Raw genomic sequence first — 140,127 nt, 5'->3', positions numbered from 1 at the left:
TTGAAGTGATAATTGAGGAGGGTATGTGTATTTTTCCCTAATATGAACTCCAAGCTGATAAATGCAATTTTTCAATGCAATTAATATCATATATAGCTAACAAAATTCTTGTATATTGTGACCGCACGTCACTCACCATGAGGAAGATCTGCAAGAGAATAAAAAGGTCAGAGGGTTCATCGGGGGTGGATCTAGCTATACTATTCCAACACTCAAGCCAGTTTAGTGATGTATGAGAGAAATTTGACAGAGTAATAATAGGGTTGATTAAGCATACCTGAACAAATACCATATTGCCCTCTTTATAAGCTTTCACCCCCTCACTCTTTTTCTTCAGATTTTAGGAATTCTCATAAGTAGTATGTTATTAATGTGGAGATTCATTTCCCAAGTTTGTTAGGAAAACACATGGCATGAGCAAGTTGTTGGCTGAGCTGGTTGAGTAGAAAATCAGTTGTTGAGAGTTATACTTTGGTGAGAATACACTCGAATCCTTGCTAGTTGCTTGCAGCCGCTGGCTTCCAGGAGCCCGTCTGTAGTTAAACCATCCAGTTGTATTTCAATTTCCTTGAATGATTTGGACCGATAGTCATTTATGAGAATTTGTTTTATAAGCCCATCGTTATATAGGCTCCTGACTAGTTATAGTTTTTCCAGATATTAGAAAATTTAGACTACAATACATGCTTCACGAAGCAATAATTTACCCTAAATCAACAGTGAAAGATAACAAACATTTTTTTTAAAAAAAAAAAAAAAACTTAGAAACAATCTTTTTTATTTTTTGTAAGTAGAAACAAAATATTTTTAGGTTAAGTTTTTCAGTGCCTTTTGCGCCTCAAACCACAATGCCAAAAAGGAAAAAGATGAGAAAAGCAAAACAAAATGAGAAAACAAACCCTGTTAAGTGTTAGGTTAAAAAGAAACGAAGTAAAGACCGGAGAGCTGGCGATGTGACGGCCCATGGTTGATTGGGCCCAGTGGACAAAGGGTTGATGCAACGTTATATGCATGCCTGGGATGCCCCTATAACCGACCTCTCATTTGTCGATGCTCCAATCATTCACTACACTGCATGCTTTTCACGTTGCGTCCTCCGCCCTCCGTCCTCCACCCTCCACCTCTCTCGAACCAGGGGTGGGTCCGCCTTCCAACTTGGACGATAAAATTGAAAAAAGAAAAATTTGAGGGGACAAATTTTAAAAATAAAAAATTTTGAAGGATAAAATTTTAGAGTAGTGATTTACTACCACTCAAATATACAACTTTTCACTACCTTGTCTATGTGGCAAGGTGGTCCCCCACTTTAATTTATTTTTTAAAAATAAAAAAACTCAAAAAGTAGTGGGGGACCACCTTGCCACATAGGCAAGGTGGTGAAAAGTTGTATATTTAAGTGGCATTGAATCATTATTCAAAATTTTAATTTCCTTTTTCTTGAGAAAGTCTTGAGCCTTGGGAGGGAAGCCCCAAGACTCTACGCGGGTCTACCACTGCTCAAACCAATAAGAAACTTGTTATTTAAAAAATAAAAATGTACGAAGATGTACGATAAATATACAAAGAGTAATACTACACATCATCTCTTTGTCCTCCAAAAATTGATGTAGCTCTTAAAATCACCATTGAATTTTTGATATATCACTTTTAGATTTTGATCCAATAGTAATTTTAAGAGCTACATCAATTTTAAGAAGACAAAAAAAAGACAAGGGGATGATATGCAGCATTACTCATATACAAATATCCATTGTCAACCAACAACCCGATGTCCACATATTTTTGGATCTACTATTTCAAAATAAGCTATTTAAAAATAAAATTTATCACGCTTCTTATAAATTGCGGTGCTAAATGCATTTGAAATGTCTGTCACATTTCCATCACCATCATCGTTTGGCCCATGACAATTGTCAATTGACAACTCGAACCAGCAACGTGTCGTGGACGCGTAGTTTCCATTCTTTTTGAAGTCGTACGCTGGGCCCAGGCACTTGCGCAGTTGCGTGTCTCTACCATTTCCGTTTCCCAAAGGGTAATGCTAAAATTACAAAACTTATTCCTGCACGTGCTCCTTTCAATTATGGTACGATCCCAATCACTCCCTCTCAATTCTCATCCCCGTTGCTTTTGTGTGGAATCTTAAGGGCGAGAATGATTGGGCAAATATTCTCTCCACAGTAGAGTTAATTTAATATTAAAATTTAATGCGATTAAATAATGATTTAAAACTTAAAAAAATTGAGATGTTTGGCCCTTTCGCCACGAGGGCGGTGCCACCGCAAGGACTAAATTTATTTATTTATTTTTTTCTCCACCCCAAATAGGCTAAACATCCAAATTTAGCCTTAAAATAAATAGTGTTTTACCGTGTTTTCGGCGATATTTTAAGGGACTACTAGTATATAAGTAACTACCGTCTGTTTTATCCTGTATCGAAGGACCACAACTAAGCCAACATGGACTTTCTGCCACTCATATTCCTAATCTCCATGGCCATACCCCATAGCTTTTCTTTGAACTCTCAAACTGCCGGCCATGAGAATTGCGTCAGCTCTCACACAACCCATCAGAATTCTTCAGCGAGAGACCGGATTATTGGGTTGGCTAATGATCCCAACACAGTAGATTGGATGAAGAAGGTTAGGAGAGAAATTCACGAGCACCCAGAGCTTGCATACGAAGAATTCAAGACCAGTGCGCTCATTAGGCGTGAGCTTGATCAACTGAGTGTCACGTATCGGTGGCCCGTGGCACGGACCGGGGTCGTAGCCACCATTGGGTCTGGTTCCCCACCCTTTGTTGCTATTAGAGCGGACATGGACGCTTTGCCAATTCAGGTCACTTCATTTAGATTACCGTTTTGTTTTCTATATAAGATTTTGCAAAAATTAAAGAGTCTAAATAATTAACCAAATAGACCTATAATAACATGAGATATAATAGATTGTCACTCAAAATATAATTTTTTTATTTATTTTTGGATGAATAACCTAATATACAATTTCTGACCATTTTATTCACATAAAAACTTTAACTATTTTTTTTTTTTTTCTAAAAAAAAAAATAATCTTAAAACTAGATAGATGACTACCTTGCCACATAAATAAAATGATAAAAAATTATGTCTCGAAGCGACAAAAGATTGTATCTCTAATAACATATACTTTGGATCCCCTTATTATTATTATTATTATTATTATTATTATTATTATTATTATTTTGTTTGCTGATAAAGCTAGATTTTAACGTGCAAAATATATAAGACATAACGTTCAAAAAAACTATTGTTATTATTATTTCATTCATTTTATTTGACACAGAATAAGACATAACTGTACTAGTTTCTATGCATGTCTCAATGATCAGACCGAGAGCATGTGAATGTTCAAATCATGAACAGTTCTGAAGAGTTTTTGAGGTGGAAGAGACAACTACTTAGTTTTAGAGAGGTGATTCTCGTACATCACATGTACAATAAGTGTACAACACCCCTCTCACATGGGGTAGGCCCTATAGTGTGTGGGGTCCACCCCATGTGAGAGGGGTGTTGTACACTTGTTGTACATGTGATGTACATTTATCATTTTCCTTAGTTTTATCCGTTAGTTGAAAGTGACAATTATCCGCCTCACAATCGTTTTGCTCTACTGTAGCATGTCTCTTCGGTACTCATTCAGATAAGATGTTAGGCCATTTTCAGCATGGTTGTTACTTTAGTTGAAATGGTTAAATTTAACCTTTTTTAGCTATTTTTTTCTCTCCAGCAAAATAGTCAAGGTAAACTTTTTCATCTAACATTAAACAGTGAATAAGCAGATCGAGTTGCCTATTAATTGTTCACACAAGTCAAAATTTTTTATTAATATTTTCTCTCTCCCCCAGTCCCTCTTCGTCCCTCTGTCCCTCTCCATCAATCTCTCTCTGTCATCCCCATCTCTCGACAATTGGAGATCCAGATGTTAAACTTCTTGCTGAAGTAGGAGCTTCTTGCGGAAGCGGCACAAAACGGCGGCGTCGAGGACATCGATGTTGTCAGGGGGAGGCGAGAGGCGCATCTGGGCGTTGGCCAGGTGGAGCACCAGGTGCTCCCGCTGGTTCCGCACGTTGTCGTTTTGGAAGCCGAAGAAGAGGGCCAGCCAGTCCAGGAGGTCTATGTGGGGCGCCCATTGCCCGTATGGCGACTTTCTCAAGTCCCCCACTACTCGAAGGGCGCTCGTCACTGCGCAGACCTCAGGAAACCGCAAGGACGGGTGGTCCGCCAGCAGGTTGTGGATGGGTATGATGTTGTACGACTCCGATTCAACTGGTGCGGGCAGCGGCTGGGCGGGAGAAGGGCGCTGCCGGTGGCTCATGGCATAGGGGAGATGACCGGTTATGAGTCTTGGGTGTGGGTGGGCAATGATGGTTTTACTGGTTTGGTTGTGGGTTTGATGGAGTTGGCCAGTTGTTAGGGATGAGGACGGAAGAGAGAGAAAGAAAATAAAACAATAAAAAAAGATTAGAAAATAATATTTTAAGGAAATGAAGAGTAGAATAAAGAGTATTGTTAGAGTGTTTTTAACTGTTGGAGTAGCTAAAATAAATATTTGTAGTTTTTGAGTAGCTACTTTAACTTTACCCGTTGAAAATGGCCTTGTAGGGCTATCTCTTATTGTAAATTTATTTTTAACTTTGTGATCATGCCATCTTACATATTTAATGATAAAAATAAAACCAAACATTTCTTTCCTTACTATAGCTAGCATAGTTTCGCTAAGTAATCCTCATTCGGTTGAAGAGAAAATTTCAGCAGGAAAGACATAACTGAACACGTAAGTGCTAGAATTTTAGATAATATCAAAATCTGGTTATGTCATAATAGCAGAATCTTATCATTATATAAGTACACCTATAAATAGGCATTATCACTACCAAAAAAAAAAAAAAAAATTACATTTAGTGTCTTGTTTTAGTGCCCTTTTAGGTTATATAAACGGCACCAAACACTTAGTGCCATTTTATTAATGCCGCTTCTCAAACGGCATTAAAGTGGCGGTCTTAAATTAATTTAATGTCGCTTATGATACAAACGGTGTTAATTTATGTCATTTTTTGAGAATCATAACGCCGGTTTCAACAGTAAGCGGCATTAAATACATATAAAAAAAAAATTAAGATAAAATCCCAAAAGAGTTCACCAAAGATTAAATGCACCCTTTAGTCACATGTTACAAACAACATGTAAAATGATCAAAACTGCTACCGTTATGCATTTTTAGGAAGTATAATGAAGTAGTATAATTTAATGTAGCTGAGAGAGGAATTGAAGTATAATGTAGCTGAGAGCTGTGGAAAACATGATGTTGTGGCCCTCTATGTGTAATCCCCAGCCACCATCTTCATTCTACAATATGCAAAATTTAAAGCATACTTGTTAAACACGACAGTTTAATCACACACACAAAAAAAACGAAAAAAAAAAAGAAAAAGAAAAAGAAAAAGGAAAGGAAACAAGTAATTCAGGAAAAAAATCTAATCTTATTTGCATAATTAATATGTAAATTAAAGCTTCCAAGAAAATGCACATGATGATAGTATAAGTATCGAATGATTTCCTTTTGATACTCAGCAAGGAACACAATATTAAAATGTCATGTAATGTACAAACATATTACCTGCATTTTTGGGTTAAAAAGAATACAATTAGCTAGCAGTTGCATCAAGATGAAAACCAAAACAATTTAAAGGCAGGCATGTGATTTCCTCCCCATCTTAATTAAACCTTCACTGGGGGAATTGTTTGTTTGAAGTTTTTTTTTGTTAGAAACTGCAATAATTTTGACAAAGAAATGAGCAGATTAGAGTCTAAGAATTAATGAATCATTAGATAACTAATGATATTTATGAATTTTAAAGCCGCTAGATTACTGTATCCAGAAGTGAGAGAGCAATATTATCACCTAGTAATACCATAGAATTTCATTTCCTAAACCAACAGCCAAAATAACATTTATAGATCTAGGCTATGTGGGTTATACTGAGGATTTAGTGACAGATTTCAGCTCCTATGTCAGGTTTTAATACGATGTCCATGCACATGACTAGGACAAAACTGCTATCAAATTGCATGTATTTCCATAGGTACTAACAGAGAACACATTCATCAAGGGAACACATTAGCAGGTCTTTTGCCCCAAGTAGTAATATCAAACAAGTTGGAACTAATCTGTGAATCGGCGAGAGAGGTCTCACATGATGGGACATTGTCATCAACCGTAGGTTCACTGACTTCTGCTCCCATATCGAAGAGTTCAACTCTCTTATTACCAAGGGTATTTATATACCTGCAGTTCAGCCAAATAGACTATGATATACATATTTGAATGCCATGAAAACAATTCTAAGCAAGCAGTTCTGACTAAAAGTCTAAGACACTTGATTCAGAGATGCAGAAGCAAAAGAAACATATGAGGACAAAGAAAATTAAGAGAGATTTACCAGAAGGTGACGACGGAGCTTTCATGGAGCTCCAATGTTAAATAGTAGCCTGTCACCGATAAAAATAATTCATTAAATAAAAGAAATATGATCGTTTGATAAAACTTTTTAGAATGTGTTTTTTATTTTGTTAAAAAATATTCAGATGCAACAGAAGTTATATAAACACACAATTAATCGGTAGTAGTCGCATACTCGCATGTTCAAGCTAGTAAAGATCACATTATTAACTTACAAAAAAAAAAAAAAAAGATCACATTTATTCTGCAAGCCCTTTGTAAGATTGAATATCAAAGAATAGCAATGGCTAGCTAGAAATTAAAAGATAGAAACAGAAATTGTGATAATTCTTGAGCCTAAGATCGACTTTCTGTAATAGTACTTAGTAAGATAAACGACAAAAGATTGAGATTATGTAAGTTTGAGACATCAAATCAACTCTCAAAAATCTTTTTAGATTTTTCTTTTCGTACGTACTTCCACAAAGGTGACAGTCAATTGAATTTATAAGATTTGAATTGTTCTGGTTTCAAGACGTTTAGTGCTATCTGTTTATTCACTGCCTACTGCTTGTAGGAAGCGGTAGAGTGGGAACACAAGAGCAAAGTAGAGGGCAAAATGCACGCCTGTGGCCATGATGCACATGTTGCCATGCTTCTTGGCGCTGCAAAGATACTGCAAGAACTGCGAGACAAATTACAGGTTATTGCGTGGAAAATATGGTGTAATTCATTGATTTTAATTTAGTATATTAAGTATTTCATCGATCTGTTCCCCTCATACTCTCTACATGATCACCTTTAAATTTAGGGTACTGTTATTCTTATATTTCAACCTGCCGAGGAGCGCGGGGAAGGTGCAAGAGACATGATCAAAGAAGGAGTGCTTGAAAATGTAGAGGCCATTTTTGGGTTGCACATAGTGCCTCGGTATCCAATCGGTGTTGTTGCATCTCGTCCTGGAGAATTTCTGGCTGGGTGTGGCAGCTTCAAAGCGAAGATCAACGGGAAAGGTGGTCACGCAGCAATTCCACAACACTCTATTGATCCAATTTTGGCTGTATCAACATCAGTAATTAGCTTGCAAAATATTGTTTCGAGGGAGGTTGACCCTTTAGATTCTCAGGTATTAATTTATTTCCAGTATCTTCAGCCATTTGGTTTACAACTTTCACCAAGAATTTGGAGTTCAATTGTCATATAGATTTTACCTCAAACAAATGTTCAATGGTGCCGCGCGCAGGTGGTTTCTGTTGCCATGATCCAAGGAGGGACGGCATTTAACGTCATCCCGGACTCGGCTACAATAGCTGGGACTTTCAGGGCTTTCAGCAAGAAAAGCTTTTTTGATCTCAGGGAAAGAATAGAAGAGGTAATCTTTTCACCTGGTTATATGGCAATTACATAGGCCATAGACACGTTAACATGATTTATTGTTTTCCCCAATATCAAATAATAGGATCCCGATTGTGTACGATTATATGCACTTTGAGAGGGCACTCAAGCCCCATTTACTCGGGCAGGAAGCTTAGGCTGTTCAAACAATTGGATGCGAAGTTCAAGCTGTTCGAACATTTGTTCAAACATGTGGGGTTCGGGCGTCCTCTCAGTCTCTCACTTGCTACAAGGAAAACACACAGCTAGATTCATGGGCACCAAGTATGAAATAGCATATTTTTGGGAATGATTTAAATATAGTTTAATTTCTTTGTGACAGGTTATAAAAGGACAGGCGGCAGTACATCGTTGCTCTGCTGAGATTGATTTTTTAGGAAAGGAACATCCCACAATTCCCCCGACCGTAAATGACGATAAAATTTATGAACATGTACGCCGTGTCTCAAGTGAGATAGTGGGAGAAGAGAACATAAAATTAGCTCCTTGCTTCACGGGGAGTGAAGATTTCGCTTTCTACTTGGACAAGGTACCTGGATCCTTCCTATTTTTAGGCACAAGAAACGAAAAGATTGGAGCTGTATATCCTCCACATAGCCCTTACTATATCGTCGACGAGGATGTGCTTCCCATCGGGGCAGCCATACATGCAACATTTGCACATTCATACCTTTCGGATTTAACACGAAAGTTGCATTCTCGTTGCTGACAGCCACAGGGGACGTCTTGTATTTTTCAGAATCTTCCGCAAATTGATCATCAAATTAAGGTGGTATATATATTACAGATGATCATGCAATCTTTCAGTTTCTTCTTGCCTTGGTGACGGGAATATATTCTTTGGGAAAGTGGATTCAATGAAATGATTTTATTGGGTTTTAACATAAACAACTGCAAAAGATCGAACAAAAAAACTAGTATATATTATATTTTAGACATTGGGTTTGTCGGTTCCAGTTAATTTATATACTGTATCATCCCAATTATGTTCAAATAAATTAAGTACTACTGCTAGCTAGTTGCGGGAGGTTGTCAATTCAATTCCCAGACGATCCACCTTGCTTGATGAGTGAAAAGTAGTCATTAACCGGCAGTACTGTACGTTCCATTGTGGCTTTTGGGTCTATATCCCCATAAATCAAAGTCCCATTTTTTGATAATCGTGAGAGTCCTTATTAAAAAGAGCCAACAAGATATATATATATAAAGGAAATAGAAAAAGAGGCCTTATTCAAAAGTTAGCATAGATAAAATAGTACATTATTTATCAACAGCAGAAAAGCATACACTCTCCTATCTGTTGATCGATCCCACCAAATTTTATTATAAAGATGAGGGAGGAGAACTGAGAAGATAAGCAGAAAACAAATTCAAAGCAGAAACAACATAAAGGCAGCCAACACAAACTGCAAGACTATCGCTCAGACCCCCTTCCTGACAACAAGAAATGTAACAGTGAAAGCAAGGAGCCCAGTCACAATGGATGAATGTGTGAGGCTGCTTGGAGAGCCACTTGGGGCAGGAGCAGGAGTGCCCATATACATGCCAGGAGTCATGTCCATGGCAAACGTCTGGGACACGGCATCATGTTGAGGTAGGAATCTAAGCTTGAATGGTCCTGATGAGCTTGCAACGACCATAACGAAAACAGCAAAACAAGCAGCAAAAAAAGCTACTTTGGTTTGAGAAGCCATATCTATATTACCTCTTTGATGATGCACGTAAACCGATGCTGGTTTGCTGTGGTTTCTAGCTTCAGTAGTCCTATACCCTTATATATGGATTGATGAGGCCGGTACGTACCTAGGCCAGTTGGCCATTTAGTGTGTTGTGAGCCAGAACTGTACAAGCGGCCGGCCGGCTCCTTTAATTATGAGCCATTGGACGTTGAAATCGATTATACCTAGTAATTGCTAATCCATTTGATGCGAAGGTGCCAAGAGAATACTAGAATTTGCACAAACCTATCTATGTTTCTAACCTGTCAATGACACCTAAGCTAGGATTATAGAAATGATCAATTGTTGTACCACCATAGATATAATATATTCTTGTCCAATTTTACCTATGTGACAGTTTATTTTTATTTTTTTTTCTTTCAAGAAAATGACCTACCATTTTCCCCCAAAAATTTTCTTCGAAAAAAATAATAATAAATAAACTGCTACGTAGGCAAAGTTAGCAAAGAGTTGCATCTATGGTTATACAACAATCATTTCTCGATTATTTATCATTTATGGGTATAACGCCGCCCAAACCTTTTTACCTTCATTTTTTCTTTTTCTTTTCTTCTTCTTCTTTTTTTTTTACATGTAAATTCCATGAGAGGATACTACTAATAAGTTGGCATTAAAATGATCATAGCAAAAAATTAATTAAATTATAACTGTAAGAATGATACTAGATTTTTAACTGAAACTATAATTACATTTATTCGCATATCTCATACAACTCTGTTTCGAATGTACAATCTACTATTGTATTTACATTGTTCACATTTTTTATACAACCAAGAGATGTGATCATCGCTAACTAAATTCAGATCGATCAATCCTTAGTCAAAACTTTGTCTGGGTCACCAAAGTACTAAGTCCGCCACAAATTAAACTCTATAGGTAGAAGTCTTTAGTTGCTGTCGGGCACTCTGTAATTGTAAAATTCAAAAATTTTATAGGTGGAAATGTGAACCTACCCGTATATAAGTAAATACAATCAACATGTTATGTGTGTACTGTGTCCTTTTTAAATTTTCGTTATCTTTGGTAACTGTAAAAATCATATTTTTGGAAAGCATGATTTAGCCAACACATGTACACATGCATTAATCCTTTCAAATCATTTGTGTGGGGTAGATAATGCATAAAAACCAATCACAATTCATATCTAATTAGAATACTGAAAACTATCATGCTACTGAACTGCGTACTCCGATCCTTTCCCTTGCATGCAGGTTTGTGTCGAGCTAGCTAGCGCACTATCTCTGCTCAACCTTGGGCTTCGAACGTGTGATTCTCATTCAAAATGGGCTTGCCTCGGGTTAACTTTCGTTATTGAAAAACTTCATACCTTTTTCTTATTCATAACTGTTCTTTGAAAACTAGCTTTTGAAACTTACTTCATACGAAGTATATATACTTTGTAATATATTATTCCTTTTTGGTTGTGGCCTTTATATCACATTTACGGTATTTACTATGTTTATTATTTTTTCAATAAACATATACGGCATTATGGATATTTCCATTAATTTAGATTACCGTAAATATGGAATCGGTATTATGGTTATTTCTATTAATTTAGATTACCGTAAATATGGAATCGGTTAATTGATTTTAAAATCAATTAACGATATTGTTTCCTTGATGGAAGGAAACAAATACGGTGTTTACCATTTTGAGGGTCCCTAACCTAGCCTATAAATAGAGTGCCTGTGTACACCATCAGTACAGCCATCAAGCAATAGGCATAGGTTAGAAGATCCCTCAAATAATCTTTCTTGTTCTTCAGATGGATCGTGGAGACGCTTGAGCAAACATGGCTAGAGGTAAGCCTGAATCCTGTTTATTCGTTTTCCGCTGCGCATGTTAGATTAAATAATATGTTGATTATTTCTAACATGTGGTATCAGAGCCAGCTTCTGTGCTATTTTGCTCAGCATAGTATTTTTTATTGGTTATCAATATTGAATCAAGTATATTCTATTTGGTATTGTTCACTTCTGTTTGTCAATATTGTTTGAGCAATATTTCGTCTTTTGTGACATGATAGAAACGCATTAGCGATTATTTTGTGAATATTTGTTGTTCACGTACTGTTTGTGAAAACCCATAAATTTGATATAACTATTTTTTGTTTTATCACTATTCTGTGTATTGTGATATACTGCCTAATTTTGAGTTGTTGTAATCTTGATATGGGTATTTTCATAAAGGGGTGGCGGCTAGGGTTCCATTTTTAGGGTTTTCAACCCATCTGGAACATTACGAGTCGGGTTGGTTGGTGACTGGGTATGGTTTCGACCCATTAAAGTTTTTTTTGGGTTTGATATATTTTCGAGTAGGGTTTTTTAAAACCCATGCAGTTTTGGGCTATTTAAGTGGGCTGACCTAGTTTGGGCCAGCACTATACATAGACCCAGAGGCCTGACCCGATTAAGTGGGTTGACCTAATTGCCAAATACAGTAGCCCATTTGGAGTCTTGTGACCCAAAAGCCCAACCCAATATAGTAGCCCAATACAGATACCCAACCCAAATTAAGTGGGTTAACCCAATTGGGTCAGCCCAATACAGCAACCCTTTTCAGTAACCCATCAAGTTCTTTTTAAAAGGAGAATTTAGGCCTTATGGTGTTTAGAACCTGGGTTCACCAGGTGTAAAGAGCCTTGGCCACTTACTAAACCATTAGGCCATGTGTTTTATTATGTCCTCATATTAAAGTTTTATTCCCTTTATTATTTACAGTACTGTGTATTAAAATTATTGTTTATTTAATACATGAATTGAGGAATATATATTTTAAATTTATATTGTTTAAATATAAATTGTTTGATGCCTATACCTAAGAATAATTAACAATACCATATATACTGGTGTGTTTACAGTAATATCTAAGAATGCAATGTCGGGGAAAGTTCTGGCAAGGAAAGTCTTGGGATTTAAGTGTGTCCGGTGTGACCCCCCTCACTTTCCTGGGAGCTCATCTGCTTGCACCTTGGAAAATGCTGTTTACCCCATTTAAGTATTGGTTTGTTATATTCATAAGGCCATTAAGGGGGCATCTATAAAGTTGTTAGATGTTAATGAAGTAGCAATTATCATGATAATTTTGGGAGAGCCACAGCATCCCAATTTTGAATGACAATTGCATCAAGATTACACACACGTAATTATCATAATAATTATGGGAGAGCCAAAGCATCCCATTTTTGTATGATAATTACATCAGGATCACACGCATGAACCTCATAAAGATTTATTAGATGTTCATGAATTACAGCGTGATTATTATGATTTTGGGAGAGCCAAAGCATCCTAATTTTGTAATAATTGCATAAGGATCGTACACATGAACTTCATATAGAAAAATTAACATCGTATTGTAATTAACTCATAAATTTAATTACCTATCCCCAAAGGGAAGTTTTTATTTTTATGACTTAATTAGAATGAGATAACAAATTTAGTATTAAAAGTAAAATTTATTTCGGTTGCCCAAAGGTACGAAGAATTTTATTTATTAATATTTAAATTTATTAGTCTTATCAATAAAGAGTAAATTTCATGCGTGATGCAACCTTTGCCCAAAGGTAGGTTGAAATTTACTATTTAAATTGGCATTGGCTAATTTAAAATAAAGTTACTTCATAGCATTAAAGTATTTATTTTAATTTTGGGTTATTGCAGCTATTCCTGTTACTCTACCTTTTGGTGGTTTTATATTCCAATACATTATGATAATATTTTTCTGACTGGAAAAATGATTGATATGCTTTTTCATTTGGGGTGTTAAAAATTTTGGTACTCCGTGTGGACAAACCACCTACTCCCGCGGAATTAAGTACGCCACGTGAGATTATTAAGCATGAACGGTGGGAGTGATTTAATCACTTAAGTTAGATGTTCATGAAATCTCATGTCACTAAAGTCATCAGGGATTTATTCCTGAATGTTTTAGAGCCAAAGTTTTATAAAGGTTGTTTATGAACATTTAGTAAGTTCAAACAAAACTTGGCCAGCACCCTAATAGAAAAAGCTTTAAAGACAAACCTTTTACAGTTTCTGAAGTGTTTATAATCCCATTATGGGAATGAAGGATATTATAGATTAGCTTAAGTCCCTAAAGATTGAGATTTTTGAGTCATTGTTGGTCTATTTCATTTTTGAATTCTTTCTTCTAAGTGTAGAATTTTATCTTGTAACACACATAAGGATAAATGGTTAGTAAATAAACTTCTAACCATGTGTGTTCAAGGGTATGAGAGAATTTATAAAGTGTTCACATGATTACTCATGTCAAGGGAAGGACCAATAAATGCAATCATGTCCAACACTTAAAGCATGAGAATAAGGTGCCAATAAAGTATTATGGCAATCAAGATACCTATTTCTCATGAAATAATGAAAATTGAGGGCATATAAAGAAAGATTGCATGAAGTATAAGAAATGACTTAAAATAAAGATAATCTCCATATCTAGTATGTCGTGAATCTCTTTTAGCGACTCAATCAAATATATTGTGGATTGATTATGGTTTAACAATCCACATTGTCAACACAAATGCAGAGTCCTTTTTAAAATGGATAACACGTGTTTATAATTTGAGCTTGTTGGGATCTATAGGTTAATTTTAAAATTCAGTCATAATTTTGACCTAAAAAATGATTTATATTCCATAATTTTTTTTTTAGAAATTTATTTTCTAGTTTGGCTTGTTAAAAATTTCAATTTTATTTTAAACTTGAAGTTTTTCTTATCTTTGGTGGAATATTGGTTGAGGTTTATTTAAAGTCTATTTAAAATTGATCTACGTCCCAAATTTTGAAACAAAATTATTTGTTTATTTCTGCATAGTGATGTTGACGTAAAGTAGAGTCTTTGAGAATTTAAAATGCTCTGGTTATGGCTTTGGAGATTGAAATATATCTCCATACATAAAATAAAAGTCGGTAATTTATTGACTTTGGTTCTTGTGTGGGCTGCATAAGGGAAAGCATACCAACAAGACCACTAGAGGTGCCAAAGAGAGCATTTTGAGATTCTTGAGATCATGTACATTGAAAGGTGTTGACCTTTTTATACTCATTGCCTAAATGGTCAGAGATATTTTTTATCTCTTTTAGTGATGACCATATAAAGTTTATGTATCTCTATCTTCTAAATATTAAAGCTGGGGTATTGAATGCTTTCAATACCTATAAGGAAGAAGAAGAGAAACAATATGAAGATCATAAGATCTAATATAGGCATATAGTATTAAGGTAGGTACACACAAAGGAGAAATGATCAGTAATACTAATCTGCTATTACCCTTATAGAGTAAAGCTTTGAAGACCGTTGTGTATATGTTAAACAGGATTTCATCTAAGGTTGTCCTTATGACACCTTTTAAAGTATGAAATAGATGGAAGCTTGTTTACATTATTTACACATATGGGGTTGCCTTACTAAAGAGAGGATTTATAATCCTCGCCTTAGGAAATTAGATTTAAGGACAACCAGTAGATCTTTTATGAGCTATCTAGTAAACTTTAAGGGGTTATAATGTTTTATTATCCTTCATATAATCCTAGAGTTGTTGATTGTAAAATTTCTAGAGGATGCAGAACCTAGTGGGAGTGCTCATTCACACAAATTGAAATTTGAGGAAGCATTAGAGTTGGCTAAATCTCCTCCTCATAGAGGATGATTGATTGTATTCAGGGAAAATCAGATTGATTATCCTGAGCCACAATCATTTCTAGAACAACCAACTCATACAGAACAGGTTCAAAAGTCTATTCTCCCATTGCAAAAATGAAGAGGAAGTAGAATTAAGAAAATCCTATAGAATAAGGAGATCAACAATTCTTAGTGATCATGTTGTATATCTCCCAGAGTCTGATATTAACATTGGACATAAAGATGATCCAAATTTGTTTTCACATGCTATGAGTGGAGAAAACTCCACATTGAGATTCAGTGCCATGAAGTGAGAGTTAAGTCCATGGCTGAAGGGTCGAGCTAGACTCGTAGCCAATGGTTTTACTCATAAGGAAGGCATTGATTATCGTGAAACATTCTCTCCAGTGTCTAAGGATGGTTCATCAAGATGATCATAGCATTAGTAACTTATTTTTGATCCAGAGCTACATCAAGTGGATGCGAAAACAACTTTTCTGAATAGGGATCTTAAGGACGAAGTTTACATGAAACAATCAAAAGGTTTTATAAATAACAGTCAGAAAGCTTGCAAATTAAAGAATTCTATTTATGGGCTGTGATAGATCTCTCAATGGTAAGATACTTTTTACAAGGTTATTGTTTATAGAAAACCTTGTTGATTAGTATATATACCTTAAGGTCAGTGGGAGTACAGTAATCTTTCTAGTCCTATATTTGCAAGTGGTGATTTAGGTTTGCTACATAAAGTTCACAAAACTTTGAAATGAAGGATTTGGGTGAAACCTCTTATGTCTTTTGACATAGAGATTCACAGAGACATAAAGAATATTAACATTGTCTCGGAAGGCCTACATTGAAAAAAGTTTTGGAAAAATTTAGAATGAAGGATTTGCACCTTCAGTAGCAATTAAGAAAGACCAATTAAATACAGATTAATGTCCCAAAAGGTATTGGAATAAGGGCAGATGAAAAGTTTTTTCTTTAAGCATCTGCATTATGCATAACCATATGACTGACAATAAGAATATTGGGTCAATAAAGTGCTGCAAATAAAGTCTTGCGGTATATGCAAGGAACCAAGAAGAACAACTTAACCTAAGGATACACTTTCCATTTGAAGGTGGTTAGTTGTTTAGATTTGAGTTTGCTGATTGTGTAGATAGTAGAAAGTCTACTCTAAGGTATATATCTTTTTATTGAAGGATAGATCCTAGAGATACAGTTTGCAGACTATAGTTGCTACGTCTACCAAGAAAGCTAAAAGTCTAGCGTGCTATGAATTTGGTACACAGGCATGATGGTTGAGACATTTGTTGAAAGTCTCAATCTTGTCGATTTTACAGTTAGACCATAAAGATACTCTGCGGTAATTCTACTATAATATTCTTTTATAAGAATAAAGAGTAGAAGCAGAAGTAAATCGACATTAAGTATCTCAGTACGAGAGATAACATTAAGAGACATAAAGGGTCTATTGAGCATATAAGTACTGAATTAATGATTGCGGATCCCATGACTTAAAGTTTACCGGTAAAGAAAGAATAAAGTCATGCGGAATATATGAGACTCATTAATTCATTTTCGCTTGGTTTGTCTCTTTTTGGTCTATAGACATAAAGTTATTGTAATAAAGATTTTTTGTGCACATTTGTTATTTTATCCATGAGGATAAATAAAGTTGGACCCGAATGACTTATAGGAAGTTCATTCATAAAGCTTGATTATCCATAAGGTACTCATGTAAGGAGTGTTTTACATCGTGATACATGGAAGGGACGACCTAATTTTATAATGGTTTTACCGCCATGATTCGTGTGAAACATTTCTTAACTGAGTTGGAGGATTCCATAAAAGATTGGCCAAAACTAAAGAACCTAATACCATATGGTCATGTGTTATAAAGTCCAAGTGGGAGAATGTAATATATTATTCATTTTTGGTTGTGGCCTTTATATCACATTTACGGTATTTACTATGTTTATTATTTTTTCAATAAACATATACGGCATTATGGATATTTCCATTAATTTAGATTACCGTAAATATGGAATCGGTATTATGGTTATTTCTATTAATTTAGATTACCGTAAATATGGAATCGGTTAATTGATTTTAAAATCAATTAACGATATTGTTTCCTTGATGGAAGGAAACAAATACGGTGTTTACCATTTTGAGGGTCCCTAACCTAGCCTATAAATAGAGTGCCTGTGTACACCATCAGTACAGCCATCAAGCAATAGGCATAGGTTAGAAGATCCCTCAAATAATCTTTCTTGTTCTTCAGATGGATCGTGGAGACGCTTGAGCAAACATGGCTAGAGGTAAGCCTGAATCCTGTTTATTCGTTTTCCGCTGCGCATGTTAGATTAAATAATATGTTGATTATTTCTAACATACTTTTCTAAAAGCTTCTTTTTCAAAACAGTTTTGCAATAGTCATGTAAATCACATGTAAAGTGCAAGCTTATATTTACAAATTTGAATATTCTATATGGTGAGATCGATGATTTACTTACTTGTTTCGCTTAAACCTTTAATTGCTAATGTCTACTATGTATCACGTATCCCTCTGCAATACATTATGTTCACTAGTTATAATTCTTTTTTTTTTAAATCCCTAACATTTCATCTAGTCCTTGAACAACATTTTTCCTTGAGAAAACCCTAATTTTTCACTTTTGGGTTGTCTAGTTTGAACCCCATGCAATCGAGCATCGAATAAGACATTTTGTTATTATCTCGTTTGAATGAGAATTTTTTGTCTCAAAATTTTTAACGTCAAAATCATTCCGAACCCAAATTTTTTCATCACCAATCTCTTTTTCCATATCAGATAACCAAAATCATCTGAACATACATTCCAAAATACACAATGAACCATCGAAATTTATTCATTTGAATAAAAACTCTAATTTACTGCTTTATTTACTCTTTAATAGTTAGAATGCAATTTAAGCATCATAACCTCTTATGTGCTAAAGTAATCAACATTTAATTTACAAAACTTAATCATAACTTAAATAAATGAAGACACAATTGGACAGAATCTTGATCTCTCTTGAGCTTTCTACAAGATTTCCTTCGCCTTATATTTCTCCAAGCTTCTCTTTATTTCTCACTTCAAATACTTTCTAAAATCACTTTATAGCTAGGGGTTAGAAGACAAATGAAAGAGATAAGTTAAATTTCACATTTAAATTCCGTATTTAAAGAATTTTTTTTTTTTTAAAAAAAGAGTCTCGATCATTTGAATCAGACGTGACAACCATCTAAGCATCAAGTTCCACCACAGTTGATTTTGTGCATGACATGTGTCTCGTTTGAACGAGATTTTTCTAAATAATATGAGGCAAAATTTGGACGCTTTGAAATTTGTCTCGTTTGAACAACGATACCTTAATCGCTAAGGAAAACTGACAAGTGGCATAACGTGCCATTCTAATGAGTGGCATTCGAACGAAAATGCTATAATTTACACATGTGACAATAAACTTGACATAACTTTTGTTACAATTATGAGAATCGCGCAGATGATCTAAATTCGTAATTTTTTTAGCGCACATGTCGTGGCCACCCAGCTATGTTTGATGCAAGTTATTTTTGGCCCAAAATCCATCGTTTCACATTTGAATCTCCATTTAAGAATTTTTTTACCTTCTATTTTTCCTAGGAATTACATTGAGTCACTATGCTATAGTGCAAGAACATACTTTAGCCATGCATGTACGTAGGGGCAGAAGTAGGATCTTAAACTTAATTAGAGAGCTAAGTGAAAGTATCAATGAACAGTAATTAGAGAGTAAGTTCGAATTCTTTTGCTCAAATTAAGTTGGGAAAAATGGAACATTAATTTGACAATAAGTTTGAAATTTTATGCTCAAACACAAAAAAAAACACTGTCAAGGAAGAGTAATATTACTATTCACATTTATTTATCACATACATTTTAATCTGCAACGTATTTTAAGTGATTTAAAAAATTAAAAGTATTTAATTACTTAAAATAGGCAATAATAAGTAAAAAAAAAAGTCAACTGCAACTTCTATACTTGATCCATAACCTCTGTAATTGGGCCAACATATGGATCATCTATAGTTGACTAGTTTGGGCTTGCTTTCCATTCAGTTCATTTTGGGTAGGTCTACCGGAGTGACCCAATACCCGAGCTTGCCGGTCCGACTTTGACTGATAGTCTGGTAGTCCAACACTCCAACTTTGCTTTCAGTTTCAGAACAATTTAGAAGACCCGCCGCTCTATCCGCCTCCTAACCCTTCTCTCCAAACTCCCCTCTCAAGTCTCAACGTTAAGAAAGCGTAGGATAAGAACCTGTCACCCCATATGCGCATCTAATCCCCGTCCCTCTGCAGCCACCTATGGGCTCCACTTCCACCGTCTCTCTCTACTCTCACCCGCAGGTAATTCCCTCGCTCGCTCTCTAGTCTCTCCCACTATTTTTTCGCTCAAATACCCAGCTTTCTTCACTATCCATTTGATTCTCAGGTCTCCCTCAACAAGCAGAGGCTACAAGCCCGTTTTATAAACGGTTCTGGCTCATGCTGTCGTGCGCGCAGCGTGCGATGCACACCCGCAACGGTTTCCGTTTCCGTTTCGCTTGGAAGCACAAGGAAATGCGTTAGGTTCAGAGGTTTGGTCGTTAGGGCCGATTCTAGGGCTGGCGGAGGTTCGAGGCGCACGACGACTGGTCGTAGAGTTTATAGGGAAGCTCAGGGCGAGTTGGCACCTACTCCGGTGAAGCAGGTTGCGTCGTTTGTCGCTCCGGCGGGTGTGTTTTTCGCGGCTACTTTCGGTATGGATTGGAATTTAACTGCTTATTGAATTTGGCGTTTAATTTCTCTCTCTTTTTTGTGTGTGTGTGTGTGTGAATTAGGGCGTTATAAGTTGATAGTAAAGTGAAATGGAACTCAAGTCCGATGCTTCTGCTAGCTAGGATTGCTTTTTTAGTTTCATAATTGTATAAGTTTGTATTTGCTGGCATTGTCGAAAGAATGGTGAAAAAATGAACAAGCATAGCGGAATTTGGAGAAAATTATGTTAATATTTAGAAAATTTTAGTTAAATTGATGTGATTTTACTAGAATTGATCATGCACTTAACAGGAAATTAGCATTTTAGTGAAATGTGCATGCGTTGCTGCTCAGTGTTTATTGAGGGCAATTGTATGTGTGAATTAACATTTTTTTTTTAGCTAAATTTCACAATGACGTGGATTCAATCACAAATTCTTGTTTTGTTCCTCAATTGCTGGACTAATTTATGTCTTCAGCTGACAGTTTTGTGGAAATTGGTGGAGAAAATCCTTATTCCAAAGCCAAGGAAGTCTTCATCTGTTGAAAATAAGTCTCCATCACAAGGATTGCAATGGTCCTTTGCCCCAGGAACAAATATTTTACCCGGACTCAGAGCTAAGATTGATAGAGAATCCAAGCAGAAGATCAATGAATTTGCTAAAGAACTTAGGACATTCAGAAGTGTTGACTTGTCAGGTATGCTGAATAGATGTAGGTTACAAAGAAGTAAAGCGTTGTAGTGATTTTTTTGTACATATACAAGAAGCCAAACTGTCAGCTAACTTTTCTACAATTCTATAATTGATAGCGTGAGATCTATTTAATCTGCACCCCCCCCCCCCTCCCCCCCTCTTAAATCTGTTTTTGATGAATCCTCTCCTTTTTTTTTTTTAATCTGTTGCTGCTGAAATCTTTATACTAGCATTTTTTTTTTTGTAAGTAATCGATTTATCATTAAATGCGTAAAATGTCCCCATGTACACATGAAGTATACAAGAAAAGCCACCTAACTAATAGGGGCAAAAAGAACAAGAAAATCATGGTAACTAATCGCCACAAGAGAAACATAAGCAACTGTTCAAATATACAAATGCATTTGATGCCCCCTTCCCTTGTATTTTTTTTTTTAAAAAAAAAGTATTCTTGGTGGCAAAACGGACTCAACCATAATTATTTCATTGCTTCAATATAATTTCTAAGTATTGAAATCCATACAATTGTGACAAATATGTCATTTGACCTTACAAGAGTATTTTGGCAGTGCGCAACTTTGGAGATGAAGGGCTTTTTTTTCTTTCTGAGAGTTTAGGATACAATCAGGTTCAAGCTTTATTCATTTATTTCCAGTCTCTGGTTTTATTGTATCTATCTATAAGTTAATGTGGTGACCATTTAGTTGTCATGTCATTACTTTTACTGTGCTATGATGCTATATTGACAAATATGGATGCAACCACAGTTCTATTATGAACTTACAGAAATATATTAGTTGTGTTTCAGACTGTTGAGGAAGTAAGTTTTGCTGCAAATGGAATAACTGCAGCTGGAATTAAAGCCTTTGATGGTGTTCTTCAATCAAACATCGTGTTAAAGACTCTTGATCTTTCTGGAAACCCTATTGGAGATGAAGGAGTTAAGGTCAGCTCAAAGTCCACTGTTAATGACCATCTATTTTGACATTTAAAGATTTGATATTATTTTAATGCTGTATTGAATGCTGAAAAAGAACACGGTATAAGAGTACGAGATAAGAAGGTTTTTAGATCAGTGAATGTGCTTCTATGCGTACTATGTTGCTTTACTTGAGATCTGTACAAGCGTTCTTCTATGGTCTTGAGCATCTTTCACTTCATATCTGGCTACAAACATTTTCAAAATGCACGTGGTGAAGTTTCTTATTGTGTTCATTTTGTTGTTTTTTGTTACCGATCTTTGTCCATTATTGTATTACTCTAAAGGTTAGATTTTGTATGATGTATCCTTGTTCACAGTGCCTATGTGATATTTTGGTGGACAATACTAGTATTCAAAAGCTTGTGCTGAATAGTACTGACTTGGGTGATGAGGTTAGCTTACTTCTAACATTAAAAACTGTACCTTGATGGCACATGAAGGGAAGCCTCTTCTGCAATAATATGCCTTAGGAATCACTGACTTTTTTGTGCAGGGTGCAAAGGCTGTTGCGGAGTTGTTGAAGAAAAATTCAAGCTTGCGCGTTCTTGAACTTAACAACAATATGATGGAGTATTCTGTATGCAGTTAACTTGGCATATTCTAGGATTGTACTTTTATATAAAATTAACTAAGGTTGAAATTGATTCTGGTTGTGATATGTTTTTGAAAATGGAGGTAGGGATTCACTGGTCTTGCTGGAGCACTTCTCGAGAATAACACTATACGAAATCTACACCTCAAGTGAGTGTAACTTGCATTTGTTGTCTTTTTTCTTTTCTTTTTTTCTTCCTTTTGTTTTGTCTTTTCATTTTTTTTCTTTTGTTTCTTCTTTTCTCTGTAATGTAATTTCTCATCTCTACATGCTAAAAAAACTTATGTTAGTTGGCTGGTTATCCTTCCTCTCTTGCATGGTTTTAAAATTGAATTTCTCCAATACAGCACTTACCTTTTGCTTCCTTGGAAATTCTTCTGACACTTTATTGTTCTTTAGTGGCAACTATGGTGGTGCTCTAGGGGCTAATGCTTTGGGAAAAGGACTAGAGGGCAACAAGTCTATAAGGGTACTAATCTCATTTACATCCATAATCTCATTTACTTCCACTTCTTATCTTTCTGTTCCACACTGGGTATAAAATACCAGTATTGTGTTGATGATCATTAACATTGTTTATGACCTTTGAAGGGATTTTTCAAGTTATGTTATCTGGATTACAAGATGTGGGATAAATAAGTTATCTATGTGAAACTAAACGAGCAGACTGACATGCCAGTGATAGTTGATTAAGTTGATCCATAATAAATTCTCAACTGTGTATCTGAATGGAGGATGCAGATGTCCTATCCAGGGTATTTTGCAATGGGTTCTGCATCTATTCATTGTTAAAATTATAATAAATCCTTACACAACTTATGAACGTTGAAAGTTTTATGGATAATTGAAATGAAACTCTTGGTACTAATTAATGTAAGACCTGTAATTATTTTTTATCCTAAAAGGGGAAAGATGCCTTGCTATACAGTCCCCCCCCTCTCTTCTTCCAACGAAAAAAAAGAAAAGAAAATTTCGGAACCTTCTTTTAACTTCAGCTCATTAATGATTTTGGTGCGACTGTGCTCGGTGTGAATCTATCAATAAACTGCAAAAGATAGAACCAACATTCAAGATGATCCAACATTATAGGAATTATTGAGCTGACCAATGGAAGATGAACTTGATGCTTGGGCTTTCATTTACTTTTCATTTTGATTTCACTGGCCAACAGCCTCAGGATTTGATTGGTGGGGTTTGGGGAAAAGGTGCCTGGCAGATATCACTATGGTTATCGTTCAGATTCAGTGATCACTAATCCTGTTGAAGTCATTTGAATACCTTCTAGATACTAATGCTTGTTTGAATTTGCTTCATTCCTTCTTATTTTATCTGCTGCATGTCTGATTGTGTGGGTTGCATAACCTGGTTTGCTACTAAAGAAGAGAACTTACCTTTTAGGCCTGAAGTTTTTTGGATTCCTCTTCCGTGTAGCTTAGCTCTTTCTTGAAAGCAAAGGATGATGCCACTTTAGCCGCATATTGTGCTCACTTGGCAGTTTTAAAAAAGTGTGGCAATACATTATTCTTAAGTCAAAAATAAGACTAGCATGGATGCTCACTTGAATTAATAGCTTATTATATATGTCAGGAACTTCATTTGCATGGAAATTCTATTGGAGACGAAGGAGTACGAGCCTTGATGTCTGGTTTATCTTCGCATAAAGGTTTGTGCAGTCCACTTACATATTTTTGGTTACCAGATGTTTATGCTTCTTCTTTTTTTCTGCACTTCTATCTGCTGTTGTTACCCTGACATCCATATTTGCTCTTTAGGAAAGCTTACACTTCTAGACATTAGCAACAACTCAATTAGCGCAAGAGGTGCCTTTCATGTTGCTGAATACGTAAAGAAGAGCAAGAGCCTGTTATGGTTGAATCTTTACATGAATGACATAGGTGATGAGGTACTAATACTTCTCGGGAGTTGACCGTTACTATTCCACAGTTCCATGAACTTGTATGCTTTTCAATGAAATGAATTATTTTTCAAAAAAAAAAATATTTGTTTTGAAATTACTTTAGTAAATTTTTTATAAGCTAGCAACAAATTGGTTTCACCATTAAACCATAATTTTATTTATTTATTTTTATTGTGCTAGAGTTATATTTGTTAGATTATCAATTAAATGATGAAATTTCACTCATTCCTATTAGCTTAAAATTTTGGGATAAGTGGTGATTTAACATTTTATCATAGCAAAAGTCTTGACTTCAAACCTTAACTTCACTGTTTACCCCCCTCATTTTAGTTAAAATATCTCACGTGTTGTGCTTGTTTACTTATGGAGAGTTTGAGCCCACACGTAAGGGTATTAGAATATTAATTAAGTGATTACATTCACTATTCCTGTTAGTTTAAGTTTTTTTGATAAGTAGTAATTTGATAATACTATTACTTTTCCATTTGCGTATATTCTAACAATCTAAAGAGTAAGGATTATGGGAAGGAATGATGAGTTTAGGAGTTCTTGATATGTATAAAACTAAGTATTGGCTCTCAGTCATAATACAAAGTGGTATCACATTGGTTTGCTCCTTAGCACAGTGCCATCATACCCGCGGCCCTGTCTCGCTGCCTGACCTTTTTAGCTAGCTAGCACTCCGGTGCCCGGCGTGCTTGTGCCTTCTTGCCTCAGCACCTTGACCGGCACCCTCACATGACCCAACTTAGTACTGTTGCTTACCTCATCAGCCCAGCCTGACGATCAAAAGCCTTTCTAGCACTTCGATTGCTTTGTTTACCAACAAGAGAAGAGACAGAAGAATATAAATTGTTTAACTTTCTTTGTTAGTGATTAAACAGAGCTCGAAATTTTGAAGGAATTTCTTACTCGAAAATGAAAAAGGAAAAAAAAAAAAAAAAAAAATCTCCATTCTGAGTTTCTTGTTTAGAGTTCAAGTCAACATTTAAAGTATTCGAATTTAATAATATGTAATAATCTGGCCCAACTACTGACATTTGAACTTCCAAAATTTATCAGGGAGCTGAAAAAATTGCAGATGCTTTGAAGCAAAACCGAACGATAACAACCATAGACCTGGTGAGAACAAAGTACTCCTTACCATGTTCACATATTCGGTTCAATTATTTTAAAAGAAATTGTCAACAAGTCTTTTCGGAGGACAATTCTGAGTGTTTAATCTTACAGGGAGGAAATAACATCCATGCCAAGGGAGTCAGTGACATAGCTCAAGTTTTGAAGGATAATAATGTAATTACAACTGTAAGTCCTCCGTCTTTTTTTCACTTTTCTTCTTTTCCTTTCCTTTTTTTTTTTTTTTCTTCTCTTTTTCTCATTCTTCAATTAGTAATGTTGGATACTTCTTCTTCTCCCGCTTTTCTCTCTTGTTGCAGTTGGAACTTGGTTATAATCCCATTGGACCAGATGGGGCAAAGGCTTTATCTGAAGTTCTCAAGTTCCATGGAAAGATAAACACCCTCAAGCTCGGTTGGTGCCAGGTAATCGTAGAGTAGGACTTGTGTTTTAAAAAACCTTTAAACAATGTATTTACACGGAAATGTCTTGCAGATAGGAGCAAAGGGTGTGGAGTTCATTGCAGATACTTTGAAATATAATACTACCATATCTGTATTGGACTTGCGGGCAAATGGACTTAAAGATGAAGTTCGTTTCTATAGATATTTATGTCTCTTAATTGAATTTGGGCCATTTTTCGCTACTTGATCTTATGTTACTTTTTTCTTTTTTCACTCTCTGCAGGGTGCAGTTTGCCTAGCTCGCAGCTTGAAAGTGGTTAATGAAGCTTTAACTTCACTAGATTTAGGGTTCAATGAAATAAGGGTATAGACTTTATGCTTTATTGAATTTCCTATCACATATTAGTAGTATGTAGCACCATTTTATATTGATTTTGAATGCAGGATGATGGGGCTTTTGCCATTGCTCAAGCGCTAAAGGCTAATGAAGATGTGACAGTTACATCTCTGAACTTTGCCAATAACTTCCTGACAAATTTTGGAAAGGTAAAACTTTTCCCTTTTTATTCTTTTCCACCTTGCATTTTTTTTTTTTCTTTTTTTGTATTTGTTACTTATTCATATCTTCTGCATATGTATCTTAATAAATTATTTAATCATGCAGAGTGCACTGACGGATGCAAAGGACCATGTTTATGAAATGAGTGAGAAGGAAGTCAATGTCTTTTTCTAGGTAGAAGTTTAATGCTCAGCGGGTAATATGTTAGAACAAGACAATGCTTTGGTTATTCTTTTTCCGGCGAGTATCGGTTAACTCCAAGATTCTTGTTTAACGATTCAAATCCACTTAGTGAGAAAATTTTGGAAATTTTTACATCGATTGATCATAGTTGGTCTCCCGGTTCTCAGTTTTGGTATAGAATTCAACTGTAGTTTACAAGCTTTACATGTTTCTCTCAATTTGCTGATGATATATTATTTGGTTCAGAAAATTCTGTTGTGCTTTAGTGTTTTTCTGGTTAATGTTAGTCCTCTTACCGGGTTTATAAAATTTGCCTTTCAGCTGATGGATATTGATATTCCGTCGTTATTATTATTTATTTATTCATGTATAAAACTTTGGTGGGGATGCTAAATAGTTGTGTTTTTTAATCTGAATTATAAATTTAAGAGCATTTAAGCTCATCCGACTTTATTGAATCTGAATTAAACAGGCTAAGTTGATCGAAATTTCGATAAGCATCAAATAGAATTGAGGGTAGAATTGAGGGTCTCATAACTATAACTCAGCGTATGATTAGCGAGAGGAATTAGGGCAAGGCTTACTGATAGAACTGGTAGAGACAAGATGATGATGCATGGAGGCCAATCTAGGGGACGTGGAGAGTGAAAAGACAAGGATCCGGCTTTAGTGCTGTAAAACAAAATCACAGCATATCTGCTGTTAAAAAACGGACGGCCAAGATTAAATGAGAAAAATTTTAAGTAGACGACGTCATGTTTTAAAGTTCACCTAACTTCTCCGTCTAATTTTTAAACTAACGTCCAACTTCCTACCACTCAGAACACGAAGGTAAAACAAGGACCCTAGCTCATGATCTCCATGGTTGAGCTTGGCAAGCTCATCCTCCACCTTAACTACAGAGCCACCCCGTCATATTGTCGTCTTTCTTATGGTTGGCCAACCACCTTTGGCATCAACTCTTTCATTGAACCAAACTCATCAACATTGCCAGGTCCACTACCAAGCCAATACTCAAACCACGATCACAAAGAAACCCAACAAAGCTCGGTGCTTCAAGCATCAGAGGCATAACCAAGCTTATTAAAATATGTACATCACCATCACCAAACCATCTAAAGAACTAACTCCCACTTTTAACTCTACCAAATCGTGGCTCAAAAAAATAAAACATAACAAACACAACAGCCAACCAGGCAAACCTTTTACCCACCAGCACAACTCTTGTGCTTCAAGCACCGATACCATCTCTTAGTTGAGATGGAAAATGCCTTCAAAAAATACCTCGTTGGATTCATGATTGCATTTTGTGGTGCCACTTGTTTCCTCTCTTCTTTTATTGATAGCGATAGGCTACGTCGTACAGGAAGACCTAGTCCCAAATACGTGGGATAATTGACGTGGGGGTAGAGAGAGGTGGGAGAGGAGTTGTCTCATGAGCGAAGGAGGACCGATGCACGTATAAAAGTAGTTCGGCCAGCTCCTCTGTTTTAACTTTAAAAAACAGTGTAACAAAGTATAAGTGATGGGTTGCCCACATTGACAACATGTGCTATGGGTGTGTGTCGTGTGGTGTATGTCATGTTTAATATTGTTCTATAGATATTGTTTAGTAGAGTAGCAGCGACTAGCAGAGTGTAGTGTATTGTAGAGCCAAATTGTGGTATAACTCCAACCAAAAGTGGAGTTCATTGTGTATCGTCTTTCTCATTTTAGTGAACTCTTATTTGACTAAATCTTCTTCTCTGATTGGGACCCAAAAGATAGCTTCCAATTTGACCAAAACCAAAAGCTCTATTATGGTTTTGCCACATGCAAAGGCCTTTGTATCTTTAACTATGAATCATTAATTTCCTTCACTACTGTTGTCTATGCTTTTTGGGATTCTGAGCAAGTGGGCAGTGAAGTTGAGAGCTACCTAGCTCAGCTACAAGATCGTCATTTGAGTACTGGTTTAGTGGTGGTATGATGTCTTGATGAGTTGGTTTAATAAAAGAATAGATGCCAAAGGTGGTTGGCCAGCCATACGAAAGACGACGTTATGGTAAGGTGGGTTTGAGTTGGGGTGGAGGAGGAGCTTGCCAAGCTCAACGCCCATGGAGACCATGAGCTGGGGTCCCTGTTTTACCTTCGTGTTCTAAGTGGTAGGAAGTTGGACGTTAGTTTAAAAATTAGACAGAGACATTAGGTGAACTTTAAAATATGACATCGTCTACTTAAAATTTCTCTCATTTAATCTTGGTTGTCCGTTGTTTAACAGCAGATATGCTGTGATTTCGTTTTATAGCACTGAAGCCGGATCCAAAAGACAAACAATTAGACAATGCATGCACCCTGAGACAAAATAATGTCAGCCTGAGAAACTGCCACGTCTTGCTTTGTTAGCATTAGCTGCATGGGAAAGGAGAGAGATCGGATCGATGAGCACTAGAGTACGAAATAAATTCGGACTTTAGTCAGACAGCGGAACATGGATTTGGGAGCCTTCCTTGAGAAGATAAATCACAACGCTGTTTGTTTATGTAATTGAGGAATACTCTGACATCTACTTTGTAATTATGTCATGAAGAAGAGAACTTGCTATTTAAAGAAAGAAAGAAAGAAAGAAAGGCACTACTGTGTTCTGAATTGATCAATACTAGTCTCAGACTCTCAGCTCCTCTCTCGCTCTTTGACTCATATATATACTAGCCTACTAGGCCACTGCTCCTACCGAATGGCGTTACGCTTGCTTCTTATAATGACGGTTTTGCTCTTCTGCGTAGCCCAGGTACGTAGACGGGGTTCAATTCTTCATGCACTTCTAAAAATTACCTAACCCAAAAAAGGAAAAGAAAATGATCACGTATTTCATTTTTTCTGATAATTTTAGTTTATGTTCTTGCAGGTTTCATCTGATGCCAAAATCGAAAACCGGCAAACCCAGGTTTATTCGTCAATATCAGTTATCACCGCCACTATCACTATCATCACTTCCATCAACATCACCGCCCACCTTCTCTTTATTATTATTATTATTATTTTAAAAAAACGATTAATACGCTTAATTATTTTTTTTTTCAGGAGGTGAAAGGAGCTAATAGAAGGCTTTTACCCTTCGTGGGTATGGCCCTTTTTTGTTTTACCATCTATTTTTCTAATAGATTTTGGATGTATTAATATATAAGGGGATTGGGCGGTAGGTTTAATTAGGTGGATTATATAATGTTAATATTGCAGACTGTGGAAGGTTGTGCAAGGGGAGATGCAGTTTACACTCGAGGCCAAACGTGTGCACCAGAGCGTGTGGCACGTGCTGTGCAAGGTGCAAGTGTGTTCCGCCGGGGACCTCAGGGAACAGGGAATTGTGTGGGAGGTGCTACACGGACATGACCACTCATGGCAACAAGACCAAGTGCCCTTAGCTTCTAAACAAGCCCCTTCTCTTTTTGCTAAATATATATATCTGTCGCTTCCTGTGTATCCAGTCCTTTAATTCTCAATGCATGTAATCAACTTCGATGCCCGTCTATCATTGTATTCGGGGAACCACCTTTAGCTTGTTTTTCTTTTTTATATGCGTCAATATTATTATATTAATTAAGTTAAATTATTCAGTTCATTCTTTCTTATCCGTTTAAACTCTTTAAAAAAGAATAATTTAACATGTAGACATGAGAGTTAAAATATTAATTATCACAAAACTTTTTCATGATCCATATTAAATTGAAAAAAAATCCATATTTCCTAAAGTGCAAGGCTCTCTCTTTCATTAACGAAAATGGAAGGCTCCCTTGAGGTCCACTTACCAAGGAAATTGGGCCAGAATTAGACTAAATATGTTGGACATTAGGCTGGATAAGGTTGGTGGCTAATCATGCCTATAAAGTTAGAGGGTCCAAGCTGGCCCAAATTTGTCTGTCAAATAGTTCAGGCTGGCCCAAAGTGCAATGGTCTTATCTGGAAAGAGATGTCAGTGATTGTAGGCTTGCAGCCAAGAGGACCAACAGAGCGGTATCTTTTTCCCTTTTATAAGTAAAGTAATGATTCATTACCACCTTAATATACAACTTTTCACCACCTTATCTATGTGGTAAGGTGGTTCCTCACCTTAATTTATTTTTAAAAAATAAAAAAACTCAAAAAATAATTGGGGACCACCTTGCTATATAGACAAGGTGGTGAAAAGTTGTATATTTGGGTAACATTGAATCGTTACTCTTATAAGTAAGGGTCCGATATGCTACCACCAGTGTACCCTACGACAATGTTTAGCAAGAGAAAGATCGGGTACAGCATTTATTATTTGGTTCAAATAATTGTATAATTTCATTTCACGACAACATGATTCCATGGCCCAATGGATAAGGCGCTGGTCTACGAAACCAGAGATTCTGGGTTCGATCCCCAGTGGAATCGTCTATCATTTACCTCTAATTTTGTTTTTGCCTTCTTTGTACATCGATCGATTTTGCAGGAACAAGGTTTTTACGTCAAGACTTGTTTCATTTTTGAAAAACTTAGCTTTAAGTATTTTGAATTATTGTTGCTTTTGTAATTATCCCTCGTAAATTTAAAAAGTTTTAAAATTTAAATTATTCATATTTCAATTTCACTTATTCGTTAGGATTTTACGAAAGATCCTAATGATGCGTGTCAAAATTTTCAAAATACCTCTCATTTTTTTTAAAAAAAAAAAAAATCAAGGATTTAATGGAATTTTTAAAAATACCCACACCTGATTTTTTTTTTTTTTTTTTCTATATATATGTTTTTCAAAAAATTTGTAGTTTGTGAATTTTGACAAAATTTAACAAAAAAATCTTAACAGAGAAGTAAAATTGAAAATAATTGAAAAATAGATAAATTGAGAACTTTTTAAGTTTAGAGGATAATTGCAAAAAAGGCCACAATTCACATTGATTAAGTGAAGTTTTTCCAAACATTTTTAATTTTTTTTGAAAACTATATATATATATAAAACTAGAAACAGAGCCAAACCCCCTAGCCTCCCTCTAGTCCCGTCTGAACTACTTTTAGTCCCGTCTGAACTTTGTTTGACAAATAAGCCTCTATTGCCTTATTTCCTCCATGATGCATGCATGTGCTGCACGATTTGCTCGACATCCATCCTTAGTTGCTGCCAGTGCTGGTGTGGAAATCATACCGTTAACAGCCCAGAGATATTTCCTCCAAAAGCAAATTAATACAAGTCCGATCCCATGATATCTTCTCTGTACTTGTAGAGAAAGTTTTAAACCATTATCTCTCTCTGAGTTGTCAACTCCCACATTTGACAGACATGCCATGCTCATCTCCATTATTGGTACTAATTACAAATGCATGCTGTGCTTCACGGATTCTTACTTTTATTCTTTCACTTGGTATCGCACATGGCAGGCCCATAAGTGGTTGATCAATTTAATTGAGTAGGCATCGAACCAAGATACACGCTTCATGCTAGTTAATTGATTTTGAAGGGTGGGTTTTGCTTGAGACTTATATATTTTGGTTTCAGGGCCGTCACTACGTCGAGCGCTATAAGATCCGACGCAGCTGGTGGAATATGAAATTGAATGGTTTTAGACCTCGTCGAATATGAGAATGAATAGTTTGAGATTTGTACATGGAGCTAGTACACAATGCAAGTCACTGCATAATGAGTACAATTCAGTACTGGTAGTGTACGTGAAAATGGATCCTGTACAGCATCAGTGTCATAATGCTTTAGTACTCGCAAATCGCCTAAATTACGTGAGGTCTATAAATACCTTTTACTAATTTGAGTCGGAAAAGCAAAGAAAAAACAGTTGGGACAAGCAAAAGAAAAGGGAGTAGAATGATTGATATATAGTCCAAAAGGCAAAAAGTGATGCGGGACAAGATCGCCATCTTGTTCCTGAAATGCCCTTATTACCGAGGGGGTGTGTGTGACATCGAAATTATGGTCAAATGGGCTTATTCATGGACAATTGTGTCGTAGGTACCGAGTGAACATGAGGAAAGCAATTTGCTGATATTGAAAGTACAAAAGGAAAAAGATGCCGAGGCCGAGGCCGAGATCGAAAGATCATTCTGAGGTCAAGTTGACTTAAAGTTGCCGAGATTGAGACATGGAATTTCCCGAGTCGACTTAGAGATTCCGAGGCCGAGACTACCAAAAGATCCCCAGGCCAAGACGATTAGAATATTCTGAGATGAAAATAATGTGCCGAGCGCAAGATGAGCAGAATATCCGAATATCTTAATTAAGAAGATTGCCAAATAATAAAGATTCCTATATTGACGTTGCGAAAGATCTTATGAGTTGTCAACTGTCATCAAGAGGAAAGGCCAAGAAGGAAATAAGAAATAATTGACAAATCTCTTGATTCCCCTTTTTAAGGAATCCCGTATTTAATTTGTCGTCAAGTAATATTATAATTAGTATAGTATTTCCTTAACATGGTAATTCTTTGACTCCAAGAATATTCTAATTATTTTGAAAATATTCCTTGGTTTCAAGTATTTTCATAATATGCTTATTTGTGTTTATTTTCAATCTTAGAAGATTTATGATTTTATTTCCTTTGTAGCCATTCAGGCTTTATTATAAATAGGAGACGTTTGTAATGGAAGAGACAGTTAAAATTGATTATTATTGAATGAAAGTGTTCCGTTTATCCTTATCAACGTGTTAATTGATTGTTCGTGTCCTGAGATCACAGCTTTTCATTTACACCTATCTGCTTGTGCTACGTTAAAAAGTAGATTGGAAGAGAATCCAAGGTCGGTATACGTTATGAAAGTCAAATTCTACGTCATGTAGAAGATGCATTAGTTTATCTTAGAGTAATCGTAATTTAATTAAATAAAGATAGTTATAGTTATCTAACTAAGTCAGAGTCCTTTACTTATTTGTACCACTATAATACAAAAATAATTTAGTAATATGTTTCTCCAAATTAGAGTTTGAGTTATCTCGTAGGTGTAGGAGAGTTCATCTCTTATTTTAATTCTTTGTAATTCTCTTATTTATATACGTAAGTAATTAATAAAAAGTAAGCAATTAATTAATTACTTACGTATATAATTAAATAAGATGTAAAAATTTATATACGTAAGTAATTAATTAATTTTTTTTATTTTTCCCAATTTCAGAGAGTGATGCATATTTTTGCATAAAGAGTGTATTGAGAGAAAGGCTCAATGGAGAGTCGGCTCTACTTGTGCAATAGGCTATTGCACATCTACAAGCCCACCACGTCACAAGTAATCAGACAACCATAAGGACCACCTCCCAGGAGGCAGGGGCTTTACATAAAAATGACCATCATCCCTAAAAACAGGTAATATTGTCCAGTCCCAACCATTTGAAAATTTGCATCAGCATAGAGTAAAAATTTAAAACCTTTTAAATGAAAATAGGGAAAATTAAATTCACTTACCTCCATGAAGTTTAGGTACTTTTGCAATCACACCCTTAAAGTTTAAAATTTTGCAATATCAGCCTCTCAAGTTTTAGCCTCTTTTAATTACATTCTTGTCGTTAAGGTTTAGCGTTAAATCAAACGATAAAAATGTGAAATTTTCCTTATACCCCTATAATATTTATAAAAATACAAATACAAATTTACACTTAAAAAAAATTAAAAATTAAAGCTGATTCATTCGTTGGAAACCAGACCCACGGCCACCTTGGGTCTGGGAAGGCATGTGAACAACAGCTAGACCCACAACCTAGCCTTGGGTCACCTGAGCAAATTTTCAAATTTTTTTTTTTTTTTTAAAATAAAAAATAAAAAATAGAGATATTTTAGACATTTTCACATCATCGATCCGTTAGGATCTATTGATTTATTGTTAAATCTTAACGGATGGATGACATTGTAGAATCTTAAATCATGAAAATTCAATAAATTTTTAAACTTTGAAGACACATCCTTTGATGAGGAAGAGGCCAACTCTCAGCTCTGGTTGTCCCCCTTACCATTTATGATTGGGAAAAAAACGAAAAATCTATTTGTGTGGTTATATCTGGATTGAGATTACATTTATTGTAATCAGACGTTCACAAATTCTCCAATTTTTTTTTTTTATTAAAAAGTTTAAATAGTGCGTGTTGTCTAGAATCTAAGGGGACGCGCGTCCGGACGTTGATCAAGTGCCTCTGGACTGCTCGTCATCTGGCGCACGTCTGCTAAAGGGATGCGCATCCGGACGGCACTTGGGGTCCGTCCAAACGGCCTTTGTTTAAAATGGGTAGAACGCCCATTTCCTTTTGGTTTTCTCTGAAAATTCTTCCCCCTCCCTTGGTTTTTCACCCCTAAACGTCGATCCGTCAGTCTGGTATCAATATTTTGTTATAAAGGGAAAAATATATATTAGCCCTCCAAGCTATTACCATTTTTCCGGATGGCACCCCGAACTACCAAAACTTGCACTCCGACCCCTCAAACTACTACTTTCTGATTTTTTGACCCCATACGTCTATTTATACTGTTAATTCTAACAGAAATTGACCAAAAACTCGAAAATACCCCTCAATTAACCGTGAGAATTTCAAAGTGTAGGATGGGTATTTTCAGAATTCTGTTTAGAATTGACGGCATAAATGGACGGATGGGGCCAAAAAATCAAAAAAATGGTAATTTGAGGGCTAGAATCTAAGCATTGGTAGTTTGGGGGGCTAATATATATTTTTCCCTTATTATAAATTTTGATTATTTTAGAAGGCATAAGGTGTTTGAATGCTGTTCGGTGGCTGTCAGTGAGCGGAATGGAATATTTTGCTCACCCCTGCTAGCACCTTCACCTCCCACGGCCATCGTCGACTCCCGCTTCTTGTCACCGTCCAAACCTGGCCTACTACTAAAGGAAACCTCAATTTCATCATCTTACAAAAAGATTAAGCTATGTTTGGTGCTGACCTTCATTCTCAAAAATATTTTTCTGCTTTTAAAAACAAAAACACGTTTTTCTTAAACCAATTGACAAATTATTCATTTCTAAAAATAATAAAACTAAAATTTTTCAAATTTTAAAAAATAATTGTAAAAAGTACGAAAATTAGAAAATTAAAGTAAAGATTCTTCAAATAAATAATAGAGAGATCGAGGTGGCCTACTCGACGAATGAAATAGATAATTGTAGGGCCTTTTTTTTTCTCTTTTTCTTTATTCAGTTTTATATTTTGTTAAGGAAAATTATACAATTAGTCTCCGTGGTCCCTAGAGTCAAATTTTGTTAAAATTTTTAATAAATTCTGTTAAACGTCACGTCAGCACCAATAAGATGATGACAAATGTCGATTATAATAAAAAATAAATAAAAATATTAAAAAAAACTTAATTTTTTTTTAAAAAATAAAAAATAAAAAATGAGTGACTGCCGATTGAGAGTGGCTACCACTTTTCTCTTTTCGTTTTTTTTTTAAAAATAATTTTTTAAGTATTATTTATTTATATTTTTTTTTGTTATGATCAACATATGTCACCATCTTATTGGCGCTGACGTGAGGTTTAACGGAATTTATCAAAAAATTTATCAGAAATTAGTTTCAATGAGCGATTTGTAAATTAAATCAATCACAAATATTTCTAAATTAATTTTGATAGTAGAAAAAACATTTATAATTTAAGGCAATATCAAGGGCCACTAATGTAATTTTTTTTTTTTTTTTTTTGTTAATAAGAAAGTCAACATCGGCATCTAAAAAATGCAAAAAAAGTGGTTCCAAGAGAATCAAAGAACACCAAAAAAAAAAAAAAAAAAAAAAAAAAAAAAAAAAAAAAAAAAAAACTCTAGCATTTTTCATCTTTAAAAATAAAATAAACACTTTTCAAAAAAGTTCACTAACAATTTTCAAAGTGAACCCCACAAACAAGACTTTTCAAATGGAACGGTAAGAACACTACTTTGTCTGGCCTATAAATGACGAAGCTCCTCGAAAAAAAAAAACAAACACAGAACTATATACAGAAGCTAAAGAAGAAATGGTGGAGAAAGAGTGTAGAGGGCACGTTGTAGTGCTCCCATATCCAAGCCAAGGCCACATTAATCCTCTCCTCCAATTTGCAAAACGTTTAGCCTCGAAAGGGGTGAAGGCCACATTCGCTACAACCCATTATACTTTCAAGTCCATTTGTGCAGCAAACGTCGGCGTTGAGCCCATCTCCGACGGGTGTGATGAGGGCGGCTTTACGCAAGCGGGAAACGAGGAGTTATATCTAAAGTCATTCAAGGCGAATGGCTCAAGAACTCTGTCTCAACTCATCCAGAAATTCCAAGACTCCAAATCCCCCGTCACTTGTGTTGTGTACGATTCATTTCTGCCATGGGCTCTTGATGTTGCTAAACAACATGCCATATACGGGGCTTCTTTCTTTACCAACTCCGCCACAGTATGCAACATATTCTGCCGCATACACCATGGCCTCCTTTCTCTGCCAGTGAAGCTGGAAGACGTGCCGTTGTTGATTCCCGGCCTACCTCCGTTGAACTTCCCCGACCTCCCGAGTTTTCTCAGGTTGCCGGAAAGTTACCCGGCCTACCTGGCAATGAAATTGAGTCAGTATTCCAACCTGGACATGGCTGATTGGATATTTAGTAACACGTTCGAAGAATTAGAAGGGGAGGTATGTGACATCATCGTGATATCGCGATCTTTCAAACTACTCATTTTTCTCATTAGCTTATAGAATAGAGTAATTATAAAATAATAATAATAATAATAATAATAAGAATTCATTACATACTCATTATACACTCTTCCCTCACATGGGGTGAAACCCACCATCACATGGGCCTCACTTCATTTGGGAGATATTTAGAATGTACATTACAAACAATATTTTTGAAAAAACTTCACTTTTTACTATTAACTTTGATCACTTTTAAAATTATACTCGTAAGCTTTAAAAAGTAGTAATTTTAGGCATTCATTTTGATTTTTCGTTCAATCATGTTAAAATTTTCAAAAAACTCATTTTTTTTTTAAATAATAAAAAAGGTTTTGAAAGAATCAGACATGATATTTTTGCAAATTCCATTAAAATCCTGACTAACGCCTAAATTTTTGTTTTTTTTTTTTTCTTCCTAAAAAATAGAATGTATTTTAGGAATTTTGACACCCATCCCTTAGAGCATCTTCAGCAGTTGGAATTAAAGTAACTACTCAAAAAGTATCAATCTCTACTTTAACTACTAGTTTTCTTAAAAACACTCCAATAATAGAAAACACTCCAATAATAATCTCTATTCCACTTTTCATTTTCTCCATATAATATTTTTTTTTTATTGTTTTATTTTCTTTCTCTCCATCTTCTCTCTCTCTCTCTCTCTCTCTCTCTCTCTCTTTGTCTCCAATCACTCCTCCTCACCGGTGGGTTCACCAGAATTTCACACCCAATCAACTTTCGGCCAAAACAACAACAAACACCAATTATCTCCAGAATTGATCAAATCCACAAATCAGGGGACATGGGTAAACATGGATTACAAAATCATCCCCAACAAATCTCATGGGTTTGTCTAAAATCTAATAAGAGATTCACACACACACACACACACACGGCCGAATGTTCACAACACAGCCAACACACACACACACACACAACCGAAATTACTAACGCCACCACAAGGAACACACACAATCTGCCAACTAAGAAAAAATCCACAGAAAAACCCCTTTCAACCGTTGGAAGTTGCCGGAAATCGCCTTTGGAAGTCACCAAAAACCACTCTTCAACCGCTGGATGACGACCCGCAGGAAAATCGGCGCCTCTGCTTGTCAGAAAAAATCGGTACCTCTCCTCGGCCGACCCACCTTTCTCAGATCTCCTTCTCTCTAATTCTTCTCCTTCCTTCTTCATTGAACCCTAAGTGGGGAAGTGGGGGAGATGCGGGATTGAAAGAGAGGGATGGAGATGAGAAGTGAGCGAGAGAGAGAACGAAGTGGCCGGGGGAGAGGGTGAGAGAGAGAGAAAATATAATAAAAAAAATTAAATAACTGATGAACAATGAATAGCTAGTAGTGCCTATTCACTGTTCATGAAATTAGAAAAAAAGTTAGAATGACTAGTGTTGGAGAAATAATCAGCTCCAAAGACACGTGGGCCTAAGGTAGTACCGGGAGCTAAGCCCATCGGGTTGACCCGGCCAGATCAGACCTAAGTAAAAGACCAGTTGTTATCTCTAAAAAGACGTATATCTCGAGTATATCAAGATAGACTTCTATCCCATCAAATATGGGATAAGGTACCTAATAGTTTGACATTGGCTAAAGAGAGTGTCATATCCAGTTTGGACTCTACTACCCAATTTGAATTCTATGAAGATAAGACTCAAGACCATGTGATCTAGGACTCAGACTCCTAATTAGAAAGAGAAGACTCAAGACCATGTGATCTAGGACTCAAACTCCTAATTAGAAAGATAAAATTAAAGACTAGGTGATCTAGGACTCGGACTCCTAATCAGATTGTGCTCCAAGTATTTTAGCAGTTTTATAACTGTGAGCCTATAAATAAGACTACTACGCCAGGTATTAAAGGACAGATTCTCCGAACTCTTGAGATTACTGATATTTTCCAGAAAATAAGTTTGAACTGACTTAGGCATCGGAGTGGGGGTCCGGTCGGCACCCCCGACGAGCCGTTTGTTATTTTGCAGATTACGAGGAGAACGAACATCGAGGAAGGCAACGAATCACAAGGCGACACGTCACCGTACCGGAAACTGTACCAACAGTTTGGCGCCGTCTGTGGGAACGATGAATCGTTCTTACGAAAAAATAAATCCGCAACGGTGACTGCGCGATCAAGTCAAGTTTGAAATCACGGATCGGAACCTAATTGCTCGGTGATGATGGATTCAGCTTATTTTTGAAACAACAAAAAAGTACAAAATTCACAACGATGACTTCACGACAATTCATGGCTGAAACCGGCCGATGGTTTCCTTCATGAAAACCCCCAATTTGCGTCCACCGACACAAAATCAAAACTCTTCACTGCGGATGCGCAAGATAAGTCCATACCTTTCTTTTCATTATGATTTGTTAAATTGTGGAAAGAAATTCATTGTGTGGATAACTATATGTGCTATGATGAAATCCAATGATGAGAAATTTTGGAGTGTCAGATCTGAAACTCTCTTCAACAAGAGGCAAAGATCAATAATTATTGTGCTCTTGTCCGTTTACAAGCGCTTCGTAAAAAAAAAACATGAAGTCTTTCAACTATACTATGAGTTTTGGTTGGAATGGTGCTTCTCTTCTAATACTTGTTGATTTTTGATATTTTTTATTGGCACTACAAGACAGATAATTGGGTTTATAAAAGAAGAAAAAGATTATTGTGATGATAAATCGGAATTTAAATCATACCAAATCGGTGTTGAGAATATACTAGATCTACGCACAGACATAACGAATTTACACAGGTGTACAGTTGTAAATTCGTATGACTTGCTTCATGATGGGTTTGATTTGTTTCAGAAAAACAAGGTTAGAAAAAGTGGCTACATCAACAAGAAGATATTCGGGCCCCTTCTTTCTGGACTGTAAAGTCCAGACCCAACTCAAATGGACCAGCAACCTGATAGCATTTTGGAACCGAGCTCTAGCTGTGACCCGCCGAAGCCTGAACCAGATCTGGAACCGGGCACCATAGACAAAATTTGATCCGACCCGTCCAACTCAGTTCTTGATGATGTTCGCAGGGAGGCTGAGAATTGCGGTTGTAGGCACCGACCTAGTGCCCAGAATCCAACTAGTTAAAGGTCCCAGTCATAAACCGGAGACCCAGAACCCCCTAACCAGCGATGGGTTCATGAAGTGGGACGGGAACGGCTTTGCTAGATATACCTGCAGGTTCACCGAGACACCGGCGCGTGTATCGCCTCGAATGATTTTCGAGTTTCCCGTCACTGGAACTCTCAGAAGTGCTGGGTCCGATCCCGGGTATCCGACCCAAGCTAGAAGTCATAGTGACCCGGTGAAGAAGAAGAGGCAACCACGTTGCTCTTCCATTGAAACTACATCAACAAGCTGTGGGAGATCAACAGCCCGATCTTGAGTACGACTTCGCCTTGCCAGGCGCCTGGGGTTCCTCGCCTCTAGGAGATATTCAACGACCAGTCAAGGCGAGAATCATCTGAAGCCCCTGCTTGCATTCAAAGATCCAGAACCCACCGAGAATCTGTAAACAAGAAAGCAAGCCCGAGACTTCATGCGTCAATGGGAGATCCAACAGGAGTCAGAGCTGGTTCAACCTTGTGGAGAAGGCTTCACAGGACCCCCGAGCTCCGATTTTCGTGGCTCTGTGAACCTCCGAGGCGGCAGTGAAGGAGAGACTCCACCTTTGAACTTCCGAGGCTCCCGAAGTTCCGAGACGATGGGATCGAGAAGGAGAGAGAGCGAGAGCGCAAACGTGGACTTGAAGCCAGGCGTGGTCGGTCTCCACCAAGATTTTCTCGGGACCGACCTGGTTCCTCTTTGGTGAAGAAGTGGAAACCTTTGAGACGGGATTCCCCACGTTATGATGCTTTGCATAGGCTCCATTCACCTGTTAAAGAAAAACGGAGAGAATATGTCCGCAAGGTTTACTCATCCAGTTTGGGTGATCTAGAGAGAGATGTTTAGCCACAGGAAGGTTACCGTATTATTTGTTCCAGATTTGTCTGAATGTCTCCCTTCATTGGATGCATGGAGGGACTAGTGGCTTGCTCACAAGAGGGCTGTCGCAGAGAGAAAGGCAATTTTCTTTGGAAAAAGAGAGGTCCAGAGAGAAGAAAGATGGGATGAAAGAGAACTGAAGCGTATGCTTCAGACGTGGACCGTTTGCAGAAGCAGAAGCAGTTTTTGTTAAATACAAAGGTCTTGCTCATGTTCATAATCGGTGGTTCCCAGAAAATCAACTGCTTCTTGAAGCTCCATGGCTTGTTGCGAAATTCAAAAAAAAAAAAAAAAAAAGCAGATACCAGAGAGGAGATAAGTTAATTTGTAGAAGAATCTGTGTTTCTCAGTATGAGAATTTTTTACCAAAGCTGTGAAAGGCTCGGTCAGTGATGAAGACAGCCTCGGTGACGTGATCTGGTACTCCATGAGTCACAGCCTCACTCTCGTCTACGGAGGTGCTTGGAGCAGATCGAAAACTGGAGCACAAACAGGTCATCCCCTCCTTCCTCAGGGTTATGAACCCAAACACCTTCTAATCAATTCCAGTGGGGCAGGTGAAGAATTGCAGCAGCGTTGTCACGGAGAGCCCAATCCTGACCGTGATCCACAGAATGGTGCTGGCCAGAAGGTTCCAAGGATCCAGACTTCCAAGGCAGCGGCGACTTGGAAGAGAACGTGTTTGGATTAGGTTCCACGTGGCATGGATCGGTCGTGAGCACGGGGTGTCCTTGTGTGCCGGGCAGTCATGGATGCACAAGCCCTTTAGGCCTGTGTGATGGGTGATCTTGGGCAGCAAAGTTCGAAACCAGCTTGTCTTCACCACAAGACGGTAGTGACCCGATGAAGTAAAAGAAGTGTGGTGGGAGAACATCTGTATTGCTAGGGGCTGTTGACCAAGTGCTATAAGACATCATTCTGAGAAGACTGCCCTTCTAGAGCTCCACCCGAGAAGTGCACACTCATTTGTCCCGAGACCATTTGTCTCGAACCTTCATTTTCTGCATTGGATACCAACTGGCCTTGGCTTTGCTGCTGGATCTTGCATGCAATCACTTTACTTGAGGAGCGTGTTGAGCCTGAATTGGAAGACAATATCGTTGAATTCCTTAGTCATTCTCAATATCCTAATGGTGGAAATGGTGGGGCCAGTGAGCTGATGGCGGACCCGGACAGAAAAATGTATATATGTTTTTACGTCAAATGAAAGACCCGAGTGGGCCCTTCAGGATGTATTACACAAGAGAAAGAAGAATGGAAAAGATGGGTCAAGAAGAAATAGACATGGGCTTGATGAATGCATTGCGAATTGGAAAGAAGGTTCGGTATTTCGTTTTGAGAAAGGTTTTGAAAAAAAAAAAAAAAAACCTTTATGATGTGGATGACTTTGGCTGATTCCAAAATCGTGAGTGATGGGCTAGTTATAGAATGCTCTAGACTTGGTGAGTTGTTTCTTCTTTCACAGGTTGATATTAAGTAGTTTTGCCCAAGATTTTGAGTCAGAACACCATAAAAAAAAAAAGAAGAAAGAAAAAAAAGAAAAAAAATAGATCCGAGATGTTTTATTGAGGCTGAAAGTTAGATCCGAGGTGTTTTATTGAGGCTGAAAGTTAAATCCGAGGTGATTTATTGAGGCTGAAAGTTAGATCCGAGGTGTTTTATTGAGGCTGAAAGTTAAATCCGAGGTGATTTATTGAGGCTGAAAGTTAGATCCGAGGTGTTTTATTGAGGCTGAAAGTTAAATCCGAGGTGATTTATTGAGGCTGAAAGTTAAATCCGAGGTGATTTATTGAGGCTGAAAGTTAGATCCGAGGTGATTTATTGAGGTGAAAAGTTAGATCCGAGGTGATTTATTGAGGCGGAAAGTTAGATCCGAGGTGATTTATTGTGGTGAAAAGTTAGATCCGAGGTGATTTATTGAGGCGGAAAGTTAGATCCGAGGTGATTTATTGAGGCGGAAAGTTAGATCCGAGGTGTTTTACCGAGGCGAAAAGTTAGATCCGAGGTGATATACCGAGAAGAAAGTATAATCCGAGAAGTTTGATTCGAGGGTATTCTACCGAGGCGAAAAGTATGTACCGAGATAACACATACCGAGAGTATTATTCCGAGGGTACTATCCCGAGGAGACTATGCCCGAGCTCCTAGTTCCAAATAGCACACTTTGAGGACCCCTCCAAATTTGCCATCCTCCGAAGTGCACAGTCACATGCCGAGGAACCAATCCGAACCGAAGGTCCAGCTTGAGGAACTCTCCCAAAGAGCCCCATATCGAGTGGCGTGCAAGATAAGGAACTCCAAGTAAGATGGTTCATCTTCATCGAATTCACCAGATAAGTTCATACTCTTCTTTTACAAACATGATTTATGGATAAATGTTGGTTTTTACCAATCAGGAAAAAATATATATATGCATGCGCTTGTACGCTTTGCTGAAATGTATATATATTTTGATAAAATAGACTCATATGTTGAGGCTTCACTCCTGTCGTGAGTGAAAGGATCACAAAATCATCCCGACGGATAAAAAGAATATATGGTGCTACTGTGCATTCTGCTATTTTGTTTTAGGATATGCAGTGCTTCGTTAACCCTTTTTGCAGAAAAGATACGGGGAGACAACCCCTACAACAAATTAAACAAGGAAAGTCTCTCGGTCAGTCCAACACCGAGAGCCAAGGAGACAACCTTGCAGAGAAAACAAGGAAAAGTCTCTCGGTTAGTCCAAAACCGAGAGTAGGAAAAGTCTCTCGGTCAGTCAACACCGAGAGCAGGAAAAGTCTCTCGGTCAGTCAACACCGAGAGCAGGAAAAGTCTCTCGGTCAGTCCAACACCGAGAGCAGGAAAAGCCTCTCGGTCAGTCAACACCGAGAGCAGGAAAAGTCTCTCGGTCAGTCAACACCGAGAGCAGGAAAAGTCTCTCGGTCAGTCCAAAACCGAGAGCAGGAAAAGTCTCTCGGTCAGTCAACACCGAGAGCAGGAAAAGTCTCTCGGTCAGTCAACACCGAGAGCAGGAAAAGTCTCTCGGTCAGTCCAACACCGAGAGCAGGAAAAGCCTCTCGGTCAGTCAACACCGAGAGCAGGAAAAGTCTCTCGGTCAGTCAACACCGAGAGCAGGAAAAGTCTCTCGGTCAGTCAAAACCGAGAGCAGGAAAAGTCTCTCGGTCAGTCAACACCGAGAGCAGGAAAAGTCTCTCGGTCAGTCAACACTGAGAGCAAGAAAAGTCTCTCGGTCAGTCAACACCGAGAGCAAGAAAAGCCTCTCGGTTAGTCTAACACCGAGAGCAGAAAAAGAAAAAGCCTCTCGGTTAGTCCAACACCAAGAGCAAGAAGAAAGTCTCTCGGTCTATCCAACACCGAGAGCAAGAAAAACCTAACGGTTAGTCCAACAAAGGATACAACGGCAGGATTGCAGGTTTTCGGAAGGACAAGAACATCCAAGATAGAATTGGCCCGAGTCCTTTCCTCGAACAACCCGAAATGGTTATGGAAAGGACACCAAGACAAGAAAACCTCTCGGTTGGAGGTCTCCAGACATTAAAAGATTGGAGCGTTCGGAGATAAAGAAATTAAAAGGTAAAGATTTCAAGTTATGATATATAAAGTCTTTTACAGGGTACAAAGATTTCCGAAAAGAAAGGTAAAGCTCAGCGACCTGACTACCCACCTCGAACGACTTAACCTGCTGTCGCAGACTAAAGTTATGGGGGGTAGCTCATTAAGACAAACAGGAAGGTAAAGGTTTAGAAAGACAGAGTTTCAGGAATGAAAAGCTTCAGGAAAGTATGAGGATAAAACCTCTTTAAAAAATCATCAATTCAAGTATTTACAGGTTGAAGCCCTGAGACTCACTCCGAACTCCGAGATCTCTTCTACACCATCGTCCAGGATACTAAGAGGACTTGACTATCCGCCTCGAACGACTTAGCCCGCGGTCGCGGACTAAAGTTATGGGGGGTAGCTCAACAAAGTTAAAGCTTCTACAAAGGCAAAATCACCGAAGCTACACCAAACTCTCAAATTAAGATCTCTCAGGAGCAACTCGAACAAAGATACGGGGAGACAACCCCTATAACAAACCATACGGGGATATCACCTCTACAAAAAATAACCAAGTAAGTTCATCGCTTCTAAAAGATTTTTTCATATCCTCCTCGGTCATAACTTACACAAACCGATTGTTTGTTCAAGTTATTAGAGGATAAGTGAGAATTGAGTTATTAGAGGATAAGTGAGAATTGATTTGTCATAGAAAGTTTTTCCATAACAAAGAATTCAAACATTACAAAGTTCGAAAATAAAGATATTCACAGGTGAGATCAAGCTAGATGGTATTCAGATTAGAAGATTCAGTACGCCAAGCACAAAACCTCGGGCCACCAAAAGCCCCTAGTCGTTATAAGTCTCGGACAACCAAAGCCTCAGCTCTAGTTTGGGCCTCCGAAGCCCCCCAAGAGAGATTTTTGTGGAAGCGGTCTACGAAGCACTACCGATGAAGAAGCTTCGGGTATGTTAAGCCTTTTCTTCAGCGGTTTACCATTTTTATCAGACAGAACCTTGATCTCAGGAAAGTCGTACGCAAAGTGTTATCTCAGAGTGGCATTTCACCACAATCTTGGTGAAATCAACTACATCAGTCCGATCCATCTCCTACCGAGAGTAGAAGATCATCTTCACAACTTTGGCCCGACCGACAATATTATGTGGAGGCATTTATGAAGAAGATATTTATGAGAAGTTGCTATTATTACTATGGCAGATCACAAGTTGGATCCACTCAACCCGATCCAAGGAGGAGATAAACATTTAGCAACTACTTCAGGGAAATCAGGATAGGACTTATGGTCCAATCAGATAAGAAGAAGGATCAGATCAGAAGTCTAAGAAGATATCAGATTAGAAGTCTAATAAAGGATCAGAGTCCAATTAGAACTCTGACATCAATTCTAGAGCTCGATTAGAACTCTGACAGCAATTCTAGATCGACAAGGAGCAGGAATTCTAATCCTTCCAGAGATTCGAGGCATTATTCGTCATAATTACTTTGAAAGAGGCGGCAATTGTCAGATACAGATTATGGAAGATCCAGATTCAGAAATTGAGGTATTTAATTCTCTTACATTCTAAATTCAAATAAGAGAATTAGGGGGGTAACTGTTGGAGAAATAATCAGCTCCAAAGACACGTGGGCCTAAGGTAGTACCGGGAGCTAAGCCCATCGGGTTGACCCGGCCAGATCAGACCTAAGTAAAAGACCAGTTGTTATCTCTAAAAAGACGTATATCTCGAGTATATCAAGATAGACTTCTATCCCATCAAATATGGGATAAGGTACCTAATAGTTTGACATTGGCTAAAGAGAGTGTCATATCCAGTTTGGACTCTACTACCCAATTTGAATTCTATGAAGATAAGACTCAAGACCATGTGATCTAGGACTCAGACTCCTAATTAGAAAGAGAAGACTCAAGACCATGTGATCTAGGACTCAAACTCCTAATTAGAAAGATAAAATTAAAGACTAGGTGATCTAGGACTCGGACTCCTAATCAGATTATGCTCCAAGTATTTTAGCAGTTTTATAACTGTGAGCCTATAAATAAGACTACTACGCCAGGTATTAAAGGACAGATTCTCCGAACTCTTGAGATTACTGATATTTTCCAGAAAATAAGTTTGAACTGACTTAGGCATCGGAGTGGGGGTCCGGTCGGCACCCCCGACGAGCCGTTTGTTATTTTGCAGATTACGAGGAGAACGAACATCGAGGAAGGCAACGAATCACAAGGCGACACGTCACCGTACCGGAAACTGTACCAACAACTAGTTTGCTGGAGGAAGAAAAAGAGAAAAAATAGTCAAATTTAACTTTTTGGTTAAAATAGCACTCCTGCCGGAGATGCTCTTAGGATTTAAAGAAAAATTCTAATTAACGGATGAATGAAATTGAAAAAAATTAAAAGATGAATACTTAAATTAAATTGACATTTTTTAAAGTTTATGAGTATGCATGATTCTAAAAATGATGAAAGATCAAGAATAATAAGTGAAGCTTTCTCAAGATTTTTCGACAACAAAACTTTTTAAACTTTATTTCTTTTGTTCAATATATGGATGAATTCAATGATTTAGACTATATTCTAACGCTTGTTATATGATGAAAAGGAGGCGAAAGGTATATCAGAGCTATGGCCGGCAAAGTTGATTGGTCCAATGGTCCCATCGGCTTACTTGGATGGCCGGATTGAGGATGACAAGAGATATGGAGCGAGTCTATGGAAGCCAATTGGCGAGGAGTGCATGAAATGGCTAGAAACGAAGGCACCTAAGTCAGTAGTGTACGTCTCCTTCGGAAGCATGGTCTCCTTGACAGCAGAACAGATGGATGAAATAGCAGGGGGCTTGAAGGAGAGCGGCTTACCTTTCCTGTGGGTGGTGAAAGAATCTGAACATGGTAGATTGCCTGATGGGTTCGTCGAGTCAGCAAAAGAAAAGGGTTTGATTGTGAGATGGTGCAACCAGCTAGAACTGCTGGCGCACCCAGCCATCTGCTGCTTTGTGAGCCATTGTGGGTGGAACTCAACGCTCGAAGGGCTTAGCCTTGGTGTGCCGATGGTGGGAGTGCCACAGTGGGCTGACCAGTTGACTGATGCCAAGTTTGTGGAGGGGATTTGGCGGGTGGGGCTAAGAGCCAAGGAGGATGAGAAGGGTGTTGTGAGAAAAGAAGAGCTTGTGATGTGTTTAAAGCAAGTAACGACGGAGGGAGAGAAGAGCCGGGAGATAAAGAAGAACGCTAATAAATGGAGGGAGTTGGCTAAAAAAGCCCTCGGTGAAGGAGGGAGCTCCGATAAGCGTATCAATGAATTTGTTGAGCAGTTGATATTACGTGCTAATGAATCATATGATCAAAAGAGGGAGGCGGCGGCGGCAGCAAAGGACATCCCAAACGGTCATCACTAGCTTGGTGTAGCTTTGGCCGGACTCAATTCTCCTAACGATTATGCAATTACTTGTGTGTATTGGCATGTAATTACAAAGCTACATGCACCTACTTTGATTCTTACATTTCATTTTTCTCATTTTTCTCATTTTTTTGACGTGGTTTTTAAAACCACATTTTGATTTAGAATGGATCATGCAGTATTAAACTTTAATCTAATGATAGTTTTAAATACTACATTAGAAAGCGTGGAAGTGGGAGAGTGACCGAGTGAGAGTGTACGTGTGCATTATTTATTGTACTTGCGTGAGATTTCTAATATCAAATTGTTATTGTTTTAGCTTCAGATGTATTAGTATTACCCATTGTATTTCCTTTTTCTCCATATAAGCTTTAATCGTTTTGTCTTTTATGAAAATATGGATTCTAATGGTCCCCCAGGTCATCATGTTATTTTCTTTCGCCTCAAGAAGATTATGTTAAAAGTCTCCCTCATGTGTGAGTTTCTTCTACATTAACCTAATTCCCTATCACGTATGAGTCTTTTACAAATTAAAAAGTGTCACGCATACAAAAGTGGTATCAATTGCAGGCTATTAAATATAACTGTGCTCCAAGAGTTATCCGCACTCTTTATCGGATCCAAACCAAACGCGTTAAAGATTGACCATGACACTTGTTTAAGTGGAAGCTAAACCTGACTCTGATACCAATTTGTTGGTGAAGAATCGCTTAAGGAGTCCGTCAAGAGCACATTAGTATACATGTTTGGACGCCACTCCAACTCAAAAACCCAATTTGTTGAGGAAAGAATCACTATTAACGTTTGCTAGTTTCTACCATGAATATAAATATAAGGAAAACAAAAAAAAAAAAAAACTGCATGTAGGCGTACGTTCAGAAAGTATATCTTTTTTATCAAATGATTTCCTACGATTTAAAATTAATCGAGTTACTCCGTAGTATATATCTGTTGGTCTAAATGAATAAAAGGGGTGTCCTATATATATATATATAAAAGAAGAAAGACTGACACCAACACTGACGCATGCGTGAATCGAACATTGTCGCATGACTACTATCAAAGCAATTATGGCCGCTCTTCTAAAATGTGTCCTCCAACCTCCACTCCTGGAATCCGATTCTTTGGGAGACGAAAATGAAAAGAGGAAACCAAAAGAAAATGCTTTTAGGCAACATTCATATTTCATATTTCACGTGTCATCTCGATCGCTATCATATGGAAAAATGTTATGCATGTCCCAAAAATAAATTCTGTTGATATATGTCGGCTGAGTTTGAACCACGTAAAGGACAGACCTGATCCTCGCCGTTGTTGGAAATTTTCCAAACTATGATAAAATGTGCGTTATTCTTTTGGGCATATGAGGGCCATGAGTAGGGTGGGCAATTTGGGTTGGACCCATAAACCCAACACAAAATTATAGAGTTAAGATTTATGCAAAACGAATTGACGTGTTGACTTGTTTACTAGCACAATTATAAACGAGTTGACCTGCCAACCCGTTTAGTAATCGGGTCACCTGCCAACTCGTTGGTTGACGGGTTCAACCCGTTTACTTATTAAAAATTTAAATAAATAATAATAATTAAAAAAAATAAAAAATAAGAATAGTAAAAGTGTCAATCTTTATAAAAATTAAAATTTAAAAAAAAAAAAAAAAAAATGTTCGGGTCGGGTTAACATGACCCACTTGTTTAATTGTGTTGTGTCCAGTAACCCGACAGGTTAGTCGTGTCGTGTTCGGGTTACGGGTTTCAACCCGATTAATAATCGTGTCGGATTTGGTTTGGCCTAATCGGGTTGGCAAGTCAAGCGGGTTGATCCGAACTCGACACGACAACCCGAATTACCCGCCCTAGCTGTGAGGGCATCTCTCAATTGCCTACCGATTGCAGGAAGCAGGCAATTGCAGGAATCCCAGCTCATGATATCATAAGAAAATAAAGACGTGGAACTATATAATTAATGAAAGCAAAATAAAAGTTGTATGAAAATGACTGAACCCTCAGACAATAAGGCAAATACGAATGTCTCTCGAACAAATATTGCCTCAAAGTAATACAATAAGTTATGCAAAAAGGAAATATATCAATTATGTCCTCAATAGACAATATTGCCCAAATGTACTCTGAACAAAAAAAATCAATAATAACAAATAAGAAGAGAAGAAAAGGTGTAAATCAAATTTGCTAAAAGTTTTCTTTTATAGAATTACATAAGCATTTTATTACTGTTGAAATGACAATTTCTGACTATTAAAAATATGACTGTTGAAACAATAGTTTTTTACAGTTAAAAAATGACTATTGAAACAATTACCGTTAGAAATGTGACCGTTAGAAAAACAGTTACTTATGTAAAAATTCAAATAAGAAAAATGTCTTTTAGAACAGCAATTGTACACATCAGAAAAATGCAAATGTAAAATTGTAAATAATAAGCCCGTGGCTTGTGCGAGTGTGCGACGATGCGTACATGCTAAGTGTGTCTAAAGCGTCAATTCTACGCTTTTGTTTAAAAAAAACCATGATTGTACAGGCATCTTTGCTGTTACAACCGACCTTTTCCTAACAAACATTTTCAGACCTCGTTCTCATTTAGGCTATCCAACTCAAACCTTTGTTGGTTTTACATAACTCCAGGCACCAAATTTACCATCCAAAAATGGTTTCTACTATATTATCAGCCCGTGCATAAGAAATTATCACCTAAAGACCTAGGGCACTGATTGAGTCAGATCATTATCACCTAAAGACCTAGGGCACTGATTGAGTAAGATCTTAACCTCACAGTCTAATAGACCCACAAATTGGAGATGCATATCCACCGGTGGAACTACGGAAAGACGAGGACATCCATGATCAATCACTGACAGTTAATGAGGGTTGCTTAAAGATATAGAATGCAACCTAAGATAAATTCTTGTAAGACAGTAAAAAAGGGAATATGTTTGTAACAAGAGTTGAAGGAACATTTTCAAATCGGGGTTACTTGAAGATGGAGAATGAAACTCTAATAATGACTGTGGGACAGTAGAAAAGGAATATTTCTGCACCTAGAATGAAAGAAACATGTTCAAATTTGTTTGGAGTGAGTAAGAGAGATCTTCACTTTGTGGCATGTATAAATTAACTGGATCATATATAATCAAAAAAAGATCAATTCAATCCATTTACATCGCTAGGATTCTGTTGTATAACTGAAGACAAGTTATGCTTCCTTACATACCAAGTTCCTCACAATCTAGTCATTTTGTGCCAAAACACGCTCTCTTAAGCGGTAGACAAGTCCCTGACTTTGCCCAAACCTGCTAAATCATAAATATGAGACCAAATTTAGTATCATAACCAAACTGTACTTCTCTAGTCAGTAGAAATTTCTTACCAATTAATTTTACTTAAATATTAGATATAACTTTCTTTTTTCTACTACATATTTGATGTGTGAGAGCATCCTTTAATATATTTGCACCATATGCATTTCGTGTTCAAGTAGATAGTTTACTCCTGATATATTTGCCAACGAAAATGAAAACTTCTACCTCTTTTCTTAAGCTTGTTGCGGAAGCCTCTTTTCCTGCTAAATGCTCTCTCCTGCAGGTATTAGAAAATAACCAGTCATCCTTCAAGAAGGGGCAAGTATTGGCAACAAAAAGACAGGGAGCCATACATGGAACTTGTAATCCATCATTAGGATGCCATTACTTCCATTCACGTATAATTAATAATCAATGAGATGTCCCCAAACTACCACTTAATTGTCAATCTATCTCCCAAACTATCAATTGTGTCAATGTTCCCCCTCAAACTACCAAAAAATGTCAATATCCCCTCTAATACCAACAAAAAGACAAAAATGACCCTAAATTTCTTTGAATAAGACAAAAATGTCCTTATAAATTTAAAAAAAAAAAAAAAAAAACTAAAACTAATTTTTTTTTTTAAAAAAATAAAACTAAAACTATTTTTTTAAAAAATAAAATAAAACTAAAAAACTAAAAAAATATTTTTCTAAAAAAAATTAAATAAAAAACGAAAAAAGAACGATTTTTTTTTTTTTTTAAAAAAAGCAAACGAAAAAATAACTGAAAATTATAAAAACATTTTTTAAAAAAAAAACCAAAAAGAAATACTAGTTTTTTATTAAATTAAAAAAAAACGATTTTTTTTAAAAAGAAAAGCAAACGAAAAAATTACTGAATTTTTTTTTTTTAAAAAAAAAATATATATAAAAACCAAAAAAAAAAAAAAAAAAAAGTTCCTAATTTTTTTTTTTGTATAAATTTTTGTTATTTTTTTAATAATTTCTTTAGTTTTTATTTTATTTTAATAATTTTATGTAATGTATTTTTGTCATTAGGGGGACATTGACATTTTTAGGTAGTTTAGGGAGACATATTGACATAATTGGTAGTTTGGAAGGTACATTGACAATAAGGTAGTAGTTTGAGGGGGGGTTATATGTACTTTTTCAAAAAAAAAAAATTACTGTTATCATTGTTAGTTTTCTGAAAAATTCATCAAAAAAAATTGTTAGTTTACTGAATCCTGGCTGACGTATCATTTCACATAAAGTATATCTTTGAGCATCAAATTGCAAGTTTGAAGAATTACCACAGGCTGATTAATTTCCCCGGCTTGACAAACTGCAGCAACAAGATCCCGGTTGGATTCAGTGTACAGGTTAGTGACAAGTCCAAATTGACCAGCTCTAGCAGTGCGACCAACCCTATGCAAAAAATCCACAGCAGAAGTAGCAAAGTCTGCCTGGAATGGACAAATCATTTCAAGGGTCAAGTCCTCTATATATTTATAAATCTAGTTGGAGAAACTGTTGAACAAGTGGAAAACAAAAAGTGTAAAAACAATTTGAAGGGAGCATACTGGATATAATAGGAAAATTAAAGATCACCTAGAGTGCCCTCTGTGAGGTCACATACTGAAGCCTATGATCATCTCACTATTAGTAATAAGATGCTTTGAATTTTCTTTCTCTTTTTCTATGTCTGTGTGTTTTGGTGGGGGGGGGATATCACAGCTTATGGCTCACTTATTTCAAGCAAACGTGGATATAATTATTCCTGTTTTCCTTTATTTCCAAAATTTTCCAACATTGAAAAACTTTAATTTTAACTGCTTTTATTAGTTTTTTTTTTTTGATAGGTAATTTCTTTTACTAGTTGCAGAAAGCTATGTTTCGATCATATTATATTAGTTATTTTATTTTTTGTATTTACATTTACTCTTATGTACCATAGTTAAGAAATTGACTCTCACTTGTTATTTTCCACTCATAAAAACATCTATTTAAATGTTTTATCAATTTCTGTTTGCTGCATCAGATCTAAGTAATTTTCATTCATAGATGCTTATTCACACCAAGACAAAAGGTCTTTTGATGTTCATTATATCCATTTTCTCATTTACTTCCCATTTTGAAACCTAGCATTACCAGTGGCCCAGGGCTTTCTGTTCAGTGAAAGATAACCAGATATATAAGGCAGGAACCTAGCTAATTTGGTAAAAAGAGAAGCACCTGAATAACATGTGAGACATTTGGTATGTCAACACCACGTGCAGCAGCATCAGTGCACACAATAATACCACCTTTCTCGTGGAAATCAGCTAACGTCTGGGTACGCTCCTCCAAGGAAAAATTCTTATGATAACGGTAACAGTCAATCCCAGCTTTCAGCAATACATTTGCGACTGCTTCAACGGCATCAACAGTGTTCGCAAAAACCATGGTTCGGCAATCACCAGCTTTAGATCTAAAACCTTGATTCACAGCCTTTATGAGTTCATCCACCTGAGTCTCAAGTGTAACTTCGACCCACCTCTGCTTCAATCTGAAATGGAATTGAATCAATGATCAGCAACTCACATGCATTATCAAATGCATCATAATGTCACCGCTTAATTTGCAATTATACTTGCAGAATGCATATCAAATGAAAGGACGTTATTTTATATAGCAGATCAATGTTTAACTAGTGTTTATAACTCTCAGTTTATATCACAAAGCACACAATCATATCCTGTCATCCCATATGAGGGACTGATCAGTAATTCTAATCTCAAGGCTAAATGATTCAGCGTTAGTATGGAAGATTGCAAAACAGCAAGCTCCCTATATAAATCTTAATAGACAATAAGGCCATACCTGTTCGCTAGAACTGAGAAGAGAAAAAGAGAAAGAGAAGAAGAAATATCTCACTGCAGATTACTAGAGTTGCATATTTTTATAACCTGAAGCATTGGTTCAAATTTAGAGAAAATTACACTTGCCCCCTAAACTTACACCTCAATTGCAATGTCCCCCAAATTTTAAAGAGTTGCAAATAATGCCCCAAACTATTAGCTCTTTTCACTTAGCCCCCCGCCATAAGGCTTTTTGGTTAAATCAGACGGCAATCCAAAATGACAATAATACCCCTGCAATAGATTTTTTTTTTTTTTTTTTTTTTTTCAAAAAAAAAAAATATTGTCCATGGCCAGGAGACCCACGGCCAGGAGACCCATGGCCGTGCCATGGCTGGCTGTGGGTCGGTCACTAAAGAGATTTTTTTATATATATAATTTATGGGCATATTGGCATTTTTACACTTTTTACCGGGGTGTAATGGACATTTCACACGATTGCCTTCTAAGTTAACAACAAATTCTAATGGCAGGGGCCAAGTGAAAGAGGCTAATAGTTTGGAGAATAAATTGCAATTTTTTAAAGTTTGGGGGCATTGCAATTAATGCGTAAGTTTAGGAGATTAAGTGTAGTTTCCCCTCATATTTAATTTTCTCCTTCTAAATCTTGTTCTTCATCCACACTAGTTTCCATGAAAAAGAGTCAACCCCAAGGGGTTGGCTCAAGTGATGAAGGCCTTAAACTTTGATGGCACAACCATAAAGTTCAAATCCCCTTGGGTACAAACAATTTTTTAGGGCCACACCTCCAACAAAAGCCAGATTTAACTGATCTGTGTAGTGAGGGTGCGTTACACGGGTCCAAAGTTTATCTTTCAATGGTGGATACACGAAGTGACCCTGCCTTAAGAGTTCAAAAATAATCCTTCTGACTCTAAATGTCACGTCCCTAGCCCAAGTTTATACGCTAGACGCAAGACAATGGCTACACACTTATAAGGCTCCACCTCACAAGCTTGCAAGGCCTCACCTAAGATTCAACAGTAAAGATTGGCAACGAAGTCAAGCTATTGTTAAATCATTGCCAATGAATTGGCTCAAGGCTGTCTTAAAGTGGGGGAAATCATAATTTTGACTCACGTAATGCATGAGCAGGCATCTCTAAACATGTACATGAGTTTGCTGTGGAAGTCTGACATGGGCCATAATTAGTGCTACAAACTATCAAGCATCAAATTAGTTAGAAAGAAAAATAAAATGCAGTCACATCATAAATTATTTTGCTAGTTGAAAACACTCATATAGTGGGCTAAATGCAAGTGACCAAACAGGAGTTTAGCAGCTTTAATATAACAATCATTAGCCTACTGCACATTTGCTCTTAATGAGTAGAGTCCAACACACAACATAATCCATTTTTTTTGTGGTTTTTTCATACCAAACTTTTTCCATTGAACTACCAGTAAACTTTGTATGTTTGCAATAGGTCGCTCGGTATTTACTAACACATATCTATTTAAAATGAAAAAATCACTCTAATGCTTCAAAGTAGATAACTAGCAAGGGGAAAAAGAATATTTTTTTTATGAATGGGGAAAAAGAACTGGCAACCAGACAATGTGTGGCACCTGGGATTGTGACAATGGAGGTAATTTCCACTAACCCAATTGGCATTTGGAAACATATGTTTCAACACTCCCCCAGCAGTTTTCTTTCCATTTACTGGAAGGGTGGCTGCAACAAAAATATACTGTTTACTGCGCTCATAATTTTTTCTCACTCTCCTCCAGTCTTTTCTTTCATTTGACCCAGCTTCAACATCCTCTGCCAAGTCATCAACATCCCCAGAGTCTTCCTCCCCTTCTGATATGATTTCAGTTTGTAGGTCTTCTTTGTTGTCTAAAGTAAAGTTTGATGTATGCTCAGATTCCAATTCCATTGGCAACTCAGATACAGATTCTTTTGACCGAGACAAAAGCTTTTCATCAAAGCGGAGCATGTTTATCAGACGAATAACTTTATTCTGGAAGCCCCCGCAGAGAAGCATATCTGCTTCATCAAACACCTGCCAGTCATAGTAGATAAATATTTTAGTTGTAAATGATGTGATCTCTCCTGTCTCATAGTTCTGCCGTATCAGAATTGCAATTATTTATGTAACCAACAAAATTACATAGTTACTTGAACAAAAAACACACCACATATTTCACGCCACGCAGAAACTCCAAACGACGGGGTTTGTTCGGGTCAATATTATTCAGAAGAGCAGCTGGGGTGGACACAACAATATCAGGCTCATTAACTGGCCATCCCTGCAGTCATAAGTTTTTTATTCGTAAGAACCTGGAACCTTAAAATGTCTATAGACAGTCCCCTTCACTAAAACAAGTATTACAAGATAAAATCATGGTGATGTATCCATAAACAATAACCAAGAACAATTTGCAAATAAAATACCTGTCGACCACAGACAGATGCAACTCTGAGGAGTGGCTCACCATCATCACCACAAAGACCATTGGCCATCCGAACCACTTGATCGCAAAGCAGCACATTTGGGCAAAGAACAAGACAAATCCTTCGCAATCGTGTCGTTGATTCTTGATCAGAAACGGTCTCAGCAGAATCATCAGACACAGCGCACAAGCTATCAATTAGGGGAACCAAATATCCATGTGTTTTACCACTACCCGTCTCCGCAGCCACTACCACATCCTTTCTCGAAAGTATAGCCGGTACACAAGCAGCCTAAATTTCATATCAAAATATGTCTCAGCAACTATCGTAAACTCATAAAACAGTAAATGCGTGCAATGATTAATACACTTCAAGAATTACAAAGAGAGATCCAAGAAGAGCCTTCACAAGTCTAGCATAGAATTTCAAGGCAACCGTGGACTGTGCACAAGTGAACTGTTGGTCAACATTCTCGTTTTTTTTTTCCCTCTTCTCGGAACATTTCTAGGATAATTCGACACATGAGTGAATATGGCGAGGGTGTACCTGAGTCAGAGAAGGCCTATCGATGCCGGCGTTGTAGAGAGCCCGAGAAAGCCTCTCAGAAACGCCAAGAGAAGTCCACGAAACGTCTTCGTCGGCGTAGAAAGTATCGGTTCCCTTCCTTTCCGCAACAGCGGCGGTCGCAAAAGCCCTAGCTGGTCTACGGCGCGGCGGCTTCAGCCAAAAGTGCAAAGAAGAGGAAGGACGTGAAGGATTGGAGAGAAATGAGTGTGCGTGCTTGAATTGGGAGAGAAGTTTAGGCGGGGATAAGAGTTCGTAGGGATGGAGCAGGGAAGCTGAGCGATAGAGAAGCATTGGGCTTTCAATTGTGGGATTGAAGGCGGAAAATGATTGCCTTTTTTGGGTTTCAATTTTTGAGTGGAGTTAGGGTTTAAGCATAAACCCTTTCAATCGTGGGCGTGGGTCACTCACGACCCCCGAGTTCACGACCGGGGGTAAGTTCAGAGATTTTTTAAATAAAAAATAAAAACAAAATCTTTAATCTAAGAGAATAGTTGCATATTAATTTTTTTTTTGAGAGAAAATTTAAGCTTTCCATTATAATAAATAATCAGCAGTTACAACGTTCACCAGAAAATTAGGACAAACATTAAACCAAACATAATGAGACTGGTTAGCTCAGTGGCGGACCTAGGCTTTTAAAAATGGAGGGGCCAAATTGAAAAGAAAAAAAAATAACAGGAGCAAAATTAAAAAAAATTAAAAATTAAGGGGTAAAATTTTAATTTTTTTTTTTTTTTTTTTTTCGAAAAAAAAAATTTTTTTAGGGGAAAATTTTGGGACTTGGGGGGGCCAGGGCCCCCCCTAGCCTCCATGTAGGACCGCCCTTGGGTTAGCTACAGCAAACTTGGCCAGAAGATGAGTAGCCCTATTCCTTTCTCGTCTCACAAGAGAAATTCTCTGAGAACCGAAGCTTATATATTAATAAATAGCAGACATTTTACATAAAAAATAAATAAAAAATAAATAAAAATGTCCATATTAGCTAAATTTAGCTAATATTGTACTTTTTCACCTTTAGCATATTAGTTAGAGGCTAAAAATACATTTGGTGCATAATGAATAGTAAAATATTGGAATTCACTTTAGCACATTATATCATTTCTTTAATATTTTTTTCTCTTCTTCTCTCTTATCTCTTGCGCCCCAATAAGTCACATTGGGTAAGAATATTAAAAAAAAATAAAAAAAAATAAAGTAGAAAAGATAATAAATAATCTGTTGAAGATAATAGAAGAGATGTTAAAACACCTCTCCATATTACAAATTTTTTAATTTTTTAGAACATTGCAAATAAAGAGTGGTGATTTAAGGAGTAAATGTAATTTCTCCGAGATACCATACAAGGTAACAAGATATAAATTTAAAGATAACCAGTTAACTATCGGATATTAATGAAGGAGAAATATTATATGCACACTTCATGAAACAATAAAAATTATTATTTAATCCAAAATTCAATAGTAATTTTTCACGGCTAAAAAAAAGAGTGTCGCGAATGACATTGGCATTGTATATATACCTAAGACACAATGATTATAATTGAAATTGCTTGTGATTTTTGTTATAAAAAAATAAAAAAATTAACGACAAAAAATTATAAATCTAATTGCACAAATTGTGGACGCGTGTCTTACATCGAGCTTACGATTCATCCGACTTTAAAACCCCTGGCGTGGCAAAACGCTTCCTCATTCGGTTAGAAAAGTCACCTGGCAAATCTTGTAGAAGAAGAACGAAAACGCCGAGTGGCAAAAGCAGACTCAATGGCGCCAAAGCCAACCAAAAACCGAACTCCCCCTCCAGACCCACATGGGATGTTCGCAGGACTGGTCGTTTTCTTTGTCGAAAACGGTGTTCAGGCTCGCCGATTACAGGTTTCATTTTCACCACCCTGTAATTTTGTCACGTCCCCACCTGCTTAAAGCTCGTTTTGTATATGAATCTCATTTTACTCTTTGTCTTTTTGGGAACGTTAAAGATTTGGAAGCAGAAGCTGGTGCAAATGGGGGCTGAAATAGAAGAGCGCCTGTCCAAAAGGGTCACTAATGTGTTTGCTATGAACTCAGAGGCCCTTCTCAAACAAGTGGGCACTGAACGCTTGGCACGCTTTAAGGGAGTGAGTCTCTCGTTCTATCTCTCTATTTACGCGTTACTCAATTTTGCATCATGGTTTACAACTTTCATGTTGCATCGTTTGAATGAATCACGGTCTTGGTTACAAGTTTGACATGAAACCTTCTGTGAACTCTGAGGGATACAAGTTAGTGAAATTAAGTATTTTTTTATTATTATTATTTAAAGTTTTGTCATTGAATTTCAGATTTTGTTAGTTAATGTTGGTGAATTGCAGTTGGATGCATTATATACTGTGTCTTGCCTCGAATATTAATTGGTAGGAGAAGGCTTATATTAGCAATTTAGCGGCTAATTTTGGGGTGCTGAATGCTTGATACCCATAGCAGCTGGCAAGGATTGTAATTAAGGGGGTGTGCTTGACCTTGATGCTTTCTTATGTTGATTCTTGTTTAATCGAGTTTATTGACCAACCCGAATTTTCGGAGGGTCTTCAATGTCCACTGTCCAGGATGCTACCCTTAAAGCTACTCCTAGTGTGCTTCCCTAAAAATTCTCAGAGGCTGATTTTGAGCAATCTAGATTTATAAAGGACTCGCCGGGGCAAGAAAACCTAGTTAGATATAGACCAAGTATGTAGCTTTCGTTATTCAACTGTATGGGACTCCTCTAAGATTTAGTTTCAGATAATTGATTTTGATTTTGTTTCTTGAGAAAACTTGGTACGTCTTTCATTCCATCAAATTCATGTCGGCCAGCAAAATTTCATCATTTTATCCTGTACAGTAACTTGTGATAGATTATATGCTTCTATTAGTGTTAGATTGTAGTTCTCATATATCATATTCAGCTTTGAAATGCATATTTAAATATTTTTCATTTTCTTACTATGCTGTTTAAAGTTGTGATGGTGCTACGCTTGTTGCAGAGGGTTCTCCTTTATCAATGGCTGGAGGATAGCTTGAGATTAGGAGAAAAGGTCTCTGAGGATTCGTACAGTCTAAAAGTGGACCCGGAAGGAGATAACAGACCAGACAAATCTTTAGTTCCTAAAGAAGCCAACGAAAACACTTCTGGCTATGAAGAACCATTGAATAGCAAAAAGATCAAACCCTCTCCTGAAGATTCAAAAAAAACGAATGCAGAAAGCAAAGAAGATGCAAAGAGTAATGCTCTATATGGGGAACCAAGTATTCTCGGAGGTTCTGATGAGTCACCCCAGAGTATAAGCCCAGCAAATACCTGTCCAAACAGCCCTGATGCTTTGAATAAGGACGTAAGATTCAGTAGCCATTAATTCAGATAAATTCCTGAAACTTTCTATTGAAAATTTTGTAGCCACAGCACGCAAGCATGGATATTTTGGGAGTGGGGATGATAAATTATATGTTATTACTAAATTATTATTATTATTATTATTATTATTATTATTATTATTATTATTATTATTATTGTTTTATTTGTTTATTTATTTTATATAGAATTTATGCTTTAGTTTTCCTTGCAGCTGAATACTATTACTACTTGTAAACAGATTGGAGCATTGCAGGCATCCTTGCTGTATAGTCCTCCTGATTTAAACAAGAATATAACCGAGATATTTGGAAAGCTTATTGACATATATCGAGGTGAAATAAAATTCTGTATTATTGGTTGTCTTCTTCTTTGCTCTCTTGGTGATCCGATGTCTTGTGGTTATTGCTTATGAAAGCGTTGGGTGATGACCGGAGGTCATTTAGCTACCACAAGGCTATCCTAGTTATTGAGAAGTTGCCCTTCAAAATTGAAAGTGCAAACCAGGTCAAAGACCTACCCTCGATTGGAAAGTCATTGCAAGATCATGTAAGTGAACACCATCTTGTTTGGGTGTCCTGCATTAATTTCCTTGGTTGATTACTTGGCTTGTCTTTTAAAGTTGACTTTTTCATCTCAAGTTCCTGATGGTATGAATTCTATACAAATGGTAAACATCTCTATTCCCAGAATAGTACAGCTGACTAGTTTCTTAGTTACTTCTTGTCACCCTTTTAAGTGGGACTAATAGGGTAGATTATTATTAATTTTACTATTTGCCTCTTTGAATGTTGTATATATGATTATGACTCACCAGGAAATGTGTCTGCTGAGTTATGAGTCTCATCATGATATTGTCACTTGCTTAGTTGACTTATAGTCTTCTATGTAGAACTTAGCTATGATTTGCACTTCACACATTGAAGACTAATGTGGTGATGTATTGATTCCGATCTCGAAGCTCAAATCTTGCAATATTAGTTGTTGATCCTTACACGTTGCAAGCAGAATTTAGAGAAACATATGCTGTAAATGTATGCATTTTTCTGGTGCAAGTATGGTGTTAAATTATTTCATCTAAAGTTTACAGAAGCGATTTGTAATTACTTGCAGATCCAGGAGATAGTGACAACTGGAAAGTTATCCAAGCTGGAGCACTTTGAAAGAGATGAAAAGGTGTTGCAAAGGTTCTCAGTAGAACTAAAGTTTTACTATCATGTAGTGCTAAAGGCAGTCATTTTACAAACTTTTGTTCATCAAAAGAGTGGGGTATTTACACTATTTTCTGATTGTTGAGTATCTTTTTTCTTGTTACCACCTTTTTGTGTAGGTTTTTATTGGAATTCCTTTATTACATTTTCCTCTAATTTGGACTTGTTTTCTTGAATATAGTCTTTGGATGACAATGATTAAATATATTATGCTCTTAATTAATTTTCATGATGGTTTTAGATTATGAGGCTTCTCTTTTGGCATTATGTAGTTTTCATTGAAATCTTAGAATAATATAAAGCTAGAAGGATGTGGATCTTTAAATTCTTCTTGCTTTTGAAGGTCTAAGTTTTGTTATGTCTTGATTATTTTCTTTTGTTTTGATTTAAAATCTTACTTATTCAATTCTTTTAATGTTTTAAATAAAATAAGTAACTATGAAAATTACTCGCGATAGAGACAGTAGACTCCGATTGGGAGTGGGTTTCTTTCAACTGCATTACTATTTGCAGGTACGAACAATCAACTTATTCGGCGAAGTTTGGGGGATTGGTCCAGCCACTGCTCTTAAACTATATGAGAAAGGATATCGTACACTAGATGATCTGCAGAATGAGGAATTGTTAACGAATTCACAAAGAATTGGGTTGAAATATTTTCAAGATATCAAGCATAGGATTCCACGCCATGAGGTCTGATCTTCATGCTTGGAATTTTGCATTGGTAATCCAAAAATTCTGGATCTACTTCACCTTGGATATTTTTATGCTATTTCTGATTCAGGTTCAAGAGATGGAGGAGCTTCTTCAGAAAGTTGGGGAGGATATTTTGCCTGGGGTGAGCCCTATAACTTTTTCTTTGGAGCAAATTATTTCCAGCTGAATATGCTGTTAGGAATAAATGTAATTTATTCTCTGTGTATCTAGCATTATAAATTTATTTGGTTAATATGAGCCGACATTGTGGGATGAATTGATGATATGCTGAATTTAATTCGGGTTTATCATTGCTATTTGATCAGATGTGGATCTTGATATAATTCGTTGACAGCCAAACCTCAAGGCACAAGCCTTGTTTATAATTCTAGCATTAGTGATTCATTTTTGTATATGGTTTATTCTACTATTTTGATGTCTGTCTTTAAGGTAATTATCGTATGTGGAGGATCATTTAGACGTGGAAAAGCTTCCTGTGGGGATTTGGACATTATAATTACACATCCCGATGGAAAGAGGTTCAACATTCCTTCTTCTCTTAGTGTGTCATGTACCTGATATTTTTGTTTCATTTATATTGTCTATTTGTCTTGATCCTAGAGGAGATCAGGTTGCTTCGGGTCAATATTTTGATTCTCTCCTGAATTCTGCTTTTTTCTTTCTAATACATTTTTCTTCCCCTGAGAAAATGAAATATAAATGAAAATAGTAGAAGAAATTTATCAATTTTTTTCTAAAAAAAGATGGTCGAAGAAATCTAGGACGTTTTTTCATGGACCCAATTTGCTCTTGACTATCCACCATATACCTGGCCAATCTTGCTACCCAAAAGAATAGATTGTATTACGATATTCCTCCAAGTTCCAGCACAGTTTTTCTAGAGACATAAAAGATTCTATGAGTGTCCTTATCTCTTAATACCTGGCAAAAAGCAAAATTTCATTGACATTGATTGCTGGAGTTTTTACTACTTTGTGTTCCAATTCATTAACATGCCTTTTATTTTGATGGATACAACTTGTTGATGGCATGTTTCTTTGATATTATCATATTCGTTTTCTGCCACCCCTGTAACAGTGTCACATTCTTTTATTACTTAAAGTTTCTTCCTGCTTTCTAACAGTCATATGTGTGGTATTATTTCTGAAATGCTGTGTTAATTTGCTCCGTACTTACAGTCATAACGGTTTTTTATCAAAATATGTAAGTCGTTTAAAGGATATGAAGTTCTTGAGAGAGGATTTGGTTTTCAGTACTCACAGTAAGGAGGTAATATTTTCTTTCTTTCTGTTTGATTTTTCCTTCACACAGCTTTCTTATTCCTTGTATGCTTTTTTCACTGTTTAAGGGGTACCTACCTTTCAGATGCCTTCTCTTTATTATTTTTTTCACCTCATGTAGCATATTGTTATTTTTTTTTTAAATATATTAACATTGAGAGTTATGAGTTTCCACAAACTGGATTCTGCAATTACAGGAAATGATATCCTTGTGATGGTCAGTACATTTTGATGGCTGCACTTGACTGAGAGTCAACATTTAAGTTTTTTGATCTTGAATTCTTGCAAAAATTATGCAATGCCATTAATTAATCATTTATTGGTTTTTCAAACACTGCAAAACAGCGAAAATTGACTAATTATGGTGATGCACCTCTTGATTTGTGGTTATCACGGTAGTTTGAACCTTCTTTGGTTAGTGTGTATTAGTTTGATATCCTTGTTGGGCTTAATTCCCATAAGCTTAAGCTTTTAGGATTATTGGTTTATGAACATTGTATCAAAGTCTGTCTTCCTTATGAAATATTGTGTTTTGAGTCATAGGAACATTGTTTGTTTTGGTTCTTGTTTCTGTTTCAGGGCTCCCAGTGTAGTTTCTGGTCTGCATGTTAGGAAAAAAAAAGCATTTCTCTTTGGTTACAAAGAAGACTTAAAAGAAGTAAAAGTGAAAGAACTTCAAATTCTACCTGTCATTTGTAAACTAAAATTACAAAAAGGAAAAAAAAGAAAAAAGAAAAGAATCATTTTGCAGTAGACTTATTTGTATTTTAAGTTGTTTCCTTCCACTTGTCTGTCATGCATGTATGCTTTTATGTTTCAGACTTGCTGTGATATGCTCCTTTAGCTTCTTTGCGGAATATCGTGCACAGGGTACTGATTCTGGTGTTGACACATACTTCGGTCTTTGCACATATCCTGGACGTGAGCTGCGCCACCGCATTGATTTAAAGGTACTTGATGGTTTCCTAAATTTCAGACAAATTTACCAGAAGGAACACCTGCACTCATATTTGTATTGGTTATTTATTCATATGCCCACCAGGGGAATCATTGACCAGTTGTGGAAGAGAATTATCTGAATTTATTTTTTTTAGCCCCCAACTACATGAGGGGAAGAAGCCTTCTTCAATCCTTTTTCCATTTCTTTAACACCCCTCCACAAGTTTGTTTTCAGGTTAATTCTTGTAGTTAACTTCTTGTTTACATGTTTAATTGGCCACCTTTAATCCTATACAGGTTTTAATTGTTTTGTTTAGAATTGCAAAAATACATGAGATTGATTTCCTGATACTTCAATGTCTATATTCTGTTTCTGTAGGTTTTCCCAAGGGACATATATGCATTTGGATTAATAGCTTGGACAGGGAATGATGTATTAAATAGGAGGTACGTTCTCCTTTCCAACTATTGAAGTCTGTAGTTCAATAAATTTTCAAGCTCACGAAGTGTTTGCCTCTCATAGAAACAAAAGAAGTTAACAGAAAATCTTTCTGGATAGTATTTTATAGGCTTAAAAAACATAGAATGAGGACAATGCGTTTGTTACAAACATTTAGTATTGGAAGAAGTGTTGCACTGCTGTTCAATAACACAACTCCTCATGGTTATGAACAAGATTTGCTGAACCAACATATCTTGGAAAGCAGCATACTATAGAGGGAAACGAGCAACTAGCTTTGTTCAAGAGTACTGACAATCTTTCCTTTGCTGCTAACGTACAGAATGGTGCTGAATTTTCCAGAACCATTCCTTGTAGCTTCTTTTATCTCGTACCAAATTGATTTGCTTTTAGTGTACTATATTTGCACCACTTTTAAAATGTCTTCATTACGGTTGTACAATATTTATGACGGACAAATGGATCGTTCCTGAAATTTTATTTTCTTGAAGAAATTTAAAACTATCTTCCGTTGAGTAAAAGTTTATACTACTTTACTTGACATTTGTGCAGGTTGAGATTGCTGGCAGAATCTAAAGGATTCCGGCTTGATGATACAGGGCTGTTTCCAGCTACTTACAGTACAGGCGGTAAACGGGTAATGACTTCGGTTTTTAGGTGTTTGCTCTAGACATCATTCTTGTTTTTCATGGTTCATTTAGCATTAGCATGCATGGTTCCATTGCAGGGCACAAGAGCCACTGCAAGTTTGAAATTTAACACAGAGAAGGAGGTGTTTGATTTCCTGGGATTTCCTTGGCTTGAAGCACATGAAAGGAATCTGTGAACTGTAAACAATTTTGTATGAGCTTGCTGTACGTAGGAGGAGCTCCCAGACTTCACATTTTTGTTTCCTTGGAGAGAGAAAGTTGTGGCATGTTTTCCCTGTGATACATTATATAATGGAATGGTATGCTAGCCTTGTAAGCTATGTAATGCAAAGTGCAAACAATGGGTCCAAGGACATAGAGTGGTGTTTGTTAAAGTTGAGCTTGGGCTTTGATTCCCACTTTCCACTGCACGATATTCTACACACTAAAACCATAATGTAAACGAACATACTTATTTTGAGAAAATATAAACTTGCCTTTTTGGGAAAAACACGTATCCCTCGAACTAACATTCAATTTCTAATACTGAACTGAAGATTGCATCAATATTTTCTCTAAATTATGAAATATTTGCTGTCCCCTAAAGACAAAAATACCCTTAATAAAAAATAAAATTAAAAAATCAAAAAGAAGTCTTGACAGACCTACGGCAACAACCGCCATGGGTTACAAGATCCATTGCTTCCTCTCTTTTTTCCTCGATTTTTAAGGATATTTTTGTTGAGGTAATTGAACAACTGCCTTTGTTCAATTGGCGTGGCTGTGTGGCCGCCCCTTTTTTCCATTGAGGTGGCTTTACAGGTGCCTCAATTTTTTCAAGATGTTGAAAGTTTTTTCTAAAAAATTGTATTGTGTTTTGTTTTGGGGAATTTGTTTTGTACGTTGTTTTTAAAATTATTTCGCTTCGTAAATGTTTTCTGAAAAGTGCATTTTTATGTTAAAAAAAAAAATTGATAGCAAAAGAGTGAAAATAATATTTTAACCTACGCTTTAAAAACCCTCTTTCCGGGGTTTAAGCGACAGAGTGGAAGAGGAGTTGGATAAGGGAGAAAAAGAGATGGCTTTGAGAACAGGCATAGCTCCTTCAACGACAACATGTCACTCACCCTCACCTTTCTTTCCTTCTTCTTCTTCTTATGTTGTTAGTTTGGGCTCAGCACCATTTTCGTACAATCGTCCGAGTGATATTAGATTCAAATGCTCTTATTCGTTTCCTTCATTAAGCAAAAAAGCACAAAGCATACCACTTTCACTCTCCTCCTTCACCAAGCAGATTTGCAGAGCAGCCGAATACAAATTTCCCGACCCAATTCCCGAATTCGCTGATGCCGTAAGTCTCTCTTCGTTTTACGTGCATAAACGTTGTGTTCAATAACTATTTTCTCTATTATTTAAGCTTGTTTGTTACTTTTAATATGTTTTTAGCTTCTTCGGCCAAAGTATCAATCTGAGAGTTTTTGTTATAAAAAATTAAAATTGGGTTCAGGAGACGTTAAAATTTAGGACCCATCTCCACGAGAAGCTTGTTAAGAAAGATATATGTGGAGATTCAGTTGAAGAAGTCGTGGAAATCTGCGCTGGGGTACTCTCTCTTCTATTGCCTACAAATTATTTATACAATTACTTTACGCTTGCTATGCTTTTGTGCATGAGTGTGCGTAAAGAGAGGATTTTTGTGTTGCTGGACTAGATGTTAAGCCTGATAAGATGTGATATAGTACGCGATTCTTTGTCATGAAATATTAGGTTTCTCAATGCCCTTCACTTTCTGCTTCATGTTGTACAAGGGAATCATTATCTCATGGTTCTAGAGCCCTAAAATTAGTTGGTAAGAGGTCGTGGGAAAAAAGTACTTTGTTATTGAAGGTTTTCTTTGGTAGTTGTTTCTGCTCAAAAAACTTCTTTGGTAGAAAATGATTCATATTGCTTACTTTTATCTTATTGGGTTAAAAGCCTTGTTGAGTTAATGAAAAAAAATTCCTGGTTTGAATAATACAATGCCACCTTGTGTAGGACTTGCACTTTGTGTGAGAGGCTTGGTGGCTAGCAAGACATCATTGCATTTGATTGCCTGTGCATTAAGTCTGTCCCATAGAAGAGACCCAATTATGAGCGGTCTTCCTTCGGGTGACAGTAGCTGAAGAGATCACTTTTCTTGACACAGATCCAGTGATCCTAAATTATGCATGCCCTGAACTTCATAGTTCTCAATTCCCTGATAGAAGCTCACTAGTATAAATTACTGGCTGGAATGCATGCCCTTAAAGTTTAGGACCAAAAACATTGTGGTACTTCATGTGTCGCTGTAACTCTCAGAATATGTTCCCTTTTTGTCAAACAATGGAAAAAAGGAAGATAAGAAAAAGGGGGGAAGAGAAGGTTTGGGGGGAAGCAAGAAACAAACCATCTGACTATGTCTAAATTAGCCCTGCAAACAATTTAAGGTACATACAAACACTCCTAAAGTAGAAAGATAATAATGTTATAAAACAAAGAAAGAGAGGAAAAAGGAAAAACTAGTCACAGAATGTAGTAATGAGATGCACCCAATCACCCAATCAGTTGTATCAGCCTCTACTTTTAGGCCTATTCTGTTGTCCAAGGGCGGAACTAGCATTTTAATTTTCAAAGGATTATAAGAGTATTTTAAAAAAAATTGGGGAAAACATGGTGGCTTCAGCCCCCAAGCCACCATGTAGCTCCGCCCCTACTGTTTTTTATGGTCTTTTGGTCATCTATTAACTAGTATCTTTGCTAATGCACTTGTTTGGTTGCTTTGTGTAGGTTTAGTATAAGAACACTGGTACTAAACTATGTTGCCTGTGATGATATTTTTTTAACAGATATTCAGCGAGTTCTTACACACCCATTACGGTGGTCCTGGAACTCTCTTGGTCTTACCATTCATTGACATGGCTGATACTTTAAATGAACGGGAATTGCCTGGAGGATCTGAGGCTGCTCATGCAGCAGTGAAATGGGCCCAAAATCATGTTGACAAGGATTGGAAAGAGTGGACTGGTGATAGCTATTAAGCTAAATGCCTGAAATCGCCGCAAGTTTTTGTTTATGTTGTCAGTATTGTCGATGTGGGTGTTGTAAGAGCTCTCCCAATTTTGATATGCATAATGATGTTAATGTCTAGAAATGGGAAAATGACGAGTGAAATTTGAGCAGGTTTTGCTCTAATGGATTTTCAAATCAACAGAAGCTGTTCAATCTCAGTGGAAATGATTTTATGTATGATCTCATCATTTTATGATTCTCAATAAGAATGCAATCCATTAATCTAAAACATTTTCCACCCCATGTTCGAGTATTGAGACCATGTTGATTCACAGACTAGCATTTGTAGGGATCACAATTTTGTTGATATTTCTTAATCCTGAGCCTACTGCAATTTGATGCAATTGGGGATCTCTCCACCAACTACTCTCCAAAAGCTCTTCCTCATATTAGTGATAATAACTATTACGAATCCTGCGTATTAATTGAAAGAGACAAAAAATATGAGCATTCCTTAAAGCTGTAGTAATTGATCAAAAGGTAAGTGTTGAATTACGTTGCATAGCATCTGATCATCTGTAATCCCAGTAATATAACTCCTACTTGGGACAAAAAAGGCTTTGCCAAGCTACACCCCACATTTACAACATTATATTTATATGTTCCCTTAAGAATATCAACCAATGCATATACAAACAAAACGTGGCTGATGGCATTTAAAAAGCTAATCACAAATCTGATTTACTCTGGTCCATCATTTCTTCCCTATCAATAAAACGTTCAAGCAGCTCTTTCTCTTGCAAAACTAAGCAATCCTCACTCTTCCCGAACCAGTCATAGCGTCGCTTGGCAACATGATCGTAGACAGCATCCCTCAGTGGAGTTGGAACTACCAAGAGTGTGCTTAAAGTAGAGTAAGGCAGCGGCAAGTATGACAAAACTCTCAAGGCAGCTGCAGAATTACATCAACTAAATTAGACTTGCATATTCATGTTAAAAACGGTAGACTGGACAAAGAAAATCGATAGTAATTCACACTAGTCATGTTCATGTATAACAATCAGTATAAATATTCATAAGTTTGCTCTCTTGAGAGATGCTCCCAAGTTTGTTTTAAACATGCATTGAAGCCACAAAATTCTCCGAAATCATCAAAGCTTGAAACTGAAATTCTATAACAGAAGAAATTGAGTTTGGATCTTATACAAAATAAAGTTTCCTGTTACAATTTATAATGGGATCAGTTGGAATTACAGAAGAAAATTTACAAGAATCTAATGGCCATAAATACCCGGTAATATAACTGTTTTCATCAACCGAACCTTCAAAGATAAATTGCAAGCAGGGAACAACAATACTTCCTTTGCTCTCTCATCATTTCTCAGACACAAGTGCTTGGTAAAAGACATCCCTGGCAAGAATTACGCATAATCTACACAGACGATGTTTAACAGACACAGTGCAAGAGATTGAATAACACAGTCCTCGCAAGTTAAATCCAAGCCAATTTTTCAGAGGGTCTTTAAACTTATGTACATTATAGAAAAGCCTATTCAGTGCCCAGCACAGAGCCTCCGATAAGATCTAAAAGGATCTTAACAGTAATCACCAGTAGCCAATGAAAAGCAGTCTGATTTTAAATCCAGAAATTGGGTTTATTGATAAAGATTAAAGAAACCTAATAGCTTGCCATGTTGACCTTAAAGCCTCATTTATATGGTCTCTATCATTTTCACAGTAGAAGGACAGAAAAGGAAGAAAGTAGGAGGAGCAATAGCGGTTAACAACAAGAAAGAGATGACCTTAAAGTCTCTCCTGAACGCAAACCATATGCATATAAGATAATAAGAGTCGAGAAAGCGAGAAGGAGTTGCAATAGGCATTCTTTTACCAGTTACGATTTAGAAACATAAACACATGCATTGCAATCTATATTCTGCAGACTAATATGCTTTAAGAACCCGCAGCTATGCAGTAAGTACAGACTAATTCGTCTTTTCTTTTTCTTTTTCTTTTTTTGTTCTTTTTCGTTTAAAACTTAATCCACAAACAACCAAGTTTAGCGAAAGATTCACTTGTAAACACATCCTTTCATGAAAGAATTAAACATCATATAGACGAACAAGTAATGTAAAAGCGGACGTGGGTTCTAACCGGTTGATGCTTGGTGATATAAGCCCGGGCCTTCGATGAATAAAAAGCGACGGAGAACATCCTCGCGGTCCACACCACACAGCCTCAAGTACGGCTCGGCAGTCTTCGACTGAAGGCAACAAAACTTGATCTTCCTATACTTGTCTGCTTCGATCACCCACTTCACCCCTTTAAACACAAAAATAATTTTCAGCGCCTAATTTAAAATCACTGCATTCAATCTCAGAAGCTACACTCCAGGAATCCAATGCAATAACCGAAAAACAACAATTCAGCATCAAATTTCAAAATGCATTTGGAAAATAGAAACCCTAGGAGGAGGAATATTTTTTTTTTTGAAACAGAGTGTACACGTACCTCGGTGGCAGAGGTGGCAGACGCCGTCGTAGACGACGACACGTGGCTGAAGGAGAGTGGGGATCGCCGGCTTGACGGCCAAGGAAGCGGCTGCATCCGAGTACACCAGATTCTGCGCTTCTTCTTCTTCTTCGTCGACATCGGCCACGTCAGCAGCGGCACCCGAAACGACGACGCCGGGAGGAGGCGTAGAGGGGGTTGACGACGAGGCTGAAGAAAATAAGCGGTAAAACGAAGCTCTCTTTGTTACGGCGGTTAAATTTCGAACGCCTCTCGTCAACATTGTCGTCATATTCATCATTTTAGGTTCCCAGGCTCTGCTCTTCTTGCTTATTATTCAGGTCATTTTTGATTCGGTACTGCAGGTGCTAGGGCTGGAGCTGGAGCCTCAAAGGGCATTTCTTGATCTGCAAGTCTCGCAGGACCGTGATGAGGTCCCATGGATGACAAGTGGCAAACTTTTTTTTCCTGGGCCTGGATGCTGGTTCAATCGTACGGCAATCCTGAAATTGAATCACTGTGTTCTACAGTTTAGACACTTCTTGAAGCCTCTTTCTGTGTCCCGATTTTAGACCAGGAGTCGTGTTAAAAGAAGTGGGCGGCCCATTTACAGGTAATTTCAAATGAATAGATAGTCATTTTAATTTATCTTATTCCTTAAAATTAGTATATCTACTTTAAAAAATTTAAATAATATGAAGTTATCTATATTACTTAGATTTACCAATTCTGAAAGAAAATCGCTAGAGGAAGGGGTCGAACCTTCGACATTACGGTTAACAGCCGTACGCTCTAACCAACTGAGCTACTCCAGCTTTTGTTGTCCAGTGGTCTATATTAACAACTTATCATATTAATGTTTTTTGGAAATAATGTATAAGCCTAGATGGACATATACTCCATTTGTTACGTATGTGATGAATCTCTCTCAACAATTAATACACTCTTTAAGTTCACAAAAAAAAAAAAAAAAAAAAAAAACGGCATAGTAAGACAATATCAATCTATAATTAAATTTTTATTTTTCTGTTAACAATAGTTAATTCACAACACCACATTAGCATAGTAAGACAATAATGTGTTAAATAGCAGCTTTTTTTTTTTTTTTGTTTTTATCAACTCACATATTTGGTTAAGAATAATGTTTCATGTCCAACAAATGTATACACTTTGTACAATAATATTGACATGAAAATGATTTTTATTTTCATTTTTTGTTGTGCAAAAAATATTACTATTTGGCTAAACCGTATGATGATGAAATAGGATCATCTCTAGTTGAGTTTCAACTGAAGAGTAAAATTATCAAAATATCCTTACTTATAACTAATCGACTCCTTTCCCGTTAAACTCAACTGGAGAGGGTTCAATTCCTATGATGACAAATCAAAGCACACAAAACCTGGATTTATCAACACTTGCCCTAAAAATGAAAAGAAAAAAATATATAATAAAACTCTTAAAATTTGTTGACGAGTTAGCGTGTGATGGAAGTTACATCAGCCACTAACAAAAATTTGAACACCTTCAGATCATATGCTGAAATGTGTCAATAAAATTGTAAAAAATAAAAATTATAAATCTAACATTTTTTTTTCTTCCTTGAATCTGGGATACGCCAACGCTTGTGAGTTGTGACTGCCAAGCTGTGAGAGAGAGAGAGAGAGGGGACAACGTGCCCCACCGTAGTCCAAGACGTACATGGTGCCTTCATTTACACTGCTTTTGGGCCTCCAAGGGTGAAAAATCAAAATCATAATAATTGTAGGCAAAAAGTACAAGGGCTACAAAAAAACTCGTCTCCTACGGCAAATGGCCCGTTAACATATCTTCACGTGGCACGGTATTGCGGTGAGCGTGGATCGAACACGCGACCTTCAGATCTTCAGTCTGACGCTCTCCCAACTGAGCTATCCCCGCTTGTTGACAATTCTTCCACCATTATATATTTCTTGGAAGAATGTTATCTGACAACCTAAACCATTTACGGCACTGTTAGTAAAAAATAAATTTTGTTCTCTACATTGTGTTACATTTCAATTTCAAAATTTTAACTGTCAATTATAAGAATAGTAACAACTCAACCAATAATATATACTGTTTTATATATATATATATATACTGTATTGAGATATCTCAGAGCATCTTCAACAATTGAGGGTATTTTACCTAGTCAAAAAGTTTTTTTTTTCCTATTCATTTTTTTGTACAAACTCCATCAGGTTCTGTATTTCATTCTCTATTTTATTTAAATATTATTTTCAGAGAAAAAAATATTAAAAAAACTTGGATATTATGCTATAGTGAGTAGCAACTTATTGCTATTCACTTAGCAAAATATTTATTTTACCTACTGTGAAGCTAATCTGTTGAAAAAATAAAAATAAAAATAGCTCATAATAACTAAATAGCTACTCTGCTGGAAATGCTCTTATATCACAAAGTGCCCTAATAGTTGAAAAGGCAACTGCCCACTATCTTGTGTTGCGGTTCTAAGTAATGTTTGCAATTTGCCACAAGCTCTTAGGATCCTCCAAAGATCCCATCCTGAGTATATTACATACACACCATTTTAAAAATTTGCCTTCTTTATTCGAAAGATTTTGCTTACCGGAGAGAGCTCCGGAAAATGAAGAAGAGAATTTAACAGCAAAGTGAAAAATAATGATTATTAATTCAGGTAAGAACACAAACTAAGTTGACAGATTTTCTTCACTCGTTTCTTTGTATATCAGATCCCAAGTTGGCTGGATAAATTCAACTGAGTTGAGGCTCACTCGTATCTCTAAGATGTGAAAAATCAAAAACAATTTGTTTCGTCCCTGATTCCTGCCGAGGGCTAAACTTTCAAAGAAGTTTCCATGTCTTTCTATGAAGAACCGCCAAATTGCATGGCTCATCATGGCAGTGAGTTTTTAACTCCAGATATCCTACACTCTCGACGGCTCAATTGTCAAAAAGTGAAACATATGCAGCAGCCTACCATCAATTGAACTACTATCCCAACTCCTCGATTTGACCATCTGTAGCAGGAGACAGGTAACACAAGAATTGAGTGAATAAATAGAATAAAATTAAAGGCCAGAAAAAGCTAGATAAACCCCAAGAGCCTCACCAGCAAGACTGACTGCAAAGTTTGCTTGAGCATCAGCCTCGGAGTTTTGTTCCTTCGAGAGGTAGAAAGAAAATGTCAGAAAGTTGAAAAATAAGCAATGACATAAAAGCAGAAGCAGCAGGATTCTTATGCATGAAGTAACAAACGAGTACAAGTTTCTATTCGTAATAGTAATAGTCGGATTTAAATGCATGAAAAACACAAAAAGAATGCCAAAGGGGACCTTGATGAAGACATTGAGAATAGACATGAATCCTATGGATTTACCAAAAAATTTGGTAAAAGATAAAACTGCACGGTGAAAAAGGAACTGGGTAACTGATCCCAATTATTTAAAATTAAGGCTTCCTTGAGTAAGAAAGTCTGTTATTATGTTATAAAATAGTAAACAACGGACATCGAAGGCATTTGAATATGATAATAGTTAACAAGCCAGCTTACTAAGCTTGTAATTGTAAACCATGGATCTTGTAACTTGGCCCATTTAAACAATGACACAGCAAGCAGATTTAAACATTTGAATACATGATAATGGACAAGGCAATTTAATACACCATCTTATAATCTGCCACCAGAGTGATTTGATGCACCATTTTTTTTTTCATGCCGGCACTGGAAAAACCACAAATCCCTTAGCAACCAAGGGTAAACATTGGATCACTCAACTTACAGGGAAGCATCAAGGAACTAGTTATTTTATATCAGGTTAAGATACATAGTTATGGACGGAAGAATATTATGGGATTTATACAACAGTGTCATTAGTACAGATCTGCTGGCACAAAACAACATATGTGCTTACTATGGTAAATGGTAGGGAAAACTACTGGAGTTTAATCAAACAAGAAATATAGTCTTCAGTGTAACCATGAAGAAAAAAAATCAATGATCTAACTATTGTTCCAGTAAATATAATTGCAAAATTTGCCAACGAGCTTTAGCTCAAATGATACTTCCACCCTTTATAGCAAGGTGGAGGGTGAGGCCATGGGTTCAAATCTCACCCGTGCGTGAGTAATTTACCAATCAAATATATATAAAATTGCGAAATTCATGCATTTTGAGTATATGACAGATCCAATGTTAAGACTTACGAGCAAAACAAGCCTAGTAATTATAGTGTATATTACATGAACCAATATGACATCTCTATTGATTAACTGCATTGCGACGAATTGGGGCTCAATCAAAATGTTGTTCCCCCTTTGCCGAGAACAGACAATCACACTTGGTTGAATGATAGGCCATCACTTTTTCAATCACTAGCCTTAAGACTACAAAATTATGGCACACTAAGCACTGGTATGCATGCCACAACTATGGAAGCACTGCTGCACAAAAAGTTCAAGATGGTTTATTGATTAATTATTCCTTTCTTTATTTATAGTAGTGACTCCATTTTCTTGTGAGTGGGTGGGGACCAAGGTTCAAAGTTGTGTGTTGTCCATCCTTCCAAGGGTGGTGTAGCATACCATTTTTATTTATTTTTTAATAAATATTATGTTACAATATCTGTTATACAGGGCACACAAGAACTACAATATAACATTAAAACCGAAGCAAAATCAACTGTACGCACCCTTAAGACATGATTTATCTTGAACGAAAGAAATTTCTCCTTCAATATTTTTGCCTCCTCAAACAAGTCAGACATGTTCTGGTTTCTGACTTTCCACAAACCCTGAACCTGTTCGATTGAAATGAATTATTTATAAAATATTGAGGAAAAAGAAAAGCCAAGTAAAGGAAAGGGCAACCAATGCAAATAACTAAAACAATATGAACCGTATTGGTCCTATCATTGGGTACCAACTCATGCTTTGGGCCCCATGATATTGCCAGTTTTCACTTTTTGCCCCCCCTGAGGTTGGAAAGTGTCATCGAGGATTATTCCATAAGACTTTGGCATTAATACAGACAGAATACACACATAAAAGGAGATGCATCAGGAAGGTGAATTGCATACTCTTTCTACCCTGACAGAGAAATATAATATAACAAACCTGTCAAACTTTCCAAACCACAAGGTGGCAAAGCGAAATCAGGTCATACCGCAAAAGGGAAAGTTAAAATTTGATCTTAAATGTATAATTGACCCTTTGAGGTTAGGAGCTAAGATCTTGCAATACTAAACCCAGAAGTTTGCTTTAAATTTACAACCCCAAATGGAATATCAGATCAAACAGTTGCCTGGTAAATCAGGCTAGACAAAACATCAATCTAAGCATTACAACTCATCGTCCACTGGCAAATGCAAATTAGGCATAACTTGCACCAAAAGGCCTTCTGATTGAGAAGAAACTATTTTAATGAATATATAATTTGTTTTATTGAAAAAAATTGTAAGGTCATTTTTGTCTTTTTGCCGACTTTGGGGGGTACATTGACAATGTTTTGGTAGTTTGGGGAGGACATTGTCCCAATTAAAGTTTTGGAGGGGCATTGTCAATTAGGTGGTAGTTTGAGGAGGGTTTGTGGACTTTTCCCAATTGATTTTGCAGCAAAAACAACAAGAATTTCTGTTTTTATGTATATATTATCCTACATATGGAGTAAAGAGGTTGGAAAGTGGAGGAAACATCACCAGCGAACTACAGCAGAAGATGATAATTAGAGACAATTAAACATGTATTCTTGACACCCAATGCACATTAAAGAAAAAAAAGAACATCATTGCAAACCTGCATACAGATGAGCTTGGAGTCTCCTTGGGCACGGATGGTAGTAAAACCCTTTTTAAGAGCATATTTCAACCCCAAAATCAAAGCTCGATATTCAGCAACATTATTGGTTGCTGTGCCCAAACCTTCCTGCAATCTACAGATCTATGCAGAAAGCAAGGTTAGATAAAGATATAAATAAAAGTAGCATATAAACACCACACAGTCCACACGGTAAAATGTATACCAAACTTCCATCTTCAGCTCGCAGCACAGCTCCTGCGCCAGCTTGTCCAGGATTTCCTTTTGATGCACCATCAAACTCAAGAATACAGGATTGCTGTGCATAAAAACATGATTGCACGGATCACATTTTAGTGTTCACCATATATGCAAAGCATTATGCTACCACATATACAGAGCCAGGCTCTAAACAAAGAAAAAATTTCCCTTCTGTCCACAATCTTGGATAGATTCTGTGGTAGGGAGTCCTCCAGCAAAAGGTCCCCATAATTCAATGTATTAATTAACAAGAAAATAAAGTAAAAACTACCCTGGTTCTGAGCCACTTTTTTGGCTTCATCAACACCAAACAGTGGGATAAGAAAACCTGCATAAGTACAAAGGAGAGTATGGGTGGAGCAAAACCAGGGTCTATATAAGGGCACTCTAGATCAAATTTCCTTGTTGTAACCATTAGGCATCACCATGATATCCACTTACACAAGCAGCGGAAGGAGCTTCAACCACAGCAGAATGGTCTAGCTTGACATGCTTTCTCAAGGGATCTGTTGAAATGGATGCAGAACCAACTATTTCCTGCAAGGCGTTGAAAAATAAGGGTCAGCAAAATAGATCATCTGAAGCACAGAATATAATCACCTTCAGCTGCATAAAGTTTGAGTCACTATAAGCAAACCAAGAATATCACAGCAGAGTCTGCATCATACACCAGGACCTAAATATTAGCATAGAAGAAAAAACAAAAAGGCTTTTAAAATATGACACGTGAAATTCCATGCTTTTAGACTCCACCTAAAGCCTAAGATTCATATTAAGCAAGAAAAAAGGGGGGTTTGGAGGTTGAGGGAGAAGCTTGGGGTGTGAAGGAACCAGCGACGCAAATGTGGTGGTCAATGGAGGGGGTGGAATTGGGGTAGCGGGGCATATTTCTTAGCAGAGAAGACCAAAATCCTTCAAAAGTTCACGTAAAATGACTTACTGTAGCCAATAGTAAAAGGACAATAAAAGAAGAAAGGAGGAGAGTATACAAGGCGAATGGAAATCCCAAGATGATGATCCCAAACACTGCCAAGGAGGACAAAAAATGACCATAAATCCTTGGAACATCACCACCCACCTTTTACATAATCATCCCCTGATTAGCATATTAAACCCCTGTCTAACCTCCAGCACTAAATAACAGTAATAATCCCCATTCTCTGGCATCAAACAGACAACCAGAGCTCATCTAGTCAATGAAAGAAGAATCAACCTCTAGAAAAAAAAAATAATAATAATATTAAGTCATAGAAACAGCTTCCTTCGGGCCTTTATGAAGGCTAAGGCATATATTGAAGAAGTATGCCAGAATATTTATGATACTACAGCACATACAATAAAAAACTACGAAAAAAGGAACATTGATATGAGAGCAATGAGGATCGAAGTTGTCAATTGCTCCTACAAAATCACCTAAACATAAAGACAAGATTCCTCAATGAGCCAACAATGGAATCGGCACCATCCAACCAGAAGTGATTTCCCTGCTAATCATCTAATAAATTATAGCGAGTTAAAAATGCAGATTATTTGCAACATTTTTCCCTGGATCCAGGAATAGCAACATGGACTAAGCATAGACTATATAGCCTCCTCTCGGCATTTAACTTTTTCATCACTGGCTGCTCCCGTGCTTAGTTTCTAAAAACCAAATGCTCCTCTGTGATGATAAGATGTGAGAAATTAAAAGTGTTACAACTGCTGCCACCAGAATACAGTTTAGAAGATGTTATTACCCTAACTTATGAGCTAATGACGATGACAAAGATTCAACTGAAACTTCTGCTGAATAACAAAAGTCATAAGAACACTTTCAAACAGGTCATCTTTGCTGACAAATGTGCCACCATGTTCTTGAACAAAGAATTTTCTAGTTTAGAAACTACTTACCGCAATTTCCGATTCATGCACTTCCTGTGATCTTTTTTTAGAAGCAACCTTGCTAGATGTTTCACCTCTACAAGAAGCTGGATCCTGAAATGTAAAAGGAGTACTAATCTTCCCATTTATATAAGCCACATGCAGTAGGTACACAATAAGCATATAACTTTCAGTTGAACCGTTATGAAAAAAATTTCATACTCTTAAGCATGCAACTAGAGAGCCAATGTGATGCAAAAAATACAAGGTAATTATTGACATAATCACAAAATGGATTGGACAGACACCTCAACCAACTCAAAAATAAGACAGCAAAATAAGTCACAAGGAGCAAGGTTATATAATGATTCCTTATTCAGCTTCTCGAGTTATAAGCAGAACAGGTAATTACATCACCAGAGAGCTGGCACATTCAACTGTTTGTATAAATTTCTCAGAGATCCAAAGGAACTAGTGGAAAAGTTCAACCCACATAGAGAGTAATTCATAGAAGTTCACATCAAATTGGCACAGATAATTACTTGCCTTCACATTATCTTGAAAAGAAGAGTTTTAAATTGTTAAAATGTACAATATAAGTCATCTTACTTGAAAAGGGCAAGGCATAAGAGTGCCGAAAAGATCTTCTTTCAAGTCTGCAGCATTAATAGTGTAGATAGCATTCTTAAGCCCGCGAGCAATGAGATATTCCTCAGTGTCCTTAGGCAAAGAATATCCTTTGTACACACTAACTGGAGGATCGCATATCTACCAGGAGAAGGACAATCATCTGTTCAGTAATCAGGGGTCTATTATCTACACACAATATAATGTAATGCATTTGTAGTTCTTACGTTCTTTTAAATACTTTGCATTAAGGAAAAGAAAAAAAGCGAAAAACGTTATTATCTCGGCTTCATGTTATGTTGGCATATGCAAACAGACAGATAATAACCAATTAGCAACCAACAACCAAGTCATAGTCTCAAAAGCTTCCACGTATAGTGAATGTAAAAACTGGAAAACAACCACAAGCAAAAAGAGCAAGAGCAACTTAAATAAGGATTGTCAAACTACACTTATTCTTTTTGTCTCTTTAACAGCTTTCAATTTAGTAATAATTTATCTGAAACAAACAACTACATCCACCAAAAATAAGCAAAAGAAACTATTCATGATTCTTCCTTCTTTATCAACACTATAAAGTATATGAGAAATAATATCTACTTTCATACAAGAGTTGAATAGGAAAGCACGATTATCCATATTACTAACAGATTTATGTGTATTGTTATGCATGAATAATACAGACTTGATATGTGGCAGCAACTGTCTCTAGATCATTCAACATCATAACATAAAGTTTCTAATGTTGTGAATTTTCTCAATTACTAATGTTCCTATATTTATTATTACTAATTTTGAAATCCACACCATTTATTTTGAATATAGTCCCAAATAAGTCTCAAAAACATCGTATAGATCACTAAAAGGAGCCAATTAATAAGAAAATCTGCAAATTTAGAAACGAAATTACATTATAAAGCAGTAAATTATAGGGCGAAAGGAATTACTGAAGATCCAACTTGAGCCTGACAATCAGTCAGGCTCTTATAAACACCGACAATATCCCCTTTCCGCACAACAAAGAACGCATCCTTCTCTTGTTCCATCACCGGCTCGGAATCTAACTTCCGTAACCGAGACGTGCTTTTGCTAACCCTTCGAGACGAATAGCTCCGAACATGAAACCTTGTCAGCACAGGTTCTAAATAGATTGCCCTAATACCAGTGTAGTCGAAGTTTATTTTCCATGAGGAATTAGCACATCCATACAAAGAACTCCTCGCAACAAAATGACTAGTCCTTCTAACTATAGCTGCAGTATATGAAGACACATGCCACAAGCAGTTCATCACAGAGTAAACTTCCCAGGTTGTCTCGATTTCTGAAAGTAAATTGCTTGCTATTAAAACATTCTTCCAAAAAAATAAAAAAATGTAACTCAAAAAAAAAAAAAAAAAGTCTTATTTCTATCAAACCCTGAAACTAAGGAAAAATAAATTTTTGAAAACAACATGATTAACCTAATTCCTTTTTCTTCAGAATGTCTACTTGTTTATTGCTAAGCAACCAAAAGTAGCATAAAAATAGGTACACAGGAGCTTAATGAGAAGGAGCAAAAACCCTAATTAACGAAAATGAATTGCTGGGCAATAGTCAAAGAAGACACAAAATAGACAATGCCTGACGTATTTTAACGTACCAATTGATCACTGTGATCAAACTGCGGGGAAGTGATGAAGCTCTCGCCCTTAACGCCTACACCGGAGATACAGAGGGGTGTTATTGGTTTAAGGGTTTTGGGTGGGTTTTCGCGGTAGCGGTAACGGGAACGGGTTGGTCTCAAGTATACTTGACCCAAGTGGTCCTAATTTGATGATGCTAATGCTAGCTTTATTTTTTTAGCATCCAAACTGAGTCCTACATTAATATTATGATTGCCAAAAAAGAACAAAAAAAATAAATAAATAAATTCCAATTTTTAGGAATATGATCATTTTTATTTCATCATCATGATTTAAAATTGTGCATTTCACTGTATATATAAAATCAACATTGACACGTCTTTTAAAAAATTAATATAAAATCATGTACACAAACAGTGCATTAACTTTAAATTATGATATGAATGAATACTATCTATTTCATTTTAAATGGAGATAAATTCTTGTCCTAATTTCTAAAGGATGAAGACCTAAGTTAGAGCTTGAGTTTAATATTATTTTAACCCATCCTGTGATACTAATGTGGGTGAACTGGCTAAGGTGGAGATGGTTATGTTGATTTTTGTTAAGTAACCTGTGAAAAGTGGTAATTCAAAAATAATAATAATAATAATAAATTTTTTTAAAAAAAACCTATACTTACTCCCTTCCATAGAATCTTCCAAATTTTTTAGTCCAGAGGGTTGTGAGCAGTAAAACAATTTTGCTGGTCCAGCCTATACACGAATTTCACTTATATGTTGGCCTTTTCAGAGGCAATATCACTACCCTCTAGTTTGGATGATCTTATTAGGCCAGGCCCAAAAGATCATTTTCAACCACCACTAATAAACTTAAAACAAGAATGAGTCCTGACCATTCAGATGGAATAAGTTACATAAACCAAGAAGGGCACAGAAACCTCATTTGGAGTATAAAAACTTGGCCACAATCCAGAAAATAATGTGAAGTTCAAGAAGACAATGTTCACACAAAAGTGAAAGTATTGCTTCATGCTGGATCAAAAGTGCCCAGAATTGGAAATTTACATCATCTGAGGTCGCAGAACAGGTTCTCTGATCAATTATCAATTATCATCTGACCCAGATGAAAAGCACCAACAAAAAATTCATGGGGACCATAATTTCTTCATGCATATGTCATTTCCATTCCATATTTGTAGTAATGGTCTCATCTTATCAAATTTCAAATGATTTACAGTAAACTGATTAGCTCCCTTCCTGTGAAGCCAAAGCAGCTTGTACTCCATATTTAGAGAAAACATCAGCTAGTACAGCCTTCTCCTTGATCTTTAACCTGCATCATGATCAACAGAAAATTGTATAATTACAGAAAATAAAAAATAAAACAAAACAGGAAGATCATGTCAACAACAAAATGCACAGCACAGGTAAGTACCTCTTTGCAGACCCTGGAACACCCAACTTCAGAACCTTCTCCCTCTTTTCTTTTGCACGTGGCTTTTTCTCAAGAACATTTTCGCCTTTCACTTTCACATGTAGCTTTTTTTCAGGAACCTTGTCTCCTTTTCCTTCAGCAAGTAGCTCCTTCTCAGGTGCCCAAGTTCCCTCTTTCTTTGGGGAGAATGAATGAGTTAAAGAATCTGCCTTGGCTTCCATACTATCATCACCCATTACTTTCAATACGCTGATCGATTCCAGGTTCTCGCTGATGTCTTCTACATCTGCTCTAATGAGCTCAGTATCTAGAACATCAGATTCATCAGAGTTGTTCTCCTCCCATGAATTCAGAGAAGAATCATCCATGTTGGAATCTCTGTTTCTGTCCCCTTCCAAGTCCAGAACTGCTAAATGGGAAACAGTATAGGGAATGTCTGTTGATTGTACATGAGCAGGGTTTGGAGACTGTGAATCCATAATCTCACATTTTATCTGCTTCTGAATTTTACCAAACATAATACTTTGTCTAGAAAACATCTGTATGAACCTGCCATAAGAGGAGTATTGTTTTTAATAAATATCATACTATCAAAGTAAGAAAAATTGGATCTCTTTGCATTAACAGAGAAGTCCTTCCATGCCAATCGGATGCAATGTACAGTATGGAATAGTGTCACATCAGGTAAATGAACAACTTATTGTTCTGTATAATTCTTTTCAGGAAAAAATAAAATACCTAGTTGCATACTCCTCAGACTTGAAAACAACAAACGCAAAACCCTTACAGACAGGATCCCTAGTCTTCTTGTTCCCAGAAACTGCAGGGATTATATTAAGTATACCAGGGACCCCTAGGAAAGCTGATTTCAAATCCCTTTGGATGTTCTTTTTCTTAGGAAGGTTGGCAACACGTACTTGAACTCCACTTGGAACAACTTCAGGAGCTGCAAAAGGCCAATGCAGTACAGTAAACTCAGACTCACTTTGGCAAAACAATACAAAATGCTATCAATGAACTTGAAAATAATTAATGATTAAATATTGAATGAATTTACCAACTTAGTCAAAGCACATCAAGAAGGATCCTATGATATGATTTTTCACAGAGAAAAGAGTTTAGTTTAAAAAAAAGTGACTGATATCACAGATTTGAGGGTATCTGACGTAGAGAGAAGCGATAAACGATAAACGTGAAAGAAAAATTGTGTTCTTAATACACAAAATCAACGCACACGTTGATAGAGAAAATTGATAATATTATTGATGGCAAAAACTGAACTGTTTATTCCATTACAATTGCTCATAATTTATAATGAAACCCTAAAACTACAAAATGATAACATATTTTAGGAATGGAAATAAAACCAAAAAAAAAAAAAAAACAATGGAAATTCTTGGTGGCTACATAAGCCGAAATATAGAAAGATCATAAGGCTACTAAAGAATAAAATCTTCTAAGAAAGGAAATAAACGAAAGGAAAATATAATAACTAAGATAATTCTTGACGATAACGTCAATCTAAATATGAGAATCCTCTAGAAGGAGAATCAGGAAATTTAGGAAAAGTTATTATGCAAAATATCTTCCAAATCACAATCCGTCAATAGTTTCTTCTTTCCTTCTTGAACGACATCTAGTAGTTGACCCTTTCATTTCTTGCTTAAATCTTCTTGATTTGGTATATTAATATGATATCTGTTATGGATGTAAAAGAATCAATCTTATCCCCACATCATAGACCAATTAATTAATTCTCAGCGGTACTAAAAGTCCCGCCTGTAATTTCCCACTCATGCCCGTCGGTCGTTTCTCATTTTTCATCGACTCAGCCGATAGCCTTTTCCTTTTATACTTCCACCGCTAGATATTAGTTATCCTCATGTCCATTTGGTGCCGACGATACAAAATGTCCCGCTTAAATTAGTTTACTCATCGGAACCTAATGTTTGGTTCCGATGATAAAACCTTTTCGTCCCGACTTGCTAATAACCCTTCAGTAAACTTCTTTGTTTGATGGTAAGATTGTTCTTGAACAAGCCTGTTTGTTAACAATCCCGATATCAAGACGAGCCCACTCGGTAATAAGAGCATCTCGAAAACAAGATGGAATTCTTGTCCTACATCAGTATCCTATTAGCTGCAAATACAAGAAAAAGGAACTGTGCTACAAGCCTACAACCTTGCATTGTCAATATATCAAACAGATGCTCTTCAATCTCTACAAACTAGTGTGCCAAGAATTTTAGTAGAGAAAATTCAGAGAATAAATTTTACAACGAAGGCAATGCACCAAGAAGAAGAAGAATGGTGATTTCCAGTTCTAGATCCCAATGTTGTCAAAGTGTTAACAGATGTTCTTCAGTCTCCACACCAATATGCTACTCCATAAACAATTGAGAAAATGGGTGCAATGAACTTAATTGGGAAAGCAACAACAGAGGTAGAAGACTCCGAAGACGACATGATTTCTGTAAGTAAAAAGGAAAACCATACAACCAACTGGAGATGCATAAATTTGGGGGGGGGGGGGGGGGGGGGGGAAGGAAAAGGTGGGGGGAATTCATTCCTATCATACAAAAATTACACACACATCAAAATTATACAGTGGGAACAACACGAACAAATTATGCATTTTCAGATAAGAAGGGTTCTTAAAGCTTATGGGTATTGAACTAAGGAAAGGGAACAATAGTCTCTTGAAAACGACAATGTACTGATGATGGTAATGAGGACAGAGAGTAAGACGAAATCATGTATTGATTTCTAAGGAATATAAAAGGTGGCTGAAGAATTACCAGCCAAGCTTTGAAATGAGCTTGTACTAATACACCCATAATGATTGGTCATACAATTAAATTTATTAAATAAGGGTAACAGGATAGATTAGCTCTGCTTGCCATTATTATTAGTAAGAAGAGAAAATAAAAGCCTCTTTGTAATTGGGTTAGATGAATTATTTTCTTAAGTTCATCGACAGTGGCAAGCTGAGGCGGCTAACCACATTTCTCAGCAATGCTTGTACTTGAAATGGTATTATTTATTCTTTTCTTTTGCAATCTTTGGTCCCACGACCTATCTACCCATGAACGAATAGTTTGAGCAAGACTTGAACTTCTTGTTTTCCACTTACCATTCGGGCCCACTCCAGTCTAGCCTCCATAACAGGTTGACATATATGTATTTATAGAATGTCCTTCTATATGCATTTCTATGACATATGGGGAATTATAGTGTAAATCTTTACGGTTATATTGTTCCCCAAGAATAAAGTAGTAAGCAAGAATTACTAAAAACCAAAAGAGAAATAGAAACCAAGAACATCACCGCTATATAACAAATTCTAGCAGTACAAACATTACAATCAGATAAAACCCAACAGCTTCTCCAACAAACAATCAATGGCGGCAAGGCAAAACACATTTGAGCAAATGAGTATATTAAGCAAAGTACAGAATTCACTCAGTCGCAAGTCAAAACAATGACTGACCTATTTTTTTGGGACCGTTTTTCATGGAAGTAGGCGGTATGGGATCGTTCTTAAGCTTATTGACATTAGCAGCCTGTGCCTGCATACTCTGCTCCATTTCTTCAAGCAGCTTGTCCTCAATAGAGGTGTCAAATACCTTCCCTTCACCAAACCCTCGCGGCTTGTTCTTCAGCCACTGGTTCATCTTCTCGAAAGGCAATAACATCTCATCCTCATCCACCACCTCCCCCTCGTCATCATCATCATCATCATTATCATCTAACTCGTCGTCATCATCAAAGCCATCCATTTCCATGTGCCCAACGTCACCTGTCCCACGCTTATTCAAAGCACGTACGCCCAACCCACAACCTTGACGTTGATAAAAGACACGAAAAGCGAGATGGGTTTGCTGGAATTGCGGTAAGGAAGAGATAAAGGAGTGGTTTTTACAAAAGACTGCATAAAGCGAACCAGTTGAGAATGTATTTGGTACCAAAGAGAGGTGGGTTTTGGGTGGGACTGAGAGGGAGGTTGTGGTAGTGCATTGACGAGCGAGAAGAGACTTTGAATTGCAGGGTGGTGGAAACACTCCTGTGCTTAGCATCTTTGTCGCTCAAGCTCCTTGTTCTTCTCCAAAACTGTAGTTGTGTAGTGCCACTGCCACCGGCAGATAATGTTCATCAAAAAGTCTAATGAATTAGTTTTATTATAAAATTTGATGCACTTTGTAGCAAGATGGTGTCGTGGTGTAGTTGGTTATCACGTCAGTCTAACACACTGAAGGTCTCCGGTTCGAACCCGGGCGACGCCATACTTTTGCGCTACTCCTTTTTGGGTCAGTCGGCTAATTTTGGGCGGCCTTGGCCCACTTTATTTTTGGACCAAACCAGAAAGAAAATGCAACTTGGTCAACATGATCTTTGGGGTTTCTCTTCTCGGTTGGGCTATACGCTTGGGAGCCAAAAATGGGGTTGGAAAGTCTCAACTAAGCCTCGGCCCATATCAATGCAGGAATCCAAATTTTGGGCTGGGACAGGTGGTACCCAAAGCATGTAGCGAAATAGAGTCCAAAATGATCGGGTCCGGACAAGGCCACATCATGTCGTAGCCCCAACTTTAACAAGGAGAAAAATCCATCCAGCCCATGAATAGTACGGTTGATATATGTTAGGATGTTTTCAGATCTCGTGCAATGAAACTGCTTAATGGACGGTACAATTAGTAGTAGCCTCATGTAAGAGGACATTTAGAGCATTCCCAACGGATAATGCAAATTTTTATCTATTTTAGATAACTAAAATCTAATTTTTGCTAGTTTAGCTAACCACTTTTAAAACTATCCTCCATCCGATTATCTAGATTTTTATCTATTTTATTAAAACAATCATTTTTAATATTTTTTTATTCTTTTTGTTAAAATCGTGATCAGGACGAAGAAATGGAGGGCTGAGCTTCAGTCACCGTCGAGATCTCCAAGCCAGCGACGACGAGCTCACCAGATCTCTCCAGCTCCGGCCGACTTTGAAGACCAGCCCGACAATTCGATAGTCGTCAACATCGAGATCTCCAACCCCGAGCCAGCAACGATGAGCTCACCAAATCGCGCCGGAGCGAGATCGCTCCAACTCCGGCCGACTTTGAAGACCAGCCCAGCGATCCTGTAGTCGTCACCGTCGAGATCTGCAATCCACAAGCCAACAATGACGAGCTCGCTAGATCGCTCTAGCTCCGGCCGACTCTGAAGCTCCAGACGGACAAGGACGTGTACCAGCCCGGCGATCCGGCAGTCGTCACAGTCGAGATCTCCAACCCCCGAGCCAGCGATGATGAGCTTGCCTGTACTTCCTATAGAGACTACCGGCAAGCGAAAGAAAGTGACGGGAAAGAAGAAGAAAGTGAGAGAAACAATCATTAAAAAAAAAAAAAAAAAAAAAAAAAATTGATAGATATGTGAACAGTGCAACGCCTCATGTAGCGTTGCACTATTCATAAATGTTCAACAAATCTAAACTGGTGTTGGGATAGGGAAGCCAATGGAGGAGTGTTTTTGTGGTTTGCTTATGTATTATAGATTTACAGTGGGTTTTACATAATCCACTGTGAATGCTCTTAGGTCTTATATGTTCTGACAATCTAAATGGATAAAACCCAAGCTACTTAAGCACCTATCATGTCCAATAGAACGAGGTTTGAGTGCCCTCTCATATGAAGTTGTTCCTTAAATAATGTAATAAACAACTTCATTGCACCTAATCCCCATCCATTATGATTGTCTCGATACATCAATCCGTTCCCGATGAATGATATATAAGAGATCATCTTCTTCTTCTTTTTTTCTTTTTTTTTCTTAAAGTTAATGTGGCTTTTAAAATTTTTATTGGATTTATGATGTATCACTATTACATTTTGATTAATAAGTAATTTCAAAAACCCCAACAACTTTAAAATAATAAAAAGATAGTCCATAACATTACTCTTCCAGATTTGCTCACAGGGAGTCAGTTTAGTTGGACAAGTGCCCCGGCTGATCCCATGTAGAAAATGGGCCCAACTTCAACGGTTTCTCCTCTTGGTTAAAATCAGCACATCACTTTGGGCTTATACTTATGATTTACTGGTAATTTATATGTCGGAGTATATTCTAAAGAGAAATGATCCCTACACTCATTTTTCACAACAGCCCCACAACAAGTTGACGTGGCTGGTAATATTTTATTATTTTTGTTGTTTTCTTTTGTTTTCTTTTTGTAAAAAAAATAATAAAATATTACCAGTCATATCAGTTTGTTATGAGGCTGTTGTGAGAAATGAGTGTAGGGATCATTTTTCTATTCTAAAAGTGTTAAATATTAAATTTCATGTAGAATAATAATCAAAATTTTGGGCTCTAAGAATTTGTCGACATTACTAAATAAATATTATTATTCATAGATGATTTATAGGAATACATTGATATTTCCTCTTAGACATAGAAAGGTTTATTACAAGTCTCAATATACCAGCTAATTAAAATATTGTTTTTTATTTTAATTCTGGAATACACGATGCAATATATTTTAATTAGATTCAAACTCATAAATTTAACCCTTCCCCCCACCCAAAAAAAAAAAAGAAAAAAAAAAAAGAAAAAAGAGAGGCTCTTGAAGTGTTTATCTTCCTAATACTATAGTTTTAGCATTTGTTTCAAATTCATATTATACTCATAACATTACCAGTATTGTTTTGGTTTTAATGTTATAGAGTAAATGTTCAAAGATAAGCTTGACTATTAATTAAGTTGTTGAGCGTAAAGTTTGACATTTTTTATACGACTTGTGAATTCAACATAAAATTAACGAGTTAATATTGAAATATTAACTCGTTTAATTAAATGGGGTCGAGTTTCAGTTGAAATTTATTTTAATTAGCATATCTTAACATGATCAAAACCTGATACACAGATACATTCTTAGTTAATGAGCGTGAAACTTATTGGCAAAAAGATTTTTTTTTTTAAAAGAAAAGAAAAAAAAAAAAGAAAAAAAAAGAAGTTGTTGGTGGAATAAGCTTCCACCACATATCACGCACCACCAAACAATTTCAGCAATTCATGTGGAGTGTCTCAACAGGGTAAACTGTCGTGCTTTTTTTTTTTTTTTTTTTTTTTTGAATATAGGTAAACTGTCGTGCTTGATACTTCATAAGCTTACATCTTTTCTTGATTTGATATGAACAATTCGCTGTCCTGCAGGTTTGATATGGACACAGTACTTGCTGGTGACAGCCAAATGCATAGAAAAAAATGCCTCGAGGAAAACAAAATAAGGCTAATTAAGGAAGAAATTATAAAGTAAAGAAAAAAATTACCAGTAAAAAAAAAAAAAAAAAAACACAGTACGTGTAACGTGGGCACGTACAAGAAGTCAGCCTGGCTGGGGGGGGGGGTCACATTTTCCTACATACATGTCAGAATAGTCGGAATGGGAGGTTGAAACTACAAGCCTTTGTGTGGCCGCTTGGCCTCTGTAGGTAAAGGTTGTTAGCACATTATTGTTCTCATTAATTAATAAGCCTGCCAAGTCAATTTACCCTTTGGGTTGTTGGGACTTCTTTTTATTTTTATTTTTATTTTTTTTTGTCCATTCAATGAAGGGAAAAGGTGTACGTTATTTTATTCAGATATCACAATATCTGCAACACTTATTTTCCTCCATGAAATGCTGTTATATTTGGGAGACAATATATATATATATATATTTGGGAGACAATATCAAACAATTTAGTAACCAATATTAACTAATTTCTAACAAAATGAGAAAGAGTTGTAATGATGGACGTACAAGCCGGTTTTGTCAGTTTATATTGGAAGTGCAAGTTCTGGATCTTCTGTATCCTCATCTTTTTTCTATTTATCGAAAAAAAATAATTTAGTTAGGTATATATATGGGATCAGCCGACCGGTTCATTCATATATAAAGATTATTGCTTCTTTCAAACAAAGAAAAGATCGATCGATTGAAGAGGACATGCATACGTTTGAAGCAAAATTATTTATGTATTTGTTTATTTGTTTTCGACATATCCCCTTAGAAGTGGATGTTTTAGTTGGCTAGGTTTCATCCGAAATTTGAATGATCATATATATCATGTATGGAATAGTAGACCATTGCCTGTCATCGTCATGCTTCCATAATCTCTGTGTTGTCACTGTGCTTAGACATGTAAGGATTCTCCAGTTGACATTTCTAGTTGGATGCATTCGGTCGAGTACAGTGATCAATTTATTTGTCCCCCAGCCTGGTCCTAATGTATGTACATATACGTTCACATTTCACTCACTCATTCAACGCGTCATTCGTATTGCATGTACTGAAAACTGTCCCAACATATAAGATATTTTTACTACAATTTTAATTACTTCAAATTAACGTGATAGCCCGTTCATATAGATATTGCATTTATCACGTCATCCATTAACTAAGCAATTCAATTTTATTGTAGCTGATGTGATACTGTCATATCAATTTGTAAATTCACGTACATAATATTTACCATATCACCCATTTGGAAAATTGCTATAAACTAAATTTTTATTCCACAATATTAACGTAACAGTCCAAACCAACAACTCTCGAATTTTTTAATTTTTTTTAACAATTACTAATCCAATTAATGGTTGGTTGAGATTGTCGTGTCGTCAGCATTATGGGATAAAAATGTAGTTTTTAGCATTACTCTTAAATTTAATAGGAAATGCTATAAACCACGATTTGATTTTATATTTCTTTGTTGATGTGAGACTCTAACCCTTATTAGGGGAAAAAAAAAACAAAATTAAGGGTAAATTGACCCGCATCATCAAAGTGAGATAAAAGTGGACAGAATTTTTCTCCAAATCGGGTTAGAGAAAGTCTAGAAATATGACATGTTTTCCTTTGCATGTGAGATGCACATGCTTTTTTAATAGCATGTGAAAAATTGAAAAACACATGTTTTCTTAATAGTTTTTTTTCCAACTTTGTCCTTACTATTAAAAAAAACGTGTGCATCTAACATAAAAATAGACACATGGCATTTTTATAGACTATATTGAAGGAATTTAATCTTTTTCCGATAAAATTAAAGTTTAAAGTATAGCATTACTCAAATAAAATTTGGTTGTGTGTTCTAAAAAAATAAAAAATAAAAAATTGCTTGTTGCTTATGTGAGCAGTACAATTTAGACCGCCACATCAGTAAGAAAGTTAATTATATTAAAAATCGTAACGTACACTCCAAACATTTTTCAACCATAATAGAAAAAGTTGAATTAGTAAAGTTTAGTTAGTGAGTGGGATTACGGCGTTCATATATGGCATAAAAAAGAGGTTTAGCCAAAATCTACAAGTTATAGCCACTTTCAAAGTCGTATAGATCACTCATAATTAATTGTTGGCGCCTTGTGATTAAAGAAACCAATAGACTGCCGAAGTTGGAAGAAAAACAAAATGCAGGTACGATTGATATTGAATAATTAACCCAATACTCATTGTAGCATCAAATATATATATATAGTTTTCAACAAAATCATCATCATATTGTTTGGAGTGGAATTCATCCAATGGGAGAAAAAGAAAAGTACACGATCGACCTAACGTTCAAAGTTTCAAACCACAACGTTCAATGGGGTTAGAGACCCAACATGTCAAAATGAATCAATCCTAATCTACCTCACCGACCAAAGTCCAAAAGGAAGCAAATGGGTCCGATCGATGGATTTTTGGAGAGTACTCTAATAACCCTAGATAGGAACTGATACCGGCCAGAATCCTAATAAGGTTCTTAAACAAGACAAGCTCGATCGTTTCATAATCTCTCGATCACCATCAATGGTGGTGGTGTATATATATGTATTGATCATGGACCATAATTTCAAATTTCTCCTTTACTTTTCTCCATAAAAAAAGGGATCGGAATTAAAGAAGAAAAGGACGGAGCAAGAAAAATGTAAATCCACCTCTAGGATATATATATGAGCGTTGTCTGTGAGAGGCAAATAATACAAGGATGGAATAGGAAAGATGGAAAACAGTGCTGAAAATGATGTTTCCACTTTGTTTCTATAAGTGATCAATGATCATGTCAGGCTCAACCAGGGCTCCTGTGCTATTGTCCAAGGGTAGAGGAAAGAGAATGTATAAATAAAAAGCTCCCACCTCCAACATATATCATCCCCTGGACGGGCAGATAGCTACCAATGCACTTCTTTGATTACGACGCACATGATCTAATCATACAGGAGAGCATCATGAGTCCTGGCTAGTAATTTCTTTTCTCTTTCAATATCATGACATCATTATTCTGCAAGACATGCATACACTAACAAGGATGCAATATCTAACACAATCATTATGTTATATATAATTAAAGATCAATATTAAAACTTAACGAAATAAATTGTGCAGTATGTCCACAGCGAAGAAATTGTTGATCAATTGACTTGATCAAAGAATAATGGTGCTTCTGTGTCCATAAAGAAGTATAAGTTTATATAAGTCGATCATAATTAATTATTGGATCCATTTAATTAAACGTGTCAAACCTATTAACTAGCCATAATTCGCTAATTTTATGTTGGGTTCGTGAGTTGTGTCAAAACTACTCAGTCCTAATTTGTTGCATGTCTAAACATAGGTATAAGACTATATATGTCAACTCTAACCCGACTTATTTAATTAAATGGGTCAGATTCCTCAACCATAACCCGCTAATTTCATATTGGATTCACGTCAATTTCGAGGGTCATCTCAGTCTTGAATGTTGGGTTCGAGTTGTGTTGAAGTATGAGTATAATAACATTATATAGGTCAACTTTAACCTAGCTTTTTTAATTAAATAAGTCAGACCCTCCGACCTTAATCTACTAATTTCATGTTAGATTCGTGTCAGATTTATAGATCATGTCAAAAATTACCAACCCTAGAGTAGGGGTGTACAAGCGGTTATAACCAGTGGTTATTGACTAAAACAACTAACCGCTAACCGCCTAGGCGAAAACAGTTATTTTTATAACTGTCTGTTAGCAGTTATTGACTAAATAACCGGTGGTTATATAACCGCTTTTAATTTGGGCTTTCAACCCATTTTGAACCGGTTTTTGGGCCAGTTTTTGCCAATTTTGGACTGATTTTAAATCCAAAATCTAAAACAAATCAAAATCCTAAAATCCAAATACAAATACAAATCCAAAACCTAAACATTACAAACAAAACATAACAAGTATAAATAACCAAATACAATCAAATCTAAAACCCAAATATTACAAAAATGTTTCGATTTCAAAGAAAACACTTTTCTTTTCCTTTTCCAAATAAATCGAAATGAAGCGTTCAAGAGAAAGCTAATTCTTCTAGAAAGATCCACCGAAGAACTTGAGCACGCTAAAAGAAAAGTCATATTTCCCTGAAATGCCTTGCTATTCCTTTCCACGGGCGAAGCATCGGATCTCCATCCCCTACCTTCTAACAATGCCTTGTACGTCGTTCCTCCTTGAGTCTTAGTCTGAGCGATCACCAAAAAAACTCCATATCTTGAGAAGCAAAACCAAAACCTAGAAGATTCGCTAGGAATTGAAATTCAGTTCATATTTTTAACCTTAATTGCTCTCGGAGCTAGCGAGTGAGAGAGAGAGAGAGAGAGAGAGAGAATGGAAAAAACGAATTGAAAGAGAGAGGACGAGAGTGGGACCTAGCCAACCTTTTGAGGATTGAAGCGCTCGCTGACCTGAGGGTGAAACGTGAAAGCCTGAAAGGTGAGAGGTTAGAGGTGAATGAAAATGAAGAAAGAAGTTTGGGTTAAGCGGTGCAGGGAGGGAGGGACTCTAGGGTTAAGCGGCGCAGTGAGGGAACGAAAATGAAGAAAGAAGTAAGGGCTGGGAAGGGAGGGCACGTGTGCGGCCAAGGTGAGGGGTGAGGCTGAGCGGCAGCGAGAGGAAACAAAAGGTGAGGAAATGAAACCTAAACCTAAAAGATGGTTATATATATTGTCAAAAACGGCGTCATTTTGGGCATTGCTGAATGCCCAAAATGACGCCCCTCTCTCAGCATTTTTAATTTTTAATATATATATATATATATATATATATATAAGCGGTTAGCGATTATTAGTCGCTTTTTTTAAAACTCTATAACTGCTAATTGCTTTCACCTAGGCGGTTAGCGGTTTTAAAGCGGTTATAACCGCTCCGTTTGTACACCCTTACCCTAAAGTCCAATACTATGATATACCATATATCCCCTTCCCCTAAAAAAAAAGAAAAGAAAAAGAAGAAAAAAAGAAGAAGAGTATAAATGAGAAAGGCAAAGACAATATATAAATGTGGCTTCAAGATCACCAGTACTGTCTCTGTCTTTCAAGCGTTGATCGATGTGGAAAAATAGATCAGCAACCCACGACTTTTGCAACCAAAATACAAAGACTACGTATAAATGTAGCTTCAAGATCACCAGTACTGTCTCTGTCTTCCAATTAAGTGTTGATCGATATCGATGTGGAAAAGAGAGCAGCAGCCCACAACTTGCCACCAAAATACATGCTGCCACTTATGTTGGATGTCGAGGTGTCAAATCATCACTATGTAATCATGTAACGAGCACCCCCAACAACCTCATGCAGTTCGCTAATTCTAATTATCTACTCCGTGAACCATATTTATTAGCATTTATGAAGGGTGGAAATTTTTATCTCCAACGTGGAAAAAGCAAATCAAATGTGTTTCAAATCTTAAATTGAATGGCGTAGGTGAAATCTTAGCATATCTATTTTATTTTATTTTATTTTTTTATAGAAAAAAAGTGTTTAAAATTATTTATTTTTACTTTGTTAATTATCTCTTGTATAAGAATTATTAACCTATTAATGGCATTTGATCACCTTACTTATCATAATTTCACTCGTATTAATACATAATAACCGAATAAAGTTCGATAACATTTAAATTAAATAACAATTAATTGCAACATAAAGAATATTATAACAAGAATAAATTAATGTATCTGAAGGCAACTTTTGCAGTGGGGATTTGGCGATTTGGTGCCATCATAAAAACCATGGTACTTATTTAACATACATAAGAACTTTGTATCTTAAACATAGGGTTGAAAATTCAATTTCGTATTTCAGTGTTCAAACGACGCAAAAATCTCATTCAGTCTTATTTACCGTTGAGACAGACATAAATTTGTATATCCTCTGTAAAGTAAACGACACAAAATCCTTAAACCCAAAAAAAAAAAAAAAAAAAGAAAAAAAAAGAAGAAGAAAATTATCATTATTATTATAAAACCTGATAATTAAACAAGTACAGCATTCTTCATGATCACACTGATATACACAACCACCAAAACCTGAAATACACAAGTAAGTATATATAGGATCATAAACAACGAACAATATATACACAAACTTCAACTCTTGTTTATTTTAAGAAAAGAAAAGAAAAGAAATTAATAAACATGGCCTCTGTTGTCCGGATGTCCTTTATTAATACTTAATTAGAAGTGGGTGTTTTTCAAGTTTATGAAGATTATTAGCTGATTTTAGTTTAAACTGCCAAGGAAAATAAGGGTAAGGAGGTGGGATAATGACTCACGGCAATTATCTATTTAAATTGCTATTAAGTTGGGCAGATAAATTGAAAGACCTTACATTCACCTGATTTAAGTGGTCGGGCAACCTAAACTTTATTTAGACAAATGAATATCATATCATTCTTTCACATTACGAGCTAGCAATTCGAACAACTAATTGATATGGATTCTAATTCAAGAAGTTGTAGCATTGCTTTTGTTTAGTGCTAGCACTAATATATGTACACATATGTTTGGAGGACGAAGTTTATTCTAAGAGTAAAGTTTTATTTCAAATTGACTTGAAAAAAAAAAAAATCAACCTAATTTGTATTAAATTGACATATGTCCTCAATTAAAGCATATAAGTCTCATATGTATTTTAAGAAAACTTTGTGCTCAGTCTAAAATTATTATCAAAATAATAAGATAATTTTAATTAATTTGACCGCTAATGAAAAATCATATACATTTTATCATTTTATAGATAGGGGTACCTAACTTTTTAACATTTCACATATTATATCCAACTAGCTTTAAGGCTTTCAAAAACATAATTAAATCGGGTCCATGAGAGAGAGAGCTTTTCTTGGTCATTTCATTAAAATATGAGTATCTTTTTTGAGTTCAATACGTTAAGGCACGTCCACGCTCCACCAAAAGTTGGAAAGTTTTAGTGATTACTTTCATTAATTCACAAATTATACATGACTTTAGAATGGAAACCACTTTTGCCCCTTTTATAATAAGTAAATTGGCTGATTTATTTCCTACATCAGGTGGCAATTGATGTGACTCATATTTCACCAAAATTCAACCCTATTAATGCAGCCAAGACCCCATATTCTGTTCCATCTCCCATCAGATGTCACTTGTCGAGCTGTTGATTAAACCTCAAAAAAAAAAAAAAAAAAAAAAAAAAAAAACTACTAAATCAAAAAGAAAAGTCTCAATAGATTTTTTTTTTTTTTTTTTACCATGAACAATTTGATGATAGGCTACTCATTTCGTTTTTCACGCAAAAGACCCAATACAATTTTTTTTTTGAAAAAAAAAAATCGAGTTGAATGGTAGCATATTACAAATTCACGGTGAAATATTTAATTTAACTAGAAAAATTGTAAAGATGAGGATTAAATTTAGGATATTTGCTTTAATATTATGCTAAATTTTAATTATATCATAAGTTAAGTTAATAAAAATTAATAAATTTTATCATCTAATTGATACTTTAATATTTGATAATAAAAAATGAATTCAATTTTCCAAGTTTTCAATGGCCAATTAAATTATTCCATCATGCAGGATTTTTTTTTTTTTTTTTTTTAATGAAATCACTATACAATGTATATACCGGATTTTGATTCAAACCAAATATGAAAAAACTTTGATAAGACTCATCTACTTGAGCAGGAGATCGAACTGTTTGAGAGCAGTTGAGACAAATGAGCTCCATTGATTTTTATTTTTTATTTTTTATATATTTACTGCTTAAATTGCCGATAATAAAAAAACAACAAGTAAATTAGAAATACCAATTCAATACCTATCACCTTTTTTGTATCTCAATAGAAGCTTCTTAAGTTAAGCTCTTTTTTTCATTGGGTGCCCAAATCCTAATTAGTGCAAATTTGAGGACATTTTGGTATATACATGATGCCAAACAAACCCCCCCCCCCCCCCCCCCAAAAAAAAAAAAATTGAATTGAGCAAAATAATTATAGTAGAGAAAAGATTTTGACATCATTAAAGTTTTATGTACGCGTTTCCATACCCCCAAAAGATATGCCATCTTTTCTCACCCTATCAACTAGTTCGAGATATTCACTAGTAGGTCTGGCTGGGCTAGTTCCAAGGAGGTGCCCTACCAACAAGACATCCGGGTTTCATCTAATACACGTGTACGGTCAATAAATTTCAGGCTTAATACACTCATAATCCAGCCTAATAACTTTAGCTAAGGTCCGGAAGATAAGGACGGAGATATCTACCAAAAAGCATACAAAAAAAACCACCAAATTTAGCGGGAAAGCTTGGGCCACCGTTCAGTGTATTCCTCTTCCCAATGGAAAATTAGCGATTCAAAAGTGGAAAGATGAGCCAGATTCATTTTATATCACTAACCACGTGACATTAAATCTAATCCCTGGCTAATGGCTATTGACTATTAATAGAAAAAAAAAATATATATATATTAAAGAATCATATGCCAGAAACACCTTAGCAATAGCGCAGTGTTCCAAAATAAAACAAAAGAAGAATCGTGTAATAATATTAATTTAATTAATTATTTTTACTAATTCAAAAGTTTGAAATAAATAATAAATTAATATAATATTAGAACAAAAGTTTAAAGTTTAAACTTCCTTTTTGTAATTTATCTCTTATTTTAATTAATTTTTTTAAAAAAATAAGTGATAGTTAAACTATCTATATTCCAATCAATTTGGGGTCTCTTTTAAATTGGACAATCTCCTGGTAACTATATATTCCAATCAATCTGATGATGGTTTCATTTTCATCAGATGCCACGTGGCTTTAGAACATCTGGCGAAAGTCATCCAAGGTTCTCTGCGGGTAAACTCACGAAAACCTCGGCAGGCTGGCTTCACTCCGAGCATCGAACTGTGACGAAATAGTGACATCTTCGAAGCGAGTGACCAAAAGTCACAGAATATTTACGTCCCAAAATGGAAAATAAAAAAAATCCCCCGCAATATCTGTTTTCCTTTTAGGCTTTTACACGGTTAGTGGTTACAGCAAATAAAAGTTCAAGAAAACAAAAAAAAAAAAAAACAAAATTACAGTCCTCATATTTATATATCCAAAGAAACAGATTGTCATCTCAACCAAAAACCAAAACCACTCTCTCACTCACTCACTCTCTCTCTCTCTCTCCCAGTCTCCCCCTCACACTCACACACACAGCGATACATTCCGGCGACTTCTCCGGCGATTTCCAGGGGCGAGTCGGTGAAAGATGGGAAGAGAATGAGAAGGCGCGATTGTCGATCATGTCGGACTCGTGCTCAGACCGCTTCTCGGACCTACTCTGCGGGGAGGGCTCCGAAATCCTGTCGGGAGAGTCGCCGGAGTGCTCATCAGACCTCGATTCCGGACCGTGCATCGATGAATCGATTGCAGAGTTCATCGAGGACGAGAGGCACTTTGTGCCTGGCGTCGATTACCTCGCTCGGTTTCGCTCTCAGTCCCTCGACGCCTCCGCCAGAGAAGAATCGGTTGCATGGATTCTAAAGGTACGGCACTTTGAAATATACGACATAAAGTTGTTGGATTTTACCGTAATGCCACCGGAGAATGTTCGTTACGTCTTTGGCGCTAAATCGCACCGAAACCGGATGGTTAGATCTGAGTTGAATCTATCATCATCTCAGAGCCGCCATCCGATATACGCGCACTTTAGCGTCTCTCCGGTTCTGCTAAGATACGCCTGGTGTGCGATTCACCTGCCGTTGAAATCCTTTGTTTTCTATTCCTATCATCATAACATTATATTATTATTGTTTATGAATTAGGTTACATGGTTTGGGTTTTACAGGTTCAGGCTTGTCATCGTTTTCAGCCATTGACGGCGTATCTCTCCGTCAACTACTTGGATCGGTTCCTGTATTCTCGCCGCTTGCCGGTAAGCTAGTCCTGTTGCGGATTATCCCATGTTTTTAATAATCGTTACCGGGAGATTCCGGTCATAACTATTCCTGGCCTTGACTATTCTAAGATGGTAGGAGTAATTTTGTTTGACTTTCAAGAATGAAAAAGTAGGTGAGTACGTACCTTGAGTTAATAGGAGTGTCTACTCGCGCTAATAAACGGACGCTGTTTTTGTACAGTAGATGTGTACGTACTCTTTTCAGTCCCTCGTTAAAGATTATGGTCCAGTCTTTTTAGCTAATGAGTAATGAAAGTCCGACCAATTACTTAATTCATTATCATTATTACGCTTGACTTTGGGATACCTACAGTACAAAGTACGCTTTGCTGCTTATCACGCCTTTATAAACTTTCTTTTTGACGTATTCTTGTCCCGGCACGTGCGAGAGCATTGGCATTTGTTCCACAAAGCACGGGAATCTTAATTTAAACCTTATAATTTATGAATATATATATATATATAGAGAGTTGTTCTTTCTTTATTGGTTATGTTTTTTGGATGACTTTAATTAATTTTTGTTATGTTCTTTACTATTCCAGCAAACAAATGGGTGGCCAATGCAACTATTATCTGTTGCTTGCTTATCGTTAGCTGCTAAGATGGAGGAACCTCTTGTTCCTTCTCTATTGGGTCTTCAGGTAAATGTAACTCAGTTTGGTCCGACCTCTTTGTTCAATTAATTAGGCCCGTCTTAACTTTGTACGTATTTAATGCATCATAGGTGGAAGGGGCCAAATATATTTTTGAACCAAGAACAATTCGTAGGATGGAGCTCCTTGTGCTTAGTGTTCTGGATTGGAGGCTACGATCGATTACGCCGTTCAGCTTCATCGCTTACTTTGCATGCAAGATTGATTCGGCCGGAACCTATGCTGGGTTTTTAGTTTCACGGGCGACGGAAATTATTCTGTCAAATATGCAAGGTAATTAATATACTGATATAATTAAGCACGTGCATGCATACACGTAGATATACGTGGGGATATACTTGTATGAAAATATGTGTTGTATATTGAAATGGGAACAAAAGGCGTTCTTTACATTAAATTGAAAGGCTACTTTTTCTTTCCACGTTGTCCACAGAGGCTAGCTTTCTCGAATACTGGCCATCATGCATTGCTGCTGCAGCCATACTTTGTGCGGCTAGTGAAATTCCAAATTTGTCTCGTGCCAATCCTGAACATGCCGAATCATGGTGTGATGGACTACACAAAGTAAGCGTGTAATTGTGGTTACGGCTTGCGTATTTTTGAAAACAAAATAGTATTGTATACACGTGCCAATTCCCTCGAATATCTATTTTTGCAGGAGAAAATCATCGGCTGCTACCGTTTAATGCAAGAATTTGTGATTGACAATACCCGGAGGAAGCCCCCAAAAACGTTGCCACAGCTTCGAGTTACAATTCGAGCCAGAATGAGGTCTAGTGACTCATCGTCATCGTCCTCATCGTCGCCCAATAAAAGGAGGAAATTAAACAACTGCCTATGGGTAGATGATGACAAAGGAAACTCCGGGTGAAGGGGGGGAAAAAGAAAAAAAAAAAAAAAAAGAAAAAAAAAAAAAAAGAGGAAAGAAACAAGGGAAGTGGTGGTCCAAGTTGTCTAGAAACCCGATTAGTTTTTGGAGGGGTTTTGAGATGAAATTGACTCGAGTGATGGTGTAGAGTATATATAGTATATATAATGTATGTATCAGAGTTTGATGATGATCAGTTTGGAGATTTATTAATTTTTCCTTCTTGGTGGGCATAGCGATTCATTAATGGCTTTGCGGATTCCCGAGGGAGGGGGATTTGTTGCATAAATATATTGTGGTGAAGGGAAGGGAAGGGAAGGGAAGGGAGTTTGTTTAATAGTGGCGTGATGGAGTGTGAAACAGTGCGGGGGTTGAATTCAAAGGCAGCATTGATTATTGAATGAATGGGAGATGGTGGGGGCCGTTTTTACAGGATTGGGGAAAAAGAGGGAGGGCGAAATCAAAGGATTGGCAAAAATGAAGGGATTGAAGTTTGAAGATTGGGCCGTTTATGGGATTTATAAAGTCAAGCTTCTGAGCTAGCCTCCATCATTGCTTCTCACTGCTGAGTCTTTTAATGATAGGAAAGGAATAAGATGGGTTCGTTTTTATAGGCTTTTTTGAGTGGTGTACGTGTGCACACGCTTTGGTTGTGTGGACACACGCACGTGTGTATGTGTGCTTTTTTGGCGGGAACTGCCTTTCTCTTTCTTATCGGCCTCTTGAGCTCGGCCTAACTTTACTGAACGCTCTTCTGAGAGTGATGTTCACGCGTGTGTTGGCTACACGTGTGTATACATTTTGTGATTTTTTTTTTTTTTTTTTTTTGGGGAGGCGAAACCTCTCTAATGGCCTTATAAGTTTGGCCTAACAAATATACAAAGGTCTTTGGGGCCTTTAATGCTTGCTGTATTTGATTCATCAATAATATAATAATTTATAGATTTCTTTCATCTCTCTCTCTCTCTGTGTCGCTGTGCATGGCATGTGATTGACAATGGAAACTTTGTAGCTTTGCCATTTGTTTTATTACTGTGTCTAATAACTTTTTGAGCGCCACTCTGGACTTTTCTCGTAGCTGAGTGAAGAGAATAGACTGGACGGTCCCGCTACTAGTAAAGATGCTTCTTTCAGTGACTATGACTCTTTTAGTCGGTACCTCTCGTGACCTATTCATGGCTGTTAGTGTTCTATAATTCGCCTCAGATGTCAGAGACCCCTACCTCCCAACTCTCACAGTCACGCCCATTTAAGTCCAGTTTTAAGCTTTCTTTTCTGGATGAGCAACGGCGGCATTCGGATCTCTAACAATTTGATGTTGGTTCGAATTACTAACAAATTTAGGTAATAAATGTGTGAGAATTTTTATGGACTTACCGGTCCAAATAAGCATACAATTCAAAATTTGTTTGAGCAAGTAAGTTTCATATTAACTGTCTTGTTAATGATTCAGGATCAAAGTTGTAGGAAATCTCTAATCTGAGGCCAGAGAAATTTGTCCTTTTAGCTGAAAAGAATGGCTTTTTCAATCAAAAGAAAGCTTTAGTACTATCACATACTTTATCTTCCATTATATTCGTGAGCAGGTGATCAATCTTATGGTGAAGATAGAACACGTACTGAAAGTGGGCACAATGAAATTTTGGTAAAAAGTGAAGGAATTAAAAAGTTTTATTTAAATTTACAGTTCCTAAACTACAAATGGCAAAAAGCCCAGCAAAGAAGTTGTCATTTAGCCCCCAGATCCCCGACACAGGGTACATTATTTTTGCATGTAGTAACATAGCACAATGGCCCATCGTATGGCGTGTAAAGAGGTAACCATGCATTTTTAGGCACTTCTCATGCAATCTTATCGCCTCCATGTATGACAAGTTGCACAGGTGGCCGACTGCCCGAGCATCCTCCTTCACATCTCCATATCACCTCATGCCTGCCCATCAAAATTATGCGACTGCTTCAATGGACCACAGTGATGAAAAATGGCAACATGATCACAATTTCGCGTCAGTACATGTTCCTGCAATTTCTCTTGGACGGTTGCTTTCTATTATTAATGATATCGCCCCCCCCCCCCCCCCCCCCCCCCCCCCCCTGACTTTAAAACGATGTAACGCCACATACACAATTATGCAGCGAAAGAAATTTTTGATCTAAAATAGCTCTTTTCTAAGGCCTTTTTTCTCAGCACTGAGTAGAAATATGTGGTTCTTTATTTGCTTATCACTTTGTAAAGAGCTTTAAGCTTCTTCCAACAATGTGGATCCCACAATCCACGGTGTCGGGGTACTAGGCAAATTTATTATCATGAAGCCATAATTATAAGATCGCAGCCCATATATAAATTAATGATCAAGTTAATGTAATGTGGCGTTTCCTCAGTGGGAGCCATGAAGCTTTGGATTAACATGAGAAATCAGGCCCACCATCTTCCCCATCAAAAAGGTGTCGCCATTAAACAAATCAACAATGATAATTATAATCAAATCGTAATAGCCCACCTCGTGTTTGATAAAATGACAAAAACAGCTTGATAAAATAGCTTGATTTGATTAAAATAACACATGAATGGGACAGACAATAGGACATTCGTGGAATGCAATGACACTACTCTTATAGCCCACCCTATCTTAATTTCCCTAATACAATATTTCCCACTTCTCCTACGTACGTACGTATGCGTGCGTCCAATATTTAAAGCCAATTAAGTTCGTTGGATGTACTGCTAATACCTACGACATGATTTATTTTTAAGTGTACTATTCTAAATAAAAAATTTCCGAAATGACCTTAGTTTATAATATATTATATATAGTTATTGCAGAATTTTTTTTATAATCAACAAAGTTAACCTTGAGTGTTACTTTAATACACTGTAGTCTTTAGCGACGTTATGCCATCTCATTGGATACGAAAAGGTGGAACCTATGAGAGAGTTTTGGATTTTGTCAGCAATTGGTTCCCACCATTGTCCACTATAATGAAGGCCATATAATAACACTATATATATGGGAGTCTGTGTTGTTAATGATTAACTAGTAACTAGCTATAATTCACCCTATTATGGCATACACAATAAGGATTAAGGTCGACCGTAATAACGATCAACTGCCAATTAAACCATGCCTCGGATCAATTAGAAGATGACATGCATACACTCAAATAACAAGGACAAACGGCCAACGGTTCCTTTATTTAAGCTCAGTCGGAAGATATATGGAAATGCAGGCCCCGTATATATATAGGACTTTTACAGTTGTAATATTACAATAAAAAAGGATAACATATATTTCCCCCACACACTCTCATTTTGTTTCTAAGTTGCATTCCGCGTCATCAAATTGGGCCTTTAAATGTGAATGGAAAACCCGCCATGTGCGTGAGATAAGATGAAGTAGGTTAAAGTTTAGAGGTGTGAGTGCAAATTAATGTGGTGTTAGTTTGAAAGGGAAAATTTTAATTTTACCATATAATATAGACAAACGTTTAATTAGTTTCATTTTTTTGCTTATTTCTTGTCCGTATCGGTGCAATAGATGGACAAATTTACCATTGAATCTATGAGACCCACATATAGGTTTCACATATTCAATAATAAATTTGCAAAAAGATGAACAAGTATATGAATATTTTATAACAGCTCTCGATCTCTATACTATATGTATTGCGTATATATATGACTTCGCATGCGTCATCACCGTGACGGATTTTGTCGAGTTTAACAGTTCAATTTGATATGTACGTAATGCAACTCGAAACAAAATAGTAGCTCGTAAGGGCAAATTGCAGTGAGTCAAAGTTTAGAGTTATGAGTGCAAGTGGAAAGCTAGTTTGGGGCAAAGTGTAATTTAACCTACAATAAAGAAAAGAAAAGCATTTACCTAACTACACGTACACGTTCTTTTCTGTAAAGAAATGGTTTCTGAAAGTGAGGAATCCTAAGTATAAACCCCCAAAGCCAAAAATTCTTATTCCCTCCCAATGAAAAGACAGGGTTTAAAGCGTGTAGGGGGGAGCAGAATATAGCTCTTTACCCGATCTTTTTATTGGGGAATTTTCAACTTTAGATGGCCATGACAAAGATAGAGGACCCCGAGCATTCAGCTTTTAAAGATGATTTTTGGTTGTAAAACCATGCTCGTGGGGTTCCTCAAAAAGTCCATAGGCCCCTTCGACTAAAGGCTTCAAAAGCTAGAATGATGCTTGAATCCTCAGATATGGTTTGTGATTTTATGCTGAATGCAAGACACCACCATTCTCAAGTCCATGGGGTACTCGATGTCCCTAGCTATCCCATGTCAAATTTCTATAACCAAAAGAAAAGGAAAAGGAAAAGGAAAAGCAATCTGCTAAAGAAATTTTGGATCATATATCTCTATTCTCTACCCCCATGTATATATTTATACCTCAAGATTTATACTTTGTCTCTTTAATATTTATTCTCTCAGCCTCGATCCACAGGTATTTTTGCTCACATCATGACACATATTAATACAAATTTTTTCCTTTGTGGCTTTCTTGGTCATTACATAAAGTTCCATTGATTTGGGTAATTGAATTGTGTAGTATTTTGTTTTGTTCTGTGTGAATAATATTGTAGACTAGCTAGGGGCTAAAAAGGGTCATCTTTTAATTTGCTGGGGTTGCCCGAATGTTGGCTTTTCCATCTCACGTTACTCTCTTTGGATGCCATTAAAAGCAGTTGAAAGATCAGGAAGATGGGGTGGCTACTATCGAGGGAGCGTGGATGTCTTGCTGTTCTTTTTGCTTTGTGATAGTGCCTGGACCTCCATTTGGAAGGTGGAGACAAAAGAGTCATCTGTTTAATCATCAAACCTAGGAACCTGATGATCACCTCCTATTTCATTCATCCATCTTATACATATATGGTTAATTTCTCTCTTCTAATTCACTAAGCTGTCTAATTCGTGATCTTAATTATACAGCTGGAGATTTTGTGAAGCTCATTTGCATATATATGTTAGGCATTCGTGCCAGTAAAGGACAAAGAAAAAGGAGAAAAAAAAAAAAGAAAAAGCAGCCTGATTTTAAGAAGGTGAAATCAAAAGCTGGGATTAATATTGCGGAAAGAGATGGCTGTTTAGCCGAAAGCCTAGTAACTAAACTGCATTTTTAGGAAGGAAATACAGTATGAGGAAAGTACAACTTGCAAATGCTTTGATTAGGACAGATTGTGGAGGGAGGTGCATGCTTTTAATCGAGAAAAAAAATTTACCTTTTATTAGTCGTCGACGTCCTTCTATCAAAGGCTAAATTAGAAAAAGGAAAAGGAAACCTTTCAACACTTTCTTTATCTGATAAACACATAACTTTCTAGCACTAATTAATCCATACTTTGAAAAAAGAAAATCAAATAGCCCACAGTATATGTTTCAAAATGTTTCATAGTTTTACTAGAACATCTTTCCCTAGAGACGCATAATAAGAATTCATTCTAGCGAGTGCATGCATTCCTCAACCAGATAGAGATTATTCAATAGCCCTGTGTAAACCAATATATTGATGTCTTGGAAAAGTATGGTATTTACTGAACTCCCCCCAGTTGATACCAGATATATAGAGATTATCATCTACACCACAAGCAATTAAAGTACTTCAATTACTCACAAGCACCCACCATGTTGCCAAATGGGCCGCCTTCAATCTCCTGTTCGAAAGCATTTCCAATCATTCTCTCTTATTGTCCTCGATCTATTCTATCCATAACGAAAAGACCTAATTGTAACCATTTTCCCCCCTTTGAATAGAAAAAAGAACAAGAAAAAAAAGTACTTCAATTAATAAACGGCACCATTTTGTGTTAGTTCCTTAAGCAGTGAAGAATATAGTGTTAGGCTACGTGAAACTTGGTTTGTACTGTGTCCGACCCGGTTCAACGTTGAAAGCGCTATGGTTTAATTAAATGGTTTTTTTTTTCTTACTTTCGATCTACTTCTTCTTCTTCTTCTTAGGCTTGGTTAAAAAATACGATTTTTTTTACCCATTTCAGTGTTTTGACTCAAATGAGGGTCATATATATAGACGCTTCTATTTTTAAGGTTTCGTGCTGTATTTGATACCTCATTGTATTATTTCTCAAGAAATAGTAAAATCTCTCTGTAATTTGATGGATATAGTCCTTAGTGGTGAACCGCGTAAATCTCTGTGTTTATGATTGCTTGTTTTCTTTCTTTCTTATTTATTTATTTTTTTTTCTCTTTTCTCTGGTTCTGCTCCACCAATTAGTAACCAAGGTAGGGGAATTTTTACGACATGAATACTCTCTTAATCTTGCTTCCTACTCATTCGATCTTATACGCCGTAAAAGATCGTAAAGGATGCTCACATTTTAACCCATGAATGCTAAATACTGTTCACATTGCTCTAGAAATGCTTGCCAGACACCCTTTACAGTTTACACTCAGCTTTTGAAATTTTTGTAAAGGCAGTTCGCCCAATTGGTGTACTATCTATTCTTTTCTTTAAGGGATTGTCTCTTTCAATAATTATCTGAAATTTATTTAGGCATAATATCTTTTGGGGTTTAAGCACTTTGATATCCCGGTAATGCCACCCTCAGCCCCGCAAACCAAGATCTTCTCTCCGGCCTATTTTATAGTTCAGATTAGATTTTATAGAATGATGTATATGTACGTTGTGACATTGTGAATATCGTGTTGCATTATTTGTAACTTTTTTAAAAACGTGACACCATATACTCCGTTAAATATAAAAAAACAAATTTAGATCATGAAATGATTCATTTTTATTTCAAGTGAAATTAAAAGGATCCTTGTTGAAGAACGTTAATTGTGATCTTCATCAACAACAACCTTGACAAATCAATGATAAGACTGAAGATGAACTGCATCAGGCTTAACATAAACAAGTTTGCTGATAATTTGTTGGTAACGTGTACAGTGATAAGAACAAATCATGTACCAGATTAATATAAATGCTAGCTTAAACCCTACGATTGATTTGGGGTTGTTTTACTTGAAAAATAAAAATAAAAATAAAAACAATGGGTGGGAGAAGGGAAAAGTTGTTTGGTTGATTTTGGGCTTAATTTCCGAATGTTTAGAGGTCTAATGGACCGATCAACCTATGAGGCTTAATTCTACACCAGCACCAACATTGGCTAAGGGCCTAAGGCCATGATAGCTCCAATAACACTACGCCTGACTGCAGTCTACTGAATTGGTCATGTTGAAATTTGAGTTATTAATGTAAAAATTGAATTATTTCTATCTTTTTATTTGTATACTTTCATACAAAATTAGATTGGTTGGGTTCATTCAGCTGGTTAATGTTTTGTTTGTTTCAGCGTAAAATATTTTCAACGAATTTTTTGAAAATATTGTTCAGTGTTCAGCTCGTACGGAAAACGAGCGACGAATAAAAATGGTTGGCTACTTCCGGCAGTGATTCGATGGTTTGAAAATAAGAAGATCAAACTCGAAAAATGGTTTACAAAATTTAAAAACGAAAACTATTTTTCGAAACTAAAGAAGCTTTTTTTGGTCAAATCGAGAATAATTTCGATTTGACTATTATTTTCGGTTACACAAAACACCAAAAAATACAGAAAATATTTTTTAAAAATATCTTATACCAAAACAAGGGAAGCCCAAGCCCAAGTATTTATGTCAACCCGATACAATCAAAAGATCAAACAGACTTAGACTTAAATTGGGTCAAGTTGGGCTAGATAACACCCACAGGCCACAGGCCACTGGCCACACCACTCTATAGTGGGCTTGGGCTTCCAAAATGGTCCGGGCCGTTCTTGGGCCAGCATTTTAAACGTTAACCCTTTGGTGCGCTGTGCTTGTTCGCGCTTCAAGAGCCACCAGAATTATATCTATATAAATATTGCATAAAAGTAAGATCTTTGGTTTAATGATATTAAAAATAGTCAAATGTTTGAATGCATTTATTTTTTTTTTTTTTTTATTTGGATACCTAAAATAAAAGGATGGGCCATTCCAACAGCATAAGGCATAAGCATAATTTGAAAAGAACAAATTAATAATTTATGACGGGGACCGCGAGATTAGTAATTCACTTTATCACTTTAATAAAAATATTAATTAATAATTCTCAGATCACATAATAAAGAAGTTAATCATTTCTGATGAATGTTATAAGAGTTTGGGACCATGAATGAAAACAAGTAATTATTTGGTATGCGAAACAGTAGGACCGTACACGTCCCGAAATTAATTATGGGCTCAAAAAGCTATGGACACCTACCTCTTTACCCAAAAATATATTTCCTTGATATAAAAAAAAAAAGTAATATAATAATTTATTATGGATAATATCAGTGAGCTAGTTGACTCAACGACCATCAAATAACCTGAATTTTAAATTCATTATACATTCAAATTTAATTATTAGCTATTTGTAAGCAAAATTTTTAATTAATCAAATTATTAAATTTTAAAGAATATAGCAATGCTAAAACTACTTTTAGATATCCGCATCCGTGCGGTGATTGCGGTTATTATCCTCTGTCTGCATATGAGATCATGGATGTTTTGGATTATTGTCTAAATCTATATACAAAATTAAATAATGCAGTTATTACTATATGTAAGTTTAAATAAATTAAGATTTAATTTGTTACATAATTCACGATTATCAGTCACAGTGGGTCATTGTCTCATAGTAATTGAGATTTGGATTATCAAAATAAATAAATAAAAGAAAGTAAATGTAATAAAATATGACCGTAAGATGATAGTTAAAAAAATTTAACATAACCTAAAGGTTACAAAGTGACCGAATTTAAAACGACGTCGTTTTAGTGGCGTGTATATATATATATATATATATATATATATATATAGGGGATGCAGATGTGGTTAATAACCGAATTCGCTTCCCTTAAAACCGCTACCCGCATATGGGGATATTGATTTTTGCTAATCGCATTTGCATCTGTATATGTGAATAGTGGATGCGGATAATTATTATCCGTTCACATTGTCACTCCTACTAGATATATCACAACAAATAACCACGAAAAGGAATACGAACCTTTAAAATGTCTCTCAACCCTTCCCAGACTCCCAAAAAAGAAAAACCGTAGTTGCAACACACCAAAATGATAATCACAACTGAAAGTAATTATAGATATTATATGTTAAATATTTAACTTTAATATTTGAAAATTTAGGGATCACAAAGCTCTTTTCACAAAAATCAATCGAAATAAAATAAAAATTTCAATGAAATAGAACGGTAACAAGACATAAATAAAAGCATTTCCTCATTTTAAGAGATTAGTTGTTGAAAGTAAAAGAGTGTGACAAAGGATTCCAACTACAAAATTGGTTTCTCAAAATTGTTGAGGTGGTTTTATTCTTGGGGGAGTTCGGTTTGGCTTCTGTTAAAAACGACAGGATATTTAAAAGTAATGGGGTCTAACGACTCTAATCTTGACTGTTGATAGAACAGGTCAAACTCAATTTGTTTGATAAAACTTTTTTGTTTTTCATTTTATTTGTTATTTTTTCAAAACAAAAATATCAATAAACAATTCAAAGAATAAAACACTCAAAACTTCTTTTATCTATGTACTTTTTTTTTTTTGAGAAAATTTTATCAATATACTGATTATATATTATTTTTCAAAAATATAAAAATACATTTAAAAAAAAAAAAAAAAAAAAAAAAATACTCTCCCAAAAGCATTAACAAATTAACAATTAACAGCCATCTCCAGCAGAGAAAAATGAACCTGAGGTGTAATGCATTTTGGCCGGCCGCAACATCCCGAGGCTTATATTTGGTCAGTTTTCAATAATACTTTTCTTGCTTTCTATTAATAATTAATAATATTATCCAGCCCTCGAGTGTCGCAAGTTTATAACCCTTTGAATAGAATGTAAAATCTAAAGAATAATGGAATTGCCACTCTGGCTTTTAAATGTGATTGGAAAAGACAATCCATCAATTTCCCTGTCTTCTATACTACTAAAATTATTATGTATTTTTTATATTATCTTAAAGGTTAGAATCTCTATATTTTTTAGGATAACTTTATGGTGAAATTCTTAAAAGATTGAGTCAGTATTTTTAAATCAGTCTATGATATTAGGCATATTATCACAATTGGAAAGTTCAACAAAGCATATATACCTATTCCTAAAGCAATTCTTCCATAATGGAGCTAAACTAGCAGCTCTCCAATCACTAGACTTTTTTATTCACCCTTCATTTGCAAACAAACCTGAGTTATCTTGGTATAATTCAAAGAGTAACGATATTCACCTCCATTTTACAATACATTCATTTCATACTAGCTGATGTAGTGTGTTTTGAGTGTTTTTTTTTTTTTTAGGGTAACGGACATAAGAAGTCACGTAGAGGACCAAATACCATTAAACCCAAAAAAGGATCATTTGTCGTTTAAAAGAGTCCAGTGAGCTTCATGGGCATCAGAAAGGCCCACCACTTCAAACATTCAAACAACCGAACGAGCCAGACGTCCTACACTCAATTCTCCCATGGCCAGCTCACACCAAACAACCATCCTCGATTTCCTCAGGAGAGGGTCTCCACGTCAACAACAAACTAATAGCGGGAATTTCTGAAGCCCCATAGAGCAAGGGTGGGAGCGATGGGCCTATAAAAGGAAAGGAGGCCTCACCATATATGCACATGACTTATCTTTGTTAGACTTACTCTTTTGGGCCTTCACTGACTTGGGGCATCAAAATACCTACATCTTTCGAGACCGACGAGTTTTTGGCAACCTTTGTATCGTTTTGTAGGTAGAGCTCCTTCCTAGAGGGGAGGGAGGGGCCGGGGGGCATGAGATCATTGTTAGTTTTGAGCACCAACAGCACACCTAAAGCATGTCACCCAATGGCCAATGTGAAATGATTGTGAAAATTCAAAAATAGTGTAAAATGGGTCAAAATTTGAGTGTGAAACCAATGGCATGGCTTTCACCGAAAAGTGAAAGTGGCAATCGAGTAAAACCGAGGCCAAAACAAGGCCTATACTCTGCACAAAAACCCACCAAATATAGAGATATTCTGAAGGCTTTTGTTGACCTGACAAAAACAAATGGGGCGGCAAAACCCTAATTGAGAGCCCTATGATTTTCAATCGTACTTGAAGGGAACGAACATACATTGGTAACGTTGTTTGGTAATAAATATATTATACATATATATTATTCCGTGTTACAGAGAAAAGGCAGGTACACACCGTCAGCGTCGTCCGAAAGCGGATTCTTTCTGCGCGATATCTTTTCTTTTTTGCGCTTTATTTTTATTTATATAAAGCGGAGCAGGACCAAGATTGTGTTGTGTGGCCTCTCTTCAGTACAAAGCGGTCAGTCCTCGAAGGCCGTGTTTGGGGTTTTAGCGAGAGAGAGAGAGAGAGAGAGAGAGAGAGAGAGGAAGCCATGGCCGAAGAGGGTGTTGCCGGGTCCACCGATTTGCATGTGAAGAGGCCGAGAGAGGAAGCGGAAGATAATGGGGTCTCGCCGTCCACTGTGTCCATGGAGCTGGAGGGGAATAAAGAGCAGCCTGATTGTATATCCACTGTGATTCCAGGGTGGTTCTCTGAGATTAGCCCAATGTGGCCTGGTGGGTCTCTCTCCATCTCCCTTTTCCTTAAAAGCCCATCTTTGTTTTCTTGTTAAATATGTGTTTGGTAGTTGAGAAACTGCAGCAGAGGAAATGGTTTTTTTTTTTAATTTCATTTTATTTTGGTGATTCTCCGCAACCAAACAGTTCATTTATTGGTTTCGTATTGGATTTTTATGTATTATTGCTTCTGGGGTTTATGCCTGTGTTGTTATATGTATGGTTAGCGATTGGAGAATGTGTATTACAGTGGTTTTTGGGCCTAGTTCGATGGGTTTGTATAACTTCTCTGCAAAATCTGCTCAGAGTTTTTGTTTTGGCTTTGAAGTGTGATTGGAGAATGTGTAAATAGTTTTAGTATTTGTTTCGTACTCGTATTTATACTAATTTAGTTGTTTTCTCTAAGGATTTTGCTTTGTTCGACTTTAAATAACGACTGGGATTGTTTCAAGCGGTTTATTTGTTTTATGCATTTTGTTTCAGTATTGTTTTGTCTAGAATTTTGTATCTATGGGGCGTGGCCAATGAGCTGCTGCTCAAATCGTACTTCCTCGCCCCATAACAACAGGTGGAGGGTGAGGAACCCAAGAAAGCGCTTGCAAAAAAGACTGTTGAAATTACAATTGGAACTCTCTAGAGTCGCTTAAATAGCCCTATCTCATCTAACACACAAACAATGTGGATCTTGACACATACATGCCTCCATAATCCTTCCATATTCAAAACTCATTGAATTTGTATAGGCTATCAATCAAAAAACCAATGTCTCGTGTATGTGTATGTTTAGATATAAATTTTCTTTGATATTTTTTTAGAGCGTGGGTTGCTGTTTGCTATGTGAATATGTTGTATTGTAGTCTATAAACGATAGTGATGAGCATTTTCTTTTCACATGTCCATTGAGAATGTAGTTATAAAACATTGCTTGGATGTGCAATGACTTATTGTGTGACTAATTGTGTTGTTAGGAATCATTCCACTTGATGTGTGACTCATTGGATGCGTATAAGTTACCGATACGTCGTATTGTTGTTTACCAATGACAGTGATGAGCATTTTCTCGTCAATAATTCCATTGAGAATGTAGTTATAAATAAGGGTAAATTACACTCCCCCCAAACTTCCACCTCATTTGTATTCATACCTTTAAACTTTGACTTACTACAACCAGCTTTTACGAACTACTATTTTGTTCCGAGTTGCACCCTGAGTCAGATTAGGCCATTAAATATGGATAGAAAACACGTCACGTGTGGGGCAAGTTGCGCTGAGTCAAAGTTTAGAGGTGTGAATGCAAATGAGGCAGTGGTTTGGGAGGCAAAGTGTAATTTTACCATATAATATATGTATTAAGTATATATAACTCTACGTCACATTTCACGTGTGATAGATTCTGTCAACTTTGACGGCCCAATACGACCCACCCCCCTATAAATAATTGCGAGTTATAGTAAGTTAAAGTTTACGAATGCAAATGGGTTGGTAGTTTGGGGAGACAAAATGTAATTTACCCTATAAGTAAATGCTAGACTCTGCGTATGTGTGGGTTGAGAATTGTTTGGCTTGCATATTTTGGTTGTTTGATGAGTGAAACTATCATGTGCCACTCTCTGATGTATCTGGAATTTGGTCGGAGGTAGACCTTAGGCCAGCAACTGCTAGAGTTGCATGCCAATATATGTCTTATGTACATGTTTGATGTTATTTTTCCATTTGTAATGCGTAATTGTGTATGATGCTGAAGCCTTGTTAAATATTGTGACCAAATATTATTATTAAAATAATAGTGGCTTTTCATCCCCCCCCCCCCCCCCCCCCCCCCCCTTTTTTTTTAACTGACATCAGCCATTCAAAATCATACTTTTTTTTTATTTTTTAACTATTCATATGACTATGCAAATATCATGAATTGAGCTGTCTGAAATTATGCAGGAGAGGCACACTCCTTGAAGGTTGAGAAGATCTTATTTCAAGGGAAGTCCGAATATCAGAGTGTCATGGTCTTTCAGGTACATAACTCTCTTAGATTATAAAAATCATATTTATTTCCACCTAAAGTCTGGTCTTCTTTTTAATTGAACTCTAATCTTGCGATTTGTTGTTCACAGTCATCCACGTATGGAAAAGTTCTTATTTTGGATGGGGTGATTCAGCTTACCGAACGTGATGAATGCGCATATCAAGAAATGATCACCCACCTTCCACTTTGCTCAATTCCAACCCCAAAGAAGGTCTTTATATACTTTTAGAACTAAAGAACTTACTAGAAATGCTTCCATTGAATGCTCTACTTTGCGTGCTTTCACTCAAATGACAGTTGACATTTGCTGATTAGAATGTGATGTGACTAATTTCAAGGCTGGAACCTCGATGGCCTTTGTGGTCCATGTATCATCATATAATTGTGTTGGGTGTATTTAATTTCATGATTTGGATGTCATCATGGCTTACATATAAAGGTCGTTTGTACTTATAAATGTTTTTATACAGGGACAATGAAGGCTTACGAGTGCTGGTGATAACTTGAGAGGCATTTTTTTATTACAATTTTCTGCTAACAAGGTCCATCAGACATTTTCAGTAGTTGCACCACTGTGATTGCCTTTGTCTTATTGCTGTTACCCTACATTAAAATATATTTTCTTGGCCTCTTTTTTCCTGTCCTTTTCCTGACAAAACTGCAGATGGTTATTACTGGTGGAAAATGGGAAGGAATACATTCATAAAGTAGAGAAAAGCTCTTTTAATTACTTACAAATACAGTTCTTTTCTCTTTTTCTGTATTTCGTGGATTCCAAGTGTTCAGGCTGATTGGAATAAATCATTCCATTTTCATGTTGTGGCTGCTGCTGAAGTCATACATTATATTGTAATAGTGAACTAATAATTCATGAAAATTGATAAGTGTTTGTATTCTTGTTGTCTCCTCATCATATCTTCTTTCTGCAGGTTTTGGTTATTGGAGGAGGAGATGGTGGAGTTTTGCGAGAAGTGTCTCGCCATTCTTCTGTTGAGCAGATTGATATTTGTGAAATTGATAAGATGGTAGTCGATGTGAGTAACAATTGATTAAAAAAAAAGAAAAGAAAAATCACATTCTTTAGTCATCGTGGAGCAACTACTCTAGCGCTTGAAATTTATTTTTCCACCTTTTCCAGGTTTCCAAAGAGTTTTTCCCTGACATAGCAGTTGGCTACGATGATCCTCGGGTGAATCTTCATATTGGAGATGGTATGTTCAGCTAATTCTTCTTCCTCCTAATTCTCCTTATTTCAGTGAAATGATATTTTGATGGGCTCTTTCTTACCGGTCCAGGAGTTGCATTTTTGAAGGCTGTTCCTGAAGGAATCTATGATGCGGTTATAGTGGATTCTTCTGACCCAGTAGGTAAGGATGTCTCCCAATTACATCGTTTACTAATTCAGAACACAGGGTTTGTAATTTGTATTTACAAGGTTTTCTGTTTGATTTGATCAGGTCCTGCCCAAGAGCTTTTTGAGAAGCCCTTTTTTCAATCAGTGGCAAGGGCTCTTCGTCCAGGGGGAGTTGTGTGTACTCAAGCAGAAAGTATATGGCTTCACATGGACATCATTGAGGGTATTGTGGCAAACTGTCGCCAGATATTTAAAGGCTCTGTCAACTATGCATGGACCACAGTGCCAACATACCCAAGGTATACTTCTCTGAAACTTATTTAATATTCCTTGCCAAACTCTCGCTCTCCCCCAAAATCCTCCCCAAGAGATACCCAATGTGTTTGGATACATGTCTCTGTGTGTATGCGTGCACACATGCACGTGTGTTTGCATGTTGGGCAGGTTTTAATAAAGTTTTCTCTTTGAACTAGACTGAGTTGCTGGGTTGTGGAAACCAACTTGTTCTTTTATAATTGGCCTCTTTAAATGTTTTTATATCCAGTGCTAGAAATGGTCATTTTAGCACTTCAGGCCCTCTACTACTGGTTTGTTTCTGCATTGTGTTGTGCTCAGTGTGGGTGGGTGGGTGGGTGTACGGCCAGAGTGCCTTCTCTTATGTTATGCTCATGCTGCTTTTATTGAAATTTGTGTTTCAGTGGGGTGATTGGTTTTATGCTGTGCTCTACCGAGGGACCACCTGTTGATTTCAAGCATCCAGTGAATCCAATAGATGGAAATGAAAGTAATAACAAATCCAAAGGACCGTTGAGACCCTTGAAATTTTACAACTCAGAGGTGTGATTTTGCTTCATACCAAGCGCTTCTGTGGTTTTTTTTCTTCTTCTCATCTCATCCACTAATTCCTGTAATTCACTCGAATTTAACATTTTCTTTATATATATTTATTCTTATTGTCAGATCCATACAGCAGCTTTCTGTTTGCCATCTTTTGCAAAGAAGGTGATTGAGTCGAAGGCAAAATGAGGGAACTTTCTAGATTGTGGAGCTGGTCGATTATCATCTTCACTGAATTGGTCCATCTTGCAGTGAACCATGGAATAAGTTGAGGTTTAAATTTATGTTCTTAGTACTGGGATGAGAGTTTTAGTTTGATTATTGATGGATTTGGCAATTAATGCTGTTCCTTATGATTAGGTTTCATTATGAAAATTTAGTAACCTTTCAGAGATCTTTTAAGAGTGAAAAACCAAGAGAAGGGGAATGAAAACATTTGATTTAGTCAGTGCCAAGTGATTCCCACCCAATTGAACTATCCTTTGAGGTTAAAATCTTTTAGTTATTACAAATAGAGCAATAGTGCTTGTCATTCCAATATTAAATTTCTCTTCTTTATGCTGTCTTTTTTTATTATTATTGGTTTGAAAATCGGGCCTTACAAGTTGTAAGTGTTACTACTCAAGCATGGTAATTATGAAATTGGCAATAAAATGTGAACAACAGATGCGAGGTTCATGGTGCCCCGGCATTCTGGTCCTTACCATAATCTCCAGAACTGATGATTTGGGTTCCATTAACTGAAATTACTTTGTTTCTGAGCGGCCCCAGGGATTGAAATCGTTCACTTCGTGCATGGAAATTTCTTCCTCCTTCCCAAAAATTCATAAACAGGTGTCACTTTCTCCGAATTATCTCATTTCAATTGCCACCCATTTGCATGCCTCATCAAGAATGGGACCAGCTTGTGATTGGAATGTGGGAGAGGTCCAGGTCCAAGCTGCAAATATTGGCCTTTCAAAAATTCCTTCTTGAGGATGATTCTTTTAATAGGTTATTCTGGCTCTTCAGCACATACATCTCACTATAAATTTAAAGATCTTCCCCTTCATTTTGGATGTTTTATATTTTTTCACCTACTACTATTTCTGCTTGTTGGCCTGCAGGAAAAATTCAATGAAACACAAATTCCTATGTCCACAATGTGGCTGAATGAACCTCTCCTACTCCTTTTCACTGAAAACATTTCCATTTCTTCTTCACCCTTCTCAATCTATGGTTAGATAGCGGAAGGATTCCACAATGTAATATTTTTTTGAATTTGGCTCTGAAAAAAAAAAAAAAAAACTACAGCACCTATGTTGCAAGTGTTTTAAGGGTCTAAATTTAATTTCAAGTGGTTCATGAGAAGAGAGAATAAAATTAAATATGAACCCTTAAAACAACTACCGCATATGTGCTATGATTTTTTTACAACACCTCGCCAAATCTTTTCCTTTTTTTTTTGTTATCTTATCCACAGTATTCAACTATTTCCCATCGAGTAACGTTATACACATTTTTATCCCACCAATCAGCCATTGGATTAATCATTAAAATAAAAAGAATAGAAAAGTTGATTGACAGTGTCACATTAATAAAGTGGGATAAAAGTGTAGTATATAACATTTCTCTTTTCGAATAATGCTAGAAGCCATATTTTTATTTCACAACTATCCATAATGTTGACGTAACAATTCCATTCAACTATTAGATGAATCATTGTAAAAAAAAAAATAAAAAAAAAAAAAGGTTAAGGGTTTGTTGATAATGCTATGTCAGCTTTACCCCTGTTAGGACCCCTCAGCGAGTATCTCGATCACTTAGCCGTCTACAAAGGGAAAGGTGTTGGTACGGTTTTTGTCAAACGTAGTCTAAAAAACACTGCAAAAGACGATAGGCAATCAGTTCAGCCGGTGGTTTGACTGATGATGACTTCGAAACATTTGTTACTCATAAAACACAATTGAACTTGCTATTTCGTATTCTCTCATCTACCTTCTATCTATTTTTTTTTAAAAAAAAAATTAAAAAAAAATTAACCATTAAATCTGTAATAAGATAGACCCTACATATGTTAATTTTTTTTCGAAAAAGATTGACGGGAAAATACAAAATTGCATTTATCCTGGTAAAATATTTTAGCTGACAATCTCAGAAAACCGTGGGTTTCACTCGTGCTCTAATCTATTCTCTTATCCAATGTAACCAACCCACTTTATCAATCTTCCCAACAAAGAGATCGATGGATGTACGTACATAAAGCTAACAATAGTTTCTCATCACAACAAGCATAGATGTTTTTTTTTTTCTTCTAAACATAAAAGGCAAAGGGGGGCGATTAGAGTAGCAATTTTACTTGAGCGTGACCATGATAGCAGCATCAAAGCCAATAATCATTTGTGCTTTTCATTGCGAGAATCAACTTTGTTAAATAGTTCCCGCCGAGACAAGTTGAATAGTTGATTATAAGAGATCACTTATGAGATCTACCTAACCGGATAAGTAGTTGGACAATCCAATTTTTATTTGATCATATAGATTTCATAAGTGGTCTCTCACAATCACGTACTCGAATTTTCTTAAATTTGGACAAATAATTTGAGAGGATCCTAATCCGATTGTAACTTATGGCTTTTTGGATTCCCTAGAGTCATCTCAACGGATAATGAAGGGACAACTGATAATTAGCTCTATTTTACGGTTAATTTAAGAATTAAACAGAAAATGACAGGAAAGAAAAACAATTAATATATAACAATCGTGGTGTTATATACAGGACTTGACTGAAAAATAATTAGCTCCATAGCCTTATCCAGAGCTTCTGGCTCCGTCCCTAGCCTTATCGATAATAAATATTTAAAGATGCGACAAAAACAAGACTAGATCGAAGAAAAAGTAGAACATATTACAAAATTAATCAATTAAGAGTACAATTCAAATAATGGTAAAATATAGCATTTTTATCTCTTTTAGAGCTTTTTAGTCGGCCAAAGTGTTGATCACCTACATGCCGTTCAAATGTTCCTAGGATCAAAATTATAATTGAGATTATTCAAATTTATATCACACCATTCTCCATGACACAAACAAATTTAATAATTTATATATATATATATATCTTTGGGGGAAACTAATACTATGATGCTTTCAAATACACCAAAAAGTAAGCCATTTCATTCATTTTCCCAACAAAGAGATGCAACAACGTACCATAAATGATAAAAGCTAATGAGTTTCTTAACGACAATCACATAGGCAAGACAAATAAATGACAGCAAAGACTGGAATCGTAGTTTCAACTACTCTGTCTCTGTGTCTTTGCGGACATCAACAGCTTTGGTAACTCTTCCAAGTTCCACATCAACTTTCTTCTCTAAAGTCCGCGTCTTGCAATCGTAGAAATATAGCATGAAGACCACCCATTTGAGCACATTCCCCAAGCACCACAACCCAACTTGTGCAGCAATTCCCCAGCTCCCTCCTTCATACCATCCAAAGTAGAGGGACGACATTCTTAAACCCTGTCCCCAAACAAAGAAAACAAGCATCAAAAGCTGCCCACGCCGCTCACTACCTCTGCTAAAATAAGCAGAATGCAACAAGGCTTCAGTCCCGTAGGTCCCCTCCAACACTGAAATGACAATGCTCATGTTCCACACACCACTCCACTCCAAGTATTTCGCCAGCATTGCCACAAAAATCGGCCCATAAAACACTAGAAAAAACCCTAAGAACATTGATCGTCTCCAAAAAGCAAAGTAGCTTGTTACTAAGAATATCAATCCGGAAAGGGCACAAGTTGAAAAGGAGAGAACGTACAAGGATGTGATAAAAGTGCCTCTCATCCTTGCTCCGTAAATGGGTCTATGCATCATCTCCTTGAGAGTCGTCGTTACTCTCTCTTCTACATGTATCTTTGATGCCAAATCAACGGTCGCAATTATGGCACAAAGCTCAAGGAGATGACGGGGCACCAGATAAAGCAAACCCAGTCGAACCAATTCATGATGAAAATCTTTTGTTGATTTCACGGGTATAGCAGGAAGTATCGACCGATCAGAGTAAGAGTAAGGACCAGAACGAAGCTTTAGAATATTTGAGGCGTCGACCAGAGTTCTTTGAAGGGAAATTTCATAGTAAGCCATGAAGAAGAAGAGGGGGAGGAAAGTCAGAAAGATGAAGATGATGAAATTTTTGGAAAAGATTGTTGAAGCTTGTTTAATGATATCAAAGACCCCCGCCTTCTGGTTCCGCATGACACGATTGTCCTCCATCTCGTCGTACCCTTTCATTCCCAAATTCCCAATCTTGATTTTAAATTTGAACACAAGTAGAAGATGAAGACGAAGACGATGAGAGTGGACTTGACTTAACTTTTCCCAATAAATATAATATGATTAAAAATTGATGCATTAATGGACCCTATGGCGTGACATTAAATTAATTATCAATTGACGTTGATTTTCAACTTCTTGTTATGGCCTTACGGGTAGTAGTTGGGGACCATGACCGGCTTTTTCTCCTCTTTTGAATAAACAAACTCATTTTATTAAAAAAGAAAATATAAAATAATAAAAGAAATCAGTTTTAAAATAAAATGAGTTTGTTTATTATTTTATGTTTTCTTTTTCAATAAAATGAGTTTGTTTATTAAAAAAGGAGTAGAAAGCCAGTCATGTGTCCTCCCCCAATCACTACCCGGCCTTCACACAGCCACACAGAAATGAGAAATGATTGTTGGGGGACGAAAAACTGTCCCCCAACATGCCCTTTTTGTTTAAAAATTGAATTTTAATAAAAAAAAGTGTCCTTTAATGTGATATCAAATGACACTTTTTTATTAAATTTCATTTTTTTAACCAAAAGAGCCTGCAAGGGACGGGTTTATCGTTGATCAACTGCTTGAAGTTCATATGTTGTTCATTGGGTCAATGTCAAAATTGAGGTTTTACAAATTCATATTATACTATTTTCCATCATAAAATTAAAAAATAAATAAACAAAAAAACTAAGGATAAAAAACAATCTCCACATCTTAAGCCTTATCAAAACGTATGTATATATACACCACCACTGAGCATCTGAAAACTGTTCAGTGTATATATTATATATATACCAAAAGAATTTAATCATTAACTATAGCACACCAGACCAGCAGTGAATGGGAGACTTGGCAGTAACTGGGAAGTAGGAATAATAAGCAATATGTGTAATAACAAGGTGGGAACGACAGGAACGACATACTTGAAATCAATATACTAAATAGCTTCCGATCTACAAGCAGTAGGTACACAATGAAGAGAATAAAAATCAGTTAATGATTTGCAACGACCGCAGTGGTTGCGGTTACCAGATTACAAGCATCACAGAAATATCATATAGATGACTGAAATGAGGTAGCATTGTGCACAAACTACTGAATGATCTAACAGAGTAAAAACTCGGGAGTCCTGAAAAGCCTCTAGGAGCAACTAAATCCTTCATTCTCAGCACATTTTCCAAGCACCACGCATTATTCCATAAACGATTACCATGAACTTCGACTATTCAGAACCATACTCTCAGTAAACACAGGACCAAAGGGCAATAAACAACTTCATCTTCTTCAACCAGCCATTAGAGAGGTGAAAGTGTTAACTAGGCGGAACCATTGTTGCAGAAGAGATCATCAAAGAGGGTCGTAGGCAACAACGTTCCTGAATAAATTTTCGATACATAATAGAATCTGAACAAGATGCAGACAAGTAGATAACGTGGTGCAGAGAAGCAGAGAGGGGGAGAGCAATTAACAGCTTCATCTTCGTGAACCAGCTAACGAAAGGGTTAACTAGTATAGAAGCTTTTGTTGCAGATGAGTACACTAAAAAGGTACCGCACACAACCAAGATGCAGGAGCAACGACGACTAGATGACTGGTGCAGAGAAGCAGAGATGGGAACCATGGGCACTAAGATGCAGAATGCAGTATCCGGCGAAACGATGCCGTTTTAGCCGAAAATTACACCTCAAAACAAAACATGTAAACCTTTTAGGAATCTCTCTAATGCAAACAGATCTAAGTTACCAAAGTTAGTTAAGATAAAAATATATAGACAGTAATAACGTAGCAATTTAAAGTAGGAAAGCGACCTCCAAGTTTCAGTAAGCTGAAGAGAGAGCCGACGCAAAATGGTGTCCAAAGCACCCCTTTTGGTGGCTTAAACACTTTGTAGACGCTATCCATACCCAAGTTTCTAACAATACCCATTGTCACGACATGAACAAACTAACATGATTCTTGTCCGTTCAAGCAAATCTATAAGAACTATAGTAAAGCATCACTGGCACTTTCAGGTCATTTCAGTATTCGCTTCAGTTCACATACCACCTATCCTTAATCACTGCAAAAAAGGGAGAAAAAAAAATTAATTGTAAGACCTTGGATGAAGAATTAAGAAATAATTGAACGGTGTTCAACTCCCCTTTTTTTCTTTTTTTCTTTTTTTTTTCTTTTTTTCATATAAGTAATAAACCAATCTCATTAAAAGCATAAGGTGCCCCTTAGTACACTAGGAGAGTGGGAGTATACAAAAAGAATCGCCTAAATAGAAAGAGAAAAAACGGTGTTCAACTCCTAAACAAAAATGTTATGAAGAGGTTTTTTAAAAGGTGAGGTCACCAAACAAAAAGAAAACACGTTCAAGTGGTTTGTTTTTAAAAGTTGTCCATTCAAGTGTAAAATTCCCAAGGTTATTAACTAGCAACAGCATTACATTGTAGAACTAAGACATACCCATTAGCATATGGTGAATCATGGCGAGCACGGCGATATGGAGGGGACCTGCTATAGCTGCGAACACGTCGAGGAGGCGTTATGCTGTGGCGTCGCGGCGATCTTCGCCCACGGGGACTATAACTCATGTCATAGATGCAAATAACAAGTAATCATCAACTTTTGAAATACAATCTCATCAAATTTAATGAAATAGCAATCCATTAATTATGAATAAATGAAACTCCACAATTCATAACACCATTTCATACATTAAAAAAATTGGCAAAAGTACAAACTGAAGTTTCATGTAAGCATAAAATAATCAAGCAACAAGATTATTTTGTGCAATACATGGGTATTTGGGTTTCTTTCGACCAGATAAACTTTCAACTTTAACATATTAACCAAAACTAAGCATTGAAGTTGACACACAATATATAAGCTTGGAAATTGAAGTGGATATCATTGAGAGTTTTTCACATGCTTCAGTTAGCCATATTTGAATGGATAAGATAGATACCCAGAGAAACGCAAAATAGATCTACCAAAGCAAACAAATATGACGCAAGACCAAAATTACGAGAGAGAGAGAGAGAGAGAGAGAGAGAGAGAGAGAGAGAGAGAGAGACGGAATTGAGTAAAGCAAAACTAAAGAAAAAGAAAGGGAAAGATATTTGACAAGGTTGATACTGGAGAAGAAACTTTCAAAGTGGGTAAAAGGTTACTTGGGGGATAGCAAAGCAAGCAAAGTAGATACCATCACATATCACAAGTTAATACAGCAGACCGTGTAATTTCTTCAAATTGAACAACTAATGCATATCATAGGGATACCATCAAACTGAACAACTAAATATTACAGTCAAGTATCACATGAAAACTTTATAACTTAAATCAGTCTCAATGATATGGTTTTCAGCAATAATGACGGTACCATATACACGGCACATATATAAGAGCCTTTTTATCATGACTTATTCACAATTAATTTCATATGCTTGGCTCTGGACTTCAAGCCAATAGCTGGAGAACAAGAAAAAATATTGTAGGACTTGGGAAAGGCAATCAGATCTTTAAATCTGTTACATTGCAGAATTCTTCAAAACTTGCAATGAAAGGTATAGAAAAGAAAGCAACGCCACACCCTTCAACACACCTGCGCCCATAGCCATAGCTTGGACTACTCCGGCGTCGAAGAGGGCTAGGGCTCCGACGCCGTCCACTTCCCAAGCCACGTGAGCCTACGCGCAAGCGACATTCTCGAGCAAAATGACCAGGTTCACCACATTCATAACATTTCAAGTCCTCACCCCCACCGCGCCCACGTCCACCACCACCACCACCACGGCCTCCACCGCCCTTCGAATTATGAGAAAGCTCCACGCGCCAACCATTTTTCCCTGAAAAAGCAAAGTCTTATTATTAAAAAACAAAAACGAAAAAAGTCTTGAGGTTCAAAAATCAGGAGAAGAAAGCTCTAACTTTCAAAATTCGACACTGAAATCCCAGGATAATTTACAATCCAATCTGAAAATCAAATGAATAACACAAACAAGATAAATGTAATTGCAAAACCAGAACAATTTATGATAGTTTGAATAGGATACAAAGGTGGAAATCCAATATAGCAAATTCTCTAGATTTTTTTTTTTTGATAAGTAATTGCAATTTATAAAAAAGCGCAGAGGGGCGCAACTCTTATACACGGGAAGTATACAAGAGAACCCCTAAAAAATCGAACATAGAATAATTTTAAAAAGTCTACATAAGTAAAAACATTCAAACTATGATGAGATGCTATCCAAACATATAACGTATTGAGCAACCGCTTCCGTAGCTCCACCATAGATGTCTCTACATCTTCAAAAAGCCGCGCATTCTGCTTCCTCCAAATACACCACAATAAGCACAGAGGAGCTAACCGCCAAGCTTCTTTAGCACGAGCACACCCTATCGCCGGCCCCCAACTATTCAACAACTCCAATACCAATCGTGGCATAACCCAATCTACCCCAAATAAACTTCGCAGTGAAGCAACAAATGATCAATAGACTCCCCACTCTTCTTGCACAAACAACACCACTCAATCACTATAACATTTCTCTTACGCAAGTTATCATGCGTCAATATTTTGCCCAAAGCAGCTGACCAAACAAAGAAAGCCACCCTTGTTGGAGCCTTAACACGCCATATATTCTTCCAGGGAAAAGAGGGAAAAGATGGGCCATCTTTCCTAATAAGCTCTTCATAGAAGGATCTCACCTCAAATAAGAGGGATTTCATACTAACCTGTCGCCCTCTCCATGTCGAGCCGAAACGGAGTATAGTCGATCGAAGAAAGAAAGGACCATATCCATCTCCCAATCCTGGATTTGACGCGTAAAAAGAACATCCCACTGAATTACACCATTATGAACAGCCAAATTATCCACCACCCTCGCATCTTTGTTCCTCACTATACTAAAAAGAGCTGGAAAGCATTGCTTCAATGGTCTATCCCCACACCACCAATCATGCCAAAAACTAATATGTGATCCATTCCCCACTTCAAAATGAACAAAATTGCGAAACTTCTCCCACCCCCTCCTAATATGTTTCCATGAACCCACTCCAAAAGAACCCGCCACCTCTTTCGAGCACCACCCACCCTTTAGGCTCTCAAATTTGACATTAATCACCAATCGCCATAAAGCCTCTCTCCCCCTACCATATCTCCACAACCACTTTCCCAGGAGTGCTCGATTGAACTGAATGAAATTGTGAGCTCCCAATCCTCCTGCATGCAAAGGAGTACAAATCTTGTTCCAATTCACTAGATGAAATTTGGCCTCGTCAACAATGCCACCCCAAAGAAAATCCTTTTGAATTTTACCAAGACGATTAGCCACCCTCACTGGAATAGGAAACAAAGATAAGTAATACATATGAATATTGGAGAGCGTACTATTAATAAGAGTCAACCGGGCCCCCTTCGACAAATACATTCGCTTCCATCTCGCCAACCTCCTATCCATTTTTTCAATAACACCATTCCAAATAGAAGTGGACTTGTAAGAGGCACCCAAAGGCAAACCCAAGTAAGTCATAGGCAAAGACGCAACCCGACATCCAAGAAAATTAGCCAACCCCTCGACATCCTCTATTTCACCAATAGGAACAATTTCTGATTTTTCTAAGTTAATTCTCAAGCCAGAAGCTGCCTCAAAGCATAAGAAGATACATCTCAAATGTCGAATTTGTTCTTCTTGAGCACCACAAAAGATAGTGTGTCATCAGCAAACAAAAGGTGATTCACAACTAAGGTCTCGGAATCCCTGGAGCCCACTAAAAATCCTATTAAATTACCTTGATCCAATGCGGCAGTTAGCATCTGACTCAAAGCCTCCATAACCACCACAAACAACAAAGGAGAAAGAGAATCTCCTTGTCGCAAACCACGAGAACTATTAAAAAAACCCGACGGGGTTCCACTTAGTTACATGACACTTGCCCGTGAACAAGGAATAAGTCATCTAGAAAAGTATCCGTAACATTGATATAGAAAAAGTTCAGACATTATTATGTTCAGTAATTAATAAATTCCAAACATGCCAAACAGCCTATGACTCAAACATAATGTAGATACACCTTAATGACACTGAAGGGACAATGCAACTATAAGGTATTAACCAAAAAATAGGCAAAAAAGAAAAACTTAAAAGTCCAAAGAACAGCAAATATTGGCATTAAATAAAGAGCATACTGCAAAAAATTAGTTAAGTAGCAAAATAGAATATTTCTGTCTAATCAACTTCTATACACACCAAAGTAAATAAGTAATCAAGTAAAAACTAATTACAGATGCTTCATACTGACCATCCAATGATTGAACTGCATCAAGAGCATCCCTGCGATCATCAAACTCAACAAATGCATATCCTGGTGGTCTTCGAGCAACCCAGACACTGCATAATTTCATTGAGATATTATAATGTCGCACAGCTATAAAGTTTTTTTTCAAACAGTAAACTGCCAAGACACAAAATGACAAGCCCTCCCTACCCACGTAAATTAAAGAAAACAGCAACTATCATTTTATTCCATATACGTCGCAAAAATAAATATACCACAGGAAACGGTTATTATTTATTTATGACAAGCCAGAATGAGATAATTTTACGTTAATCAGGAATCGATTGGCCATAGTTTTGTCACTGCAAATCCATGAAATTAAAGATATTTCCATTTGAATTAACTCAAAGGGAAGTGAGGGCCTTCAATTCTATCGATACCTATTTCAAACTCTAGATCCCCAACTTTCTAAGCAGCTAAAAAAAATGAAAGGTTAGACATCAACACAGCATACAATTTTAATACCAACAATCTGTTTTCAAAAGTTAAATTTTACCTCCGAAGTACGCCGAACATTCGAAATTCATCTTCAAGTTCCCTCTCAGTCACTCGGGGATCCAAATTCCCAACGTAAATCCGAGACATTGTTGCTACCCAGTGAAACCTAAAGAAGAAATCACAACAAAGGTCCAGACGCTCTAGTCACTCCATGTTTTGCTCATCGATTACAGATTGTCTTGACGGTCGGGGACAACTAGAGTTTTGTAGAAAAAATACAAATATCTTACCTTGTAGAACACAGAATCTCAAGGGTTCTGAAAGATCGGGAGCGATCAGAACGAGAACGGAAACGAGTGTCTCTACGTGAAATCGCTGAGCTCTAAAACCCTAGACCAGAAAGCCTAGTGTAGAGACGGGTATTTCACTATTTCGTAAGTGTAGTCTTGAAGAGGTTCTCCCAGGCCCTCTTTCTAATGGGCTTTTAAGCCCGGCATTTTAAAGAAAATTCTCATAGCCCATCTATTACCAACATTATATATATTTTTCTCTTACATTGGTTATTGAACCTACCAATTACACAAAATTTCGGATCAAAATCATCAAATATTTTCAAGAGTAGGGGATAACAAAATTTTACAATAATAATAATAAATCCAAGCTCTTAAAGTAGATAACATTGAGAATGTGGGAAAAATATTGGGTACACTTTTTCTTCTTCTTCTTCTTTTTTAAAGTAAATATCGAGTACAATTAATTCTTCATATTGCATGTACTATGGGTAATTTCACAAAGGCGGAAAATGCAATGCCTACCGGCTTAAACAAGCACTTAAGCAACTCAGGGTATAAGGCCCGCCTACCCTTTTTATGAGGCTGTCTGTATTACATGCAATATAAACAACTAATTGCATCCGATTCCAATCTGAATACAATTGCAGAAAAATACACTAATGAAAAAATTGGGAAGTGTCAAGACATGAACGGATCAAACAAAGTCTCATTTTTCAATTTATTGGACATTAATGTCTTAACTCAAAGGATCATACAAGAACGCTCTCTATTTTCAAGTAAGATGAAAAAGAGTCATTTTATGGCTGACATCTTATTTTGTTGTATTTAATGGTGTACGTGATGCTATGTCATTTAAAATTTTAAAAGGCGTACTAACATATTTATCACTTTGTATTATGTACATTGTAAAATTTATGAAATGAAATATTAATCATAAAATGACTCGTATAAATTTCACTAGAAAGAAAGATGATTCTACCCCAATTGTGGGCATTAAATAATTAATGTATGAGGTTTAGACATTTATAGAAGTTGAAATATAAGATGGGAAAGTGTTTGTAGTAAATGGGATAAAGTTTTCTTTTTAAATTAAGTTGAAATATATATATTTTTTTAATTTAGCCTATTAAATTAACCTGCCCCTAAAATAAGCATGATTGAGATTCCCATCCAATTTAGAAGTTATAATATCCCTTTAATAGATAGATCACATATACCTTTAATAGATTTCGTTGAAGCTAGTTAATGACAAAAGATTATTTTTTAAAAAAAATTATGGACAAAAATTTATTACAAAATAATTTGTAAGAAATTTTATATAACTCACGTATAAAATTGATATGTGTCTTTTAAACATATGAAAAATACATTTTTTTTTTATTAATATTGTATTAATATGAAAGAGAAACATGTCAATTATATACTGAAGTCGTATAAAATCTCATAATATTCAAATTTTAAGAAATTTCTGTCATAAAATTATTCTCCGAACGTTTTCGTAGCATGTAAAATGTACTGGGATTTGGGAGCGACTCCAGCGACTACCTCTCTCAAGATGACTGAAAACAATTAATGGGAAGTGGACAAATGAATGGACCAACCAGAAATCTGGCTGTCTAAGCCAATGGAGATAAGATTCGTGTCATCTTTGGCTGCTTATGATGATTGTCTTACGCCGTGACCAACCGTCCCACTATTGAGCCAGGCAACGATCTCTGTTTCACAATTCGTCGAATAAGCAATCAGAGGTTTCAACAACAGCAGGTTTTTTTTTTGGTGCCCTCAAGAAGAAAAGAGGTTAGCGTTTCATGTTTCTTAGATCCGAGGACTGCTGCTACTGAAGAGGAAGAGCTTGAAGCCAAGAGGGTTTCATTTTTGTGCAAAAGCTGAGGCTTTTGGAGGTGGGTTTGGAGGAAACATGGAAGAACATGATGGAATTGAAGAGAGTAGCGTGAGATTGGTGGGTAGTAGTGGCGGTAGTGGTGGTGGCAGTGACTCGAGATGGGTTGATGGGAGTGAAATCGACTCAGAGTCAACTCCGTGGTGTGTGCTTGAAGAAAATGTGGGCAGAGAAGGGTATGGATCTATGAGGAGGAGGCTGGCGAAGAAGCCCAGGCGAGTTGATTCTTTTGATGTTGAAGCCATGGAGATTGCTGGCATTCATGGCCACCATTCCAAGGTAAATATATAACTACTGCTGTTTCAAAATTTGCCAACTTGGAGAAACCCATTATTCATTTGAATCAAATATTGTACCTTATAAGCTAGGTAAGCGTCCTAAAATATATTAAGGGAGTTTGAAATTAAACTTAATGCTTTTGAAAAAGGAATATACCATTCTCTTCCTATCTCTAAATAAACATTTATGTTTAACAGTTTGAGCCTCTGAGGGTATTGGCAATTGGCATAGTCATGGCAGTAAATCAAAAAAGATAAATGGAATGATTGAATGACTCGAGTATCTCTTACTCTTAGCGTCATGTTAGCTCTCTTTAACAGATTGCTACATGATGCATACTTTGCTTTATGCATGTTTGGAGACTTTATGTGGATATGTGAGAGGGCCTTTACTTGTAGGCAAGAGCAGTCATTCTGTTGTCGCCCTGCCCATTTAGCGGAGGTCATGACTATTGTTCTTTCAAGTTAAACATTAGTAAAACCTTCGGTAGATGGCAGCAGTAGCATCGAGGACAACTTTTGAATATTAGTTCAAGGCAGTATACCGGCAAAACCAGGATTTAGAAAGAAAATCTTATTTTACGTTAAGAAAATCATACTCTACTTATTAGTATCCTATACTATGATGTGTGTCCAACAGCTTACTAGTTTTTTTGTAACCTGGCATCTCATCCCTTCATAAAATTGACATTCCATGTGAAGAGTGCGTGGCTTTGGAAATAGTCGAGAAGGAATAAGCTTGTAAAGTATATTAAACAGTCCCAACTATAAGAAGGCATTCATAAATCACACACGTGCACCCACAGGCACACATGCACTCAATCGTTTCATATTTGCAGACAGAAATACTTTTAGTTGATCGTGTAACAAAAGAATTTACATGTGACTGTAATGGACTGTTCCTCCATTACTGAAGTCTTTCGCTTTAATAAATCAGGATCAAACCATGTGGCACACGATTGCATTAGCATTTCAAACGCTTGGTGTGGTATATGGTGACATGGGCACGAGCCCTTTATATGTCTTTGCTGATGTGTTCAGCAAGGTGTCGATCGAGTCAGAAATTGATGTCTTGGGGGCCTTATCACTAGTGATGTACACAATTGCTCTTCTTCCTCTAGCGAAATATGTTTTTGTAGTGCTCCAAGCCAATGATAATGGGGAAGGTAAGAGTCCTCTAGTTTGAGTTACTTTCTCCTTTTATTTTCTGTCATATGGTAGAGCATGTAATTGTTAAGACATGATGATTCCAATTGTAGGAGGGACATTTGCACTGTACTCACTGATTTGCAGGTATGCAAATGTTAATATGCTGCCTAATCGTCAGGCAGCTGATGAACAAATATCAAGTTTTCGGCTCAAACTGCCCACTCCAGAGTTGGAAAGGGCTTTAAGAATAAAAGAGGCTTTAGAAAGGAGATCATTCTTGAAAACCCTTCTCTTGCTGTTCGTTCTGATGGGAACTTCCATGATAATAGGAGATGGTATTCTAACCCCAGCAATATCAGGTACATTGTCACATCTATATCTTGTAACTAAAATTCCTAATATTATAGACATGCCGTGGTTAGAAATAGATAAATGCTACCAGAGGTATTTAATCAATAAGTGTTCTATATTCTAATTACAAGAGTGTTTAGCAAACCAGAGAATTGGTTCAGTCTGATTCTGAACCAATTTTTAAATAAAAACTAGTTCAAATTCTCAAGTGGTAAGGGCCTTGGTTTTGGTAGCATCCCTATTAGGTCTAAGGTTCGAATCTCCTTGGGTGCAAACAATTCCTTAGGGCCACGCCTACCGGTGCAGTCAGAGTCTTACCCGATCCATGTGGAGGGGGCGCTTTGCACGGGTCCGGGGTTTGTCTAACATGTTATTTTTCAAATCCCCATCATAAATAATAATAATAATAATAATAATAATAATAATAATAATAATAATAATAATAATAAAAACTAGTTTAAATTGGAACTGATTATGGTTATATGCTGTTTGTCCAAACCATATTGCATTCACATTTTATATATTTATGAAAGCATGTATGCACTAATTCTGAATGAAAAAAATAAAAATAAAAAATCAAGAACTACCAAATTTTGCAAATTTTTTGACAAACACCAAAAGATTAAAACCAGTTATACTATGCATGGCCTGATTTTGTGGTTCGCCAAACACCTCCAAATAGTATATTATCTTGTGCCGGCTCTTAACTTCTAGCATACTAGGGATTTTGTCCTTTGACTATCCCACCTCCATAATGCAATCTCTGTGTGTGTTGTGCATGTGCGCATGCGCATGTGCACTTGTATCTGTAATTAAGTTTCTCTAGAGATCGTGTACTTTAACAACCTACACAATTTATGTGCATAGGGTACATTTGAATGCAAATGAAGTCACACATGCATAATTGTCTTCATAATAATCTATTTCTTACTACATTGACACTGCTACTTCTATTTTAGTTCTATATTTCATAGGCTTGAGACTATGAATAAACAGATGCTCACCTATGGTGAGTTTGGTTGCATGTATCGTTTATCATTGTTAAGATAAAAAAAAAATAAAAAAATAAAAAAAAAAAAAGAAAAGAAAAGGGGGGGGGCCTTTCTTAACTTGATTGAGTTAACTAATATCACTTTTATCCTATCATATATTTTTGAAACTAGATTATTCATACTGGTACCTTGCATTAGTGGGCCCTGTTGTTGTTTACGTGAGACATACTAACGTTGATTAGCAGTCAGCAATTACGGCAACACATATGCTTTTTATTTCCCTTCCTCTTTGTAAGCCAGCAACCATAATCTATTCCTTACACCTGGGACAAAGGCTTTCTTGACTTGTTTGAGTTGATTATTGACAATTTCAAGTCACTGTCATATTTCTTGGAAGTGAAATATCTTTATACTGCACACCTGGAATAGCAATAATGTGCTGTAGTACTTTTGATAAAGGGCATTTACTGCCTGGGATTATGCTAATGTATAATTATTTTTCTTGTTTCAGTGATGTCTGCTGTGAGTGGACTGAAGGGTGAAATACAAGGATTTGGTACAAGTGGGTATCTTTCTTTTTCGTTTTAAGTATTCAAGGTTTATTTGATTCCCGAGCTTTCATAAGAAAGAACTGAGGGCTAGGCAATTTATAATAATAGGTGGGTCATGAGGCTGCTGTTGTGAGATTCCAAGTTTTTAGTCTTTCCTTGTGATATCTCAGCAGTCATGAAGAATTTCGCAAATGTACCAACTGTTAGGTTGAGATTGATCTTTCGAAATTTCTCCTTGAAGCAGCATACTTCAAGATTTATGTCTTTGTCATACTTGTTTAATATATGAGCTTCATGCCCTTCAACATGGATCAGTCGGTGACAGTTCTACATTATGCTGAACTGCCTAAACAATCTAATTAGCCTCTTCATTACATGATACATTTTAAGACTAATTAGCATTTTCTTTTTTAACAGTCCAATTGATGCATTTTTTTTTTTTTATGGCTAGTTTGTAGAGATGTGGGTGACAACCAATATTAGCATTTTGCACAGGATGGCCTATAATCTGATTGATTTCATTTACAGATGCTGTAGTTATCATTTCAGTAGTGATCCTTGTGGGGTTGTTCAGCATACAGCAGTTTGGGACTGGTAAAGTTGGTGTCATGTTCGCTCCTGCACTTGCCTTGTGGTTCTTCTCTCTGGGATCCATTGGAATTTACAATATATTTAAGTACGATATTACTGTTCTAAGGGCATTCAACCCGGCTTATATCTATTTCTTCTTCAAGAAGAACAGCAAAGATGCGTGGTCAGCTCTTGGTGGTTGTGTTCTATGCATTACAGGTACATCTCACCTTAAAAACATTCAGGTAGACTAGCAACTTGTTACAGATATCTCTGCCAACAGACAGAGACATCCGCTCTAAGAGAGATAACACCCTTCCTGCTCCTGTTTTTGAAATATCTTAAATCTCATCAGCAGCTATTGCCGAGTGTTTGTCTTGCAGTGGAAACCATAGTCCCTAAAGTAATTGCGTACCATAAAATCTTAGGTATGGTTCATTTAGCTCAAGTTTGATGGGATGAAAATATTGATGAGCTTTTATAACAACTGTTGCAAGCTGCACCAGTAATTAAGTAAAACAAATCCGATGCTATATTATGGGGATGGCAATGTGGTGTGTTAACGTAACTTACTGATGTAGGGAAAATCGGGAAAAGAAAGGAGAAAGAAGCTAAAAAGGGGGAGAAAGAAAGAAGAAGCTTAGGGGAGAGAAAGAGGGAAAGAAGGAGAACCAATTTCACATATTTTTTATTCCATCAGGGTCGGACATTTAAATAGACTAACGACTAATCCCTAACCTTGATCTTTTGGTCCTAGCCCACTAAATAGACGAATAACTAAATCCTAATCCTAATCCAATTCACTTTGGGAAAAGCCCATTTATTGAATTACAAAAACACCGTTGACTCTTGGAAATTAAATAAAACACAAAACTAAATGCTAATAACCTAATTAACTAATAGGACCTAAATAAAACTAAATTAAAATAAAATTTGTCTCTCCCCTTGCATCACCCACCCACTTCCACCCCTAATTGGGGCATGTATGGAGATGAATTTAAGAGGGATGGGGTGGCGTTTGAGGTGTACACATACAAGCCGATGCAGTTTTAGGATTTTAGATTTCTTTCTTTTGGGAAGAAATTTAGGGCTTTGAAGTTGAGGATTTTGTGAATCCAAGTTTTCTCTCTATCTTTCCCCTACACCACTACGAAGCAGGACGGGGCAGGGGACAGGGCCCACAATTTTGCTCAACTCAATTATAGGGTAGAGACAGGATGAAGTATATTTATGGTAGGGCGGTATTGATACAAACATTGGGTAGAACTCACCTTTGAAAATTGGCTTACAAGGGGAGGGTGTCCAAGAGCTTATATACACATGATTAAGATTGTATTTAAGCTATGTAGGACACTTAGGATCGTAAAATACCACTACATCCTGCAGTCGGCATTCATGGCAACCCACTCTATTGACACTAAATCGATGATGCCCTTTCTATTTTGGCAACTCCACTCATTTATCAGTATTCAATTATTTAACAATACCAAAGCATTTTAATCCAGCCTATAGGTTACCCTCTCCTGACTCTACCACAAAACCGTTACGTATTCGATCTCGTACTCAACATGGTGGCTGGCTTTGATACTAAATGATACAATTATACAAACCTTGAGTATAACTCAGCCTTGAAAACCGGCTAGTAAGGGGAGAGTGTCCAAGAGCTTATATACACATGATTGAAATTGTACTTAAGCTATGTGTGACACTTGGATTGTAACAGGTATGGAGTTCAAATATCCATCCTGCCCTGCCCTACTCCACCCAATTGCCATTTCTAGGCTATGATGCCTGTGAAAATTCATAATAGTTGATTTGGCATAAAATGAAGGGGTATTTTATTTTGCACAGTTTAAAACCCAAATCACCAAGGGCTTTCTGATTTGATGTGTTGGCTAATAAGTATGCTGAATATGTTCTTCTCTTCTTGATAGGTGTTCTCAGTTTATTTGGTTTTTGTAATGTGCTAGGAGAAGCAGCAAAGCTACGCCTGCTTGGTAGTATCATGAAGCAGGAGTTAGCTTTTGCTGGAAGTTGTTGACAAACTTTTAATAAATCCATTGAGTGATAGCTGCCTGTCAGAATGAGAAAGAGGCTCTTTGTGCATCCTTTTTTGAGTTGGCCCGTAAAATTGCAGAAAAGGGACCTCTTTATTAAAGTAATTTAGTATTGTTGCAGGAGCGGAAGCTATGTTTGCTGATCTAGGCCACTTTTCTGTACGGGCCATACAGGTTTGTTTCTGCACTACCTCAATTTATTCTTCCTTGAAGAATAACTTCATGGATTTGCTTTACTAGAAGATTCTTAAAATTAATCCGTACTTTTACCCAGATTGCCTTTACTTGTGTTGTGTTTCCCTGCCTTCTCTTGGCTTACATGGGCCAAGCTGCTTATCTGATGAAATACCCTGATTCTGCAGAAAGAATATTCTATGACTCTGTGCCAGGTGACTCCTTCTAATGGTTTCTTACATTTGTCCATCCCACTCTAATATTTCCATGTATTCAAGAGAAATGTATTTATATTTAGTGCTTGTATTGACACTTTCTGTTCCTGGACCTTGTGAACAAAACAGATACTCTATTCTGGCCAGTTTTTGTGATTGCTACCATTGCGGCTATGATTGCCAGCCAAGCGATGATATCTGCTACATTTTCATGTGTGAAACAATCTATGTCTCTTGGATGCTTCCCAAGGCTAAAGATTGTTCACACCTCAAGAAGGCTAATGGGTCAAATTTACATCCCTGTAATGAATTGGTTTTTAATGATCATGTGCATAGTTGTAGTTGCCATCTTTCGGAGTACCACAGATATTGCCAATGCGTACGGTTAAGTATCTTCCTCCCTTCTTCTTCCTGGAAGTCTCTTTTTAAGAAATAGTCCCAGGATTTATATATTAGTTCTATATTATATTATGAATTTACAATCAATTTACATATCCCAATGTTTTTCATCCCATAGATTGTGAAAATAAGCTGTGTATTGTATTTAAAATTCTGAAAGTCATTAGTTTTTGCTGGAATTTCAGCATATGTTTATCTTTTTCACTCAACCTGTGATGCTTCACTGAATAAATCCTGACATCTTGTGTAGACCTTTTCCATGGTACCATATGGCTGATTGCATATTGTTTTTTGGGTCAAATAATTCCTTGAAACCCAAAGTTTTGGATGTGCTATTAGGCAGGACCTTGAATGTTCTTTTATTGACAAGATAGGAATTTAGTTTACACTTACTAACACTTATCCTATGGCAGTAATTTCTGCTAATGCAATTTAATTTGTTCTTGCAGGCATAGCCGAAGTTGGTGTCATGATTGTGAGCACCAACTTGGTGACACTTGTAATGCTTCTAATCTGGAAGACCAACCTTTTTTTGGCTTTGTGTTTCCCACTTGTTTTTGGATCAGTAGAGCTCATCTATTTGTCGGCTGTGCTATCTAAAATAAAAGAGGGTGGCTGGCTTCCCCTTGTTTTTGCTACTTGCTTTCTCTGTGTCATGTACACCTGGAACTATGGAAGTGTGTTGAAGTACCAGAGTGAAGTCAGGGAGAAGATATCCATGGATTTCATGCTTGAACTTGGCTCAACCCTTGGAACTGTAAGAGTCCCTGGAATTGGATTGCTATACAATGAGCTCGTCCAAGGCATTCCCTCCATCTTTGGGCAGTTCTTACTGAGCCTTCCAGCTATCCACTCTACAATTGTGTTTGTATGCATTAAATATGTCCCAGTTCCAGTGGTTCCTCAAGAGGAAAGGTTTTTGTTTCGAAGAGTTTGCCCAAAAGACTATCATATGTTCCGCTGTGTTGCTCGATATGGTTACAAAGATGTCCGAAAGGAAGATCATCATGCGTTTGAGCAACTTTTGGTTGAAAGCCTTGAGAAGTTCTTGAGAAGGGAGGCTCAAGACCTTGCGTTGGAGAGCAATTGGAACGAGTCAGAGTTTGATAGTGTTTCAGTGAGGTCAAGGGATTCCGGAGCCCCAGGTGGTGATGGGAACGAGGATCTTACGACTCCATTAATGCACGATCGAAGACTAGAAGACGCAGGAACTTCTGCCTCAGAAGAAGCTGCTGTAGCATTGCCATCTAGTGTCATGTCACTGGATGAAGACCCTAGTCTGGAGTACGAGCTCTCAGCTCTTCGTGAGGCAATAGATTCTGGATTTACATATATGCTTGCACACAGTGATGTGAGGGCAAAGAAAAATTCATTTTTCTTTAAGAAATTGGTAATCAATTACTTCTATGCATTCATGAGGAGGAACTGTAGAGCAGGTGCTGCAAACATGAGAGTACCTCACATGAATATCATTGAAGTTGGTATGACAAATATGGTCTAGCCTGTTCATCGTGTTTCATAATCTGCCTTTTTCGTTGAGTTTTGATGCTCATTGCTACCTCAACGCTGGAACCGACAAGTATTTCAAAAACGGACTAGGAATGATAGAAATCTTACCGTTTTATTGGCTGCCTGTTGTAATTTTTTGAATCCTTGACAGGTTTCCGACTAAATTTTTCCTTTCATAATTTGATATTTACATTTACATCGCAGTGTATATGTGTTTATGGTGAATGTTGCCTAATGTAGACGTGTGCATACAATAGAACAAAAGCCTCACTGATCTTGTGCTTTTTACCTCTTCTTCACTCAATTTTTTTTATTCCATTTCAAAAAAAAAAAATTTGGTCTTGCATATTTCTAATATTTCACAGTACTCTTGAGTAGTAATTAGCTTCTCCAGCAGGGGTGGTGATGAGTAAAAAAATTGAATTTTATATTGAAAATGTGTAAAAAATATGAGTGGTTAATATAGCATAATTTGGCATAAATCTATAGGCTTAACCTTTTGGGTTGAATGGTGTCCAACGTGCTATTAATTTCCCTAACAAAATAGAATTAGAGCTGATGGTAGTGTGCAATAATTCATAAGTTTAACCTTTTGGACCGATTGAACAATCCTTGCTCAGGGTTATTCATCCAGAAAGTGTATGGGAAAAAAAAAATGCTAATGGGACGTTTGGATGGGGATAATCTTTTAAGATTTTCATGAAATCTTAAAAGAATATATTGTTTGGTTACACTTAAGTGGAAAGGAATTTAGATACCCAAGACAAAGGAAATGTGAATTCCCTCCTAACCCCCTTTTACTAGGAATGTGAATTCCATTTTAGAAAGGTGGAAGTCCATATTCCCTTGTCAATATTGTCATTGTGAAATAAAACTTTCTCATGCGGTTCTTAAAAAAAATAAAAATAAATAAATTCCCTTTCCTTTGTATAATGTTACTTATTGGGTTTGATTGTGACCATTTGTAAAATTTGTATACAAAAATAAAAACTATTTTATTCCAAAAAAGAAACGAACATGTTTCATTTGGTTAT

General features: G+C 36.5%; 13 protein-coding genes, 1 long non-coding RNA gene and 4 other non-coding genes across 23 annotated transcripts; 11 read left to right on the top strand and 7 right to left on the bottom strand.

Annotated features, from left to right (window-relative positions):
• The first annotated feature begins 2,423 nt into the window (after positions 1–2,423).
• LOC133867203 (IAA-amino acid hydrolase ILR1-like 1) lies at positions 2,424–8,823 on the top strand. Its single transcript, XM_062303918.1, has 5 exons — positions 2,424–2,840; positions 7,057–7,182; positions 7,291–7,605; positions 7,723–7,851; positions 8,197–8,823. Exons 1-5 carry the CDS (start codon positions 2,460–2,462, stop codon positions 8,581–8,583), a joined length of 1,338 nt encoding a protein of 445 aa, XP_062159902.1. The 5' UTR covers positions 2,424–2,459; the 3' UTR covers positions 8,584–8,823.
• Positions 8,824–19,480: 10,657 nt separating this feature from the next.
• LOC133867187 (uncharacterized) lies at positions 19,481–26,824 on the top strand. Of its 2 annotated transcripts, XM_062303900.1 has the most exons (18): positions 19,482–19,676; positions 19,762–20,068; positions 20,553–20,765; positions 21,331–21,389; positions 21,570–21,707; positions 22,061–22,135; positions 22,237–22,320; positions 22,423–22,484; positions 22,735–22,804; positions 23,923–23,998; positions 24,108–24,238; positions 25,316–25,375; positions 25,484–25,558; positions 25,690–25,794; positions 25,865–25,960; positions 26,057–26,137; positions 26,218–26,319; positions 26,438–26,824. In XM_062303900.1, the coding sequence occupies exons 1-18, from the start codon at positions 19,635–19,637 to the stop codon at positions 26,504–26,506; spliced, it is 1,845 nt and encodes a 614-aa protein (XP_062159884.1). In that variant the 5' UTR covers positions 19,482–19,634; the 3' UTR covers positions 26,507–26,824. The 2 variants fall into 2 exon arrangements, with proteins under 2 accessions (XP_062159891.1, XP_062159884.1); XM_062303907.1 differs by lacking the exon at positions 25,865–25,960 and having other exon boundaries at positions 19,481–19,676.
• Positions 26,825–28,808: 1,984 nt separating this feature from the next.
• LOC133859038 (uncharacterized) lies at positions 28,809–30,070 on the top strand. Its single transcript, XR_009898707.1, has 3 exons — positions 28,809–29,285; positions 29,403–29,618; positions 29,735–30,070. It is a non-coding gene; the product is annotated as an uncharacterized LOC133859038 (long non-coding RNA).
• A 770-nt stretch (positions 30,071–30,840) lies between these two features.
• On the top strand, positions 30,841–30,913 carry TRNAR-ACG (transfer RNA arginine (anticodon ACG)). The gene has a single exon. It is a non-coding gene; the product is annotated as a tRNA-Arg (tRNA).
• A 5,555-nt stretch (positions 30,914–36,468) lies between these two features.
• LOC133858942 (UDP-glycosyltransferase 74B1) lies at positions 36,469–48,192 on the top strand. The gene is made up of 2 exons (XM_062294390.1): positions 36,469–37,110; positions 47,316–48,192. The coding sequence occupies exons 1-2, from the start codon at positions 36,469–36,471 to the stop codon at positions 48,108–48,110; spliced, it is 1,437 nt and encodes a 478-aa protein (XP_062150374.1). The 3' UTR covers positions 48,111–48,192.
• A 3,043-nt stretch (positions 48,193–51,235) lies between these two features.
• Positions 51,236–57,778, bottom strand: LOC133867172 (DEAD-box ATP-dependent RNA helicase 22). 2 transcript variants are annotated; one of them, XM_062303872.1, is made up of 8 exons: positions 57,259–57,778; positions 56,713–57,003; positions 56,454–56,567; positions 55,884–56,320; positions 53,651–53,963; positions 52,729–52,881; positions 51,657–51,708; positions 51,236–51,425 (listed from the first exon to the last, which is right to left on the bottom strand). In XM_062303872.1, exons 1-8 carry the CDS (start codon positions 57,568–57,570, stop codon positions 51,388–51,390), a joined length of 1,710 nt encoding a protein of 569 aa, XP_062159856.1. In that variant the 5' UTR covers positions 57,571–57,778; the 3' UTR covers positions 51,236–51,387. The 2 variants fall into 2 exon arrangements, with proteins under 2 accessions (XP_062159856.1, XP_062159866.1); XM_062303882.1 differs by having other exon boundaries at positions 51,236–51,422; positions 57,259–57,773.
• A 1,206-nt stretch (positions 57,779–58,984) lies between these two features.
• Positions 58,985–66,307, top strand: LOC133867152 (DNA polymerase lambda). Of its 3 annotated transcripts, none has more exons than XM_062303856.1 (14): positions 58,985–59,153; positions 59,258–59,395; positions 60,281–60,628; positions 60,887–60,980; positions 61,064–61,194; positions 61,759–61,821; positions 62,370–62,549; positions 62,641–62,694; positions 63,003–63,091; positions 63,752–63,842; positions 64,723–64,803; positions 65,172–65,239; positions 65,805–65,889; positions 65,980–66,307. In XM_062303856.1, exons 1-14 carry the CDS (start codon positions 59,043–59,045, stop codon positions 66,076–66,078), a joined length of 1,632 nt encoding a protein of 543 aa, XP_062159840.1. In that variant the 5' UTR covers positions 58,985–59,042; the 3' UTR covers positions 66,079–66,307. The 3 variants fall into 3 exon arrangements, with proteins under 3 accessions (XP_062159840.1, XP_062159833.1, XP_062159845.1); XM_062303849.1 differs by having other exon boundaries at positions 61,759–61,914; XM_062303861.1 differs by lacking the exons at positions 65,172–65,239; positions 65,805–65,889; positions 65,980–66,307 and having other exon boundaries at positions 61,759–61,914; positions 64,674–64,803.
• Positions 66,308–66,908: 601 nt separating this feature from the next.
• Positions 66,909–69,156, top strand: LOC133858449 (protein PLASTID REDOX INSENSITIVE 2, chloroplastic). Of its 2 annotated transcripts, XM_062293920.1 has the most exons (3): positions 66,912–67,232; positions 67,389–67,484; positions 68,746–69,156. In XM_062293920.1, the coding sequence occupies exons 1-3, from the start codon at positions 66,960–66,962 to the stop codon at positions 68,935–68,937; spliced, it is 561 nt and encodes a 186-aa protein (XP_062149904.1). In that variant the 5' UTR covers positions 66,912–66,959; the 3' UTR covers positions 68,938–69,156. The 2 variants fall into 2 exon arrangements, with proteins under 2 accessions (XP_062149905.1, XP_062149904.1); XM_062293921.1 differs by lacking the exon at positions 67,389–67,484 and having other exon boundaries at positions 66,909–67,232.
• A 281-nt stretch (positions 69,157–69,437) lies between these two features.
• LOC133858540 (uncharacterized) lies at positions 69,438–81,771 on the bottom strand. The gene is made up of 14 exons (XM_062294020.1): positions 81,603–81,771; positions 80,911–81,284; positions 79,946–80,104; positions 79,367–79,450; positions 77,918–78,013; positions 77,748–77,804; positions 77,442–77,534; positions 77,216–77,359; positions 76,114–76,221; positions 74,535–74,586; positions 74,418–74,442; positions 71,420–71,748; positions 71,063–71,230; positions 69,438–69,860 (listed from the first exon to the last, which is right to left on the bottom strand). The coding sequence occupies exons 2-14, from the start codon at positions 81,250–81,252 to the stop codon at positions 69,637–69,639; spliced, it is 1,881 nt and encodes a 626-aa protein (XP_062150004.1). The 5' UTR covers positions 81,253–81,284; positions 81,603–81,771; the 3' UTR covers positions 69,438–69,636.
• On the bottom strand, positions 72,161–72,234 carry TRNAN-GUU (transfer RNA asparagine (anticodon GUU)). The gene has a single exon. It is a non-coding gene; the product is annotated as a tRNA-Asn (tRNA).
• On the bottom strand, positions 73,267–73,339 carry TRNAF-GAA (transfer RNA phenylalanine (anticodon GAA)). Its single transcript has one exon. It is a non-coding gene; the product is annotated as a tRNA-Phe (tRNA).
• A 686-nt stretch (positions 81,772–82,457) lies between the features above and the next one.
• LOC133867135 (uncharacterized) lies at positions 82,458–87,151 on the bottom strand. The gene is made up of 4 exons (XM_062303829.1): positions 86,513–87,151; positions 83,761–83,968; positions 83,023–83,571; positions 82,458–82,920 (listed from the first exon to the last, which is right to left on the bottom strand). The coding sequence occupies exons 1-4, from the start codon at positions 87,096–87,098 to the stop codon at positions 82,833–82,835; spliced, it is 1,431 nt and encodes a 476-aa protein (XP_062159813.1). The 5' UTR covers positions 87,099–87,151; the 3' UTR covers positions 82,458–82,832.
• An 80-nt stretch (positions 87,152–87,231) lies between these two features.
• Positions 87,232–87,305, top strand: TRNAV-AAC (transfer RNA valine (anticodon AAC)). Its single transcript has one exon. It is a non-coding gene; the product is annotated as a tRNA-Val (tRNA).
• Positions 87,306–99,409: 12,104 nt separating this feature from the next.
• On the top strand, positions 99,410–102,723 carry LOC133867124 (cyclin-D1-1). The gene is made up of 6 exons (XM_062303818.1): positions 99,410–99,836; positions 100,139–100,225; positions 100,792–100,890; positions 100,974–101,175; positions 101,336–101,466; positions 101,561–102,723. The coding sequence occupies exons 1-6, from the start codon at positions 99,594–99,596 to the stop codon at positions 101,771–101,773; spliced, it is 975 nt and encodes a 324-aa protein (XP_062159802.1). The 5' UTR covers positions 99,410–99,593; the 3' UTR covers positions 101,774–102,723.
• Positions 102,724–112,859: 10,136 nt separating this feature from the next.
• Positions 112,860–118,135, top strand: LOC133867118 (spermidine synthase 1). The gene is made up of 9 exons (XM_062303804.1): positions 112,860–113,379; positions 115,312–115,388; positions 115,488–115,610; positions 116,329–116,433; positions 116,538–116,610; positions 116,695–116,766; positions 116,857–117,052; positions 117,452–117,590; positions 117,714–118,135. The coding sequence occupies exons 1-9, from the start codon at positions 113,196–113,198 to the stop codon at positions 117,777–117,779; spliced, it is 1,035 nt and encodes a 344-aa protein (XP_062159788.1). The 5' UTR covers positions 112,860–113,195; the 3' UTR covers positions 117,780–118,135.
• Positions 118,136–120,724: 2,589 nt separating this feature from the next.
• LOC133867098 (uncharacterized) lies at positions 120,725–121,938 on the bottom strand. Its single transcript, XM_062303783.1, has one exon. The coding sequence runs from the start codon at positions 121,862–121,864 to the stop codon at positions 120,872–120,874; it is 993 nt and encodes a 330-aa protein (XP_062159767.1). The 5' UTR covers positions 121,865–121,938; the 3' UTR covers positions 120,725–120,871.
• Positions 121,939–123,628: 1,690 nt separating this feature from the next.
• Positions 123,629–129,103, bottom strand: LOC133867108 (serine/arginine-rich splicing factor RSZ21). Its single transcript, XM_062303794.1, has 6 exons — positions 128,946–129,103; positions 128,714–128,821; positions 128,182–128,270; positions 125,483–125,726; positions 124,345–124,461; positions 123,629–123,952 (listed from the first exon to the last, which is right to left on the bottom strand). The coding sequence occupies exons 2-6, from the start codon at positions 128,800–128,802 to the stop codon at positions 123,946–123,948; spliced, it is 546 nt and encodes a 181-aa protein (XP_062159778.1). The 5' UTR covers positions 128,803–128,821; positions 128,946–129,103; the 3' UTR covers positions 123,629–123,945.
• A 1,330-nt stretch (positions 129,104–130,433) lies between these two features.
• Positions 130,434–139,296, top strand: LOC133867088 (putative potassium transporter 12). The gene is made up of 9 exons (XM_062303773.1): positions 130,434–131,127; positions 132,064–132,292; positions 132,386–132,634; positions 134,130–134,180; positions 134,698–134,958; positions 136,918–136,970; positions 137,071–137,185; positions 137,315–137,569; positions 138,034–139,296. The coding sequence occupies exons 1-9, from the start codon at positions 130,867–130,869 to the stop codon at positions 139,083–139,085; spliced, it is 2,526 nt and encodes an 841-aa protein (XP_062159757.1). The 5' UTR covers positions 130,434–130,866; the 3' UTR covers positions 139,086–139,296.
• Positions 139,297–140,127: the final 831 nt, after the last annotated feature.

This window comes from Alnus glutinosa, chromosome 1 (genome assembly GCF_958979055.1).
Source record: "Alnus glutinosa chromosome 1, dhAlnGlut1.1, whole genome shotgun sequence".
NCBI lineage: Eukaryota > Viridiplantae > Streptophyta > Magnoliopsida > Fagales > Betulaceae > Alnus > Alnus glutinosa.
Note: the sequence above shows the minus strand (reverse complement) of the source record. Positions and strands in the feature narration are given on the sequence as shown.

Bases quoted from the DNA above. Each gene is read 5' to 3' on its own strand.
- LOC133867172 (XM_062303872.1), bottom strand. From the start codon at position 57,570: ATGCTTCTCTATCGCTCAGCTTCCCTGCTCCATCCCTACGAACTCTTA. The intron at 53,964-55,883 runs GTGCCACACATT...ATTCCATTTCAG, and splicing joins CTCCATTGTCACAATCCCAG to ATTGAAGCAGAGGTGGGTCG. The intron at 51,426-51,656 runs GTAGAAGTTTTC...TTTATGATTTAG, and splicing joins CAACAAGCTTAAGAAAAGAG to CAGGTTTGGGCAAAGTCAGG.
- LOC133858540 (XM_062294020.1), bottom strand. From the start codon at position 81,252: ATGAACTGCTTGTGGCATGTGTCTTCATATACTGCAGCTATAGTTAGA. The intron at 77,805-77,917 runs GTAAGTGGATAT...GTACTTATGCAG, and splicing joins AAGCTCCTTCCGCTGCTTGT to GTTTTCTTATCCCACTGTTT. The intron at 71,231-71,419 runs GTACGTGTACAC...TTGTGTTTAAAG, and splicing joins CTGCCACCTCTGCCACCGAG to GGGTGAAGTGGGTGATCGAA.
- LOC133867135 (XM_062303829.1), bottom strand. From the start codon at position 87,098: ATGCTAAGCACAGGAGTGTTTCCACCACCCTGCAATTCAAAGTCTCTT. The intron at 83,969-86,512 runs GTCAGTCATTGT...GGCCTTTTGCAG, and splicing joins AAACGGTCCCAAAAAAATAG to CTCCTGAAGTTGTTCCAAGT. The intron at 82,921-83,022 runs GTACTTACCTGT...ATCATGATGCAG, and splicing joins GTTCCAGGGTCTGCAAAGAG to GTTAAAGATCAAGGAGAAGG.
- LOC133867118 (XM_062303804.1), top strand. From the start codon at position 113,196: ATGGCCGAAGAGGGTGTTGCCGGGTCCACCGATTTGCATGTGAAGAGG. The intron at 117,053-117,451 runs GTATACTTCTCT...TTTGTGTTTCAG, and splicing joins ACAGTGCCAACATACCCAAG to TGGGGTGATTGGTTTTATGC. The intron at 117,591-117,713 runs GTGTGATTTTGC...TCTTATTGTCAG, and splicing joins TGAAATTTTACAACTCAGAG to ATCCATACAGCAGCTTTCTG.
- LOC133867124 (XM_062303818.1), top strand. From the start codon at position 99,594: ATGTCGGACTCGTGCTCAGACCGCTTCTCGGACCTACTCTGCGGGGAG. The intron at 100,226-100,791 runs GTAAGCTAGTCC...TTACTATTCCAG, and splicing joins TGTATTCTCGCCGCTTGCCG to CAAACAAATGGGTGGCCAAT. The intron at 101,467-101,560 runs GTAAGCGTGTAA...CTATTTTTGCAG, and splicing joins GGTGTGATGGACTACACAAA to GAGAAAATCATCGGCTGCTA.
- LOC133867152 (XM_062303849.1), top strand. From the start codon at position 59,043: ATGGCGCCAAAGCCAACCAAAAACCGAACTCCCCCTCCAGACCCACAT. The intron at 60,981-61,063 runs GTGAAATAAAAT...TGCTTATGAAAG, and splicing joins GCTTATTGACATATATCGAG to CGTTGGGTGATGACCGGAGG. The intron at 63,092-63,751 runs GTTCAACATTCC...CCGTACTTACAG, and splicing joins ACACATCCCGATGGAAAGAG to TCATAACGGTTTTTTATCAA.
- LOC133858942 (XM_062294390.1), top strand. From the start codon at position 36,469: ATGGTGGAGAAAGAGTGTAGAGGGCACGTTGTAGTGCTCCCATATCCA. The intron at 37,111-47,315 runs GTATGTGACATC...TATGATGAAAAG, and splicing joins TCGAAGAATTAGAAGGGGAG to GAGGCGAAAGGTATATCAGA.
- LOC133858449 (XM_062293920.1), top strand. From the start codon at position 66,960: ATGGCTTTGAGAACAGGCATAGCTCCTTCAACGACAACATGTCACTCA. The intron at 67,233-67,388 runs GTAAGTCTCTCT...AATTGGGTTCAG, and splicing joins TTCCCGAATTCGCTGATGCC to GAGACGTTAAAATTTAGGAC. The intron at 67,485-68,745 runs GTACTCTCTCTT...TTTTTTTAACAG, and splicing joins TCGTGGAAATCTGCGCTGGG to ATATTCAGCGAGTTCTTACA.
- LOC133867203 (XM_062303918.1), top strand. From the start codon at position 2,460: ATGGACTTTCTGCCACTCATATTCCTAATCTCCATGGCCATACCCCAT. The intron at 2,841-7,056 runs GTCACTTCATTT...TACTGCTTGTAG, and splicing joins TGGACGCTTTGCCAATTCAG to GAAGCGGTAGAGTGGGAACA. The intron at 7,852-8,196 runs GTAATCTTTTCA...TCTTTGTGACAG, and splicing joins TCAGGGAAAGAATAGAAGAG to GTTATAAAAGGACAGGCGGC.
- LOC133867088 (XM_062303773.1), top strand. From the start codon at position 130,867: ATGGAAGAACATGATGGAATTGAAGAGAGTAGCGTGAGATTGGTGGGT. The intron at 131,128-132,063 runs GTAAATATATAA...TTAATAAATCAG, and splicing joins TTCATGGCCACCATTCCAAG to GATCAAACCATGTGGCACAC. The intron at 132,635-134,129 runs GTACATTGTCAC...TTCTTGTTTCAG, and splicing joins TCTAACCCCAGCAATATCAG to TGATGTCTGCTGTGAGTGGA.
- LOC133867098 (XM_062303783.1), bottom strand. From the start codon at position 121,864: ATGAAAGGGTACGACGAGATGGAGGACAATCGTGTCATGCGGAACCAG.
- LOC133867108 (XM_062303794.1), bottom strand. From the start codon at position 128,802: ATGTCTCGGATTTACGTTGGGAATTTGGATCCCCGAGTGACTGAGAGG. The intron at 125,727-128,181 runs GTCAGTATGAAG...TTGCTTTTTCAG, and splicing joins TGCAGTTCAATCATTGGATG to GGAAAAATGGTTGGCGCGTG. The intron at 124,462-125,482 runs GTGTGTTGAAGG...CATGAGTTATAG, and splicing joins AGCTATGGCTATGGGCGCAG to TCCCCGTGGGCGAAGATCGC.
- LOC133867187 (XM_062303900.1), top strand. From the start codon at position 19,635: ATGGGCTCCACTTCCACCGTCTCTCTCTACTCTCACCCGCAG. The intron at 23,999-24,107 runs GTTTGTGCAGTC...TTTGCTCTTTAG, and splicing joins TGGTTTATCTTCGCATAAAG to GAAAGCTTACACTTCTAGAC. The intron at 26,320-26,437 runs GTAAAACTTTTC...TTAATCATGCAG, and splicing joins TCCTGACAAATTTTGGAAAG to AGTGCACTGACGGATGCAAA.